The sequence below is a fragment of the Lepidochelys kempii genome, chromosome 27 (genome assembly GCF_965140265.1).
Source record: "Lepidochelys kempii isolate rLepKem1 chromosome 27, rLepKem1.hap2, whole genome shotgun sequence".
NCBI classification, from domain to species: domain Eukaryota; kingdom Metazoa; phylum Chordata; order Testudines; family Cheloniidae; genus Lepidochelys; species Lepidochelys kempii.
This window is the reverse complement of record NC_133282.1, coordinates 16,479,654-16,617,364: the sequence shown is the minus strand read 5'-3', so window position 1 is coordinate 16,617,364 and position 137,711 is coordinate 16,479,654. Positions and strand designations below refer to the sequence as shown.

General features: G+C 59.8%; 3 protein-coding genes and 1 non-coding gene across 8 annotated transcripts; 3 read left to right on the top strand and 1 right to left on the bottom strand.

The window, feature by feature from the left end:
* Positions 1–11,402: 11,402 nt before the first annotated feature.
* NR1D1 (nuclear receptor subfamily 1 group D member 1) lies at positions 11,403–22,761 on the top strand. The gene is given in 9 exon segments (XM_073326416.1): positions 11,403–11,675; positions 17,661–17,993; positions 18,393–18,481; positions 19,498–19,642; positions 20,214–20,443; positions 20,445–20,822; positions 21,196–21,381; positions 21,877–22,087; positions 22,340–22,761. Coding segments are annotated over 9 exon segments (1,803 nt in total). The 5' UTR covers positions 11,403–11,644; the 3' UTR covers positions 22,540–22,761.
* Positions 22,762–30,507: 7,746 nt separating this feature from the next.
* On the bottom strand, positions 30,508–69,700 carry THRA (thyroid hormone receptor alpha). 2 transcript variants are annotated; one of them, XM_073326418.1, is made up of 10 exons: positions 69,469–69,700; positions 49,669–49,745; positions 41,921–42,179; positions 36,943–37,004; positions 35,569–35,669; positions 34,912–35,059; positions 34,038–34,243; positions 32,431–32,577; positions 31,939–32,197; positions 30,508–31,249 (listed from the first exon to the last, which is right to left on the bottom strand). In XM_073326418.1, the coding sequence occupies exons 3-10, from the start codon at positions 41,971–41,973 to the stop codon at positions 30,999–31,001; spliced, it is 1,227 nt and encodes a 408-aa protein (XP_073182519.1). In that variant the 5' UTR covers positions 41,974–42,179; positions 49,669–49,745; positions 69,469–69,700; the 3' UTR covers positions 30,508–30,998. The 2 variants fall into 2 exon arrangements, with proteins under 2 accessions (XP_073182519.1, XP_073182518.1); XM_073326417.1 differs by lacking the exons at positions 41,921–42,179; positions 49,669–49,745; positions 69,469–69,700 and having other exon boundaries at positions 36,943–37,111.
* Positions 69,701–90,623: 20,923 nt separating this feature from the next.
* MED24 (mediator complex subunit 24) lies at positions 90,624–125,775 on the top strand. 4 transcript variants are annotated; one of them, XM_073326426.1, is made up of 27 exons: positions 90,624–90,725; positions 92,128–92,266; positions 92,882–92,921; positions 96,456–96,538; positions 97,112–97,150; positions 99,483–99,556; positions 101,727–101,950; positions 102,621–102,732; positions 103,523–103,673; positions 104,175–104,288; positions 105,727–105,774; positions 107,035–107,117; positions 107,415–107,501; positions 108,041–108,152; positions 108,935–109,077; positions 111,048–111,085; positions 111,884–111,966; positions 115,042–115,220; positions 115,505–115,604; positions 116,664–116,839; positions 117,036–117,300; positions 117,639–117,820; positions 118,327–118,420; positions 118,901–119,000; positions 122,396–122,476; positions 123,026–123,174; positions 124,077–125,775. In XM_073326426.1, the coding sequence occupies exons 4-27, from the start codon at positions 96,476–96,478 to the stop codon at positions 124,191–124,193; spliced, it is 2,814 nt and encodes a 937-aa protein (XP_073182527.1). In that variant the 5' UTR covers positions 90,624–90,725; positions 92,128–92,266; positions 92,882–92,921; positions 96,456–96,475; the 3' UTR covers positions 124,194–125,775. The 4 variants fall into 4 exon arrangements, with proteins under 4 accessions (XP_073182527.1, XP_073182525.1, XP_073182528.1 ...); XM_073326424.1 differs by lacking the exons at positions 90,624–90,725; positions 92,882–92,921 and adding an exon at positions 91,453–91,537; XM_073326427.1 differs by lacking the exons at positions 90,624–90,725; positions 92,882–92,921; positions 123,026–123,174; positions 124,077–125,775 and adding exons at positions 91,453–91,537; positions 121,014–121,099.
* LOC140904116 (small nucleolar RNA SNORD124) lies at positions 111,451–111,558 on the top strand. Its single transcript, XR_012156442.1, has one exon. It is a non-coding gene; the product is annotated as a small nucleolar RNA SNORD124 (small nucleolar RNA).
* Positions 125,776–137,711: the final 11,936 nt, after the last annotated feature.

Below are 137,711 nucleotides of genomic sequence, written 5' to 3'. Positions count from 1 at the left end.
GAATGAAAGGATCAGAGCAAGAGCAGCAGAACCGAACAACAGAGGAGAGGAAAGTCCCCACAGGCGAGACTGAAGTCGGTATCTGGAGCCTGGATGCTAAGGTGATGGGCACTCAACATGCGCCCACTGAACTGAGCATTTGGGGGATCCCGGCCCGGAGGGTGGGTGCCGAGCCTTTGAAAAGACAGAGCAAGCGGAACCGTTGCCTGAGCTCGTGCTGGTTTCTCCATTCCCGGCAATTTGGGAATCCAGACGGGAAGTTTTTCTAGAAGATCTGCCCTGGGAGTTGCTTTGGGGCAGGTCTCTGGCCTGGCGACCCCGGAGGTCAGACTCAGGGACCACAGCGGTCCCATCTGTAGGGCCTGGGAATCTCTGAATCTATCGGTCGATGTGTCTGGGAGTGGGGGGGCAGATGGATGGATACTATGCCCAGGTATTAGCAAAGTGCTCATGAGTCAGTCTTCCTGGCTGGGTCTGACTGTCTAAGTTATTAGCTTTCTGGGGCAGGAGCTGTCTCACGCTGGGCAGAAGGATCTCGATGCATTTCCCAGCACAAAGAAATAATGAATTCCTATTGAAAGGAGGATGTGCTGTCGTCTCACAGAACTGCTTTGATCTGGTGGGGGGCCCTGGGCAGTCCATGGGATCATGACACCAACGATCACAGCAGCTAACCTGCCCTGCGTGCTGTTCCCCCAAAAGGTGGCAGCCCCCAGCCTTTGCCTGTCTCAGCAGCCGTGTTTGCACTGCGCTGCGGAAGGAAAGCTCCCAGCTTGGCTGGACTGCAATCCCTCTGCAGCAGAGAGCTTCCCGAGCCAAATTCCCCCTCCCCGCTTCCCTCTGCGCCTGGCAGCCCGGAGCTGAAATCTCCATTGCAGCAAACTGTCTCCAAGAGGCTGCACTGAGCCGAGCCTTATTGACAGGGCTGCCCTGCTCCGCAGGGACCAGCGCCCGCGTGTTTTGCTCGGCGAGAGGAGTTTCCTGCGGGCGGCCAGCGAGCACACCCAGCACCCAGCTCCTGCAGGCCCACGTGCCTGGCCTCCTCTCCCAGCCCTGCACATGTCTCTGCAGCAGGGATGTTTAGCAGGGAAGTTGTTGTGGCTAAAAATGGAGCAGCCCTCACATGCCTGGGCCACGTGATGCAGGCGCCACAAACAGCGCTCAGAGGGAGCGGCTGAAAACACCAGGAGGAGAAGGGGAGGGTAGCGCCTGGGCTCACGTGGGCTGGCGAGGAAAACACAAGCCCTAGGCTGGGTCAGAGGAGCAGAGCCAACTCCCAGGAGCACATGCCCGGCCTCCGTGCCAGCACGGCCGCTGCTCCGGGTTTGCCCAGATCCCTCGGCCTTAGGAGCGAAAAGGAACAAACAACAACAAGCCCCATCCTGATGGGAACGTGCAGGGAGCTCGGTCCCTCCCTGGTGCCCGCGGGCGCGGCCCTGGGCGTCTGTTTCGGCCAGCGGGGCCCAATCCTGAAGCGCACACAGGGGTTCCCAGGAGGAGAGCGGCATCTGTCAATCACCCTCAGGGACCCAACACATCCAGTGCGTTAGTCGGACAGCGGGGGAGAAAGTTGGGCCCAAATCCATCCCCAGGGTAACACCCTGGGTGCCGTGGGAGGTTTCCCAAAGCGCTCAGTAGGTCGGGGGCATGTGGGGTGCGGGACACCCCGAACCTGAGCCCGGTTCTGGCCATCACTGTAGAGTCGGGGCTCCAGGTGCCAAATGAAGTCTTTCAGCATGGTCTATTCTGGTCCGAGCTCCCGCCCCATCCAGGCCCCTTGTACTAACAGAGAACAAGAGACCCCGTCTCTGCCCCACGGGTTTGCAATCGAATTAAAGCAGGTGACAATCAATCGGGAAGGCTGGGGGAGGGAAGGTGCAGGCCAGATAAAGAGGATAAACAGGCAAAGTCCTTCCCCCACCCAGCCGTTATCAGCTGGCATCAGGGCAAGTCAAGAGGGAATGAAGGATGTATAGGGAGGCAGGGCAGCGTGCAGGCCCAGGGGCAGCCTGGCGGAAGGGTGAGAAGGGGCCTCCAGCAGGGATCAGTGTAACCCCGGGGCAGCATTGCCCACCCCAAGGGTTCAGAAATCCTGAGTCGAGCCCCCAGAACCCTGAGACCAGAAATCGTCCGTGGGGGCGTTCCGCGCACTCGCCTTCCGGGCTCAGGGCCGTGTCTCTCACTCGCTGCTGCAAGCCCAGGGGCTGGAAACGTAGGCTGGCAGGGCTGCTGCCGTTCGTCCCTGTGCCCATGACTCCAGGAGCTGGGGGCTTTCAGGAATCCACCAAAGCTCCCGAGAGCGTCCTGAGCATGGATCTGAGCCACATCTAGAAACCACAAAACTACAGAGAAAAGCCCAAAAACTGACACAAAAACCTGAGGACAGGATTTTATAAACTACACCCCCGCCCGCCAGCCCACAGTGGCTCAGGCTCCCCTCCCCCCCAAAGCCTGCCAGGAGTTTGTCCAACAGTGACAAGCAGAGTGCAAGGGCACCGACCGTGCCCGCACCGATAAAAGCTTTTCCACATTTTTGTACACTCCGAAGCCACATAAGGTTCCTTTCCATACATGTCAAATGTTTGTGCAAGCCAGCGGCGAAGCAGGCCCTGGATTTCTCTGCACCGGAGCGAGGACCCCAGCGCCAGCCCCTTGTTCAAACACTTACAAACATGGGCTTTACCCCAGGGCCAGTGGTTTTTACCCCTGTGCAGGACGTCTCCACTGGGACTTGCACGGTGCAGCTATATCTGAGCAGTTCCCCAAACCACCAGCCCGACCCTTTTGCAATCTAGCAGGAGACCCAAATGCAGAAGCTGTTTCCTCCGTGATCTGCTTTCGAAATGGGGGGACTGCGACATGCCTTGGGAGCAGCGTGGATGGGGAACGACCTGGGCCCCGATCCTGCAAAGACCGACCCACACGCTTGAGTCTGAGCCAGGGCTAGCCCCCTTCCCTGGAACGCCACCGGGAACCCCGGGAATTGAGGCTTTGCAAAAGCCGGGCTCTAGTTTGCCAGAATTTCTGGTGACGCTGCTCTGAGGCTGCTGCATCCGGCAGGCAGGAATGTGGGCTGTCTCCCAAGGCAGGCAGTGGGTTAGGAGGAACAGCCAGTAACAGGAGTCCAGCCTATATTCCCTCCGCCTGGCAGCTCCTGCAATGCAGAGCAAGGGGGAGGCTGCTGGAAAGCTCTCACCCGCCACCTCCGCAGGCGTTAGACTGCACCAAAGCAGGGCGGGTCCCCGCGTCCTTGGGAAGGAGGAAAGGGAAAGCCTTGCACGGGCTGCAAGGGAGATCCTACAAGGACGCCTGGACAGCCTGCAGTAGGGGCTGGAGCACCCAGAGTGTAGACATGGTCCCAAGGCATTCATACACTATGTGGTCACTGCAGCTAGGTCAGGGCCCCGTGCAAACAAGTGCATTTACGCCAGAGGGGGACCCCTCCTAATTGTTGTGCAAATCCCAGAGAGGCCCTAGACAGGATCGTTTCAAAGGGGGGCAATGCACAAGCGACCGCCCCGGCTCGTGCATCCCCCTGGCCTCTGGGGAGGGGTCAGTGCCCTTTGCCTTCTGCAGTCCCAAAAGTGACTCCAGGTTACCCTGCTCCCAGTGCCTGTTTGTGCCAGGGCAGCCCGGGCGGCTCCCTGCATGGCCAGCGCTTCCCAGGCCTGTGTCACAAGGGATGGCCTCAAGCTCGGGCCGCGGCCGGGAGCCTGCGTGGGGCCCAGTGCACGGAGCGGGAGGGGGCTCTTCACCGGTGCGTGACTTGCACCGCGGCAGGAGGCTGGGTGGCTGCAGAGTCGGGGTGTTACAACCACCTGTGTGCTGGCTCAGCTCCCTGCTGCACCACCCATGGGGTGATCGGCGAGCAGGGGGCCACGGCAGCCTGCTCCAGGCCGAGGTGCTGCACAGGGGGCTGTCCCCAGCCGGCTGCATAATTGCACTCAGCATGACAGACCCCAGGTCACCCCCCTTCCTCCCGCTCTTTTTTTGCAGTGTTGGTTTCAATTAAAGCAGCTTCTGTTTTGTGCAACCCCCTCGGCATGGTGCCTTTGTGTCTTGGGGGACAATTCCCTGGTTGCCTGGTTTTTATTTACTCCTTTCTCTTGGGGAGGGGAGGGGTTGGTCCTGGAGCTGAGCTGGCCTCGAAGCCGGTCAGATGACTTTGTGCTGTGAAGCTGGAATTTGCCTGGCAAAACCTCCAGGGGCGATCGGTTCTTGGCCTGGCAGCCTCGCCAGGCCCTTGGAGGAGGCTGGATTTCCTCTTCCTTGCCACGCGCCGAGACCTCGCTCACTGGCTGGAGGGGAGGGTCACGGTCTCGGACAGGAGAAATTGACCTGATGCGTGTCAAGACCAGGGAGCATTTGCTGATTTTCCCCGCCAGTGTATTGATACCTTGAAAAGCACCTTTCAGGGAACTCCCAGCAAAGGTTACTGCCTGGTGCTCCTTTGCTGCGATGAGATCCCAGCTCGAAACCCTTGCAGCTTTTGGGTCATCAGGCGGAGGGGCCTGAGCTCTGGCTAACAGCTGAGTAGGGCTGTGAATTCAGTTTGCACTGAAAGACAATGTTTGTTGAAGAAAAACTCTCCCCTGGCTCCAAGTGGGCTGTGTTTCTGCCTCCTCCAGCCCTGCCCTTTCACAGAAGCCCTCAGCCCCCAGGTTTTAAGGAGGAATAGTCAGAAGGAAAAACACGGACCATTTAAGGTAGAATTGAACTGATGTTGACTTGCAGGTCTGAATGCCCCCACTCCTTTTCCTTCCTTAACCTCGCTGGGGCAGAAACCACCAGGACTGGCAGTAACCCAGAGGTCCCGTCAAACAGTGGCGTAACAGGACTTTCATCAGGGCCTGGGGCCAAATCCTGAGGTGGTGCAAATCAGCGCGGCTCAGCTGGTGTCAGGAGAGCTATCTGGATTTCCTCCAGCTGAGGAGCTTGGCCCTTATGTGTGTGTCTTTGCTGCAGAGGGGCCCAGAAAGGAGAATCGTTAGGGAACAAAATGTGACTCTCGAACGTCCCGTTCCTTCAATCAAAGTGGTTTGTCCCCAGCAGATAATTTGTTGCCGTCACATGCACCCTCCATGTCTGACACGTATTATATGGGCTGGCTGCAGCCGGGCAGCTGAGAGTCCTGCATTCTATACCCCCCACCTATGCCAGTGGCTTTCCTGGTGGTCTCGGGCCTGTCCCGTCTCTGTGCCTCAGTTTCCTTTGGGCTAATGGCTGCGCCTGACCTGCTGATGACACATGTTACGCGTCATTGTTTGTTAGGGTGGGTTATTCACTTGGGGGCGGTGGAATTGGCTTGTCACAAAGCCTCTCATTGGAAGCTGCAGGCTCTGAAGAAGTGTGTTTGGGGGGGGGGGGATTAGCTAATCCTCGTATTAAACACTCGATGTGCGATGGTGTCAGAGAGCTCCCACTGCGCGCTTGATTTGGCCTGTTCCCCAGGGGGTGGGGCTGACCTAAGGAACCCTTATGACGAGGAGCAATCACCCCGGGCTCTGCGGGAGCACTTTTTATCCCTTGGCCTCAAAGCGCTGTACAAGAGAGGTCAGTAGCATGATCCCCAGCGGGGAAAACTGAGGCAGGGCAAGGCAATGACCCAAAGGCCAGTGGTAGACCTGGCAATAGAATCTGTGTTCCCCCTCTAGTGCTCTGCGTGGCCTTACTCACGTGAGCCAGCCTTTCTCTCAGGAGTAAAGCCCTTGAATCCAATGGGACTGCTCACACGAGCTGATTCGAGGTCCTTCGATGCAGATTCGGGGAGCACTCATAGCCTCTCCTCCAAGCCGCCCGGTGGGGTTACTCCTGTGACGGGTGTTTGCAGAGTGAGACCCCACCAGGGGATGTAACACAGATCACTGTGCTTAATGCCATGCAGTATTGACTCTATACAGACTCCGCTTGCCTTCTGGAGCTGCAGCCTCATGTAAAAAGCCCTTTCCTGGAACAAGTTTTAATAAGATAAAGAATCTGGCCGTGGCCAGCCTGGAAGTAAAAATAACCCCTTACGCACACAGGTGCGAACTGGGAGTGTGTGATGTGCCAAGTCACGTGGCATAGCAGCTGGGCACAGCCAGGAGCTGGGACCCACAGGGCACGGAGACTTGTCTCCTCAACCCCAGAGGAGATTTACTGCCCAGTGTCTCCCCTTCATCCCCAAATGCAAAAGGCCTTTTGGGGTCTGTTTTTAAGCTGCACAGCTGCGTCCTTGTGATTCCCAGCAGCACAGCCCGGCTGTGACAGTCTCCTCCCACAGAGGGCTAGAGGGCAGCAGTGGATCTGAGCTTAGCCTGTTTTTCTTGCGAGGTCTGGAGTGTGAAGGGACAAGTCCAGGATAAAAGGATTTCCTGGTGGCACCAGTCAGGGGATTGTGTGCCCTGGGCAGGAAGCTACATTCAGCTCCCTACGGGAGAAGCATAGTTCAGCTCTCCAGGGGACAGGCTGCAGTCATCCAGTATACGGGCAACTGTCTCCAGCTCCACAGGGGCGCACGGCATGATTAGGAATATTTAGATATTATTTGTTCAGCAGTAGGGCCCGGAGGTCCAGTGTGGGATCGGGCCCCAGTGAGCTAGTTGCTGTGTGCACCTCTGACAATATCTTACATTGACGCAGGAATCTGTATTCAAGTCTCTCGGGGACACGCAGCAGCGACGGTGGGGAGCAGGAGGTAGCCCGGGGCCTGACACCGCGTTCCCAGGGCGTCCCCCACTGGACTGCCTCCAGCGCAGGGCCTGGCTTAGGATCCATGTTGCTATCCCACTGCTTTAGAATAGCTCTGAGTCCCCGGAGGGCTGGAGCCAGTGCTCTCCGGAGCCAACAGAAACACTCCCGTTGACTTGGGGCCAGTATTTCGCTAATCCAAGGTAGATGGGTGGGGCTACAATTTGGCCTTGGTCAGCATAAGGGACCCTGGCTGGAGATCCTGGGACTCAGACCAGGGCAGAGAAGCAGCTGGTTTAGAAATAGGTATTATTTATTCACGTAGTAGCGGCCGTGGTGTTCCAGGTGTGGACCAAGACCCCAGTGTGCCAGGCGCTGTACAAACACAGAGCAAAAAAGCCAGTCCCTGCCCCAAAGAGCCGCAAAGCGCTTGCGGATTGCAAAGCCAGTCCCTGCCCCAAATTGCAAAGCGCTTGCGGATCCCTGGATGAAAGTTGCCATGGAAATGCAAACTATCACTGGTCAGTAACATGGTGCATGGGAGCAGAATGTGTTCCTGCCGTCTGACAAATCAGGGCAGCAGAACGCACCTGTCCATTGCCGTTCTTATCACCAGATAACGAAAAGGAATGTTTGAAATGAGGTGTTGGAATCAGTTGTAAAATGCAAAGTCTCATAAACAGATCTCTCTGCCTCCGAGCAGCATGTAGCTCCACCCCCGCAAGCGCACAGCCCCTGGGAGCATTCCAGTCACTCCTTACATTTCCTGCAGAACCGGTGGGGGGTGCTCGAGGGCACAGCACTGGTTTTGTGAAGGTCCTACATAAACTTTGTCTTTGGTCAGCTTGGGACAGGGAAGGGTGAACAGGCTTAGCAGACGCAGGAAAAGCCGATAACCTCTCCCTTGCCATCAGCTTTAGCATCCTGTGGCCAGATCCTGGTGGTGATCTCTGACTTCAGCGGCACTGGGTCAATTGACACCAGCTGAGGATCCGGAACCTAGGGGCTGCTACACTGGATCAGACCCCAGCGCCCCTGACAGTGGCCTGTCTCAGGCAGGGGCCAGCGCCGGGTGTTTCAGAGGAAGGCACGAGAACCTCACGGTGGGAAGTTAGACTCAAAGATTCTTCCTATCCCTGGCCAGGCTATTTCAGGCCAGATCCATCCCTGGTGTAACTCTCTTGGAAGGAATGTGGCCCCTTAATAACCCTAGCTGCCACAAGCTATGCAGGGCACAGGTGCTGAGCATTCACACAGCTCAGGGGCCCTGCAGCCGCTCCATGTCCCCAACAATCAGAGACTGTTTCTATCTAGCAGCCCAATGTGAAGCAACTTGGTTTGCGGTTTTTGTTAAGCCCCAGGGGTGCTCCCAGGGATACAGACTCTCCCCAGATCAGCCACTGAGGACACAGGGCAAGTTGGAGGTGGGAGGGCTGCAGGGCCGGTCCCACGCTCTGCAATCCTGCTCCCGGCTGCCAAGGTCATGTTCGAGGTGCCGCTTCCCAGTGCAAGGGGTTGCTGCAGTGGTTGTGGGTGGCTGTGTTTTCTGTGTTGAAAATGACTAGCTTAGGTCAGGACTGATTCTAGCGGCCCTAGAACATGGGTGTGGAGGGGAAGGGAGCTCCCTGGCAGGCAGGGAGAATCCCAGGCGTCTGCAAAGACAGCGTGAAGGGCAGCTGTGCATGCCTGAAACTGGGCTCCGGCCAGACAGTCCCTTCTGGGCTGGGAATCCAGGCAAGTGACGGTGCACCAGGCAGGGTTGATGCACGAAGGCCCTGGTCACTTTTCAGTCCCCCTTGCTGGAGGCAGACAGGATCTGAAGTTCACCCCGGCAAGCCCCGCCCGGGCTAGACGAGGCAAAGAGGGGTCAGCTGACAGGTTCAAGGTGACTCAGGGAAGGAGTGGTTTACACAGAATTAGGCAGTGGCCTCCCCGATCCCAGGCCGGATGAGCACACGACCTCTTCACCCCTTTGCCTGAACCTGTCAGGGCACTGAAACCGATGGCAAAGCGCCCGTTCAACAGGCAGGCAGGGCTGTTTTCCGGTAGGCTCTGAGCCTCAATAGGTAAAGAAAACCAGCCCGTCGGCAAGCGGGGAGATACAAACAGCGTTGGGTATTTAGGATCCTTTCCTCCCAGCATCAAAGCAACCTCACATTGCTCAAGCTTCAATGTGGCTATATGTTTGTGAGTCATAATTAAATAAACGATAACATGGGAAGTGGATCAGGGTTTAGGATTTCCATCTGCGGTCAGGAGGAACCTGCCACATTGGTGCCAGACACAGATAAGCCCATGACAAGGATCGGTGGAGAAATTCCATATAAATCCTGCTAGTTATTCTGAATGGCTCAGTGAAGGTGGGATTGCAGAGCAGGGAAATCTGCCAGTGACCTTGGCTATCAACGGGTTCTGGGATCGTGCTTCAGGGGTTCCTCAGACCCACCCCTGGTTGGCCAGAATGCCATCAAAACATCTTGGCCTCAGACAGAGCAGCGGCAGGGCAAGGGGATGGAACTGACCGTGTTTATATGGATCTAGTGATGTTTTAAGAACTGGTTAAAATTTCTCATTCAAAAAAATGTTTCTGATCAAATCGAGCCTTTAAAACAACATTTTTTTTTTCCCTCGCAAGTTTTGTTTCTTTCAAAATTTTCCAGGTTTTCATCAAAAAAGCAGAAAAGTTTCTGCCCCCCAAAAGTCAAAAAATCTCCTCCCTCGAGTGTGTATTTTCTTGTACATTTCTTAATGGAAAATAGCAGCATTTTCCGACCACTTTTACTGGCATTGGTTTGCTTTGGGGTCTCTGGCTGAGTGAGGCGGATTTCAGACCAGGGGCTATGTGGGTGGCAGGCCTACCTGCCCCAAGGGATGCCAGAGCAGGGGCCTTTAGCTTTCAGCCCATACATTGCTCTAAGCTCTTCCTCAGTGTGACACACCCTACAGATTGAAGCGAGAGAAGCAACTAACTCCTGGAGGAAGTCCCAAGGTAGGCGCCATGAGACAGTTTTGCTATGCCCAAGAAGCACATCTCACACACCAGCCTGGGAAACGTGTCTCCTGTCAACAGCCTTGGCAGCTTTCCCGGCAGGCAAGCACAGGTGATGTTGAGTTTAGAAAGAGTTCCTTGAAGTCCCTGCCCTTCCTGTAATGACTGGTTTTAAAGAAGGATCTTTGCTGGTGTCATGGGGTAATTTGTCTTTGTTTTGGCTGTTGACACGTTGCTGGTTGCACATGATATGCCTGCTTGGAAGTCCATGAAAAAGATCTTGCTCTGGCTCTGCTGATTTGGAACGGCTCTGCAATATGTGATGAATACTATGACCTAGTTATTGGGGTGTTTACTGTGTGTCTATACTGGATTACATCAACAGGGCTACCTGGGAAAACAGGCAGGCAGGAAAAAGAATGGCTCAAGAGAAGCCAGCTCTCATCAGGTACTTAAGACTCTTAAGGGACAATGCTGGAGCTAGTAGCTTTGAGCATTCTGGCTCTCTGGCCAGCAGGACTGGTTTGGGCCAGAAGTCTAAGAACAGAAGAGCTGTGGGAGGATTAAAAGGATCTGTCTCTCAAGGGAAGGGGAGAGTTGTTTAGAAGAGGACCCCGGCTGGGACACAGGCAGCCACTGGGGTGACCAAAGAAGTTAGGTCTGCCTAGGTCACCGTCAGGGACGCTGAGCTGTTAGACACACCGCTAGATTGTCTGATGCTTTAAAATCCCCTTTTGTCCTTACTACAAAACGTTTACGGAGCTGTCTGGTCACCACGTTCGGCACTGGGCCCAGACTTCCAAAGAGAAGAACTGTGAATGCTGAACGTAGCTGGACCTGGGTTGATTGCCAGGGCACTGTGGCCTGGTCTAAGCGTGGGAGAACTGTGAAATTCCACCCAGGATAGGGAACGGCAGGAGGGCTGGGGGCAGGGGTGGGGGGAGTGCTGGCACTCAGGGAGACCAGAGAGTCCTGCCCTCTCTGGAACCGACAGAAGGCACAAATCAGAGAACTGCTGGTTACTGACTTCAAAGACGGTATCAATGACGATTATTATCCCTTTCACCACCTGGGCAATGAACAACTTGTTCTGCAGGTGCGAGCCCTTATTTCCCAACGACTGGCCTGTCGAAATGTGCCAGAGAACCCAAGGGATAACTGTTAACGCTACCTGACCTAAATCTGCACTGCAGCGGGGCTGGCCTGGCCTTGCTACCGGGCACCGCCGCCCGCCGCAGGGTACAGGCAGCCCTGGGGACAGTGCAAAACTGGGGCGGCGGAGTGTGTGCGTGGGTGCGTCCCTCCTTTGAAAACCTCCCGAGCAACCGGTCCCCTTTTCTTTTGCATCCCACCAGAGCAGGCTGGTCAATTGCAAGTTGAGGCTCGATCTCCTTTGGCTGGTCACTGCGCATTCAGCAACACAGTGGGGGGGGGGGTCGGGGTGCCCCCTAAACTACCCGAGTCGGGGGGGGGCTATTTGGACGGGTGAGCTGGGGGGGGGGGCTGCGTGCACGCCACGTCTGAGCCCTCACGCTTTGAAGCCGCAGGCAGCGGAGTAGCTCCCCAGGAATCCCCCCTGCTCCCGCCGCACGGGCTCCCGCACGCCGCAGGGCCCCGGGAACTACAAGTCCCGCCAGCCACCGGGCTGGGCGCGCGCCCCGGCCGCCTGCTGCTGCGCGCGCCCGCCCGCCCGCTCGCCGAAAGTGTGTCACTGGGGCACGAGGCGCTCCCCGGGAATCACATGGTGGATGCTCCGGAGCCGCGTGCCGGGGACTGCGCAGCTGCGGCGGGTCCCAGGCAAAGGGGCTGGCGCCGGAGCCCGGGCAGAGCGGGAGCAGCGCGGCGCCGGGAGAGGCAGCGGCGAGCCGAGCTCCTGTCCTGCCGGTGCCCAGCTCTGCAGCGGGGCGAAGCCCCGGCCCCGGCGCGTCCCTTGCTCCCGGGAAGGGAGTTTCTGAGCCGGGCTTGGGTGCCCGCGCGCCCCCAAGGATGGCAGCTCTGGACCCCAACAACAACACAGGTGATTTGCCCTTCAGATCGGCTTGTTCCCCGTCTCCCCGCTGCCCCCCCGCCCCGAGCCCGGCGCGGCCCCTCCGAAGTGGGGGTGATGATGCGCCCCCCCCCCCCCCGGTGCAGCGTGTGGGCGCCCCGGCCAGCCCCACTGGTTCCTTCTGCCTGCAGGGTGCGAGGGCACCGCTCCCCCCCCCCGTCTCTGCTCCTTCCTAGCCGGTGCTCAGAGCCCCCCCCCGCTTGTGCGGGCTGTTGGGGGTGGAGACCCGGTCTGCCCACCCTGGGGCGCTCTGGGGTCCCCCGGCGGTGCGGGAGCTGGGTGCACGCGGCTGCGGGGGTTCCCACGCTCCCCGGGGCGGCTCTTGTGGGGGAGTGGGAGGGGCTCGGTCTGAGCTCTCTGGGGCTAGCGGACTGGGAGGGGGCCCCGGGCCCCCGCTGGGTGAGGAGCAGGAGGGGGTTCGGGTTCCCAAGCTACCGTCGGCGTGTATTGGATGGGGACGGGGGCAGGAGGCAGCGCCCCCCGGCTCGCTCCCTGGGACCCCGGCCACGGGCAGCAGCGCAGCGCCCCCCGGCCTGGGACCAGGGTTAATCCGAGCAGGGAGCAGCTCCGGCTTCCTCGCTGCTCTGGTGTTAGGGGTGACCCCCCCCGCCCCCATGCCCGGCTCCGGCCCGGCGGGTGCTGGCTGGACGGGGGGGGTCAGTGGGGTCACCCATCGCCCCCACTTCGGAAGGAGTCAGGTGGCCGCTGCTGGCTTCCCTGCCTCAGCCAGCTCCCTTGACCCCAGTGCAGGGGGCTGAGTTGGTCCCCACTTTTCCCTGGGGTGGCATCCTGGCCCCCCCCTCCCAGGGCTGCGGCCCCCCCTCCCAGGGCTGCGGCCCCCCCTCCCAGGGCTGCGGCCCCCCCTCCCAGGGCTGCGGCCCCCCCGGCGCTCCCTTGTCACCCCTCCCAAGGCTGCAGCCCCCCCCCCGGCCCCTCCCCCCGGGGCTCCCCCTGCCTCACGTGTCCCCCTCCCTGGCACTGCCACGTGCGGACTTTGTTTTCCTCCCTTCCCCGCCCCGCCCCGCCCCCTCCCATTGGTCGCCTCCCCCGCAGGCCCCGCCCCGTGGGCTCCCGTGACGTCACACCAGGAAGCCTGGCGCTTCGTCTCCCCGCCCTTTTCAAAGTAAAAGGAAGCAGCCGCGCGGGGCGGTGACGCCATCGCCGGGGCAACGAGCGGCGGCCAATAGCGCGGCGGGGGCGGAGCAACGCGTGATGGGCAGGGCCTGGGGGCGGAGTAGCCACGTGCGGCCAGGACACGTGGAGCGGGGACGTGAGGCTGACAGAGCCGCGGAGAGCCTGGGAGTCGGGACCTCCGGCGGGCTGAGCCCCCCCCAGCAGGACCCCCCCAGCCTAGCACGTGTCCCCCCAGGCTGAGCCCCCCCCAGCAGGACCCCTGGCCTAGCCCCTGCCCCCCCAGCAGGACCCCTGGCCTAGCCCCTGCCCCCCCAGGCTGAGCCCCCCCCCAAGCAAGACCCCTGGCATAGCCCCTGCCCCCCTAGGCTGAGCCCCGCCCCCCCCAGCAAGGCCTAGCCCCTGCCCCCCCAGGCTGAGCCCCCCCCAGCAGGACCCCCCCAGCCTAGCACGTGTCCCCCCAGCCCCCCAGGCTGAGCCCCCCCCCGGACCCCTGGCCTAGCCCCTGCCCCCCCAGACTGAGCCCCCCCCAGCAGGACCCCTGGCCTAGCCCCTGCCCCCCCAGGCTGAGCCCCCCCCCCAAGCAGGACCCCTGGCATAGCCCCTGCCCCCCTAGGCTGAGCCCCGCCCCCCCCAGCAAGGCCTAGCCCCTGCCCCCCCAGGCTGAGCCCCCCCCAGCAGGACCCCTGGCCTAGCCCCTGCCCCCCCAGGCTGAGCCCCGCCCCCCTCCCAGCAGGACCCCTGGCCTAGCCCCTGCCCTCCCAGGCTGAGCCCTGCCCCCTCCCAGCAGGACCCCTGGCCTAGCCCCTGCCCTCCCAGGCTGAGCCCTGCCCCCTCCCAGCAGGACCCCTGGCCTAGCCCCTGCCCTCCCAGGCTGAGCCCTGCCCCCTCCCAGCAGGACCCCTGGCCTAGCCCCTGCCCTCCCAGGCTGAGCCCCGCCCCCCCCAGCAGGACCCCTGGCCTAGTCTCTGCCCTCCCAGGCTGAGCCCCCCCCCCCCCAGCAGGACCCCTGGCCTAGTCCCTGCCCCCCCAGGCTGAGCCGACCCCCTGCTGAGTCCTTGGGATGTTGTGAAGGCCAAAGGTATGACAGGCTTGAAATAAGAACTAGATAAGTTCCCAGGGGGACAGGTCCGTCAATGGTTATTAGTTGGGGTCGTCAGGGACGCAACCCCAGGCTGTGGGTGTTCCTCTGACTGCCAGAAGCTGGGACTGGACACCACAGGATGGATCACTTGATGATTGCCTGTTATGTTCATTCCCTCTGAAGCACATGGCGTTGGCCGCTGTTGGTGGACAGGACGCTGGGGTAGATGGGCCATTGGTCTGACCCAGCCAATCCACAGGTCCCCCCTGCCACCTTAGGGCTACCCCAAGGCCCATGACCTGCCCTAGAGCCCTGGTTGCTCTCTCAAGGCTGTGCCTCTCCCATCTCATGGGGTGCTGACTCCTCATGGGGGTCTGTCTGTCTGTCCCCCACACATCCCCCTCTCTTATCTGGCTCCCATCACTAGCCTCACACTCTTAGATGTAGGTCCGCTGGGGGGGCAGGTCAGGGCTATTTTCCCTAGCGTAGGGATGGGCTCTGGCACAGAGAGGTTAAGGGACTTGCCCAAGGTTACACATGAGTCTGGGAGAACAGGGAATTGAACCTGGGTCTCTGAAGTCCTAGGCTAGGATCATGAGCCCTGCATGCTCCTTACTCTCTGCCCTATAGCCTGGCTCCATGTGCTGCCCCCAAACGGGTCTCCGGGAGGGAGTTTTGCCCCACAAACACAGGGCTGAATAAAAGTTGGACGGCAAAGCGGTTGCCATGGTGACTTTGTCACCCCAGATGATGACTGTCTGACTGGGGGCTCACTGCCCAGCATTACCCGCTGCGGGTGTGTGTACCAGCTGTGCTCTGCGGGGGGAGGGACACATGGCCCTGTCGGACAGCGTGCGTGAGAACAGCGCTGGCCACATGTCGAGGCGCTCCTGACTCCTCTGCAGGAGGCTGGTGTCCTCAGCAGTCCTGCAGCCTGGGTGGGCAGTGAGATTTCAGGGCTCACCGCTCTCACGTGCCCCATGTGCCTCCCACAAGCCCCCTTGGACAGGTACCAGTCTCATCTGCAGAGCCCTTCCCAAGGCTGGAGGCAGCCTGGGGAGAGCTGGCTTTTGGGCGTGGTGAGCGAAGCGGTTGGGGTTTTGTGACCTACTTCCAGAGCTCTGTTTCCCAATCTGTGCTATTTAAAGACAAGGAAACAAATGCAGCAAAGCTGACGCTGCAGCTTGAGAATGATTGGAGCGAGGGGAGGGATTGGCGGCTGGCGTAGCAGACACTGCTTGTCCCTACATACACACAGCACCCTCTAGCTCAGCCGGGATTCCCCACCCCGCCCTGCTCCCTGACTGAATTCAAAGCCTTCCCAATTACGCCTCATTTAAAAAAAAGCCAATTGATTTTCCACCTTGCTGGTGTTGAAGGAGGAACCAGTGCTGAGGGGTCTCAATGCAGTTGACAGGGGGCTCTGGTTTTCCTCCCGTGTTCTCTGTTTATAGCTCTTGGTAGCTCTGTTCCCATTGGAAAAATCCTGGCAGGAGACATGATCTCTCCCTTGATCCAATTTCTCCTTCTGTTCCTACGTACCAAGAAGCAGCAAGGTGCAGAGGTGTGTGTGCGGGTGCAGCAGGGAACAGGACTCTTTCCCCCTTGTGTTGTAGGGAGGGGGCCTGGCTGCATTATCTCCTCAGCACCTGGCAGGAGTCAGTTTTCTCCCTAGGGTTGGGCTGGGTGCAGATTGGCATACCTTGACTTTCATACCCACTGACACCAGCTGAGGGGCAGATCCAGCCTGCTGGCTTTAAAACCTGCTGGCCTTACCTCGGGCTGCCAGCCTTTTAACAGCAGCTAAGTAAACGTTTCCCCAGTGAGCGTTTAGTGACTTAACCCCTGGCATGAGCCTCTCTCATGCAGATGCCGTGTATGCAGGTGGCTCGGAAGCCTTCCCGGGTGGATGAGAGAAGAGTTTAGTGATCCAGACCTGGGCCTTGGCTGCTTTCCTGGGGTCAGGAGCAGCAGTTGTTGGGCTGGAGGGAATAGTGACGAACAGGGATGAGACCTGGTGCAGAAGCAGATCGCACACGTGATCCTCCCTGCTTGTTTGTGGTTTGTTTCGCAAGGATGATCGTGTTTTTGCAGGAGGCTTCCTGGTCTCCATAGTATTTAGGGCTTGGCAGGCGCTGGGCATGGAGTCCCGCTGCCTCATCATTGTTGTTTTTCCTCTTAAGCGGTTTGGGTTTTCCCCAGTTCCCCCGGTAGCCTCCCCCTTTCCCCCACTGCTGCTGGCTGTGACACCTGCTCCCATCCCTGCCTCCCAAGGCCCCCTTGGCCGAGCTCCCGGTGCCCAAGATCTGGTCCCTTGGCCGCCTGCCTGCCCCAGTGCTTCAAACCCTTCCCTTGTGTGCCTGGGGGCCCAGCTGAGCCTCCCTTCCCAGCCTGCAGATGTAGGTCAGCAGCAGCTGGAGCATTTCAAAGCTCCAAGAGGAAAGAAGTGAGGGAGAAAGGCGAGGAGGAAGCAATGGCAGACGTGTGTAATTGCAAATCACCGGTGGTGCCTGCAAACCTGGCTGCCTGGAAGGGCCCGGAAAGGGTAGCCAGATCTTCAGGGGTGGGGGGATGTGTAGGAGAGGAGGTGGGGCTGGGGGCGTGAATGGACAGATGGACACACACATGTACATACTCCATGCATATACAGCCCCGCATGTATGCATGCCCCACGTACCCCCTCCTGCACTCAGACATCCCCCCCCGTACAGCCCCCTGCATGCACCCACTAGCCCAGACGTCAAGTGCTGTTTCTCTAGGTGTGTCATTGACTGAGGCTTAGGAAGAGCGTAATCCCTGAGGGGAGGGGCTGCATTTCCGGTGCTCCCCGTCTCCCCTGGCTGCTCCCCCCACCCGCGCTGCTGCCCTGCCTGTCCTTGGCCTGCTTGCTGCAATGCTGCGTCTTTCTACCTGTGCGCGACTGCAGCCTCCGCAGTGCAGAGAGGGGAGCTGCAGCTAAGGGACCTGGCAGGCTGAACCTGTGGGCAGGGGCTTCCCTCGCACAGAGACGGGGGGGGGGGATCCAGGGTGCACCCTGGGGGCGGGGGGGTTAACACTAGACTGGCCAAGGCTCAGTAGAGTTGTGGCCAGGGAGAGCCCTGCAGGGGAACAGATGTGCCCAGCAGCAGTCCAGCTGCTCTCTGTCAGGGTGCTACTGGATTCCAGTCCCCCCCACCGTGCCCTTCACCCAAGCGCCATCAGGGCCAGTCTCAGCCACCCCGGGGCGAAATCCCCAGTCTCCTGGGAGGCAGGGCTGGCCCCAGGCTGTCTGGTGCCGGGTCAGTAGGCAGGAGGGTGAGGCCAGCTGGGCTTTATCTGCTATTGACTCGCTCCCTTGGCCTCCCCATGCCTGACTATCTCCACAGGGGTCTGTGTGTGAGACAGGAGGGGTGTTATTGCTGGGGACTGGCCCCCCGGGGGGGGAGGCAGGTCCAGAGCAGGGGTGGCACAGTCAGGGGCGTAGAAATCTCGCCTCGCCCTCCCCTCGCTGTGCTGTGATTGCCTGTCCCAGAGACCTGCCCAACTCATTTCACACATGGGCCACCGAACAGCTGTCAGGCGGGGGCAGCTTTTGCTCACAGCTGGGCTGGATTGAAGCTGGTGCCCCCTTGATGGGAAAGGCCCCGTGTCTCATTCCTCTCACCCCCGCCCTGAGCCATCTCGTCTGGGGAGGCCCCCCCAGCACTCACCTCGAGGGGGCGGCGCGGCCCTGGTCTCAGCCTCTCGCTCTGTCTCCCCAGGCGGCGTGATCAGCTACATCGGCTCCAGCGGCTCCTCGCCCAGCCGCACCAGCCCCGTCTCCCTGTGCAGCGACAGCTCCGACGGCAGCTTCCAGTCCGGCTCGCAGGCCTTCCCCTCCTACTTCCCGCCCTCGCCCACCGGCTCCCTGACCCACGACTCGCGGCCCTACGGCGCTGGGCTGCAGGGCTCGCGGGAGGATGGCTCCCCTTCCTCCTCGTCCTCCTCTTCCTCCTCCTCGTACAGCTCCTCCGGGACCTCCCCCGGGGGCCTGCAGGTCGCCATGGACGACGGGAGGCGCGTCTCTCCCAGCAAGACCACCAGCAACATCACCAGTGAGTGCTGGAGGTGGGGTGGGCACAGGGTGTGGGGAGACCCCTGGGAAGGGCTGGGAGTGGTGGCTGTGGAGGGGCCCGGGGGTAGCTGTGGGTGGGCACTGGGGTACCTGTGGTGCCCTCTATCCCTGGCTGTTTCCCCTCGATCAGTCTGTCCTTGCAGGTGGGTGCTCTCTGGACCCCCTGCCCTCCCCAGCATGGCAGGCCACATACCTGCTGGGGATGCCGTGCCCCTGAGAGCGCCCCCGTCTGAGCAGTGGTGGGCACAGCAGCTAGACCTGCGCCGGGACAGCGGCCCACCACGCAGGAAGGGAGACAGCCTGGCCGCCCCCAGGGGCTGGCTCCTGAGCGGGGCTGGACGCTGCAGCCTCTCACCTGCGTGTCTCTTTCCCCTCCCAGAGCTGAACGGGATGGTTCTGCTTTGCAAAGTGTGTGGAGATGTCGCCTCAGGCTTCCACTATGGGGTCCATGCCTGCGAGGGCTGCAAGGTAAGGGGGCGGGACAGGGCAGGGCAGGGGGAGCTGTGGCGACAGGGGGCTCCTGCTGATCCAGCCCAGGTGGCTCAATCTGGGGAGGGAGGTGGGACCAGTGTCCTAGCACCTTGTTAATGTATTACCCCCCCGTCTGCCCCTCCAGCCAGCCAAGGGACTCGGGCATGGCTGGCAACGTCACACCTCTCCAGACAAGGCCTAACTATTCCCAAGTGGCTAATGATTGCGGGGGCCCTGCAGTGGCCAGAGTTTCACAATATCGTCTGGCCTCTTTGGGAGTCCAACTGGAGATGCCTTAAAGTCACGAGCCACTTGTGAAAATGTCCAGGCACTGAGCTTTCAAGGGATTTATTTTGGTTATTTTTATCCTCGAACTTCTGTCGCCTCCCTTCAAACTTGGCTTCATCTTCTTCTTCCCGCCCCCTGTCCTCGGTGGGGCCCAGAAAACAGCCCGTGTTGGATGTTTAGCGTCAGGCGCTTGCTTTCTCCCAGAACATTGGTGGTTTTCGGCACTGTTGGGGGAGAACGATCCTGTCGTTGGCTCCTGCGTAACTCGCCAACAGCTGTGACTGACCAGAAACGTTCACCGCTGGAGCATGCCAACGCTCGGTCCCGAACGATCATTGTTCCTGGGTCAGGACAATGATCGGGGGTGTGGGATGGAAATGGCGGCTCCTTGGGAATTCTAGGCAGGGCTCTGGCGACTGGACAGCACTTGGCTTGTTTATAGTAAACCTGGCATTGAAGGTAGCTTCAGCTGAAGGAAACAATTATCTGGATTTTTTTCCCTCAAGCTTTGTCATTTCTGCTGGCTGCAAACAATTTCTCAAAGACAAATGCCAGTGGCAGGTCAGCGTGGAGGAGCGTGTGGCCAGCCCACGGGGCAGAGCTCCATCACGGGGTCAGGGCCTTGCATCCCACAGTGTTTTCTATCGTCCGCCTTCCTTGCTGTTTGAGATTGCCTGGCTCTGCCTCCCCGTGTCTCACCCTGTCTCTCTCTCTGTCTGTCTCAGGGTTTCTTCCGACGCAGCATTCAGCAAAACATCCAGTACAAAAAGTGCCTGAAAAATGAGAACTGCTCCATCATCCGGATCAACCGGAACCGGTGCCAGCAGTGCCGCTTCAAGAAATGTCTGTCAGTCGGCATGTCCCGGGACGGTGAGTTCCCGCCTGGCGTGGTGGGGGAGGAGGCAGGGCAGGCTCCCCCCGGCACTGTGGTGCCCTCCCCTCCCCCTTCCATAATGGCATGCCCCGAGCAGTGTCTGGCTTCTACGCACTGTTCAAATAACACATCTTCCACACCCCTTTATTCGTGGTGCTGAGAGGTTGTGGTCAGGGATCGGGGTCCCGTTGCGCCAGGTGCTGCACGTCCATGAAGCCCCTGCTCCAAAGGGCCCGCGCTGTCAGCTGGGAGGTCATTGTTGATTCCCCTGTTTTACTGGGCGTGTGGCTGGCCCCACGGACACTGGGTTGGGATGGTTCCGCAGCTGGGTTGGGAGCTCCTGGCTCTCTGAGATGCTGCCGCTAGGCCAGGGCGTGTGCCAGTGGCTATGAGGGGGAGTGGATTGGGGAGGGGAGATCAGCTTGCTCTGCCCCTGTCTGCTGCCGTGGGGTGCATGGTGGTCTGGAGGTGCCTGGGTCGCTCAGCGCAGCTGCGGAGGGTGGGGGGCATCTGCTGGTGTCTGGGCCCCCCCCCGTATGCTAATCTCCATCCCCCCCGTTTCCGCAGCCGTGCGCTTCGGGCGCATCCCCAAGCGTGAGAAGCAGCGGATGCTGGCGGAGATGCAGAGTGCCATGAACAACATGGCCAACAACCAGCTGAGCGGGCAGTGCCCACCGGAGGGCTCCCCGCTGGGGCACCCCCAGCCTGCCAACCCACTGCCGTGCCATCAGCCCCAGCTCCCCGCCTCCCCACTGCAGCAGCAGCCCTGCTTCTCTCAGTTCCCCCAGCAGCTGACGCCCCCCCCGCTCCCCCAGCCCCACGGAGGCCATGGACGACGTCATCTCGCAGGTGACCAAGGCGCACAAGGAGATCTTCATCTACGCCCACGACAAGCTGGGCACGGCGCTGCCCTTGCCGCGGCCCTGCGACGACAACGCCCGCAACTGGGAGAACCGCCGCTGTGCCAACGGCTACCAGGGCAACAGCCTCTATCGCCATGACAACAACAACCTGCCCCACCCCGACGCCTCCCACTTCCCCGCCTGGCACTCCAGCTCCTGCCCCCAGAACAACATGAACAGCCATAGGCTGTGCCCCACCGGCTACCCCTCCTTGGCCGAGGATGCAGAGACCCCGGCAGGCCCATGGGAAAGGGGCACCAAGGACATCCTGCTGGTGAGTGCCAGAGCCCCATGAGGGTATTTCCAGCTGGGATGCGCCCCCCCCCATGCCTCAGGGTATTTTTAACCTCTAATCACTAGTAATCGTCTGGTCTCTGAGGCCAGAACATCAGAGCCGGTCCCGTCCCTGGCAGTGTGGAGCTGAGGCCGCCTTGGTGGGGGGCAGAGGGGGATGTGGCATTAAGGCCCCAGAGTCGCGGGGTTTTATCTCTGTTAAAGAGGGAGAGGAGTTTTGCAGGGATTGGCTCCTGCTGGGTCCCAGTCACTGGGATCTGGTGCAGTGGCCCCGGTACAGGGAATGGGGCTGTCTGGGGCTGGGGACCGGCCCTCTCGCGCCGCGTCTGAGGTCGCTCCCCCCCCCCCCCCAGGCATGCCCCATGAACGCGCACCCGCACGGCAGGAGGGGCCACACCGTCCAGGAGATCTGGGAGGATTTCTCGCTGAGCTTCACGCCCGCCGTCCGGGAGGTGGTGGAGTTTGCCAAGCACATACCGGGCTTCAAGGACCTGTCGCAGCACGACCAAGTGGCCCTTCTCAAAGCCGGCACCTTCGAGGTAGGTCTGGGGCCTTCACTTCTCCTGCCAGTTGTCCTCGGCAGCAGCTCTCCGCTCACAGGGCCCCCCTCGGGGGCACTGCCCTGCGGTCGTTAGCAGTGGCTGGGCTGCAGGGGCGCCTGTTTCAAAGCAGCCCATGAAACCAGAGCCCTGGGGCCTCCCCCAAAGCCAGTTACTGAGCGAGAGCTGCTCCCTCCATCTCTCCCCCCGCCCCAAACCAATCTCCTGTAATGGGTCCCTCTCCTTAGGGGAGGGGGCAGCCCCACTGGGCGTTGATTCCTGTGGCCACCTCTCTGGCACCCCAGGAGGGCAGCGACGCCTTGCTGGGTCTGTGCTGGGGAACCTGCTGTCTGTTCTCCATGGCCACTGTGCCCTTGGTTCTGCCCCTTCCGATCGCAGGTGCCTGGTCCGCGGCCCTGCCCGGCTGTTGGGAGCCCCCGGGCCTGGCAGGGCGCGTGGGCCAGGCCGTCACCGCTCTCATCTCCCCCGTGCCAGGTGCTGATGGTGCGATTCGCCCCCCTGTTCAACGTGAAGGAGCAGACCGTGATGTTCATGAGCCGGACGACCTACAGCCTGGGGGAGCTGTGGGGGATGGGCATGGGCGACCTGCTCAGCTCCATGTTCGAGTTCAGCGAGAAGCTCGGCTCCCTGGAGCTCACCGAGGAGGAGCTGGGTCTCTTCACCGCCGTCGTGCTGGTCTCGGCAGGTGGGTCACGAGCCCCCGGCTGAGCCACAGGGCAGGGGTCCGGGCGTCCACTGCCTGCTGCTGGCATCCAGGGTCAGGGATCTGGGAGAGCAGGCAGGGGAGGGGAATCTGGAAGCAAAGATCTGAATGGAACCAGGCGGCTGCGATCCCAGGCGGGAGATCTGGTGCGTCAGGGGAGGCAGGGGAAGCTGGGCCGTGGGCTGCTGGTGGTCTCTCCCCGGCTCACGGTGCGTTTTCCCCCCCGCGGGACAGACCGCTCCGGCATGGAGAACACGGCGTCAGTGGAGCAGCTGCAGGAGACCCTGATCCGCGCCCTGCGCACGCTGATCCTCAAGAACCACCCCACGGAGACCTCGCGCTTCACCAAGCTGCTGCTCAAGCTGCCCGACCTGCGCACCCTGAACAACATGCATTCGGAGAAGCTGCTGTCCTTCCGCATCGACGCCCAGTAGGGCTCCCCCCGCCCTCCCGCCCCGGGACCCTCTGCAGAGAAACCCACCAGACTCTCTTGCTGCTGACGAGGCAGCCAGGACAGAGCCCCCTGGGGCGGCCGACCCCTGTAAATAGTGATCTGTGTATATTGGAGTCATGTTCTCTGTTGCTGCTGCCCCCCGTGGAGGGCTGGAGCCCAGCTCTGTCTGAGCCACACGGGAAATAATATATTGAAACCAACACCATGGCCTGGACCGTCCCTTCGTGAGCGAGCCAGGCCCCTGCTCCTGTCCGGCGGCGAGGGCACCCCTGCCTGCTGCTCGCTGTGAAGGGGGAGGGGGGAGCTGGATGCCTGGGTTCTGCTTTCTGTGGGAAGGGGATAGGTGTGCGGGAGCCACGACTCCTGGCCTTTAGCTGCAGTGCTGGGAGGGCCGGGGGCCAGAGTGGGCCGGGAGCTGGGACTCCTGGGCTCTGTTCCCAGCTGCGCCACCAAACGTGCTGCAAGCCCTTGGGCAAGTGGCTCGCCGAGCTGGGGAGTTTCTGGGGCCGGGCCCAGCAGCGACTCCAGCCTAGGCACTGGCCTCGCCCCAGCCGTCGGCGTCAACACCTTGAACCCCAGCCCAGGGCATGTGGCTGGCTGCTGCAGCGTGCCCCAGCCACCATTCCTGTCCCTCAGGGCATGGGGCACGCCGAGTGGCTGCAGGGGAAGGTTATCCTGCCTATGCCCCCCCCCCGGCCTCACGATAGCCCCGGACCCAGCTCATGCCACGTGCTGGGGAGGACTCTAGCTTCAGCCTGGGCAAGTGAAGTGCAGGCCTGTTTTGCCAGGTGACTGCTGCCCCCAAGGCAAGCTGCAGCGCCCCCATGACCCATAGCACCAGGCTAGAAATCCCCTCCCCCCCCGCCCCAATTTGGCTCAGGTATCCCTCTGGGTGGGGGCAGTGCCCCACAGCCCTGCCCCCCAACGCTCACCCCCCATTCTGCAGCCTCCTGGGGTGATAGGGCGCCCACCCCTGCCCTCCCGGCTGGACACAGAAATCAGAGGCCAGCGGGGCGGTGGGGGTGGGGTTGGTTGTTTTTCATCATATATTTATTACATAAATATATAGTAAAATAGACCAGCAACAATTACCATAAAAATATCTTTCTTTAAAATCCTGACCAAAAACACAAAGGGTTTAAAATCGCACGTCACAGACACTGTGATTGTCATGTACAGCAGCAGCTCTCTGCCGCCCGGCCCCCTCCCTCGTGGGGCACGGGGGGATACATGGGAGGGGAAGGAGGGTGGTCTCCCCTCCCTGCCCCGCCCCAGCCCCCGTTCCCCCCAATGCACTGAGACCCAAACATACATTCAGTAACTCCTGCCACTAGCCTTCCACACCGCCGCAGCCGCGGGGCGGGAGCCGCAATGCATAGTACATGGGCGGGGGAGGCCCCCCCAATGACTGGACACAGCAGGGAAGGACCCCCCCACCCCCCCAAAAGCGCCAAGCGAGCTCACGGTCTCTAGAGATGGGCTGGATTTGAAGCTGCTCCCCTCCCATTTCCCCCCCCCCACAACCCCTCTGCAGAGCTGGGGGGGAGGAGGTACCAGCTCCAGAAGCTAGGAGGTATGTGCTTGCTGACCAAATACTGACGGGGAGGATGTGGGAACATGGCGGGGGGGGGGCACAGGCTGCCTCTGGCATAAATAGGGTCCCCCCTGGGGGTCAGCCCTCAGTCCCAAGGAGGGAGTCGGGGGGGGCCAGGAGGTGTTCATGCCACAGTCTGCCCACTGCGTGGCTGAGCTGGGGGGGTGGCCCTGGGAGCAGAGACAGAGGGGAGATAGCGACACTGGATAATGCAACTGCAACGGAGACCAACAGACGTGACCCGGAGCCGCCCCGGGGGGACAGCCAGCAGGAGGCAGCATGGACCCCAGCCACAAACCTGGGGTGTCACGCAAGGGTGGGGGCCCAGCTAGGCCCGGCCCCATTGGCAGAGGGTGTATGTGCACGTGTCCCGTGGGGGGGTGTGCCCGGGGGTGTGTGTGCACCCAGGGGGGGTGCGCACACACAGGGGCCTGGCACTGAACCCCCCCATCCCCCAGGAGTGAAGTTGTGGCCCCCCAATGCTGGGGGCGCTTTACACAAGACAAACCACCTCCCCCAGTGCACCTCCCCCCAGCATGTTTGAGCCCTGAATGCCTGAGGCCCCCTCCCCAGGAATGGGGGGGGGTGTCACACCTTGCCCAGGGGGGAGGGGTTGGCCTGGAAGCCCCCCCAGGGAATGGATTTGTCTGAAGGCTCCTGCAGACTCCCTGCCCCTTGGCAATGGTGGGAAGAAGGGAGGTTGTTGGGGTGGGGGTGGTTTTAGCTGGTGTACTCCCCCAGGCTGAGCCCCCCCACCCCAGGCTGGCTGTCCAGGGGGACTGGGGCCCAGCTCCTGAGGGGGCATGCATGGGGGCAGAGCACTGCCCGCATAACCGGGAGGGGCCTGGGAGAAGGTCACTGATCTTCCTCTCTGCACCCGCAAGGAGCTTCCCTGACCCCGCTTGGAGGGTCTAGGCTCCCTCACCCCCAAGCTGGGGCTAAGCACCTCCCCTCCTTCCAGGGCCGGCAAAGGGCTTGGCCCCGCAGGAGGCAGAGCGGGGCTCTCTGGGGGGTGAGCCCCACGCCAGGGACAGGGCAGGGGATGCCTGTCCTCCAAGGGAGTCCCCCCACCGCTCCCTTCTAATGCTGGGTGCTGCATAGCTCCTGGGGGGCCCAGCTGAGCCCCGGGGCTGGGGGTCTCGGGGGGTGCAGGGATATGTAGGTGTAGCACACGTCACAGCACGCAGCACCCCCCAGTGCGTACGCAGACCTGCTCACACCCGCAAGCCTCGCACACCCGAGCCCCCAAGGAGAGTGAGGCTGGCTGGACGCCAGCCCAGCAGTGCCCCTCTGGCTGGCCAAGGCAGAGGGGCACGGCCTTTGCCAAGGGGAGCAAGCCCCAGCGGGTGGCTGAGTGGTGGAGGGGGTGGAGCAGCTGACCGGGCACCCGGGAAAGCTGCGAGGAGAAGAGAAGAAATGGCGCTGGGCAGGTGATCAGTCAGACACACGTGTCCAGACCTGGGCGCGCGCGCACCCATGCTTGCACACGCGCGTACACAGACCAGCGCACACGCAGACTCACAGACGCAAGGGCACACGTGCAAACACAGACATGCACACCCCACGTGCAAACACACACACAGACCAATACAAGCGCCCCCCCCCCCCCCCCCCCCCGCCGCAGGGTTTGCAATAGGGACCAGGCCACTGGTCCAGCCCTTCCCCCACCGCGAGCAGGACCCTGTCAAGGCCCTGCCGTCTGCCCCCCTCCGGGTCTGGGTGCCGTTTCCCTGAGCAGGGGGGATGACAGCTCCCCCGTCCCCTGGGCCTTCGGCACCACCTCCGGCAGGGTCAGGCTGCAGAACCGGGCCAGAACTGTGCCCCAGTCCTGTGCCAGGCTAGCAGGGGGAGGGGCCAGCTGAGGGGGTCTCATACCGGGTGAGGGGCAAGGGGGCCGAATTTAGAGCCACCTGTGGGCAGCCAGGCCCCTCCAGCTCTGCACATTGGTGTTTGGGCATCCGGCTTGGCTGAGGGTCCTGCCAGCTGGCACTGCCGGTGGCCAGGGACCTGGTCAAACACCCGGATCCCCCTCCCCTCCCTCAGAGACCAAAGCAACCAGCAGGACTGGGGGGCAGGGGAGGCTGAAGCTTCCTGACGTCCGTCCCGCCCCTGCCCCAAACCCTATTTCCTAGACAAGCTGCTCAGCAGAGCGGAGGTAAGCAGGGCAGCGTGTTTCCTCAGGACGGGGGCTTCACAGTGTTCCTAGGAGCTTAAGACATTTTGCACCAATAGTGCAAAGAGACGAGGTCACAGCCCACCCCCAACTCAGCAGCCCCGTTGTCTCTGAACCGACCTGCCTGATGCTGGAGCCCGCCCGGAGCGAGCGGCTGCAGAGCGTGGCAGGGACTGGGGAGCAGCACCCGCCCTAGGCGGTGTGATGGGGGGGGGGGACGACCCCATGTGTAACCCTGTGATCAGACAATGGGGTGGGGGGACAGTCGCGTCTCCACGGGTTTATAGAGAGGCCCCAGAATCAGAACCACCTCCCCCCACACGGGGGTTTGGATCAGAACCAGCCTTTCGCCTGGGGTTTGCAGAAATCAGAACCAGGCCCAAGTTGACCCATTTTTAGCCCCCTTCCTCCAGCACAGACCAGGAACAGCTGAAGACGCTGTGCCCGTCGCTAGCCACTTGGTGCCAAGCTGGAGTGCTGCCAGGCGGGGAAGAGACTGCCGGGTTCTGAAGCCGATTGCTAGCCCCAAGCGTTCAAACCGGAGCGGTTTTATTAACTCATCCAATTTGGGTCCCTTTTCCCTGCCCTCCAAGCTGCACTCGCTTCCTGCTTTCTAGCTTTTCTCCGCAACCACCCCAGAGAAAAATCTTTTTCTTTTTTTAAATGAAAGCTGAAGTTTTCCCCTAACCCCATGACGCTGGGAGCTGGGGCTTTACGAAAAGCATCAACCAGTGGGAGGAGAGCTGGCAACGCTGAGTAACGGGCCGGGATACTGCAGCTCACACCACCCCGGGCAGGGTAGGACCGATTACAGAAAGCCAGAATATCTGATGGGGAAACGTCCTCCTATATTGTACAGAATGGGCCACGTCTCCAAGCATGCGGCACCCACCCCTGGGCCCAGGTTTTCCACGGAGCCTGCGATGCTGGGTGCCGAGATTGTTTGAAAACGTGGGCCCTTTGTGGGTGCCGGGCCCTCGCGTCTCCACCGCTCCCAAACACAGGTTGCTCTGGGAATATACTGCACCAGGCAAGGCTAATACCAAAGGGGGCTCCAAAAACCTCTCTCCCCGCCAAAGAATCAACTCCTTCCATGGCTGCCGCTGGCTCCTGTGCCCTGGTCACAATGCTAACGGGACAGCTCCTTGGCCTAGGCCCACCACGTCCGGGTTCACGGCGGTGGCTGGGCCCCTGGCCAGCACACCAAGCTTTACGTCAGATCAAACCAACCAACCAACCAACAACAAAAGGTGTGTGGTTTTTTTTTTTGTAAAATAACCCGTAAAAAGATTTTTTTTAATTAAAAAAATTTATATATATAATTATATAATTATATATATATATATATATATATATATATATTAGCTTAAATCGGAGCGGCGTTAAGCCTGTGGTGGCTCTCCTTATCCAGACCTGAACCTTAAACGGTACATTCAGAATAAGCCGATCCCCCGCGCCATGGAGCAGCCCCCGCCCCCCCACCCCCGTTGGCCTCTCGACTGAGGTAAGAAAAAGAAAATTCACGCCCTAAAACGGGTAAGGAACAGCTTAAAAACGAACTCCCTCCACTGGATATTGATATAGATGGATAGATACAAATACAAGGCGCAAATCATTGGCCGGGGGTTTGCGGACAGACAGCTGGGGAAACGGGGGTGCGTGGGGGGGGGTCCAAAGCATGGCTGACTACCAGTAAGTGCCCCCTACAGGCAGGGGTAAGTGAGTGCAGCTTCTCCGCACAAGGAGTGAAATTGAAAAGTCCAGAAAGTCTGACGCCCTTTGGGCCTTAGATCTGCCCCCTGGACGTTTAAATTCCTCAGTGACTGTTCCCCCCCAACCCCACCCGCTTTAAGAGAAAGAAAAGGGAAAAGCAGCGGAGGAGAAACTGAAGAGCCAGGCGGGCCAAGCCCCCAGGGCTGGCTAAGTGCAGAGGGACAGGCAGCTCCTTGCTACGAGCGCCGCGTCTCGCGCTCGCGGCAGAGGCTCAGCGTTAAGGATGGGTCGTGCCGGCGCCCCCCCACGGCTGCTGGCAGGCTGCAGGGGTGGGTTATTCCAGTGCCTTGGGTGCAGTCCCCGACAGGCGGTGCCGTGAACTCGCCTGCGCTGGGGAAGCCGCATCGGCCAATGCCGGGTTAAACGCGCAGGGCCCGGCCGAGCTGGGATCGGAGATGGGGGGGCACCCCAGGGCTGAGCCGGGTCTAAACACGCCTGCCGCGTCTCCTACGCCTCGTGCTTTCCCAGTGTGGGTGGGCCTCGGGCTGGGGACATGAAGGGTGACGGTGGGCGAGGGGGATCCCTGGGCACAGCAGGGAGTGTGCAGGGCCCATCCTGGTGACCACGGGGCCCTGGCTGTTGGGGGAAGTGGGGTGGCGGTGGCAGGAGAGGGATCAGCATGTCAAGCGGGGACGTAGACAACCAAAAAGCGACTCCGGGCCCAGTACAACTGAACTGCCCTGGCTTGGCCTGGCCCTAGCTCCCCCACGTGCCTAGAAAGGGGGACTCCCGGCCCCTGTGCCCAATAAGTGCCATTTTCCAGGGCTCCCCCATCCCTCCTCCCCCCGCGCGCCCCTGCGTCCTGGAGAATCAAGGCTTTGAGGTGGTGAGGAGAGCTAGGCACTGGGATGGCAGTGCTGGCTGGGACGGCCTAGCTGGGGGGACAGGAGAGCACATGCTGCAGGCCAACACAGGGCAGAGGACTGACGGCGTTAGTGCGAGCGGTGGTGGGGAGGGGGCCATCCCATAGAAAGCGCGTGCTAAGGGCGGCCACCGACCCACTAAAAGCATGGGCCCCATGGGGAGCGGCGTGGGTGGGGCTCAGCGGATGGTCCTCCCCGGCCCCTTGCTGAGGAAGGGGTTCTCCCGGGGGCACGTTATCGGAGGTGATGAGCAGATGTTCCCTGCCCTGGGGGTATCAGAGTCAGACAGGCCACTAGAGGGGCAGGGACCTGGGCAGGGGGGGAGCCATCCAGGCAGAGCTGGTCAGAAAAGAGGCAAACTTCCCCATAGAAAATTATGACTTTTTGGCAAAATATTGAAAACTGCAATATTTCCATGCAAAATGGCACCGTGCTGCCTGATGGGAGTTGTAGGTCGGATGCCTCACGCTCCCATTCTCCTCCAGGGGCTGGTTTCTTGGGCTGGATTCCATCCCCCATGATGCCCCAGTGACTGTTCTTGGGCAGGGGGGGCCCATGGGAGCCTCTGGCCATGGTGCATCATGGGAGATGGAGTCTGACCAGAGAGTCCATCCCATAGAGATGAATGGGAGCTCGAGGCCCTCAAACCACAACTCCCAGGAGGTACGGCGGCACAAGTCCGAATTCAGCTCTAAGTTTTCTGGTGCTTGTTCCCTCAACGAAGCATCAAAACTTTCCGTGGGGAGCAGACTCTGCATGAAAAAAAATGGCTCAAAGGAAAACCAAATTGTCCTGCGAGAGATTGTTTAAAGCCAATTTTTTTGACCAGCTCTTATCACCCCTCCCGCCCCCAGCACAGCCCCCAACCCCTGCGGGCTGAAGCCCCTCTCCCTTGACAATGACTGCTTCGCCTTCGGGAAAGTGTCGGGACTACAGCCCTCGGCAGACGCTTGCGCTGGGGGAGAGGTGGGTGTGCTGGGGGGATTGAGGTGTCAGGACAGACCTGCCTGCCCCATCCAGCCTAAGAGGTAGATGGGCCGAAGTGGCGGGTTTTTGCGGGGGAGGCGGGAAGAGGGCAAGGGACCTGAAAGCCCAACCTCGGAGCCCCGATTCTCCAGTGTGGCAGGGAGCTGACATTCTCCGGTGGTCCAACCCTGCAACCCTGGCATGGGGTTCAGCTGGCACCCTGGCTTCGCGCCCTGTAGTTCGATGGGAAATCGAGGCACCCCTGGGAATCTAGCCAGCGATTTCCCGCTGGAGTTTTGTCTTTTAATAAAAAAAAGTGCATTTGTCATTCATGCTCGGCTCCATGGCCTGAACACCCCCCCCCTCCTAGCCTCACCCCCTCTCCCTGCGCCCAGGTTCTCCCCGCTAATAATTTAATAGCTTTTCTCTTCTCAAAGTGCAGTTAGTTAATATTTTAGCCTCTCAGGGAGGGAATAAATGCTAAAAAGAACAAAAACAAAATCACCTAAGGAAATAATAAAGGAAACAAACGCTCTGACGTCTGGGACTGTCCTGTGCAAACAAACAAAATTCATAAAGTCCGTGGAACGAGAGAGGTTTATTTGGGGGAAGCCGTGAGGTGCCAGCTGAGCCCAGTGCCAGGGAGGTGATGGGACGGAGAATACTGTGTGTGGGGGGGTTCGTCCTGCAGTTGGGTGGAAATCAGGGCTATGTATCCATCCCCCCAACATCCCCATAACTGAGGGGTTCAGAGGAAAGGAGATCCAGGTTCCACTTATCCTCCCCTGCTACTCCAAATCCAACTCCCCCCAAGCCAAGCCCATGTTTTGTGTGGTTTTTGAAAAGTTTTGCCCCTCCCCCCACCCCGACAGCAGCCCTGCCCCCATGGTCCCACCCCCTCCACGGGGGGGGGGGGGGGCGGCACTGCCAGTTGACACCCACGCGCAATATTTAGAAAAACAAACCAAAACGAAAAAGAACCAAGTAAAACGTGTCCAGGAGGGGCTGGGGGCGGGGCTCTCGCCCGAGTCCTGGCCCCGCCCCCTGGCCCCCTCCCCTCCCCCCCCGCCCTAGACTTCCTGATCCTCAAAGACCTCGAGGAAGAGGGGTGGGAACAGCTCGGTGGGGCACTCCACCTTCATGTGCAGGAAGCGGCTGGCGTGGCAGGCCCCGATCATGCGCAGGTCGGTCACCTTCATCAGCAGCTTGGGCCAGAAGTGGGGAATGTTGTGTTTGCGATAGTTGATGTAGTGTTCGAACGCCAGCAGGTAGGTCTCCTGGCACTTCTCGATCTTCTCCACCCGCAACAGCCCGGTGCGGTCTGCGGGCGGGACGGGCGTCAGGGGGCCACGCAGCCTCCGCCCGAGGGTCGAGCCCCACAGCTGCCCTCTGTGCCTACCGCTGGCTATCCGCCCCTCTCCATCCAACCCCCACACCGCGCCCCCCTCTATCCACCCCTCCCTCCCCACCTCTTCCCCTCTGCCCCCCAGCCGCCTCCCCATCTGGCTGTTCAGTCCCATCATTACCGCTGTATCTCCACCCCATAGATGCTCCTTTATCCGTTCATCTCCACAACTACCCGCTATCTACCCCACCCTACCCCCACCTAGCCAGGCACCTGGCCCCACCACAAACTCTCTGTCTCCAGCTCTCTCTGATACCTGAGCAACGGCTCCGGCTCTGGGCTCGCTGGCTGCACCGGGGACTTTGTCTCCTGCGCCCTGGGCCTCTCCCCCGGCGCTCTTAGCGGGCACCAGCAGCGGGAGCTTCACCCTCCCTACAGACGCTGAGCTGGTGCATCCCCGCAGCGTGGGGACCCCAGCAAGGGAAGCTGATGGGGGGGCGGGGGCAGGCCATGGAGATCTCAGCTGAGCTCACAAGGGGAGGAAGGAACCGCCCCCTAGCCCCATGGGCAGCATCGGCCATGTGGCCTGGTGCATGATGGGAATATCCCTCCCCAGCAGCAGGGCCCAGTGGGTGAGGGGGCGGCCGCCCCCCGCTGGCCCTTACCTGAGGACATGAGCAGCACGGCCTGGAGCAGGGCCACCTCCGTGTCGTCCAGGTTGAAGGCGGAGAGCGACTTGCCCAGGTCGAAGATGGCGTCGGACACCACGCCCAGCCCGCCGTTCTTCAGCTGCTCCCGCTTGACGGCCATCTCGCCGCTCAGCGTCAACGTCTCGCTCTCGGGGTCGTAGCGCACGGCCGCCCGCAGCGACATGATCTCCATGCAGCAGCCCTTCAGCAGGATGATCTGGTCCTCGCAAGGCAGCTGCCGCGGGGCGGGGAGAGGGGGAGTCAGACACGTGGGGGGTGGGCAGGGTCGGGAGAGACCCTCGGCTGCCCCATGCTCCGCCCACTGCCCCCCTTGGACTCCTCCCCCAGGCCCTGCCCCTCCCCGTCTCCCCCTGCTTTTAACCCCCTCTCTGCCCTCCTCAAGTCTCTGCCCCCCACCCAACCCATCTCCCCTCTCCCGCCGACCACCCTCCCCCTGCCCCCGCCTACCTCTGAAAACATGGGCAGTTTTTTGGCAAAGTCCACCACGCGGGTGATGGCTGGGGTAATGATTTTTGTAAACTCGCTGAACGCCTCCAGGTCAACCTTGTCCCCATCAGGCATGGAGGCCATGGGCGACTGGCCGATGTCCTCGGGCTGTGGGGAAGGCCGGGACAGCCCGTCAGGGAGCCAGCCCGCCCATTGCGCTGCCTGGACCCTTCTCCCCAGCCTCCTCCCTGCATGAGCCCCCACTGCCCCCAACCCTGGGAGAGGGGCTCAGGGCTTGTCCTCTTGGGCCCCAGGCAGGCTCGGGGGGAGCAGCCTCCATCTTGGCCCCTTGTGGCCAGGTTAGGGGAGAGGTGGGGGGGGGACAGGGTAAGAGAGGGAGCCATTCGCCCAGGGCACAGAGTCAGGAAGAGAACCCAGGAGTCCTGGCACCCTCTCCCCCGCGCCTTGTCTCTCCCATGGCCCCAAGGGGCTGTGGCCAGGAGAGGGAGCCCCCTCAGCAGCCGAACCCTGGCTGGCACAGGAGGGGGGCCGTGGGACACCCGGCCTCCCCACTCAGAACTGTGCCCTTCACTCACCCACATGAGGTGGCATTAACCCCTTGGCAGCTGCAGGGGCCAGGGGGTGAGGCAGGATCAGGGCATGGATGAGCCCTTTGGAGGGGGGCTGGGTTTCCTCCCACTCGCTCCCGGGAGGACCCATCATTCTCCTGCGCTGCAGGTTTTGGGGTTAGCCTCTGCCCACCCCGTCTGAGCTCCAGCCAGACCCCTGGGCATTGCCCCGCAGCCAGCACCAGAGCCTGAATGGAACCGGGCTCATTCTCCAGGGTGTTGAGCCAGCAACAGGGCTGGGGAGAGAACCCAGGAGTCCTAGCTCCCAGCCCCCGGCCCCAACCCACTAGACCCGGCCTAGGTCAGCAGAGTTGGGAGGGCGCCCCCATCTGGCAGCGCTTTGGTGACCCACGTCTGAAATGAATTTGCTGAGTCTCAGCCCAGTTCCCAATGGCTGCATCCTGAGACTCCCCTTCTATCCCGACTGGCCCATATGAGCTCCCTGGGCTCAGCAATGGCTGAGCGGGGCACAGAGCCGGAGGGTGGCCCTGCCCCCATGACGGAGGATGGGTGCGTCACAGGCGGCCTCGCAGAGCCAGTGGGAGAGGACGGGCTCAGGTTAGTGTTCTGTGATCCAGCGCCCACTTGGAGAGGACAGTGTCGTGCTGCCAGATTTCTAATGGGCCCATCACCATGGTCTCTAGGCTCTGAGCCCAACGGGAAAGGGACCTCACTCCCACACCGGAAGGGGAGCAGGACGGGTCCCCCACACGGGCTGCACAGACACCAGCCAAGGCCAGAGCACAGGGGCGGGATCAAAGTGTCCCCTGCAAACTGCCGGCTCCTTGCAGTGGTGCGGCAGCTCTGGGCACCGGGGAGGGCCGTGTGCTCGAGCGGGCATTGCCCAGCAGGCCAGGGCATGTGAACGTGCGCGCACCTGACTGCGGCTTGCACGCCTGCGAGGGGGCACCCGGGCAGGGCTCGCCCGTGGTGGCTTGCCCCCAGGGTGAGCGGGCATACAGGCGGGCGTAGGCGAGGGGTCCGGGTCCGGGCGCTCACCAGGAATTTCCGCTTCTGTTTCCAGTGGCTGCCCTGGGCGTTGGTGCTGCGATGCGCCTCCGTCACCACGTGGATCAGCTCCCACTCCTCGGCGCTGGGCTCCGGGCGGTGCTGCAGGGTCTTGATCATCTCCTCCTTGCGCCGCCGCTCCCGGTTCTCCTCGATCAGCTTCCGCTTGGCCACCCGCTTGGAGTCGTCCAGCACCACTAGGGGGCAGCATGCAGAGGGGGCGGGGCGTGAGCGCCAGGGGCGGGGCCTGACCGATCCAACCCCAGCTCAGCTCCAGGCAGCGGCCGTGGCGATTGGCCAGGGAGCCGCAGCACGGGACTGGGGGAGCCTTTCAATGGGCAGAAGGGGCACCCCGCGTCCTGGGCGGGGAATCCCGCTGCCACGTTCCACGTGACACCAGTGCGAAGTGAGGGGCCTGGGGCTACCCACAGGGGCAGCCCCTTTCTGGGGGCTCTGCCCCACCTGCCTCCACGGGTATGGAGGGTGGTCACCGCCCTCCCCACCCCCCCCTCACACCCCACACCGGGGGGGGGGGAATACGTGTCACTGTCTCACACTTGCAACCCCACCCCTCCGGAGTTAACCCCTTGCTGCCCTCGCAGCTGCCCCTGGCCACGGTACCCGCTACGGCCCGCTGGCTTGTGGCTGGAAGAGGCGGGGGCTAGCAATGGAGGCGGGGCCAGGGTCCCCCCTCCCTGGCAGGCACCCGACCTGGGGAAACGGCCCCCCCCAGACAGGCCTGTAGCAGGGACTGCAGTAGCTGCTCCAATACCGGGCGAGTGAGCCTGGCCATGCGCTGCCTCCCCCACGCCCTTGGCCTTGCCCCCCCTCCCTCGCCAGCCGCGGGCTGCCCCTCCCCCCTTACAGTCCATGGCCATGCCCACGGCGATGCACTTCTTGAAGCGGCAGAGCTGGCATTGGTTGCGGGTGATCTTGTCGATGACGCAGCTGCCATCGTACTTGCAGGAGTAGGTCGGGTGCAGGTTCTTCTGGATGGTCCGTCGGAAAAAGCCCTGTGGGGAGCAGGACAGGCCCTGGTGAGACCCCCCGGGCTGGGCCAGCCCCGAACCTATCCACCCCCGCCCCTGGAAAGGCGGGTGCAGGGGGAGGCCCCCAGAGGAACAAGCCCCCATGCAGCCCCACAGGGTCCTAAACAGGCGCAAGGCTGGTGTCGTGGGGGTGGCTCTCCTGGCACAGGGGTGCAGCCCCCGCTGAGGTGCAGCCCAGTTACGTGACAGGTTAGAGCAGGCAGAAGCGATGGAGGATCCTGGGTCCCCCTCCTCCAACGTTACCACAGCTCCCCTGCCCCAGAGGGGAGAGCGCCCCAGTGAGCCTCCCGCAGCCTGGGAAACTGAGCTCAATGATAGGAAGGTGCCCCCTACTGAGCCCCCACCCAGAGGTCTCCCCTCCACATGCAGACCAAGCCTAATGCTGCTGAGCTCGTGAGACACCCAGGCGCCTCCCTTGCCGGTGGGGGAGCCCGCTGCCCCGCAGGTGTGGGGGTGGCCGGGACATGTCTCACCTTGCAGCCCTCGCAGGTGATGCAGCGGTAGTGGTAGCCAGTCGCCTTGTCACCGCACACGACGCATTGTTCATCTTTGTCCAGGTAACTAGGGATGTACCCTGGGGAGGAGGGAGCCCAGAGGTTACAGCCCTGCGGAGCCAGCGCTGTGGGGAGGGAGGGAGGGAGCCCCACGGCCTGCAGGGAGAGGGTGCGGTGGCAGAAGAATCCCGCAGCCTGGGACAGCCCCAGGGGTGGCAAGGACCCAGGCCCTGTGCCAGCAGGCTGGAGCCCCGGGGGGGGACACGTTCACCCAGCCAGACACCAGGTGCGACTGTCCTGCTCCATGCTGTAGGCCCCGGGCGCAGAGCCCAGGGCTGGGCAGCACACGGGCAAGGAAGGACCCGGGTGGGGCAGGGTGTCACAGAGAACCGGGGCCAGGGGCAGGTGCCAAGCAGCAGACGAGCAGGGCACAGAGCGGAGGCAACGCAGACGTGTCCAGCGGGCCGCTGAGGCGCTGACAGCCAAAGCACATTGCGCTCAGCAAGCGGGCAGGGGCTGCCCATGGACCCAGGGCTCGGGACACAGAGAGAGACGCCCCCATGGCGCCTTGTTCTGGCAGGCGGGGACACGGGCGGGCGGAGGGGGCAGCTCAGGCGGCGCCGGGTGCGGCTGGCAGTGCCGGGAGGAGCCAAGGGCTTGCACAGAAAATGCCAGACGCTGCAACCCAGGAACTTGACTCAGGAAACACAGACGCAGATGGGCACAGAGCCCCCCTAAGCTGCCCATGCCCCCCCACACCGTCCCCTCCCACACCAGCCCCTCCATGTTCCACACCCCTGTTGTGCTGCCCCCTCCACGCCTCTAAAAGCATCCGGCCCTGCTCCCATCCCAGCCGGGAAGCCCTGCCAGCCTTGTCCCTGGGACAGGCCCCCACCCCCGTCACGGAGGTCGTGTTGTTTGCTGAGCCAGTGGGTTTATCTCCCGCCGGCAGGGCCCCACTGTCCGGCCTGCTGGAGCTGATACCCTGACCTGCCCCAGCCCAACCTCCCTGGGACTCGGAGCTGGGCCCCCCCCACGCCCTGGCCTGACCCTGAGACCCTCCCCAGGGCACTGTAGGAACGGATCTCCTTTGTGGGGGGCGCACCGAACAGGGCAGGACCCTGCGCCCTCCTGGCCTGGACACCAAGTGCCCTGTGAAGGGGGCACTAACCCGCCCAGGGCTGGGGCGCCCCCCAGCCTGGGGCAGGGCCCAGTGACGAGGCCAAGGAGAAAACAGCCACATGCTTGACCCATCAGCTGGGGCACAAGACAACGCCCTGGGGTGCCCGCCGCCTGTCCTGGGGGCAGGGGGATGGGACAGGCCTGGCCCAGGGGTGGGGGGACACATGGTACCTGACATGCTGCTCTTCACCGAACATTGGCTGCTCTTTCTTTTGCGTTTCCCATCCAGCCACCTGCAGCAGAGCGAGAACAAGGCCTGGTTACTGGCCGCAGCGACGCCCCCCGCGCCTCCCCCCCTCGGGAGCCCCCCCGACAGGCGGGTCGCCCCTCCTGTCCCCATTGCACAGTTGGGAAAACCGAGGCCTAGGGCAGAGACCCACAGGCCAGCCCCAGCTCAGGCTGCAGGTGCCAAGGGGCCAGCCAGGGGCGGTGACAGGCTGCTATCTGGGAGAGCAGGGGAGATAAGGGGGCTTGGGAGGGCCAGGGGGAGGCTCTGAGCCCCCCCCCCCAGCTTCCCGGCCCCAGGCCTCCTCCTCCCACCCACTGAGTGACCTCCACTGGCCCTATAAACCTGACGCCACCCCCCCGTCCCTCTAACCCTAACCCCATGCCCCCCCAGCCCTGTAACTCCGACCCCGTCCCTCCCTCTGACCCAGACCCCATTCCTCCCCGTCCCTCTAACCCCAATCCCATCCCCCCCAGCTCTGTAACTCCCACCCTGTCCCATCCCTCTGACCAGACCCTATCCCCACCCCCCGTCCCTCTAACTCCAACCCCATCCCCCTCAACCCTATAACTCCCACCCTGTTCCTCTCTCTGACCCGGACCCCATTCCGCCCCCCACCACCCCGCCATCTAACCCTATCACCACCCCGCCCCGGCCTCTAACCTGATCCCGCCCCCCCCCCGCAGTCTCACACTTTCCACGCCCTCAGAGTCTCAATAAACAGGAATCCAAGGGTTGGATTCAGAGGCCCCAGGGCACTGAGATCGGGGGGCGAGGGGGGCAGGGGGCGCGGAAGCTAGTCCCCAGTAGTGGCACCCAACCTGCCCAGTTCGGGGGGGGCAGATCCGCCCGCTGGGGGGGGGGGGAGGCGGCATGCCGGCTGCAGAGGGGCCTCGCATGCCCTTCCGTCCCCAGGACGGCCGAGCTCGGAGGGGTTTGCTGCAGCGACGCCCCAGGAACCCCCAGGCAGAGCGACGGGAAACTGGCCAAGCAAACCACAAGGTGGTGCCGTGACATGCCACGAGCGAAACAGCCCCCAGCTGGATGGGTGTGGGGGGGCAGAGCCCAGGAAGGGGCGGGGGAATTTACCACCACAAATGGGCAACGGCCAGCGCCTCCTGGCTGCAGCCAGGGACTCCACCAACCACTGCCCTCTCAGACCTGCCTGCTGGGGCTCTTCCAGCTCCCTGGGTCCAAGAGGGGCCATTGGATTAGCACAGGGCAGGGGTCCCCTGCTTCAAGGCCTGGCAGGCATGGCGCAGGACAGGTGGGGGGGTCAGGGCAGGTGGGCACGGGGCAGAAGGGTGCGGGCCAGCCGGGGAGACAGGGTGTAGGGGACTGGGCAAGTGCAGGGCACGCCGGGGGGCACAGGGCAGGGCAGGCCAGGGGGGCACGGGGCAGGAGGGCACAGGGCAGCCAAGGAGACAGGGCGTAGGGAACCAGGCAGGTGCAGGGCAGGCCAGGGGGGACAGGGCAGGAGGGCATGGGGCAGGAGGGCACAGGGCAGGTGGGGGGACAGGGTAGGCCGAGGGCACAGGGCAGGAGGGCATGGGGCAGGGCAGGCCAGGGGCCATGAGGGCACAGGGCAGGCGGGGGGGGGAAGGGCAGGATGGCACAAGGCAGGCGGGGGGGCAGGCAGGCCAGGGGGCACGGGGCAGGAGGGCACAGGGCAGGGCAGGCCACGGGGCACGGGCCAGGAGGGCACAGGGCAGGAGGGCACAGGGCAGGAGGGCACAGGGCAGGGCAGGCTGGGGGGCACGGGCCAGGAGGGGGGAGCAGGGCAGGAAGGGGAGGGTCGCTGGCCCCCAGGGCCCACGGCTGGTTTTTCACTCTCAGTGACATTCAAAGACAAAATGTCCTTTTGGCCCAGCTGGCAGACGCAGGTCGGCCAATCGGCAGCCAGGGGCCGGCAAGTCATTTGCATGGCGCGATTCCATTGGTGCGAGCGGCTGGAAAAGATCAGCCCCGGGTTTCCTGGGTGTGGGTCTGGCACCGAGCCAGGGGCATGGGGCTGGCCCGGCCAAGGGGCTGCGGGCCGGGATTGAGGGGCACCGGCAGGGCTTTGCGTGGAGGACCGGGGAGCCCCGCCACCCCCCTGGGGCTGCTCCTGGGAGCGCCGCACTCCCTGGCACCTGCCAGGGGCCGACGCCCCCCCAGTCTCGGCTCTGTAGCGAGGGGAGGACGATCCTGCCGGGAGGGCAGCACGGCGGAAGGGGGGCAGGCAGGCAGCACAGAGCCCAGGCCCGACCCTGTGGGGCTGCACCACAAAAGGGGGGATTCTCCTGCTCCGAGGCCCGGAGCCGCCCAGGGGCTCAGAGGGTGACCCTGCCTTGGCCCAGCTCCTGGCCGGGGGGAGCCACGTGCTCCCTTGGGGAATCTGCCCCAGCCCTGCCTGTGCTCACACAGCTTGTTTACCAGCTGGGCACCGCCAGGGCGTGGGGCCCTCATCAGGGCTGCTGGGTCATCAGGGGACAGGAGCCTTCAGGGTAATGGGCTTCCTCCTGCCCTGCCTGACCCGGAGACTGCTCCCAGGGCAAATGAGGGCAAGCCGCTCCGTTGGCAAGGCGGGGCTGGAGTTGGGCAGAGAACCCCGGAGTCCTGGCTCTCCCCCTGCTCTAACCACTAGACCCCACTCCCCTCCCAGAGCTGGGGACAGAAGACAGGAGAGCTGTGGGGAGCCAGCACAAACCACTAGTCAGTTGTGTCCCTCCACTGCCCTGCCTCCCTTGGCCGGGGACCCTTTATCCCTCCCGACAGCAGCAGTAAATCACAGGCAACCTGATCCAGCGGCTCATGCCAACCCCTCCAGAGGAGGCTGGGGCGGAACCCCGGCCCCAGCCCCACGTGGCTCTGCAGGGCTGGGCAGTGCTAGGGAGCATGTGTCAGCCCGGCCCCCACTTCCCCCACCCTGAGAAGCCCCCCGCAGCGGGCCAGGGCCTCCAACGCTTCTCCTCCCGTCCCAAGGCCCCCCGCCAGCAGGGGTGGCCCAGCACTTAGAGGGCAGCTAGCAGGAGCGGCAGGCTCCGCCCCACCGAGTCATTCTCAGGCAGGTAAATGCCCCAGGGCTGGGTTCCTGTGGAGTGACACTGCCATCCGGTGGCCAGGTGTGCCAATCACAGGTGCACATCTCTGGCCCACACATCCCTGGGCTCCACTCTCGGCCAAAGATGGGGATATGCGGGGAGACCTTGGATACGTTGCCTCCCTCCTCCGTGCCTCAGTTTCCCCCTCTGTAGGAGGGCACCTGCCTCCAGGGAGTGCTGGATGGGGGTAGTCACGGTCTGCACCCCTCAGAGCAGAGAGCTCCCCCACAGCAGTGCGAGGGTTAAGGGGCTGGTGACCCAAGGCCGGGATGTGAGGGACCCTGAGAGTGCGGGAGAGCATATGCGTGCACAGAGATCTGCACAAGTGGTTGTGCACACACCTCGAGCCTCGCACGTCTGTGCCTGTTTGCACACACACGCGTGCATGTTTGTTCTCCGGGGACTCCGTCTTTAGGGAAGAGCCTGCAGTCCCGGCTCTGCTCCAGGAGTCCTGCGCCAGCCCCGAGGCAGAGCGCTGCAAGGCTCAAGTCCTGCACCCAGGAGGAGTCCGGGCTGGCAGAAAGGCTGTTTGCAGCCCTGGAGGCACAAGCTGCTTGGGTCCCCCTGCCCCCCAAGCACAGCCCAGAGACAGAGAGGAATCCCGGCCCCTGCTCGGCTCTGCAGAATGTGCAGAGAGCGTGTCCCACAACCCGCCCCCCCGCCTCAGCCAGCACCGTCTGCCCGCTGACCCAGTGGGCCTGGGGAGGGTTCCTACTCGTGGCCTTCAGGCGGGTGGGTTTCCATCTAGTTTCCACCCCAAAGAACTTGACAACTAGGGATTGTCCCCACTCCCCCCCACCCAAATGCAGCAGGCTCTGGGGTGGATCACAGCAAGGGACATGCAGCAACGCTGCACGGCCAGTTAGGACAGGGAGTGACAGCAGAGACTGGGGGCAAGGGGGGGCATTCAAGGAGGCAGAAGTCATCAGCCATCTGATCCAGCGCTGGGCAGGGCCACCTGCACCCCAGGCCATGGGGGACAGGAAACCGGAGCGAGAGGCTGCGCAAATGCAGGGCAGGGGTGTGGGCCGCCTGTCTGGCCGCTGGCAAGGAGACACCTGCTGCTGCCCTGAACCCAGCTGGGCCGAGCCGGTGCCAGTCTGGAGCATGGACCCATTCTCTCACCCGCCCAGCCTGGGTGGGCAGCGCAGGAAACGGGGCCGGCTGACGCTGGCTCTTTGCATCACGCGCGGGCACGCCCATTTGCACTAGCGTACGCGCTCGTGCGGACCCTGTCTCTCATACCCCTCCCTCCGCTGCTGCCCCGGCTCTGCGTGGAGGGGAGGGGGCTGCTGGCTCACCCAGAGAGCCCCACGTGGGAGCAAACACGGCCCTGAATTCAGAGATATCCAGGGCCCGCAAGCCCCGAGCCACAAAGGGACCAGCATGGGCAGGAGGCTGTAGCCGGCCTGGCCTGGCCAGCCCCTTCTCTATGCTGAGCCATGCCAGCCCCTCCCCCCGAGGGTTGAACTCATCCACCCATCCCCCAACGAAGAGGGCAGTGCCAATCTACAGGGATGAAAAGTCGGGGGTGGGAATCAGGATGAGTCCAGCTCAGCCGCCCACCTTGGGCCGCCAGAACCTGGGACCATCAGATCGGCAGCACCGAGCCTCTGCCGCTCAAGCTGAAGGGAGAACTCCATCAGCTAGCACCAGAGGTAGGCTCTTATCCCCTTAGAAGCCGGACCACTAGGGGAGGTTGCCCTAGGCCAGGGCAGGTCACAGCTGCTTTGGATGGAGAGGGGAGTGACAGGGGATGGCGGGGGGTTGGGAAGGGGTGCAGGGGGCTTAGCGGGGTTGCAGGAAGGGGGTGCGACAGGGGGCTCCCCCCAGCTCTTACCGGGTTTCCTCTGGCTCCGACAGGCAGTCCAGGGTGCTGGGCTTCTGTTCCATTCACCGCAATTCCATCCAGGAGCGCTCAGGAGAGACCAAGGTGGGCTCCGCCCCCAGGTGCTCTGCACCGCGGCCGCCACGGCAGACGCGGGGCGCCGGGGGGTGTCTATGGCGCGCTCCCCATGGCGCCCGGCTCAGCGCCCACTGGCGGAGACCATCCCCCGGGGGTCGGGGGGGGAGGGGCGCCGATCCCAGTGGGAGACACCCTACAAAAAACAAACACGGGCTTGAAGTGGCAGCTACGGGGCCCAATCTTGGCAGAGGGCAGGGACTAACTCCCCACCCAGAAGTGGCGGAAGGACCCCCGCTACTAAGCTGTGCTAGGGCTCTTACCGCCCCCCCCCCTCCCCGCCTCCCATTGTGGGGCTCAGCTTTGCCCTGAAAGGGCCCCCTCTAGTGGGGAGCACAGGCTCCATGCCCACCCCCCCAGCCATGGCCAGCGAGAGGGCTCAGGGGCACTTGCGCCCCATGGGGTGGGGACGGGAAGGGGCCTGGTTCCGCTCTGGAAAGGACGGGAGCCATGGGGGGGTGACTGGGATCCCATCAGCCCCACTGCAAATCCCTGTCCCCCAGGCAACACCCCCGCCCCCGGCTATCACACTGCTCTGATGGCAGATAAAGGAGGGGTACAGGCGAGACGGAAAGTCAGACACGGGGAAGGGGGCTGCTGAAATCCCCCCAGGGGCTCACCAGCCCTAGGCTCCCCCCCACCCTGGCCGGGAGCCCGCCCCCTTGCCTTTCCCCTTGCTGACAGCAGCTGAGGTTACCCAGAGGTTAACAAGCAGCTGGATGCCCTCCCGCAGCCTGGCACAGGGCACAGTCGGTGCAACCCCCCAACCCCCCACGGCTCCCTCCCCCAGCCCTCCCTTCCCCCCATCCCAACATAAGGATTTCTGCAGACAGCCTGGCACAGGGCCAAGCTAAGCAGACGCATCAAAGGGCAGCGGAGAAGCGGGGTCCCCGCAGGGCCCCCCTCCCCCTGAGGCAGGAAGTGCTGGGAGGTGGGGGGAGGCAAGCTGTGTCCTCGGCTGACCCCAGCGGGGTCTCGCCCGGTGCGTGACGGCTGGGCACGTGTGGGAACAATCGCCCTCCGGGGTCGGCTGAGGACAAGAGACTGGCGCTCCCGGCTTCCCGGCGGACCCAGCAGAGGCGCGGCCGCCCCGGGGCACACGGCCCCGCTGCCGCCACATGAGGGCCTCGGCGGAGGGGACTTGAGATGGCAAGTGACGGGGCCTGCCAGGCATCGGGGCTGGCACAGAATCGCAGGGGTGGGAGGAGAGACGTGCCGGGTGCAATAACCTACAGCTGTGGCTTGGCACATCCATTGAGCGCAGGAGTTTGCAGGTGGGGAGTGTGCACAAGAGTTTGCACTAGCATGCGTGGAGCGTCCGGACTGGCATGCCAGCGTGCAACAGGCTGCGCACGAGGGGGCAGACCTGGGCCTGGCAGAATGCAGCTCTGGGCAGAGAAGCATGTGCAAGGGGGCAGCCTCATGCGAGAGCCAGCACACGTGTCCCGAGAGCCGGGGGGGGAGAGGGGAGAAACGTGTCCCGAGAGCCGGGGGGGAGAGGGGAGAAACGTGTCCTGAGAGCCGGGGGGGGCGCACGCCTGTCCCGAGTGCTGCGGGTCACACACATGTCCGGGGGGCATGCACCAGTCACAAGCTCCAGCACCTTTGCCTCCTGGCCTGTGTGACACGGCCCTGATCTGCCCCCATCCCCAAAAGCACCGGGCACTGCAGGGCCCCCCAGAATAGCTCCGGCTCACCCCCTCCTCTGGGGGGTGTCCCTCCCCCTGGAGCTTGTCTGTTACACCCATGGCGGGAGGCCCCGGGGCAGGAGCCTTCGGGAAGCGAGGGAGGCCTGGGCGTGAGTGATTTGGAGAGGTGGGGCTGAAGATGCCCGGCCTTTGGGCTCCCCCACCAGGCAGTCGCGGGGCAGACGGGGAGACACTGGACAGCTCCAGGGCTGGGACGCGGAGACTCCAGGCCACAGGGTCCGATCCGGGTCGGACGGCCCCAGAGCCATTCCCAGCCCCGGGGCTGTTCAACCCCTCGCTCATCCACCTGGCCCTGCCTTGGCCTGTTCCCTGTCCTGCCCTCTCTGATGACCCAGCCCAGCACCCCGCTGCCCAGTCGTAGCAGAGAGGCTAGAACTGACCACGACGTAGGGGCTGCGCTTCCTGAGGGGGGTGTGTGCGTGTCCAGGGGACACCCAGGGCCTCATCTTCCTTCAGCAGGAAGAGAGGAGCCTGTGAGCAAATCACAAGAGAGTCCCCCCACTTGCCCTGGCCTGGGCCTGCGGACTGGAGCCAGCAGGACGGGCACAGACAAGAAGGGGGGTGAGAGCACCACTCTCTTCCCACAGCACCCAGAGCCCCAGGTAATGGGGGGAAACTGAGGCACAGAGGGGCAGGGACTGGCAGAGGCAGTACTAGAACCCAGGCATCCTGGCTCCTAACCCCCCTCTCTGCCCACCCCACCTTTCTAAACCCCGAGCCTGCACTCGCCTCCCAGAACCGGGAGCAGAACCCAGGAGTCCTGTTAGGCCCCCGCTCTAGCCACTAGCCTGTGCGGCCTCTCAGGGCTATGGTAGGCGCAGCTTTGACAGGAGGGGGAAATCCCGCACAAGGCAGCAACCTCTCCCCACACCTTACTGTGCTGCAAGGGCTTATGGGGGATATGCAAATGAATCTCCCCTCCCAGAGACTCGGGGGCTATCCCTGGAAGTGGGGAGGGCACCGGCCCGGGGCAGTGCCATGCCCACCTGTGGCCCAGCACCTCTCCTGGCAGGCAGGCGGATCCCTACAGCAGGCACTCCCCAGGGCACCAGCGGGTGGGATGAGCCAAGGACATGGCCTCACCCTCACAGGGATTCCCTGGGTGCCAGCCAAGGCCGGTCATGCTCTCGGCCCCAGCACAGAGCAGAGCCGTGAATCTCCACAGCTGTAGGGCTCTCACGCCAGGCACTGCCGGGGAGGGGCTGGGGGCGGCTTTCCCAGCCAGAGAAAGAAGCAAGGGGGGCTGGGGACGGGGACCCGCTGGGCCCCAGAGCCAGAAACTTCCTGCTCTCAAACTCCTGGCAAGTGCCCCAGTGCTGCAAGTGAGCAAGCAACTTAAAGCACAGACCTGGGAGCCAGGACACCTGGGTTCTCTCCCAGCTCTGGGAGGGGAGTTAGGTCTAGTGGTTAGAGCAGGGGGGGGGCCGGGAGCCACAACACCTAGGTTCTCTCCCAGCTCTGGGAGGGGAGTTAGGTCTAGTGGTTAGAGCGGGGGCGGGGGGCTGGGAGCCAGGACTCCTGGGTGCTATCCCAGCTCTGTCACTGGCCTGGTGCGTGACCTCAGGGCAGACCCTTCCCCTCGCTGTGCCTCAGTTTCCTCATCTGTACTCTGGGACACTGACATGACAGCAAGCGAAGGGCAATGAACACAGGAGTGGATTTTTTTTTGGGGGGGGGAGTGCACAGACAAGCGATTGTGTGTCAATGTCTGTGCACACATGAGTATACAAGCAGGTGTGTGAATGGGCATGCCTGCTTTCAGCCAGCCCCCTCCTCTGCCCCCCAGCTGAGAGAACCGCATCTGGTCATTGCAGCAATAGGGGCCCCACGGCACCCTGCCAGCCCATGCCGCCCAAGAGCCCAGAGCGGAGTGTGGGCCTGGCAGCACACCCCCGTGCCCGGCAGCACACCCCCGTGCCCGCCCACAGCCAGCGCACATGGGTGTGCCGAGCCCCGGAGGGATCACTGCAGTGGGTGTGATGACATTAAGCCCCCGACCCCTGCCAGGAGAGCAGGGACGGGCGGGGGATCAGCTCCACAAGCCACCCTGCCCTGGCTGCCCGGAGACCAGCCTGTCGTGTGCCAGGGCTTGGCCCTGCTCTTGCGGCACTGCACGGCGGGACACTCCCCCAGCCCCCTGGGACTCCCCCAGCCTGGACAGGGCTGAGAGCAGCGGCAGCGTGGCCCCGTGGCTCCAGCCAGAGTAGGGAGGGACTGGCAGTTCAAGGACACCACCTGCTTCTGCCCTGCCATCAGCCTGCGGCAGCCAATAAGCCATATGTGGAGGAGGCTGGGACCTGGCCGGGCACTGGGAAGGGACGAACAAACCCGGCCTTTTCTGGCAACCTTGGCCTGCCTCACGGCCCACTGCACAGATAGGGAAACTGAGGCACTGAGCAGCATTGACGTGCCCCAGCTCACACGGTGAGTCAGTGCAGTGGGACAGCCAGAAATAAAACTCAGGAGTCCGGACTTCCAGCCTCACCTGCTTTAACACACCAGGCCCCTCCCAGAGCGAGGCTAGGACCCGGAGTCCCAACTGCAAGCTCCAACCATGTGACCACGCTGCCAACGCACGCTCTGTACAGAGCACAGCGTGGCCCTGGCGAGCCCAGTGCCCAGGGTGCCCATCTAAGAAGCCTCCCTTCTCAACTCCACCCGTGCCATGTCCGGGAAAGCAGGACTCACACACCAGGGCCAGAGCCCGCCGCTTTGCCAAGCTCAGCGCCCAGGGAGAAGGCAGGGGCTGGCCCAGCTGGGGCACACGGAGTCAGCTTTCGCTCGGACCCAGGAGTCCGGGTCCGACACAGCAGGGTTTGGAATGGGGTGAGAGGTGCTTGTCACACTTCTCCTTTCTCCCTTCTCTCACTTCCTTGTAGGGGAAGTCGCTGCCGAGCAGCTGTGGGGGTGGGGGCTGCACCCCTGGAAGGTACCAGCACTGAGCTGGGGGGCACCAGGACTCCCGGGGTCCAGACTGAGCACTCTTGCCCCCGCCCACCGCCCCACCCCATGGGACTCTGACTTGCAAAGGCCTTGGCGCTCCCAGGCATCACAAGATGACTCAGAAGAAAGGAACAGTGTCCCCACACCACGCAAAAGTCTGGGGCCTGACCCAGCTTCCCTCCCAACCCCGGCGAAAAGTGGGTGGCCACAGGGCAGAGCCCTGCCCCCCAGCACCAACTGCAGGTCATCGTTAAGCTCTCCACCCATCTACAGGAGCGCTCTCATGTCAAAGAACTTCCCCACCGCATGGGCACTGCTCCCCCCTCAGCCCAAATGCGACTACCTCTGGGGTGGACAAAGCAGCCAGGCAACAAGCACACAGCCAGGCTGCCCAGGGATCGTGCAGCCAGGCCTGAAATGCAGCCACCTCTGGGGTGGAGCACAGCAGCCAGATAACCGTCACTTAGCAACACCACACAGCAGCAGGACAGGAGGTGAAGAGGAAACCTTCCCGCCGTCAGAGCTGCAGATCCTCACACCAGCAACCAAGGGGCTGGGCACAATACAACCACTCACAAAGGACTGGCAGCCCTGGGCCTGATGGGCAAGGGGACAGGAAGGCTCAGGGGCAGCTTCAAGGCCATTGCTATGGCCAGCGGGGGGCCGGAGGGAGGGTGCAGAGGGGGTGGGCCATCCCCGCCACCCTGATCTGCCCCCCAGGAGGGGAGGCTGGCAGAGCAGCTGACACAGAGCCCAGCTTTGTTGCTGCATCTCCCGGGGCGACTAATCCCCGCACCTGTGGCTGGGCCGGAGGGTTTCCAGCTCCTGACCACAGGACACAGGCTGTTCCCAGCCCGGCGCTGCCCCCCACCCCCCCCAGCACATGCCCTGCCTGGCCCGGGCACAGAGCCCAGCTCCACAGCCGGAAGGGCCCTGCAGAGCCGCCCCACGTGGGATCAGACAGAGCCGGGAAACGAACGGGGAAACCCAGATCATCGGAGGAGAAATTAAAGAAAGGAAAAGCCCGCGGAGCATAGGGAACCGGGTGGGGCAGAGCAGGGAGAGATGGGAAGCCCCTCAACAGCACGCCCCAGCCCATCCCACCTGGTTAACCACCCCCCACAGCCCCTCCAGCCTGGTGACCCCCGCCCCCTGTCCCTCCACCTCAGGCCCCATCCCCTGTGCTGCCTCAGCCCGTGGGCCCGTCTCCCCATCCCAGGTCAGACATGTCTGCTCCCCCGCCCCGACCTCCTGTCTCTGCCACGGCCCCTGGGGAAAGCCCCCACCCCCAGCCTGCAGCAGCTGAAAACGTGGCCTGGGGCGCCGGGAAGGGCCCCTCCACGCAGCCCAGGGGAAACGCAGCAGGGAGAACCAGTGACCTCGCGCACAAAGCATCCCCGCCCTCGGGCCAAGGGTTCAAGGCCGGCTGGGGCCTGAGCGAGACGAGCTTGATGGGCCTCAGCCCAGACGCTCCCAGGCGCGGCACCAGACAGACCCTGGCTGGAACCCCTGGAGCAGGGGGCAGGTCCCATCCAGGGAGGGGGCTAGCAGGGTGGGATGGGAGAGCCCTGCCATGGACCCAGCACCGGCCAGGCCTGGCTCAGCATCGCCCCGTCCCAAAGGTGGGACCCCTGAGGGGTGCCAGGCCCCTGCAGCAGGGGCTGCTCTCTGCAGACCCCGGCGCTCCCTGGCTGCTCTGCCCCAGTCCCAGCCCGGAGCCGAGGTCCCAGCAAACGAGCCCTGAGCGGGCCTGGCCTGGCGCTGGGGGTGTCTGTCGCTGTGCGGGAGATGACGCAACCCAGCCGAGCGGTTGTGAAATGCCAGGTGCTGACCCGGGTGCAGGGGCTTCTGCTGGGGATGGGGCGGGCCCAGGCTCTCTGTAAGCAGGGCCTGGCACCTGGCGCGGGGGGCTGGGGCTGGCCCGTGGCTCCGTGGGGTGATACAGAGAGTCCCCCGCAGCCTGGCATGACAGACCAGCCAGCCCCCGCCCTGTGCGGCACACGCTGCCCTCCGCCGGGGAGCCGGGCCGGTGACGGAGGGGCTGGCGATGGGGGCCGTGGGCCCTACTCCCTGCAGGAGCGGTCACTTGCCACCCCGCCACTAGGAGCTCAGTGCCGCCTGCCCAAGAGGGACCCCCCCTCCCCCATCCGTGAGCCCCGTGGGCCCTCGGCAGGCCCCAATCCCAAGGGGAGCTCAGACCCCCCCCCCCCCGGCTCCATTGCCCCCGGTGCTCAGAGGGGGGAGGAGCCCCACACCCAGCAGCCGGGGCGCGCCGGGGAACATTCCACTCCCAGGGAGAGCCGGGCCCACAGTGTTTCCACAGCGCCCGCCTCGGGGCACCAGGCCCACTGCCCCACCCCCGCCCTCTAGCCATCTGGCTCCCGGAGGCGAGTCGGCATCTCGCCCTGGGGCGTGCGTGTCCCAGAGCAGGGACGGGGCATGCCGCCCACCCCCCACATCCTGCCCCATAGGGGGTGGGGTCATAATCCATACCCTATTGGGTTCCAGACGCCAGCATGGGGCCAGGCACGGAGAGGGATTCCCTGAGGGGAACAGGGCTGAGACCCCCGCCACGCTCATCACACACGTGGGCCCCTGCGCAGCAACCAGGTCCCCACGGCCCTGGGGGCAGAAGGCCCCAGAACACATTCCCACCAGCACCGCGTTGCCCTTTAAAGCCAAGCACCGGTCCCAGGGCCACCACCAGCCGCGGGGTTACTGGTGCAGCCATTGCACGGCCCGGGACAGAACCCCGTCCCCAAAGGGCTGGGGCGTGAGGGGCGACTCCATGAGTGGGCGGCCGGCAGCAGCAGGTATTTATCCTAGATGCAAACCAGCCACTAGAGGGAGACCTGACGCACACCCCCCCTCCCCAGCCCAGCACCCCCCTTCCCTTCCCCACCCCGGCGCCCCACCAGGGGCAGACGCCAACCGCACATGGCAACTGGGGGAAGGTAACAGAAAGTGACTCACAGTTGTAGGTGACACCAGGGTGGGGGGGCAGGGCGAGGCTGCTTCACGCCCCTCCTCTTCCTCCACTTGGATCCCTCCTGCAAGGAAGGTGCAACAGCAAGGTCAGGCGACAGAGCAGGGCTGTGAGGGGAGCCATTCCCACGAGCCGGGCGCCATGGTGAGGTTCAGGGGCCAGTCTGGCCCCCCCGAGCACCCGCCCAAGGGACAGGGCTGACTCACATCCTTGTCCCCATCCGGCTAAAGCCAGGCAGTGCCCAGTTAATCAATCCCACCCCCTGGGCATGCTGGGTATCCCCATGGTACAGAGGGGGAAACTGAGGCACAGAGCAGGGAAGCAGCTGGCACAGCCAGCCGGTGGCAGGGCTGGGACTAGAACCCAGGTGCCCTGCGCCCACTGTGGGGGTGAGGAGCCGCTGTGGGTGGGATGGGGAGGCAGGGGCCTAAAGCTGGTATGCTCAGCTCCATGCCCCCCCACGCTGGGCACAGAACACCTGGGCTCCAACCCCCACACTCTGCTGAGGCTCCCTCTTCACCCCCGGGCCCCAGCTCTGCAGGCTCCAGCTCAAAACCAGCCTCTTAACCCGTCGCCTACTGCTGGGCAGAGCCAGCTGTCCTCCCCAGAGCTCCGATGGGCTCATCTCTTAGCTCCCCCCGACAGGGGAAGAGCTGGGAGTCCAATGGCCAGCTAACCGCCCTGCAGAGCCCCGCTGGGCTCTGGGGCATTGCAGGGGGGCAGGGGGAGACGAGGAAGAGGTGGCTGCCAGGCAACAGGATGCCATCAGTGAGTGCAATGGCAACCGGTGCCCGTGGGGCTTGGCCTCTCTCGCCTCCTTTGCTCTTCCTCCCGCCCTGCCAGCTGTGACGGTGGCTTTGGGCAATGTGCCCATCATGTGCCGGGAGCCCCCCCTGACGGGCACCTGCTCCTTGCCCCCCTGCCTGCAAGCTGGCGCCTGCCCGCCCCCCACCAGCGCAAGGTGTGGAAAAGCCCTCGCATGCTTCAGGCATCTCCCGCCCTGCCCTGGCACGGCACCCGGTCCAAGGGGGGCCCCAGCATGCCCCGCTGCAGACAAACCTATCTGGGGGGTGCCCGGCTCTGGGCAGGGGGCCAGGCCGGCCATGGTGCCCAGCTCACCAGCGGCCTCTGCTGAAAGCTGCAGCCTCGATGCAAGGACAGCCGGGAAAGTAGGTCAAGTTTGTCTTGGCCAAGGGAGAGAGTCCGTGTGCAGATTTATAACATGGCAACCACCACCCGGCCGGGCACTGGGGAGAGCCAGCCCGGGGGGCAGGGAGCTGGGCCCCATTTCTGAGCTTTAGCATCCCCCCTCCTCTGGAAGCACCAGCCCAAGGTGGAGCATCAGCGGGGGATGGACCTGGCGAGACAAAGGCAGAGAGCTCCCCCATGCTGCTGGGAGAGGCACTCGCCCCCCCAAATCAGAGCTAGCCCCAGTGTGATACTGTACTAGGGGGTCCTAGGCCACAGGGAGGAGGGCAGGGGGTGACGGGCTGCAGGGAGGGGGGCAGGGGCTCGGCAGGGGGCGCCAGGCTGCTGGGAGAGGGGAGGTGGGGCAGGGGGTACAGAGCTGCAGGGGGGTGCTCTCCCCTCTGGCTCAGAGCTCACCCCGCTGCACGGGGCTCTCTCGGCTGGGATCCCCACAGCAGTCCCCGCTGACAGATCTCGTGGGCCGTCCCCCGAGAGGCAGGGCGTGAACCCTGGTGTCCGGGCCCATTTCCAGCTCGGGAGATTCCCAGCTGCCTCCCTCAACCCCACCCTGCCATCCCGCCTCCCGGGCTACCCCCTTGGCGTTGGCGTTGGCATGGCGACGGGCGCCCCACCCCAGAGCAGGCTGCATGGCGGCAGCAGGGGAAGCCGAGCTCTCTGAAGTGGCATGGAGCCCGGGGGCAGGGGCTGCATTGGGGGGGCAGAGATCCTGTCACCCCCACCCCCCCGCCTGCCCTTCCCAGGCTCCATCGCTCCCCTGCCCCTGCTGTCACCCCTGCCCCAGAGGGGTCGCTGGGCACCTTCAGGGCAGAGCCAAGCCACAGGTGGGCAATGGCAAACGCCCTTATGGGACAGGGGTCACACAGAGGGTGACGAAGAGAACCCAGGCGTCCTGATGCCCAGGTTGGTATTTTAACCCTAAGTCTGACTCCTGGGTAAAGCAAAGCCTGGCTCATGCCTCGGCCGGTGCCCGCGCGGGTTCAGACCCCGCCATGAGACCCAGCAGCAAAACCCGGGGCGCAAGCAGGTATGGGGGGGTGTCCATGCCCAGCTAGAAATGCCCTCCCCATCCAATACCCTGGGCTGCCACGTGGACCCCCCTCCGTGGGCACGGGAGATGCCAACACGTCAATCCCAATCTGAGCCCTCAGCCCTGCCCCCGCATCCAAAGCCGCCAGCCCCTGGTGCCCCTGGGGTCCCCTGCCAGCAGCATCGCGGGAGCCTGCTGAGCTACCCGCTCCCTGGAGAGCAGGAGACGCTGCTCTGGCCCAGGGGAAAGGGGTGTGGGCCGCTGGGTGAATCACCCAGACCAGCTCCCAGGCGGGCAGGAACAGGGCAGGTCGGGGCTGCGGGGCATCGGCAGGGCTGTCTGGGAGCCAGGACTCCTGGGTTCTGCAAGGGCATAGGTTTTCCCTGCTTCCCAGGGCCTGGGGCCTTCCCCAAACCACATCCCGTCTGCCGTAACCATTGTGCTAGATTTTCTCTTCCACCACCCGCCTTGCAACCCTGCCAAATCGCCCCTGATCCTGGGGAATCCCCGCAGGGCTCCCTTCTGCTCCCCGCCACCTCTCTCTCAGCAGGGTCTCCGCTGGCATGGCACTCAGGGCCCCCAGTGCAACACCTCCAACTGGGGGTTATTTGGGCGTTCTCCGCACTGCCCAGGAGGAGCCCCTGGGGCCAGCGCCCCCCCCCCCAGCAGCCCGCAGCTCCCAGCATTGCTCAATCAGGCTGAGTCAGTCACTGGCACGTCCCAGCCCAGACAGACACTGAGCAGAACAGCCCGTGCCAGAGGGCCCCTGTTAACCCTTCCCCAGCCTGGCCCGGGCCGATCCCTCCCCCTACCTGCTCTGCCTCCCCCCATGCACTCCCCACGCCCACGTCTCAGCTCTCCTGTTGTCGGGGGGGCACAGCCTGGGCCCGCTCCTCACTCCTCTCCCTGTCGCCAGCACCAACCCGGACTCGCCCAGGGCCTCATCCAACGCGTGGGGCTGGGTGCCCGCTGAGCCCGCGGGCAGGGAGCTGCCCGGCTCCTGGCACGTGATGGGCGTGAGGGGCAGACAGCAGGAGCGTGGGCAGGGCCAGCGTGGAAGAGGCTCCGAGGGCGGGTGCCCGTGAGCAGGGACGCACACGTGCAAGGCAGACGGTGCCAATTCGCTCTCCCTGTCCCCGTGTTTACACAGACGCGGCGCTTGGCAGCTCTGCACACCACAACCATGTAGCGTGGGGGGGGGGGGGGGGCGGGAGCCAGGGCTCAGGGGTTCTCCCCCTGGCTCTGCCCCTCCATGAATCCTTGGGGTCAAGGGCTGCCCCTCTGTGCCAGCGAAGGTGTGCTCTGGGCGTCCGGTATTTGGGGCACACAGTCCCCCCCAGGCGGGGGGGGGCACACAGGGTCCTGGACAGCACCCCCTGTAGCTCCCTCCCACCCAGGCCGCAGGCTGGATCCACCCTCTCGGGGCAGCCAGCCGGGGCCGCTCCCTGCTCCAGGCCGGCTCTTGGCTGTGCCCCCCCCTGGGCAGCGCCCACACGCTACAGCGTAAATACAGCCCGGGCGAGGGGCTGCGCCGAAGGGTTCGTTCCATCGGGGATCAGCCGCGCAAACACTTCCAAGTATAGGCACTGGCAGGAAGCCAAGGACACAGGATCTGCGGCCTTCACGGGCCGGCTCCAGCCCTCGTGCTGCGAGTCTCCCGCTACCCCCTCGCTGAGACCCCCAGCCGCACAGGGACCCCCCCACCCCGAGCTCCTGTGCCCCGCAGGAGGGGATGGGGCAGGGCTGGCAGCCACCGGCTCCATATCGCCCCAAGTTGCAACACCCCAATCCCCAGCCCATCACCCCACCCTCTGCGAGTCAGCTGCAGGGCTGCCAATGGAACCCCGGAGTCCTGGCTCCCAGGCCTGTGCTCAGACCACTGGCGCCAGCCCCTGTCTCTCTCTGGGGTCCTACCTGGGGAGCATTCCCTGCCCCACACTTTGCAGGCCGCTGCTGCTCCCCAGAGGTGGCTGCATTTTGGCAGCGCTGCAATTCCCACGGCTCAGGTACTGGAACGACCCGGGGGCTGGTAGGAACAACGCAGGGTCTGGGATCCCCAGGGGTATGCAGAGAAACCCCCACATCCAAACCCGAATGGGACCAGCCCTCCTCAGCTGGGATCACGGCTTTACAGGTGGGGACTGTAACTCTTACAGCCCCCTGGGCTGCCCCTGCCCCCAACATGCAGGCGGGGAAACCGAGGCACAGAGCAGGAATGTTCCGCCAGCGCTAGAAAGCTTAGTGTGTGCTGACATGATCTCTCCAGCCCAGGCGGGTCTCTCCTGTCTAAGGCGCGTTCTAGCCATGTCCCTGACACGCTCCCACGGGAGGCAGCCCGGCCTCGCCGCACGGGCCCAAGTCAGGTCTGGGAACGGCCTGAGATTTGCAGCCATTCACAGCACCAGCCGCAGCCTCTGGAGTCGCTGCTCAGCGCCTGGGCCCAGCCCCCCAACACTCGGTGAGAGCCCTGCATGCCTCCAGGGGCCCATAAGCAGGGGCCACTTCTGACATTTCAAAGACGGCTGCCAAGGCTGGGTCAGAGCCGGGGCCGGAAGCCAGGAGACCCCAGCTCCAGCCAGGGCTCGGTGGGCAGAACCCAGCACCGAGGGCGTGAACAGAACGAACGTGGGGGAGAAAACTCAGCAGCATTTCTCACCACGCCTCCCCCCACACCAGCCAGACACCCAGCTCCCACCCCCAGACATCCAGCTCCCACCCCCCCGAGCACCGGCCAGACACCCAGCTCCTGCCCCCAGGCACCCAGCTCCCGCCCCACTCCCACACCGGCCAGACATCCAGCTCGACACCCAGCTCTTCCTCCCCCTACCCTGCACCAGCCAGACACCCAGCTCTGCCCCCCTCATGGCCAGACACACAGTTCCTCCCCCATTCCTGCACCCCACCTCTCCTCACACCACCCTCCCCACGCTGCCCACAGCCCCCCTGGTGCTGGGGCGGAGGGGTGTCGCACCACGTGGATTCGGTGAGATCCAGTGATGCTAACAGGGAGCATGGAAAGTCCAGCCCAAAGAACAAGCCCCCTTGCCCGCTCTCAGTCCCAGCTGACTCTCCGTATGACCCTGGGCATACCTGCCCTTCCTCTGCCTCAGTTTCCCCACCTGGGCGTGCCACCGACAAAGGGCCATGGACTGGCACCCAGCCATGCGGAGCCATGCAGCCGGCCGGGCCCCACCCTCGGGCCATGACCTGGGCAGGGGCACAGGTGTGAAAGGCTCCGTCATGCTCTCAACGAGGTGGCTTAGGGCGAAAGCCGGCGCTGAGCCCGGATAAGCTGCGCTAACAATGACGGCTAATTAACGGCCTCGGAAGAACCCGCTGCAGCCCAGCAGCCGGGGGAGGAGCTCGGGTGGGCTGCCCCATTAGTGCAGCTCAGCTTGGGGCTCCTCCCGCCCTGCCCCCCTCATCCACCCAAGCTGCTTCTGCCCCAGCAGGTCAATCCCCTCCCCACGCAGTTCTCTGCCAGTCGGGGTTCACCCCCACGGCCGGCGCCCTGCCCGGGTGCTGCTTGTCCCCCCGGCCCGTCTCCCAGCACGCTGGGCGCCCTGCCCCCCAGCCTACACCCCCCCCATATACCCACCTCCTAACACAGGGTCCCAAATGCACCTCCCCCATCCAAGGATCCTGACACAGCCCCCAACTCTCCCCCCATCCCCCCCCCGGCGACACTCCCTCCCCAGCACCCGGGCTCAGGGGACCAGACAGGCCACTAATACACTCGGGGGGAGGGGACTGCCTCAGATGCCCATTCCCCTGGCTGGTACCCCAAGGGGAGCCCCAGCTCTGCCCGGGAGCCTCTGCCAGCCCTGCACCCGCAGGGCCACGGGCATTGCCACACGCGTGTGAGGAATCTGGGGCCGAACCGAGAGCCCCCCAGCCCAGACGAGGGCTCCCCAGGCGCTTGGACAGCCCAGGGCAGCCTTGGACCCGGGGAGGGGGGGCTCTGGCGGGAAGCAGAGAGGGCGTCACGCCTGGCGTGGCCAGCCGAGGGGGCAATCGCCCACAGACACCAGGGGCTGCCCCACGGCGATGGCTTTGCCACTGCCTGAAGGACAACCGGTCCCTCCGCACCAGGCTCCCGCCGCAGGGTGACTCAGCCAGACACCCGGCCAGGCCTGGACGGACCCAGCCAGCCGGTGGGCACCAAGCCCGCTCCTGCCTTGCCCAGGGGAAGGGGGGCCCCCCAACCGGTCACCTGTGGAGAGCGGGACTTGAACCTCAGCCTAGAGCATAAATGAAATAAACTGGCCGAGTCTCAGCCCAGTGACCCCCCCACCCTCCCGTGCCCACCCTGCAAACGCCACGGCATGGCAGTCGGCTCAGTCAGGGGCTGCGGGTCAGGACTGAGGGGCCCTGGCAGAGCTGGGGGGGAGCCCAGGGCTGGGCTGACAGGAGGCTGCGGGTCGGGATTGAGGGGCCCTGGCAGAGCTGGGGGGCGAGCCCAGGGCTGGGCTGACAGGAGGCTGCGGGTTGGGATTGAGGGGCCCTGGCAGACCTGGGGTGGGAGCCCAGGGCTGGGCTGACAGGAGGCTGCGGGTCGGGATTGAGGGGCCCTGGCAGAGCTGGGGAAAATGGGGGGAAAATCACAAAACCAAAGCAGCAATGTTTCTCTTGCACCCAGAGCTGTTGGGGACACCCCCCTTTCCCCGCCGCACATACCCCAGGGTGGGGGGGACCGGGGCAAGAGCCAGCCCCAGAGGTGCCTGTCCCGGCCGCCCTCCCTGGTTTCCCGGGCACGTATCCGAAAACATTTCATTAGCTGAAGTGCCCCCCAGCGGGCGCCTGCCCAGAGGGGGAAGGGAGCGCTCTGCAGCGGCAGCCGACCTCCAGCACCTGTCACCAGCCCAACCAGCACCCTACAAACCCGCCGGGGCCAGTGGGCAGCGCCGGGGCCTGGTCGTTAGTTTTCCACCGGCGCCCACAGGGCACGCGCCACTGGCAGCCCGGGGAAACGACTGTAACAGCTTCCGAGCCGCACTCCCTGCCCCACAGGGGCCCCCTTTCCTGTGCTTGGGCAGGAACCTGCATCTGCACCCGCCCCACATCTGTGCAACGGCACGTTCACACCCAGCAGCCAAGTGGGCCCGTGCGGATTCCTGCCACCGACGGGAAACCGGCTCTGCAGGGACCGGGGGGAGGCTTATGCCAGTGACCGACACGCCCCCCGCCAAGCGGAGCTCCAGTTTTGTGGCCCAGTCAGTGCTGGGTGTCTCTGCCAGCTAGTGCCCACTGTGGGGCAGGATTTCTGCTGCCCACACCTGCCCCGCGAGGAAGGGGCTGAAACCCGACAAACTCATTTCCCACGAGGGCCCCATAGCACTGACATCCAGCTAGTCCCCAATCACTTAACCCAGAGCCTCCTCCCAGCTCCCTGCCCTGGCCCAGCCCAGCAGGGATTTTACTGCTGAGCTGGGCAAAACGAGGCGGGTTTTATGGGGCTGAAAAACAACTGGTGGGCAAAGTCCAGGGCCGAGCGGGACCCCGGCTAGGCCGGTGGCTGCAGCGGGGAAGTGGATTTGGGGATGTCGCACAGCCACAGAGCATTGCAGGACCCAGCAAGAGAAAACCCCAAACCTCAGCCAGGGAGGGGGACCCAGGGGCTGGGGGCAGGAGCTAGTTACCGAGGGGGATGTTGCCCTAGACACTGAGTGGGTGGATGTTTCTGCCTGCAAGAAACTCGGAGGGCTGTGAAGCAGGACTGAGGGGCACCAGCAGAGCCGCCCACACATGCCTGGGAGCCTGGCACAGGGAACGGGCTGGCACAGCTGTCCTGCCACAGATGTGGCCAGGTGCCAGGCGTGCAGACAGCTCCCAGCGCGGGCTGCACACAGGCTCAGCCAGCCCCGCTGGGAGGCAGGACGCAAGGCCTGGAGCAGCCGGGGCAAACGGACCTCAGGGTGACGGGGAAAGGGGTGCTACGCGGTGGGGCGGGACAGAGACAGGAAATGGGGCATTTGAGGTGGTGCAGGGCGCTGGGTCAGGTGGGACCAAGCGGGTCTGGGGGGGGGGGGGGATTTGATCCCTGCACCTCCCTAGGGCAGTGCTAGGGGCCTGATGCCTGGGCGAGGGGACAAGGAGACTCCCTCTGCTGGTGTCCCGAGGCACCCAGCTTAGAGGCACTAACTTGGCCTGTGGGTGGGGGGCTAGTCTCGGGGGGATTCCCATTGGCTGGCATCTCGCTACCAGCACCGTGGAGCAGGATATCTGAGAATGAGGTTGAAGTGCGTGGCACCAATTGGGTACAGCCAGGCCAACGTTCCCAGGCCTGGCTTGGAGCCCCGCCGGTGGGTCAGGCCCTCCAAGGGGCACAGAACAGTGTCGGGGGCTACGTGAGAGTTCATCCCTGCTTAGGGCGGATTTAAGCGGGGGATGCCCGTGCCAAGGCCTGGCAGGTGCTCGCAGCTCGTGGGACCTTGGCAAGCTGATTAACCAACATCATCAACAGTTGGTGGGGAGGGGCCGGGCAAGCGGCAGAATCGGGGAGGGCGGGCATGGGCGTGTCACTGAGCGTGTGTACATGGAGGGGTGTGAATGAGTGTTTGTGTGGGTGCAGATGCATTCGTGTACATGTGTGAGTGGATTAAAAGGCACAGATAGGTACACGCACCGGCATGTGCATCAGAATGCATGGCCATTTGCACACGTGTGTGAGGCTACATGTGTGGGAGTGTCTGTGAGCAGGTCTGTGTCCAAGTGCCATCTACCCATCCAGGGGTGCACACCTGAATTTAACTGTGCACACCAGGGATCTCGTGGGCTCTCTCTCCAGCTGGGCGTGCACACACCGTCTCTGGCTGGGTGTGCGTATCCCATAAGTGTGCATACCAGCATGCGTGTGTGCATGCCCCGTCCCTGGCTGGGCGTGCACGCCGGCGTGTGTGCATGGCCTCTGCCAGGGTAGGCATGTCCCTGGAGGTGTGCACACCGATGGGTGGCTGGGGACAGCCGGAACATGACTAAATGCAGCTGGAATCCCAAGCATTCGGTGGCAGCAGCTGGGCTGTTTGGAGTGGCTCAGGTTTGGAAGGAGGATGCCATGCGGATGACATAAGAGAGACCTGGGACCCAGCCTACCCCCATGGCAGGGAGAAGACGCCCGCAGCCGCCCCCACACGAGGGCCGGGGTGCCAATGGTGCTGAGGCTCTGACTGCGCCGGGGTGAGGAGTTTAAGCCAGAGCACGCGGCCTCGGCCTCTGCTCCATGGGAGGTGACGATCTCAGTGCTACAAACTCCCTCCCCGCACAAAGACAGGCCGGGATCTACCTGGCAACAGAACAAACAATTGTGAAATCAACCGGCTGCCAGCACGCTCCCGTGTAAAGAACCCACAGACCGCCAGCCTACACCTCCCTGCTGCCGCCCCGCCAGGGCTGACCTACTTTGGGAGGGCAGGGGTCAGCTCCAGGCTGGAGGGCCGGGGAGGGTTGTGCTGGGGGAGATCGACCTCTTGAGAATCAGTATCAGGTGTAAAAGTGTTTGTGCAGCTTCGAAAAAAAATTAAAAGCAAAAGATGACTCTAAAAACGTGCCAACAGGGCCCATGGTAGCAAATGAATGCAACATTTGGGCCTGTTTATGTACTGGGTGACATAAATACACAGTATTAAAATCACACACACACGTGCGCACCTCTTCCCCCCCACAGCACAGAGATCTCCCACTTCCTTACAGCTTGTGAGATTCTGCCTGACAAGCCAATCTCCCACACCCTGAAAAACAGGAAAATTAACTTTTCTAGAAAACTTTTTTTTTTCTGTCCTGGGACTTTGATTTCAAGAGTTATAAACAGCTCATTGTTGGGCGTGTGGCGTCAAAGGGAACTGCGCTGAGCAGCTTGGCAGAGCCAGCATGAGAAGGTGTTGGGGGTTTTAAATCCAATCACTGATCATTAGAAGATTTAGCATTTTATGCTTTGCATGTCGCCTTTTGTTTTCCAAAGGATCCCCAGGCTGAGCAGCGTGCCGCCAAGATGCGGCCATTTCTGGGATGAGAGACAGCAAACCGCATACAGGACTCGCTGGGATGACGCCTCTGGCTAAAAGCACAGGACTTCTGGGTTCTATTCGCAGCTTTGAGAGGGGAGTGGGGTCCAGTGGTCAGAGGAGGGGAACTGGGAGACAGGACTCCTGGGCGCTAGTCCCAGCTCCGCCCCGGCTTGCTGTGTCACCATCCGCACTCTGCGCCTCAGTTTCCCCACCTCCCATGGTTGCTGCAAAGTTTCACAAACCTCAGAGGGGAAGCGCGGGAGGCCTTTACTGAGAGGAGGGGAAGCTCTGACCAAGGGGGCCAGAGCAAGCACCAGCTTTACGAGAAACACCACAGGATGCTGAACGCCCCCAAGGATGGTCTGACCCACGACTCGGGGAAAGTGCGAAAACCCCTCCTGTTTCACAACTACAGCCAGAGAGAGATGTGGAGCCCCCTCTTGCACCATCGCTGTGAAACCACCATCCCCTGGCCGGATGGCCAAGCTCCCCCTGGGGGCAGGGCGCAGGGCTCAACGCCCGGGGCCGTCCCCAGGAGACGGAAACCTGCATCCTGGGCCGGAGAGAGCTGGGGCCGAAACCATGTGGTAGCCTACGTCAGCGCCCAGGGAGCGAGTCCAGCTAACGCCCCAGCGACATGGCCACCCTGTGACCCAGCATATGGGCCAGGAGAGGGACCGCGGCAGAGAAAGGAGGGGTCAGCGCCCTCCGAGGACACAACTGATGGGGCACTGGGGGGCGGGAGGCAAAGCTGGGCCAGTCGCCAATGTTCCCTGACACCTGGCGAGGAGGGCAGGCAGGAGGTGCCGACCCCAGGGCCTGGACGGGTTAGGGGACGGGCAGAATTGCTTCTGCTCCAGAGACTAGCCAGACTTTTGGCAAAGAAACCCGCGCGGCTTGCGAGCAGACAGCTCCCCAGGGAGCCCGGCGCGGTCGAGATCTCACTGGATTCCAAGACACTTGATTGGCTGGGGACGCACGAGTCGGAACCCTGGGGGAACCAATCAGCATCTGGGATTCTCCAGGGAATCCCCCGCCCGCAAACTCCTGCCCCACCCAACACAGGGCGCAGCAGCCGGTGTCACCCCCCAGCCCCATGGGCAAGCCCTGGCCCTCCTGGCTCTTGGAGCCCAAGGAGTCCCCCTCCCCCCTGCAGCTGGAGAGGAGGGGCCGGCACCGGAAGGTTAAACCAAATGCCATCCTGGCCGCTGCTGGGGTTGCAGGGGAGAGCCCTGGGGGGAGGCATGCCAGCAGATGGGGTCCCAGAACAGGAGCTGCCGGGGGGCTCTTCTGAGCAGGAAGGCAGCCTCGCGGCCCCAAATTGGGAGTTCCTGCCAGCTGCTTCCGACTGTGGTTCACCCGGGGAATCCCCGGCTCCCACTGGCCCATCACCCGCCTCGGGCACAACCCTCCCCCAGCCGGCGGGGCGGGCAGGGGGCTCGCGGCACACGGGGGTCACCGCTCATTCAGCCCAGTGCCCTGGCTCGGGGCCTAGCGGCTGCGTCGCCACACCAGCGCTCTCTGCTCTGAGCCCGCCACTCCCGTCACACGAGCTACCAGCCTCCCCCAGCCCCAGCAGCCAACGTGTAACGAGCATCCTGGGGCTCAGCTCTCCCTGCCCCCATCACAGTCAGTCCTCTGCCCTGGGAGCATGAAGGGCTGACGGAGCCGGGGAGACTGAACAGCCCCCACTCCACTCCACAGGGCCCCCCCACCAGGGCCGGGAGCAGGGTTTGCCCAGACGCTGCCCAGCTGGTGCCTCTGGGCTCCTGCAGATTCCCAGACATGCGACCCTAATGCCTGAGCCCTGCCCCCATACACCAGCTGCGCAAGGACCCGGGTGCAGCAAAGTGCCCATGGGCCAGATCACCAGCATCTGCTTCCATGCCCCATGTCACGGGGTGGGGAGACTTGAAAATGACTCTCAGCCGCCAGCAGCAGTAAATGTCTCGTCCCATGCATGAGACCGGGCAGCAGGATGCCTGGGTCCTATTCTGGCTCGATGAGCAAGTGGGAAGTAGGAGTTCAGTGGTTAGGTCAGGGTACCAGCACTCAGGACTCCTGGGTCCCATATCTAGCGTTGTCAGAGCAGGGGGGTGAGTGGTTAGAGCAGGTGGACTAGGGTGGGAGTTAGGACGCCCTGGAGTTCCATCCCAGTTCTGGGTTCCATCCCAGTTCTACCACCACCTTGCTGAGGGACCTTGGGCAGGTCACAGCAATTGCTATCCTATGTCTTCGCATAGCGCCCATCACTGTGGCGTCTGACCTCTCCGTGCCTTGGTTTCCCCATCTATAAAACAGGGCCGGTGACCCTGTCCTGCACCCGCAGAGCACGCCGAGGTGCCTGGATGAAGGCTGTTGTCACTGGCCTGGTCCCTGGGCCCATCCAAGTGGTGTCCGGGCAGCCCCCGTAGGATGCCCTGAAGGATGTGTCTGCACTGCAGCCGGGGCAGACAGACGCTGCGGCTCAGTCCCCGGGTCGGGTGGGCTGGGGAGCCGCAGCGCTGGTGTCTCCCCTGCGGCAGCGAGGCTGGGGCAGCCAGTTCGGGTGCGTGCTCCGGGGCTGAAAAGAGCAGCGTGGACGTTTGGGCCGGAGAGCGCCCCCCGGCTGGGTCTCGGAGCCCGGGCTCCAGCCCGAACGGGGTCGCCAGCCCTGCAGCCCGTGAGCCTGAGTCAGCAGTGCCGAGCTGAGCCCGGTTCCAGGAGGTCGATCCCCCACTGCGCCGAGCCGGGAGCCGCCCCGGAGCCGTTCCCACCCCCCGGCCTACGCTTCAGCTGAGGTTTGTTCCACCGCTCAAACGCTCCCCGCCCCACCCCGGGGAGCCGAGCACACCGGCTAACGCATCTCTGCACCCCGGCCAGCCAGCCTGAAGCCAGTTCCCCTACAGGGGCTGGGCCGCGCTCTGGCAACCTCGCCCACCCAGCCGGCTGCGGGGCCCTGGCAGGAAGTCGCACGGCGCAGGCGGAGCCAGGAGGCATCTGCCGATGTGCCAGTTGCACGCTGCTCTGTGGCCACAGCCTTGCGAAGGGGGAGGGCGGCTGAGTCAACAGGTTCTTGGCCCTGGTCCGCCCCGGTGCAAGGCGCTGTCTTCATCACAAGGCTCTGCCCTTCCTTCCAGAGTGCTGGGAACAGCTGCTACCCAGGCTCCCGACGCCCCCCAGGAGGGGCTGGCCGGCCAGCACCCGCCCCGCGTGGAGACACCAGGGCACGGAGCAGGGCAGAGTCTCAACCGAGGCTGGCTCCTGGCCCCCGCTGGGCTAGGAAACGCTCCCCAGAGCGGGGAATAGAACCCAGGAGTCCTGACCCCTCAACCCCCACCCCAACCACGACACTCCTGAACCCAGGGGTCCAGACGACTCCTTCGCTGCTCCAGCCACTAGCCAGGGCTCCCTCCCCTCCCACCCTTGCTCCACCAGCCTCCTGGAGACCCCAGCCCACGGCCCAGCTGGGGGGAGGGGAGGGCACAAAGCCATGGGAGAGCTGGGCTGGCCCCGCTTCCCCACCAGGTCCCCAGTTCTGAATTCCAGGCGTCCTTGCAGCCAGAGCCCAGCCAGGCCAAGGAACTTCCCAGCGTCGGGGCCAAGGGCCTGTCCCGGCTCTGCCTCCCAGGCCGCTGGGGCTGCTGTTGGATCACACTGTCAGCGCTTCCCAGGAGGGTGGCGACCCACATTCCAAGCGCTCCTCCCAGCTGCCTGTGTCTAGTGCAGACATGGGGGTGGAAGGGCCCTCCCTCCCCTTGCACGGGAGCACTCAGAGGTGCAGTCCCCGGGGCCCAGAGCGGAGAGGGGAGAGCAGCTGATGTCCCCAGCTCTCCCGCCAGAGCATGAGCCCTAAGCTGAGGCTGTCCCCTGACCCCCCCCAACCCAAGGTGCCAGAGGGGGTTCCCAGGTGTGGGGGGTGCCCCTACATTCTTCATCCCCCCCAGCGAGGCCCCCTCCTCTGCCGCTTCCCGGGTACTGGGCAGAGAGGTTGGGGCTGCGTGTGTGGAGCCGGGGAAATCAAACCCGGCCCTGCCTGTCTTAGCTCTTCCTTGCCTGCTCCACTGCGGTGGGCACACCATGGGCACGCACACGCCTGCTCATCCATGCGTGTGTGCAGGGAGGAACACACATGCCTCTCTCCACGAACCCCTGTGCGCTCCTACTCCACACGCGGGGATGCACATGCAGGTCTGTGTCCGTGCACACGCTCCTGAGCCAGAATGCACCGGTGCGCACAGGGGCACGGATTCACCCTTGCACACGCAGGGGGGGCGTGGATTTGTGTCCGAGTCCACGGTGGGATGCAGACATACACATGGATCCACGTGTGCACGAATCCATGTCCGCCGCGGCACGCATGCACATCGTTTGTCTACTGCAGGGACTTTTGCCAAGAATGGGGCGGGGGGGGGGGGGCCATTAAAGAAACCTCCAGCTCTCAGCGAGTTCCTCACCCTGAGAAACACCCTGGGGCCCAGGAGAAAAATTAAAAAACTTCAAGGAGCTGGGGAGAGGGGAGGTGCGGGGGGGGGGGGGGGTCCTGCAAACTGGTTCCACAAGGTGCTGGCACAGGCGTGTGCCTGCCCTCAATTCCACAGCAGGGAAGGAAATGAAATCCCTGAAGCCCCCTCCCTCCCCCAGCTCTCCCCTAGCCCAGGATGCCTTGGGACAGGCTGCGGGGGGGGTCTGTGCTCAGGCAGGGGCACACAACAGTCCCCCCCCACCCCTCCCATGCATCACGCCCAGGCAGGGACCCACCCTCAACCCACGTGCAATATCCCGGGAACTGTTTTAGAGAGCTCAGATCTCCCCATTCGCATCCAGTTCCTACCATCTGCCTCGCCCCTGTGCGGGCAATCCGAGGCCATGGGGCGGGAGAGGGGGGAGGAAGCGAGCGCAGGCCATGGAGAGGGCAGCTCTGAGGGCTGGCGCAGCCAAAGTGGGCGCAGCCAAAGGTCATGCCGGGCGAGCCGGAAAAGCCGGCGCAGGGTTTGCCCCACAGCCATCACTGTTGCGAGGCCCCTGCTCACAAGCCCCACAGGCCGAGGGCTCCCTTGGCGGCTCCGCTCGGCCCAGGGAGCAGACAGGGTGGCAGGGCCCTGGAGCAGGACGGGGGTCAGGAACGTTTGATGCAGTGTGGCCACAAGCCAAGCAGAGACGGTGCCCGCCAGGCGCCAGGAAGCAGAGAGCTCAGCTGCATGTGCACCCCTCCTAGGTAACACCAACGTGCTCATGCAAACCCCAGCTTGCACATGCGCACCAGGGCGCCTACCCCAGGGGGGCAGCTTGATTTCTCGGTGCCTCTGTTCCCCACCCGTACAGTGGGGAAAACCCCGGCTTTCTCCCACCCCATGAATTCTGCGGGGATAGGCCTGTCTGGGCAGCGCCCGGCACGACGGGGCCCCGACCTCGGCCACCGAGCGTCTGGGCGGCGCCCGGCACGACGGGGCCCCGACCTCGGCCACCAAGCGTCTGGGCGGCGCCCGGCACGACGGGGCCCCGACCTCGGCCACCAAGTGTCTGGGCGGCGCCCGGCACGACGGGGCCCCGACCTCGGCCACCGAGCGTCTGGGCGGCGCCCGGCACGACGGGGCCCCGACCTCGGCCACCGAGCGTCTGGGCGGCGCCCGGCACGACGGGGCCCCGACCTCGGTCACTGTGTGTCTGGGGCCCCGATCTCGGTCACTGTGTGTCTGGGCGGTGCCCGGCACGACGGGGCCCCGATCTCGGTTACTGTGTGTCTGGGCGGTGCCCGGCACGACGGGGCCCCAACCTCGGTCACTGTGTGTCTGGGTGGCGCCCGGCACGACGGGGCCCCAATCTCGGTCTCTGTGTGTCTGGGGCCCCGATCTCGGTTACTGTGTGTCTGGGCGGCGCCCGGCACGACGGGGCCCCGATCTCGGTCACTGTGTGTCTGGGGCCCCGATCTCGGTTACTGTGTGTCTGGGCGGTGCCCGGCACGACGGGGCCCCGATCTCGGTTACTGTGTGTCTGGCCGGCGCCCGGCACAATGGGGCCCCGACCTCGGTCACTGTGTGTCTGGGGCCCCGATCTCGGTCACTGTGTGTCTGGGCGGTGCCCGGCACGGCGGGGCCCCAACCTCGGTCACTGTGTGTCTGGGCAGCGCCCGGCATGACGGGGCCCCGATCTCGGTTACTGCGTCTGGCCGGCGCCCGGCACGACGGGGCCCCGACCTCCGTCACCGAGTGTCTGGGCAGCGCCCAGCACGACGGGGCCCCGACCTCGGTCACTGTGTGTCTGGGCAGCGCCCGGCATGACGGGGCCCCGATCTCGGTTACTGTGTGTCTGGGGCCCCGATCTCGGTTACTGCGTCTGGGCAGCGCCCGGCACGACGGGGCCCCGACCTCGGTCACCGAGTGTCTGGGCAGTGCCCGGCACGACGGGGCCCCGACCTCGGTCACTGTGTGTCTGGGCAGCGCCCGGCACGACGGGGCCCCGACCTCGGTCACTGTGTGTCTGGGCAGCGCCCGGCACGACGGGGCCCCGACCTCGGTCACTGTGTGTCTGGGCAGCGCCCGGCACGACGGGGCCCCGACCTCGGTCACTGTGTGTCTGGGCAGCGCCCGGCACGACGGGGCCCCGACCTCGGTCACTGTGTGTCTGGGCAGCGCCCGGCACGACGGGGCCCCGACCTCGGTCACTGTGTGTCTGGGCAGCGCCCGGCACGACGGGGCCCCGACCTCGGTCACTGTGTGTCTGGGCAGCGCCCGGCACGACGGGGCCCCGACCTCGGTCACTGTGTGTCTGGGCAGCGCCCGGCACGACGGGGCCCCGACCTCGGTCACTGTGTGTCTGGGCAGCGCCCGGCACGACGGGGCCCCGACCTCGGTCACTGTGTGTCTGGGCAGCGCCCGGCACGACGGGGCCCCGACCTCGGTCACTGTGTGTCTGGGCAGCGCCCGGCACGACGGGGCCCCGACCTCGGTCACTGTGTGTCTGGGCAGCGCCCGGCATGACGGGGCCCCGATCTCGGTTATTGTGTCTGGGCAGTGCCCGGCACGACGGGGCCCCAACCTAGGTCACTGTGTGTCTGGGCAGCGCCCGGCACAACGGGGCCCCGATCTCGGTTACTGCGTCTGGCCGGCGCCCGGCACGACGGGGCCCTGCTCGCTGTTGGGGTCTTTTGGCACTAACAGGTTATAAACTACTATGATGACTTCTCCAACTGCAGCTACCCATCATCTTCTACCAATAACCGCAGAACAAGCCAGACCCCCCCAGTCTCCACAAAGCCCCCACCCCTTCGCCAGAGGTGGCCTCCAGCTGACAGGACAGTCAGCTGGGTTTCCTGATAGCTTTAGCAGAGCCATTAATTGTGTATGTGGCAATGGACAATGACAAGGGGAAGGCAGAGAAAGCTGAGGAGGGACCCGGGGATGGTGGGGGAGGGACTGCAAGGCGGAGACAGCTGCATACAGGGTGCTTTGCCTAGCCACTCCAGATAAGAGCATCAGACCTGGCCCTCGGTGGGCTCACAGGTGACTCTGACCCCCGGCCTGACCTCCCACGCTGCCCCTGCTAGCCCCTTCCAGGGTCACCTGGCACGGTCTGCTGGAGATCCTGAGCAAGTCACCCCAGACTTGTGGGAGGACAGACGGGGTGCCATACCCGGCCCTGCCCAGTACGTTCTCCTTCCACTCTCCAGAGCGGGCCCATTCACACTCCTAAGGGACATCCCGGGGTCACAGGTCACCTGCCCCCCCCCAGCCCAAACCAGCTCCCGCAACCACAAAATCGCTGCAAAAAATTAAATGCATTCCTGACGCCGCTCGCCAAGTTTGGAGAGGGGGTGGGGCCAGGCTGAGCAGAGCGCCCTCCGCAGGCTCCCCGGGAGCGGAACGCGTGAAGCCAGGCCAGCTTGGGCGCAGGCAGACCTTGGCTGAAGTCTGACGGGGTCCCTGTTTTCTGGGGGGCGACGGGGTGATGTTCAATCCAGCAGGCCAGGGCCAGGGGCTGGCTGGGGGCACGCTACAGAGGGCCTGACCTTGCGTGTGTCCCCACAGCACTCAGCCCCACGCTGGATTGGGCCCCCACCTCACCCCCACCTCCGGAGCGTGCTGGCCACGGCTGTCACTCTCCTTTCCGCAGACTTGGCCGCTGACACCGCGACTGACTGTCGCTGCTACGCCCGTGCCGCCCGTCTGGAGCCTCCCTGGGCTGGGGAGTGGAACCCCACTGCACGGGTCCAGCGGTATGCCCCACTCCCCCACGGATCCCCGGCCACAAGTGGGGGGTGGCGGGGGGGGGGAAGGGGAACACTGCTCGCTCCTACCCCTCCCTGCCACCGAAGAGGAGTTGTTCAATCCGTCTGGCTCTGCCGGAAAAGGGCCGTGCCAGCATAACGGAAACCCACGCAGCCCCCCTAGGACCCCCCTGACTTGTGATCAGCCAGCCACATGCCAAATGGCCCTGGTTTTTAAGAAAATATTTACCCATATTTTCCTCCCCGCTCTGCCTCCCCCTCCCCAACTCACCCCCCCTTTGCTCCAGCAGCCCCCCAACATCCTCCCCCCTGCAACAGTCGCTCGCTCGCACACAGGTCCTGGCGCCCCACCCCACCCCCTTTAAAAGCAAAAATACCGTTGCCGGGCAGTAGAAAGCTGGGGATATTCAAAGTCAGAAACACAGAGAGAGAGAGGGTGTCCGTCCCCCCCAAACTGGATTAACCCCCACCCCAATAGCTCCTGTCCTGCAAACAACTCCTTCCTGGGCCCAGCTGGTCAGCAGAGTCAGCGTTGCCATCATTCCAGGGGAGATTAGAGGCACTTTGCCTGCTGCATCTCTGTGTGGCTGGGGGACCCAGCCCCAGGGCCCGGGGTCCCGAGTGCCAGGCCCAGACTGGCACGGTGCGGGGCAAGCTATGCCCACAGTAAACAAACCGAGCTTTTAAAGGGCTGGCGCTGTCTGGCAGTGCGTGTGTCTGTCTGTCTTGCCCCTCCAGCTAGGCCAGGGCTCTCCATTAGCTGGAGAGGAAAATATAGGTTAATGCCAGCCTGGGGAGTGGGCGGGGGGGGGGGGGGGAGAGCGGATTAAAGCTGGGTGTCAGGAAGGAACCTGGGATCCGGGCTTTGGGGTAGGGTGGGGTTGGGGGGGGGCGGTGAATTAGTAGGAAACACAACACGGTGCAAAATACAAAACCCAAGCATGTGTGTGCGGGGGGGGGAGGGGGGGATAATTGCCCCCTCCCCAGCCCGGGCCATGGCACTGACAGGGCCCGGGGCAGCAGGGAAGGGGGGCAACAGAGAACCCAGGAAACCGGGCAGCACCTGGGGGGGAGGCAGAAGGGGCACGCTGGGCGGGTAGCCCCCCCCCCCGGAGCAGGGGAGAGGAGCCCCGCTGTCCAGCTGGGAAAGGCAGGAGGGGGGTGGGGGGGCTCAGCCCTGTGACTCGGCAGTTTAATCCCTCCAGTGCACGGACCCCCGCCCCCATGCACAGACACCCCCGTGCAATGCAATGCAATGCAATGCACGCGGCCCCCCCCCAATGCACGGGCCCCCCACGCACGGCCCCCAGATCCTGCCCCGCAGCGCACCCCGGTGCCTTACCTCGGCGGGGCTGCTCCTCGCCTGCCCCCCGGCTCTCCGCCCCGCTCTCCCGGCAGGAAGCGGCGGCTCGGCTCGGCTCGGCTCGGCTCGGCCCGGCTGCGGGGGCCCCGGCGGCCCCGGGCCGGTGGCTGCGCGCGCGGGGCCGGGTCTGTAAATCCGGGGCTGGGAGCGCGGCTCTGGCTGCGTGTCCCCGGGAGCGGGCTGCGGAGCGCGGCGCGGCCAGGCTCCGCCCCGCCCCGCCGGCTCCTGCCGCGGCCCCAGCCCCCTTCGCCGGCGAAAGGCCGCTCCCTGCCGGCCGCCCGGCTCGCTGCGCCCGGCCCCGGGCCCCCCCGGCCCCGCCCCGCCCCCGCGTTCCCCTGCCCCCCATTCCCCGGGCCCCCACCCCATTGCCTGCACCCCATCCCCTCCTCCCCGGGCCCCGCCCCTGCGCCCCCCCTCCGTGCCCCCCATTCCCCGGGCCCCCACCCCATTGCCTGCACCCCATCCCCTCCTCCCCGGGCCCCGCCCCTGCGCCCCCCCTCCGTGCCCCCCATTCCCCGGGCCCCCACCCCATTGCCTGCACCCCATCCCCTCCTCCCCGGGCCCCGCCCCTGCGCCCCCCCTCCGTGCCCCCCATTCCCCGGGCCCCCACCCCATTGCCTGCACCCCATCCCCTCCTCCCCGGGCCCAGCCCCTGCGCCCCCCCCTCCGTGCCCCGCATTCCCCGGGCCCCCACCCCATTGCCTGCACCCCATCCCCTCCTCCCCGGGCCCAGCCCCTGCGCCCCCCCTCCGTGCCCCGTGTTCCCCTGCCCCCCATTGCCTGTGCCCCCCGGCCCCTCCTCCCCGGGCCAGCCCCTGCGCCCCCCCTCTGTGCCCCCCATTCCCCGTGCCCCCACCCCATTGCCTGCGCCCCCCGGCCCCGCCCCTGCGCCTCCCTCCGTGCCCCGCGTTCCCCTGCCCCCCATTCCCCGTGCCCCCACCCCATTGCCTGCACCCCATCCCCTCCTCCCCGGGCCCAGCCCCTGCCCCACCCTCCGTGCCCCCCATTGCCTGCGCCCCCACCCCATTGCCTGCACCCCATCCCCTGCTCCCCGGGCCCAGCCCCTGCGCCCCCCCCTCCGTGCCCCGCATTCCCTGCCCCCCGTCGCCTGCGCCCCCCCCGTGCCCCACGTTCCCCTGCCCCCCATTCCCTGTGCCCCCACCCCATTGCCTGCGCCCCCCGGCCCCGCCCCTGCGCCCCCCTCCGTGCCCCGCGTTCCCCTGCCCCCCATTCCCCGTGCCCCCACCCCATTGCCTGCACCCCATCCCCTCCTCCCCGGGCCCAGCCCCTGCGCCCCCCCTCCGTGCCCCGTGTTCCCCTGCCCCCCATTGCCTGTGCCCCCCGGCCCCTCCTCCCCGGGCCAGCCCCTGCACCCCCCCTCTGTGCCCCCCATTCCCCTGCCCCCCATTGCCTGTACCCCCCCAGCCCCTCCTCCCCGGGCCAGCCCCTGTGCCCCCCCTCTGTGCCCCCCATTCCCCTGCCCCCCTTTGCCTGCGCCCCCCGGCCCCGCCCCTGCGCCCCCCTCCGTGCCCCGCGTTCCCCTGCCCCCCATTCCCTGTGCCCCCACCCCATTGCCTGCACCCCATCCCCTCCTCCCCGGGCCCAGCCCCTGCGCCCCCCCTCCGTGCCCCGTGTTCCCCTGCCCCCCATTGCCTGTGCCCCCCGGCCCCTCCTCCCCGGGCCAGCCCCTGCACCCCCCCTCTGTGCCCCCCATTCCCCTGCCCCCCATTGCCTGTACCCCCCCAGCCCCTCCTCCCCGGGCCAGCCTCTGTGCCCCCCATTCCCCTGCCCCCCATTGCCTGCGCCCCCGGCCCCGCCCCTGCGCCCCCACTCCGTGCCCTGCATTCCCCTGCCCCCCATTCCCTGTGCCCCCACCCCATTGCCTGTACCCCATCCCCTCCTCCCCGGGCCCAGCCCCTGCGCCCCCCCTCCGTGCCCCCCATTACTCTTCCCTGTGACCCCACCCCATTGCCTGCACCCCATCCCCTCCTCCCCGGGCCCAGCCCCTGCACCCCTCCTCCGTGCCCCCCATTCCTCTGCCCCCCTTTACCTACGCCCCCCGGCCCCTCCTCCCCAGGCCAGCCCCTGCGCCCCCCCTCCATGCCCCCCATTCCCCTGCCCCCCATTCCCTGTGCCCCCACCCCATTGCCTGCACCCCATCCCCTCCTCCTCGGGCCCAGTGCCTGTGCCCCCCCTCCGTGCCCCCCATTCCTCTGCCCCCCTTTGCCTGCGCCCCCCTGGCCCCTCCTCCCCGGGCCAGCCCCTGCGCCCCCCCTCCGTGCCCCCCATTCCCCTGCCCCCCATTGCCTGTGCCCCCTGGCCCCTCCTCCCCGGGCCAGCCGCTGCACCCCCCTCTGCCCCCCATTCCCCTGCCCCCTTTCCCTGCGCCCCCACCCCATTGCCTGCACCCCCAGCCCCCCCTCCATGCCCTGCATTCCCCTGCCCCCCATTGCCTGCGCCCCCCCGGCCCCTCCTCCCCGGGCCAGCCCCTGTGCCCCCCCTCCGTGCCCCCCATTCCCCTGCGCCCCCCCGGCCCCTCCTCCCCGGGCCAGCCCCTGCGCCCCCCCCTCTGTGCCCCCCATTGCCTGTACCCCCCCGGACCCTCCTCCCCGGACCCAGCCACTGCATCCGCACTCCGTGTCCCCCATTCCCTGCCCCCCTTTCCCTGCGCCCCCCACCCCATTGCCTGCATCCCATCCCCTCATCCCCGGGCCAGCCCCTGCGCCCCCACTCTGTGCCCCCCATTCCCTGTACCCCCACCCCATTGCCTGCACGCCCAGCCCCCACTCTGTGCCCCGCATTCCCCTGCCTCCCATTCCCTGTGCCCCCACTCCTTTGCCTGCACCCCCATTCTGTGCCCCCATTCCGCTGCCCCCCATCCCCTCCTCCCTGGGCCCAGTCCCTGTGCCCTCACTCCATGCCCCCCATTCCCTGTGCCCCCATCCCCTCCTCCCCGGGCCCAGCCCCTGTGCCCCCATTCTGTGCCCCCATACCCCTGCACCCCATTCCTGTCCCCAGCCCCTGCTGCACCCCCCATTCCCCTGCCTCCGAGCCCTGCCCCCCCACCCTTTTCCTCTGCCCTCCAGGCCCTGCCCCCCCACCGCATTTTCCTGCCGCTCCCCGGGCCCAGCCCCTGCACCCCTCACCCCATTTCCCTGCACCCCCCATTTCCTGCATCCCCACCCCATTCCCCTGCCCCCAGCCCCTGTGCCCCCACCCCATTTCCTGCCCCCCAACCCCTGCATCCCCACCCTATCCCCCTACACCCCAGCCCGTGTGCCCCCCATTCCCTGCTCTTCAGGCCCAGCCCCTGCCCCCCCATTTCCTTGCTCCCCAGCCCCTGCATCCCACAACCCCATTTCCCTTCATCCCCAGCATCACCTAATTCCCTCTCCCCCCCACACTCTGTCCCTCCTCCAGCCTCTCTGCCCCCACCCCATCTCACTGCACCCGCCATGTGCTCCAGGACACAAACAACCCAGTTATTTTACCGCATTAGCCAATGTGGTCTAGTAGAGTAGTCTGAATGCAGGACTCCTGGGTCCTACTCCCAGCACCTTCCCTGATGGCTGTCGCTAGGTGCCTCAGTTTCCCCATTTATCAAACGTGGCTATTTCCCAAGTGAATGTGTGTGGTGCGTGCACACTGCTGCCCTCTACTGGCTGCAATAAGAGCTGCTACACTGCGTGTCATGGTCCCTTTACCGCATGCTCCCCTGTCTGTATGTTGTCCGGCATCTTGTGCATTTGTAAGCTCCTTGGGGAAGGGGCCATCCCTTTAGTCTGTGTTCGTACAGCGCCTAGCACCATGGGGCCTGGTGCATGACGGGGGCTCTCAGCTGTTGCTGCAATTTGGATAATAACCATAAAAGTCTCCACGCGGCTTATAGCTGAATGGAGATTCTCGGGGCTCCGAGCGCAGGGCCTGGGAGATCTATCTCCTGCTGAGTCTAGACACGGGCTGGGCCTAGATTTTTTGCAACTCCTGGGGCGTAGTCAAGATTAGCTAACGTTTATGAATCTCTTTGAAGGCAGGAAGCATGCATTAATTTTCATTAATGATAATAAAGAACACCATGTAAAGCAGAAACCTCTTCATAACAGGGAGACCGGGGCTGGGAGGAGAAGGAGCTAAGCCGCTGGGCTGCCGTGTGCCCCATTGAACACCGACTTCTCCTTTCCCTCTGTAGTCGTCAGCTTTGCCGGCGGCCCATGCTGGAGAAGCCCTGTCAAATTGAATGCAAAGTGATCACTGGTCTATGGGCTCCCGATTCTTCCCCCGGCGGGTTCTCTCCTGGCTGTGGAAATCTATAGGATGATTAAAAAACCCCACACCCACTCTTCTGTAGAAAGGATTAAATTCCGTAGGTCATTTGTCACTTCTATAGGACCCCATCAAAAGATTATGGAGCCCTAATGGTTTCTCCCTTGGGAAATCCCGCTGGCTTGTTCACGAGGAGACGCCCAGAGCTCGGAGTTCTGAGGAGTCGTCGTCTTACGGTAGCACCTTGGAGGGTTGTGGTAGGCTCTGCACGTACACCGAACAGGACAGTCCCGGCAGCACAGTTTGCAGTCTAAGGGCAAGTCGAGGCACCAGGTGGATCCAGACCGAGTGCCAGGGAAGCACCAGCAAACGCTGGGACAATATCAGCAGTATGACCAGCACTGGTCTCAGCACACCAGCCTAGCTGAATTCCAGCTCTGGTTAGACACCACCTAAATCCTTGGCACTGGCTAAATGTTAATTCTCCACCGGTCCAGTGTCTCTCCTGGTGGCCACAGGGCTGGGGCAGCTGTCGGTGAGGTGGAAAGGCATAGAGAGGTTGGCCCAGAGGGCAGGGGCGCTCCGGCCAGCAGCAGGTAGGCAGGCAGGCTTCAAGGAAGCTGGGTCTAGATGGGTACAAGTGCCTGGGAGGGGTGCAGAGACAGAAAAGGGCGGATGCTAGTCTCAGGGAAAATCCTCTGGGCTCACAACTTCCCCTAGTGTAACCTAGAGCAGAACCTGCCCCGCAGTCCATGAAACTGGCTGGACAGTTTAGAAACGTGGGGCAGGCTGGAACCAGACCAGAGTGATTTCCCACACACAGAGATACAGACACACACATGGTGTGCAAACACGCAGCTCCAGAGACACAGACACTGGAGCATGCAAAACGCATGCCTGCTCACACCTGGGCATGCAGGCACACACAAATGGCCCAAGATGCAGACATGTAGGTGGCGTGCAAACACACGTGTTCACACATGCAGAGAGAAGTGCACTGCTGTATGCAAACACACGCACGCACCATCCACACACAGGCCTCTGCATGCACAGCCGGAGACAGACAGACACCCACGCACAGGGGTGTAGTCACATTCACACGCACAGAGGCAGCCCCCCACCCCACAGCCATGCACATAAATCAGCCGGAGATAAACGCCCGTCAGGAGGAGAGGCCGGGATCAGAGCCCAGCACTCTGTGGTTGCTCGGGGGAGAGCGATGATCTCACAGGGGAGCAATGACAATCCCCTTGTTGTGGTGAAGATGTCGGCCCCCCTATGCTCCCCTGGGGTACCCACAGGCTGGGCGGGGGAAGATTGCACAGGGTCGGAGGTACTATTGTGCATCCTGTCTGCCAGCCCCATGGCTGAGGGGGACAAGGACTGGCTGGTAGAGGGTCCACGCTGGGCTGTCCCCCAACTGAGTCTAGGATAGAGGCTGCTCAGCCGTTATGAGGCCAAGGGTCTGCTGAGCTGTAACGCTCGGGCCCCCAGCATCAGAGGGGCTTTGTGCCTCCGTCGCGTGAGGCTGCCAGTGTGACGGGAGCCAGGGCGTGAACGCCGGTATCCTGGCCATAGACCAACTCGCCTCATTCTGTACTACCATCCCAAAGGCCCCGCTGTGGCATCAGCTGAACACGGCCCCCACCCAGCGTCGCCCTGCGCGGTTAAAGAGCTGCTGTGCTCCACCCCAGAAGCAGCTGCATTTGGGGACTGGGTGCAGCAATCCATGGCTGTTTTCCCATATGGCAGGTGTCTGGGCCGGCACGGCATGGTGGGCAAGAAGGGAAGGGCATTAAAAGGTGATGCCCTGAGACACACAGCACTGACCCTCTTTCCCTGTACCCCAAACCATTCCCAGCTCTGGCTCCCGCCCCTTCCTGGCAGCTGCCATCTCCAAAACTGCACAGGTCCGGCGTGCAGCCCCGAGGACCCAGTCTGGGGGTGGGCAGAGAGATGGCCGCACCTCACAACCAGGTGTCCTGTCCACAGGGACGCATGGCTCTTCTGTCAGCTCAGCTCTTGCTCAGGAGGGAGGGGAAGGGGCAGGCGGGGGGTGTCACGGAGTCCCCAGGCGATGCTCTGGAACTGCTCCCTACGAAGCCAGTCAGGACTCTGGGGAAGTCTCCTCTCTGGGAGCAGCCTGTCTGCAGGACACACAGCTCACCCGGCTTCCACCTTCCTGGGTCTGACCTCGGAGCATTCAGCCTCCTCTGCCCCTCCGTGCGCTTCCCACAGCCAGTCCGCCCAGGCGGGTTCCTAGAGAAGCCAGAGGGTCCTGCCCCCCAACTCCACAGTCAGACGTGACTCTCAGCCAGCCAGTAAAACAGAGGTTTATTAGATGACAGGAACATGGTCTAACACAGAGCTTGTAGGTGCAAAGAACAGGACCCCTCATCTGGGTCCATTTTGGGGGGCAGTGAGCCAGACAATCCCATCTGCACTTCACTCCATGTCCCCAGCCAGCCCCAAACTGAAACTCTCTCCAGCCCCTCCTCCTCCAGGCTTTGTCCCTTTCCGGGCCAGGAGGTCACCTGGTTCCTTTGTTCTCCAACCCTTTAGCTCTCACCTTGCAGGGGGAAGGGCCCAGGCCATCAGTGGCCAGGAAACAGGGTGTCGGCCATTCTCTGTGTCCAGACTCCTGCACACACCTGCCCTCTAGGGCTCTGCAACGATCATACATCCTTATCCCACCACCTAGATACTTAAGAACTGCATAGGGGAAACTGAGGCACCCCCACAATATTCAGAGGAAACATTAAGAACAGTCCCTCTTCGTCACAGGGGGCGTGTATGTGTGTGCAGAGCAAGGGGAGCAGCTTTGGAGAGCTAGTGGATACTGCGGGAAAGGAGTTTGCTGGGGTTCAGGGAATGTAACAGTTTGGTCCAATGGTGAACATTATAATTCGTGCTTGGGGGACGGGGGTGCGGCTTAGGTTGGAGGGGATCCACAACACCAGGGGTATGGAGATTGCAGGGCTGACACAGCTGGGAGCGCAGGTCAGACTCGAGGGGCGTGAGAGCGGGAGGCAAGGCTGATATAGCATGGGAGGGGGCTCTCCTGCTGTCCCTGTTCTGCAGCCCCAGACACCTCCCCTTGTGCCAGGCCTGGCCGAATTGTGGGGGATGAGCCTTGCGGGGGAGATTTGCAATCGCGTGACTTGGAGAGACCAGAGCCCTGATTGCTGGGAGCCCTGTGTTCCTGGGGCCCCTGAGTCAGCAGCAATTCAGCCTTGGAGAGTGGGGGTCAGGAGGCGGGGAGGGACAGCGAGGGGCTGTGCTGGAGATGGGGTCCCTCACTGGCATACTGGGCTGGGCTCTGCTCCCTCAGTGCTGCAGTAGCCTGGATGCCAGTCGCCCCCCAGCCAGGGCTGCTACCCCTTCCCTCAGGCACCACTCTGGGGCAGCTTCTCTTGGCTTTTATACCTTGTCTCCTCTCCCAGCAGGCCTTGCTTCAGCTCCTCCCACCCACGAATGGACCCTGGGCACTACAAGTCCCAGAATGCCTGCCCTTAAAGGGCCGTTGCCACCTCATCACCTGGTGGACTGGCACGCGGGAGTGTACTCCGGGGACCCTGTTATGTAATGGGGAGCCCAGGAGGAGGTAATGAGGCCCTGCCTGGGAAGTTGGCTCAGACCAATGGATGTCCCACCACCCTCCCTCCCCTGACACACCACACAAAGGCAGGGCCTGGGGGCGGAGCCTCTGCCAGAGAGCAGGTGGGGAGCCTGGCACCGTGTCACCCATCGGGCGAGTCTCTGCCACCCATCGCCACCTGCCTCTTTGCAGGGAGTGCTGCCCCCTGCCCGCTGGCCCGAGAGTTCCCCTGGGAAGTGGGCTGAGGGTTCTCCTGGGCCGGCTGCGGGGGGCAGGCTCAGGGGCTGCTAGCAGTCCCCGCTGGACACTGGTACCCTCTTCCCCTGACAGGGGCTGTGGCGGTCCTCTGGCCCCGCCCTGAGCTGGAGGCAGTGAGCCAGTGTGGGGGTGGGGGTGAGGCCGTGCAGCCCCCCCGTGCTAGCCCTCGCTGTACCGTACACTTTATCCTCTGCAAATAAGCAGCGTCTGCAGCAGCGTCTGGCTGCGATAAGGGACCAGCCAGAGCTGAGCTCATCCTTTGGGGAAGGGACGGCTCAGCAAGGCAAGGGGGAGTCCAGTGTCCCCAGAGCTCCCTGAGCACATACTGCCCTGCCCCCCGGGACTGGGGGTGCTCCAATGAGCATAATCCCAGCCCAGATCCCAGGCCTCCCCTCCATGGATCACAAAGGGCTTTGTCTGCGCTGGTGAGCTGAGCCTGCAGGGGTGGGGCAGGATCATTAGCCCCATGTTAGAGGGGGGAAACTGAGGCATGTGTTGGGGAAGGGGCTCGCCCACATTCACATGGGAACAGAGCTGGGAATAGAACCCAGGAGTCCGGGTTCCCAGCACCCTCTCTGCTCGACACCCTCCCATAAGGGCAGGGATGGGAGAAAGATCATTCCTTCCTGACCACAGCCCTGCCTCTCAGCTGTGGCCCTGAAGCCTGTGGACTGGCACTTGCTGTGACTGCAAATTCACTCCTGAGGCTGCTGCCAAGGTGTTTCAGGTCCAGAAACCCAGCCTCCCTTCCGCCCAGTTAGACAGCAGCTGGGATGACACCGGCCCCCAGTAGGTGATAGACAGCTGTCTGTCAAAGGGCCCTTTGGTTTCAGCAGGGATCAGCCAGGCCTCAGGGCAGCATCCGCTGGGGGGGGGGGAAGAGGGGGCGGTGGCTATGACAGAAGAGGGCTGGAAGCTGGAGGTCACAGGGTTTTTTGGGACTGGAAACATGACTTTCCAAATTGCTTTGGGTGCATTCACAGGCTGGCACAGGACATTGGCCTGGGAAGCCCAGGGCTTGGCTAGTGGGGGCTGTGAGTCGGCATTGAGGGGCACCCAGCAGAGCTACGGGGGAGCCCAGGGCTGGGCTAGCAGGGGGCTGCAGGTCAGGTGAAGTGCGGGCCCACGATCACTGTTCCGACAACCCACAGTGGGCTCAGACCCCAGGACACAGATCCTAAAATCCAGCCTCTCCGGCGCGGTTCCTGGCTGAACCAGCAGCCCCGTCTGTGCCGGCTGTTCCACCGGGGCCCAAGCTATATATAGATAGACCCATGGATGCCGAGCTGCAGGATGAATTTTAATAAGCTTGTTCCAGGCGAGTGCATCTTGGATTGGAGAGAGACGCATCTCAACCGGGTCCCTCTGGCATTCTCCTCTTCTGCAAGGATCCACCTAACAGGGTAAACCAGGAGGCAGAGTACTAGCTGCTTCCCCTTGCAACTGTCCCACCAGCCAGCGGGGCTGGAAACAGCTCATCTCTCCAGCATCGTCCATGCCAAACCATCCCCAAACACAGAGGGATCCCTCACCCCACCTGGAATGCGCCCACCTCTGGGGTGAGGCCTAGCAGTTGCTCAGCAGCACCATTCAAGGGTCGCTCTCCCAGCCACCTCTGGGAGCCTGGACTCCCGAGTTCTGTTCCCTGCTCTTGGGAGGTCGCGTCCCCCATTCGGTGCCTCAGTTTCCCTGACTTTGCTTGGCTAACGCTGGTGACGTGGGGACCCTGAGTGGGATGATTCTGGGTGGCTCAGCAGGGGGCAGTGGCTCTTCCCTTCCCCACAGGGCCTAGGGTGCTCCCCAGGCTCAGCATGCTCTGCGCTGCGGCTCTGGCTGTGCCCAGCGATGCCCCGCCCTGGAGCACCCTGGAGGGACAGGCCGTTCCCGTGGCACTGGCAGCTGCATGGAGCTGGCTGCTTCTCTGTCCCAAAGCCACCCAGGATGTTGCACAAGGCCTGGGGGATCAGCTGCTGGGGGCTGTAGCTGCTGGGATGCAGCTGGGGGAGCCATGCCAGGAACCAGACAGTAGCTTGTGCATGGGGCAAAGGCGGGGGGAGGGGAGGGGCTGGGAGCCAGGACTCCTTTTTCCAGCTTTGCCTGATTAACTGCTCCACCTTGGGCGTGTCCCATGCCTGCTCAGTGCCTCAGTTTCCCCGTTTGTGAAACGGGCTGTAAAATGGCAGGTGACCCATGCCACCGACAAGAGGCTGGCTTTGCCCCTGTTACTAATGGGGACACTGAGGCATGGGGCAGGGCGGGCCTTGCCTAAGGGCCCATGATAACCAGGGGCAGGACCTGGGGAGTGGGAGGGGGAGTGATAGCCCGGCTTCCTGCTGGGAACTCATCCTGGGAAGGAAACGGTTCACACCCAATAAACTCCAGCCCTGGGGAGTCGCACTGGTGGGAACCGCAGCCAGCCCCCCTCACCCCCTGCCCCCAGCCATCTGTCCAGAGCCTGCAGCTCCCCACCCCGGCCCCCAGGCCAGGGATGAGAGAAACAATATGGGCCACTGAATGGGGGGTCTCAGGGAGACAGCCCCAGGAAGGGGGTAGTGGTTGTGGGGGAAGGGCTGGGAGCCAGGACTCCTGGGTTCTATCTTCAGCTCTGGGAGGGCAGTGGGCCTGTGGTGGTGACCCTTAGCAGTTTGTGCTGTGAGCTCTGGCTCCCCACCCGAGCAGGGATCCAGGCCCCCATTGCGCTGCACACAGACACATGGGGGGCTCTGTCTCCTTCAGCTGCTTGGGGCAGCTCTGCCAGGCCTGGCACCAGGGACTGAGGGGAATGGCCCAGAGCTCCCGTCACCCGGGGCTGGATTTGAACCAGCCACCTGGGGGGGCAAAGGGCTCGCTCGCCCATCGCTCTTCTCCAGCATGGCGGAGGCCTGATCCCGGGGTCCCTGGACAGCGCCCCTGACCCCAGGGCTGGCCCTTGTCCCTGCCCCGGGCTGCTCCCAGCATCTGCCTCCCCTTGGTGCCGGGTGGGGAGGGCCATTAACCCCTGCGGTGCTGGGGGATCCCACTGGCTCCAGCTCCCCACGGGACTGGTTTCCCCATGTCTGCAGGAGGATGAGAACGTCCGGAGCCCTGCCCTGCCTGGGCCGTGGGAGCCCAGCGCCGCCTGCCAGGGGGGCTGGACACAGCTGGTCCAGGGCTTCCTGCCAAGGCTGGTCCCAGGAGGGGGACGTTGGCTGAGAATCCGACGGGCTCCCCGAAGCAAGAATTCCTCCCCCCAGATGCCGCAGCTCCGTTCCCAGCTGCGGGGGGAGGGGCCTCATTCTTAAAAAGGGAACCGGCCGCTAACCCCCCTCTCCCAACCCACTGGGAACTGTTCTGGCCCCCTTTGCCCCTGCCCCTCAATCCCGAACTGCAGCCCCTCCAATTCCTTCTCCGTGCTGTGGCCGGCCCCTCCCAGGGGTTTGTGTGTCCCCCGTGTGGCTCAGAGACATGCCCCCCAACACACCCCTTGTCACCTGGCAGGTGCAGGTGTCGGCAGGACCCCAGCAGGGCAGCGTGTCCCCAGGGCCGGGGGGGGCGGGGGGCAGAGGAGGCAGCCTGCTCCTGCAGGAACATCCTGAGCGTGATCGGTTGTGGCAGCCTGGACAGTGTGCAGAAAATGTGGGCACAGCAGGCTGCGAGCCGTGGCCAGGCTGGGAACAGAGCAGCCCAGAGAGCTCAGATTGCAGTGCCCTGCCCGAGAAACGGACCCTGGGCACCCAGGAGCTCTTTGCCCAGCCAGGCCACCGGCTGCCCGTGCCCCCTGGTGCCGGCCAGGCTGTGGGAGGGCAGCTGCCCTCTGCAGCTTGCTATCTCCCTGCACCTGCAATCCATGGGCTCCAGCAGCCTCGCCCCGCCCAGCTTCATTCACCCCCAGGGTCCCCACCCCGCTGCGGACAGACCTGGTCTGCCGTGGTGCCGCCTATGTGGCCCCCCTGCCCCTGACGTCCCATCCCAGACGCATTGGGGGCCGGGCCCGGGTCGCTCTCTAGAGCATTTGGACAGGGCTGCCTTCTGCTTGCCACCACCCCAAGCTGGATTCGAACCAGCGCCCCACCGACAGGGAAGAACAAGTGTCCCATTACAGATCCCCCCGCCCCCAGCCTGCAGCTGTCAGACGTGCCGAGGGCCCCGTGCGTAGCCCTGGTCACAGGAAATCTGTCCTTATTAATACCCACCAGCCCCTCCCCACCTCCGGCCCCACCCGCGCTCCTCCAGCGCCGGCTGCCCTCTCCAGGAGTCACTTCCACAAGCCGGCAAGGCCCTGCCCAAATCCCCTTAATCCCGGCTCCATAATAGGGGGATTTGTGGCTCCCTGCTTGGCGGGGCCAGGATGAATAATTAACGCTGGGAATTAAGTGGCCTTTGTTATTTCTCATCAGTGCGATTGCCGGAGCGGACGTTCCCTTGGCTGGCAAAGCTCCCGGCGCCTCCCTGCCCCTGTACCTGGGCTGGGATTTGGTTCCTGGCGGGCAGGCGGAGGATCTAGGCATGGCATGATACTGGCTGGAACCTCAGGGAGTTAGTCCGAGGTGGAGGGGCCTGGCGGGCTGCCCCCGGCCCAGGCTGCTTTCCCAGGCACTGCTCATTGCATCCAGGCTTGGTCCTGCCCAGCCCAAAGCCCGACACTCCTGCCCCTAGCATGGGGCAGGGCTGAGCCCAGATCCTCTCAGAACCCCAGAGGCAGGGTTTGTGTTTCCCCGGGGGTGGGCAGCAGAGGGGAAAAAGGCCCCATGGGGGGCCCAGGACCAGAGTGCAGGAGGCAGGGACCCAATGGGGCCTGTGTGGCCAGGCCTGCAGGGAGGGTGGGGAGAGGGAACTGGAGCCTGGCCCCACGGCTTGCACACCACAACGCTTGGAGAGATGCTCCCACCCCATCCCCTCCAGGCAAGGAGCAAAGCAGGCCTTGAAACCAGCCAATGCTCAGGCTAGAACCCACCCCCACGGGCCGACACCGCTGCTGGGGCTGGGGGCAGGTCGGGGCTGGGGGCACGTCGGGGCTGCCCAGCCTTGGCCACAGACCCCGCCAGGCAGGAGCTCTGAGGGGATCCCCACCCTGTGCAACTTCCCATCCAGTGCAGGCACCCGGCCCGAGGGAGGATGGAGCAGGTGGGGGGCAGACGTGAGCTCCGTCCCAGGTGCGTGCGGGGAGGGGGGTCTCTTGGCAGGAGGGGTCCGGCAGCCCACACAGCTCCTGTATCATCAGGACACAGCAGAGTCTCAGCCCAGCCACCTGCCCCCTCCCTACCAGAAACCCACACCGGGGGAGAAACCTGCCCCCTCCACTGCCCACGGGAGACTGGCCAAACCCCTCAGCTCCTCACTGCCTAGGGAGAGGAAGGTTCAGGGATACAGGCCTCCGGAATGCCCTGCTCCAGAACAACCCTTCCCTGGCTCTAGAAAGCACAGCTCTAGAACATCGATGTTCTAGACCAGCTCGCCCCAGCCCTTCCCGCTCTAGAACGTGCATCTGCATTAGAACAAGTGTCTGTAGGTGTACCCTGCTCCAGAATAACGATGTGCCCCTGCTCGAGAACCCTCATCTTGCTCTAGAACACGAATGGTTGCTTGTGCCCCAGAAGGGTGGGGGCAGCAGGAGACAGGGCCCTCCCCCAGTGTGGGTGCAGGTACCTCATGCCGGCGGGCCGAGATTGGCTGCCTGCTTGCAGCCCAGCGTGTGTGTTTGGGAGGGGGTGCATATGGGAAGAGCAGGGGGCTGTGGGTCGGGATTGGGGGGCACCGGCAAAGCAGTGGGGTAGGGGAGCCCAGGGCTGGCAGAGCAGGGGGCTGTGGGTCGGCACTGAGGGGCACCGGTAGGCCTGTGGCCCCCCCGGTTCCCTCCAGCGCGGCCCCGGCTCGGGGAAGTGGAGCGTGGCGTGGAATTGGGTCTCGGCGGGGTCCGCGCCTCCCCGGCAGACAGGTTCATTAGGAGACTGCTAAACGAGCTCTTTTCTCGGGGCGGGGTTGCTCTCTGCCTGTAATTAAGCCAGAGACGGCTAGCAGGGGGCTGCGGGTCGGGATTGAGGGGCATGGTTTCCGTTTCCAGAGGCCACAGCTGGGTGGGCTCACCCTGCCGGCCAGAAGAGCTGAGGAGGCGTTTTCCCCACCCGCGAAGGGTCCCAGGGAAATTCCCACCCAGAGCGACGTGTTGAACAGGAGCGGAGCCCCCCGGAAACGGACGCTGCCCCTGTGCACCCACAGCTCTCCAGCAGGATAACCTCAGTACTGCTCATTCCCCCACAGCCCAGGCTGGCAAAGGCACAGGCCTCGAGGACCGGCTCAGTGCTCCCCAGGGGCCCGTGCTGGGATGGGAGAGCAGCCAGGGAAACCCCAGGGGCAGCCGAAAGCACGGCTGGTGTTTCGATAGGGGGCGCTCTGCCCTCTGAGACAGGGCTGACCGCAGTGCCGTGCTAGGGGGCGCTATGCCGGGGGGGGTGCTGCGTCTCAGTCGGGGGGGCGCTCTGCCCTCTGAGACAGGGCTGACCCCAGTGCCGTGCTAGGGGGCGCTATGCCGGGGGGGGGTGCTGCGTCTCAGTCGGGGGGGCGCTCTGCCCTCTGAGACAGGGCTGACCGCAGTGCCGTGCTAGGGGGCGCTATGCCGGGGGGGGTGCTGCGTCTCAGTCGGGGGGGCGCTCTGCCCTCTGAGACAGGGCTGACCCCAGTGCCGTGCTAGGGGGCGCTATGCCAGGGGGGGGTGCTGGGTCTCAGTCGGGGGGGCGCTCTGCCCTCTGAGACAGGGCTGACCCCAGTGCCGTGCTAGGGGGCGCTATGCCGGGGGGGGTGCTGGGTCTCAGTCGGGGGGGCGCTCTGCCCTCTGAGACAGGGCTGACCGCAGTGCCGTGCTAGGGAATGGTATGCCGGGGGGGTCCCCCCTGGCAGGCAGGACTAGGCCCCAGCACAAGTGGGCGTAGTTTGGCAGCCCTGTCAGGAGGGCTTTGTTGGTCCTTCCTGCACTGGGAACAAAAGGTTCCAGGCCCTTTCCGGGGCCCTTCGTGTTTTCAGTGCCTCTGTCTTTGTCTCTGACGTCGATGTTGTAACAACCCAAATATTTTACCCCCGTGCTCTGCGTCCGGCCCCCAGCTGTTCGCCTGCTGACTCTGCGGAACGCGCTTGACGCTGGCCAGCTGCTCCCAAGCTGCTGACCCCGGCCTTCTCCCGCGCTTTGGGGCCCTGGATTTTTCGCAGGCTGCCAATGCTCCGGGATGCCTTCCACCCAAAGGGCTGGTGGGTCAGCCAGCAGCCGGACCGCAGCAGCCCAGACCGCCTCTCTCCTGGGTGAGACCAGAGCTGGCTCACGGGGCTGTGCCTTTCCCATCTCTGAAGGCAAGCACATCCCATCCCTGAAGCTGAGCACCGCCGGGCGGGGGCAGGGACTAAGTCTCTTCAGGACCCCTGTGCCCGGACATGGTGCTAGCGGGCACCCACCTCTGTCACTCTGACAGCATGGGTGAGTCCCCCCTGCCTCAGTTTCTCCGTCTGTAGCACCATGATATGGGGCCACCTCTGCAAAGCGCTTTGAGATCCGGAGCTGCTTCCATAAATGCAGGATCCTGAGTAACCATTCCCACTCCGCTCTCTCTCCAGCTGCCTTCAAAGCTATGAGGGGCCCGAGGGTGTGGTGGGGAAGGGGGAATCCCCTACTGGGCACCCAGGGCCCCTTTTATTCTGAAATGATTTCCCTGTTGCTTCAGCTCCTCCTGCCGTTGCCACGGCCTCTCCCCGCAGTATGGATCCCTCCTGGCATTGGGTCCCACCGCTGGCAGTGCCTGGCATATTTTGCATGGTGCCCGGGCTCAGTGAATAGGTCCGAGAGCCAGAGCAGAAGCCGTACAACAAAGGGACAAAAAGCCAGTGTCACTTGGGGTAAATGCCTGACTCTCCCTTCCCTGCCTGGCAAAGAACGTGGTGGTGGTGGGGGGAGCCCCGGGGGCACCTTATCACTGCCTCTTCTAGGTCTGGCTTGCCCAGGCTTTGGGCTCCAACCTGCTGCTGACACGGCACAGTCATGTGATCGGTCACCTTTAGCCCTGGACAGAGGACAAACGTCTTCGCCGAACTTGGCTAGAGACCCAGTTTGTGCAGATCCGTGGAACACGGGGCTGGGGTAGCAGGGGGCTGCGGGTCAGGACTGAGGGGTCCTGGTACAGCTGGGGGAGCCCAGGGCTAGGGCAGCGGGGGGTGCCGGGATAGCAGGGGGCTGCGGGTTGGGCTTGAGGGGCTCTGGGGAGATGGAGCCGCCGCACGGCAAGCAGGCTGCTGGGCCAGGAGCCCTGGCCAGTGGGGGCTGCGGATTCTGGTATGGCCAGGGGCAAGCGGATCCTTCCGGCCCAGGCGGGGCTGTCGGTGCTGTGGCACGAGCGTAGGAAGTCAAGGCTGTTTCCCGGCCTGTTGAATGGCCCCCACAGAGCCATGCTGGACAGACGCCAGCTCAGCTGACAGCTGCTGCCTCTCCGCAGAGCCCCCCTGCCCACCCCCAGCTTCGACCGCCTCTTTGGGAAGGAGCCTGGCTGAACAATAAACAAGGGCCCTGTGTGTGTGTGTGTGTGTGGCAGGGGGTATGTACAATGGACAGGGTGCCAGGGGTGGCCGGGGGGAGCCCAGCTGCTCAGCACTCTCTGCTGGCCATAGTGCAGAATCCCTTGGCTGGGAACAGCCCTGCGCTGTCTGGAAGGGGGGTAACACTGCGGATTACAGCCCCCCACCCAGGGTCTGTGTGTGTGTGTGTGTGGGCAGCGGCCACGCGGTGTCAGCTTGGGGCAGGGGCCAGGGCAGTCGCTTGTATCCCAGTGGGATCCCAGAGGTGCTCCACGCTGGCTGGGGGGAGCCAGGCCAGGGCCCTGGCATCGCGGGGCACAGCAGGGCTGGGCCCTCAGCCCCCCGGTGGGACCCAGGCTGCTCTGGCGCTTGCAGTCCTGGGCACAGGCTCAGCCGCCCGGGAGGGTAGCGCCCTCTGCTGATGGCGAGGGCAGCGCGGGCCGTGGCAGTCCCCCAGCCTTGCCGGCACGCCCCAGGTAGAGGTGAGACATCGCCACAGGCCTCCCTGCTGAGGCTGCCCAGGGCGGCCCCGCTGCGGCTGGGGATTGAGTCCCGTATTCACATCCTCCCTGCAGAAGGGCACATTCTGAGCTGGGTTATTATGGGGTTGGGGGCAGCGCGCTGAGCAGGACTCCTGGGTTCTCTCTGACTTGGCGCATGACCTCAGCGGAGTCCTCTGTGCCTCCGTTCCCCGGTGGAACATGGAGATCACAACGTTCGTCAGGTTAGCCTGTGAGCACTTGGGTCGGGGCAGTCTCTCCACCTGTGCGCTGCCCGGCTCGGCAGGGCCCTGGGTGGGGCTTGGGGTTGTCTTGTAATACAAGCAGTACGGGGAAAAGGCAAGGTTATGTGCAGTGAACAGGGCCAGGCCAGGCCGTGCCTTCAGGACGGTCAGGCCCGTTTGAGGATTCCCCTCTCCCAGCCATGTTCTGCTCCATCTTCTGTGTGTGGCCTGGGCAGGGAGAGGGGCATCCCCGGGCAGCAGACGAAGACTCTGAAGGGGAAGAGAGAAGGGTTCTGAAACCACGCGTGGGATGGTCATTATTCAAAGTCTCTGTCACCTGCTCCCTGCCTCTGGGGAAAGAAAAAGAACAACGTCTGGCATAGTCACAGGAGAGGAAAGAAAGGCGAAGAGGTGGATTGCCGCTTCCATGGGAGCAAGGAGCTTCCTAAATAGCTCAGAGGGACTCAGAACTGCCTGGGGCTAGATCTCAGAGCAGCACTGAAAGCCCTTGCATGGCCGCTCAAGGGGAATCGCTGTTAGAAGTGAAGGACCTATGACACACAGCCGAGAAGTTTGCGATTCCATCCAGCAGGGGGCACTGGTGACTCAGCCAAGCTCACCAGTTGGTTGCAGTGCTGTGCTCTGCCATGTTGCCGTTCATCCCAGACACCCAGAGCTCCACAAAGGGAGCAGTCAGTCAGCAGCGTTGTCAGAAATTGCAGGTCAGAGGAGGAGGGACTTGCCCCAGGTCACGCAGGGAGTCAGTGGCAGAGCCAAAAATAAAGCCCAGGAGTCCTGGCTGAGGGCCCACAGCTCAGTCCACTGCTTCTATGGCGAAGCTGGGAACTAGGTCAGACTCCGTTGCCTTCAGCTGTCGCTGCAGAGACAGGGTCCGAAGTGCTGAGGTCCGGCAAGTCCCGCTGGAGCCAACGTGTCAGGCACCTCTGAAAACCAGGCTGTGAACTCACGCCAGGGGGCCTTTTAGGCATAACCCAGACCTGATTCTGAGCTGGGTCCAGTCTGCATCTTGGCTTCGCCTTGACGCCGGGTGGAATTAGCTCAGCCAAGCCTGCAAACGTACCCTGTTCTGCACCCTTGAAATGCAGGATCCTCGAGGACAACTCTGGAGCGAGGGGCCAAACCCCCACACTGGCACGCCCACGGTACCAGGGCCTTGCCTGGCCCAGCCCAAAGCATATCTGCAGCAATGTAAGTGCAGATCCCTCACATGGAGCTGGCAGCTCGCTGGGTTAACGCTGCCAGGGACACAGCTCCTCCTCCAGGTTCCCTTCCAAGCCGCTGCCCAATTATCCTGGCAGATGGTGAACGGCACAGTTCTCTGTTGTGAGCGTAGGGCATGTGACTGGGAGACACTGAGTTTCGTGGGAGAGGGATCAGGTGATCTGGGCACACCAGCCAGCCACCCCGTGAGGGTGGGTGGCATTTTGTGGGGGGAAACCGATGCCAGGAAAGAGAGAGAGAGAGAGAAGAGAGAGCTGCTATCCTGGGGGGAAAGTTCCCTGTTGTTTCGGCTACCGCAAGGCCAGAGCGTTCCCCCGTGCGGCTTCCACTGCAGTAATAAGCAGGTTCTGTGGGCGCGGGCAGTCCAGCTGCACCACTGTGGAGACTGCTGGGGGCACAAGGCCATTGCGGTGCTGGGGATGGGCCCCACTGGTGAAATGCAGCTGTGGGGCTCGGGGGAAATCTGGAAGGGGCTGCAGTATTCTGGTTTGTGTGTGTGAGAGAGAAAGTATTCTGGATTGTGTGCCCCCTGCTGGATTGAATCAGAATGACACAACTGTGTGTCCTAGGCGGCGGCCCCTATCTCATTAATAACCAATGAGGAGTCTCCCCTAGCTTAAGCCCTCGGGGCATGGGCTTTGGTGCCGGAGGTCTGGGCTCCACCAGGGAATTCTGGGCGGCTGCAGTGTGCCCATCATGGGTGTGTCCAGAATCTTTGGCCTCCCTCTAGCCCCTCCCCAAGAGGTTTGTGGTTGCAGTGGATCGCCCCAGCACCACCAGTGTGAGACGGGGGGGTGATCCTCTTTCCAAAGAGTGGGAAATCGAGACGCTGCCACCTGAATCTGTGAACCCAGGAGCCCTGGCTCCTGGACCAGCCCCGGTTATTATCTATCCTGTGTATTAATGGCAACACCTCGAGGCCTGCAGTGAGACTGTGCACAGTTCCTGCCCCAATTATCTTATACTCTAGCTAGACTAGGAGTGGGGGGACCAGGCACAGAGAGGGAGCGTGTCACGCAGCAGGTCAGAGGAAGAGACACCCTCCCCCGCAGCTCTTCGCAGTCCCAATTCACTGTCCTAGTCATAGGATCATCCTGGGTCTAAGTCAACGCTCCCTCCCCAAATCACTCTGACCAGGAGCCCCAACTAAGCATTAAACAGCAAAGGGGGTGGCGATGGGGAATGAAGAATAAATCAGGTGCCCGTCAGCCCCGAAGCCAGCCTGTGCTGGGATGCGCCTGGGAGTGGGTAGCCAAGACGGTGGCTTTGATTCTGTCTTCAGCGCCAGGGTTGCCAGCTGCAGCTCCTCCTCGAACACACAGCTGCAGCTCCCAAGGAGAACATGTCCCAGCTCGAGCCTGATTGGGAGGCCCTTGGAGACAGGTCCCAGGATGCAGCATGCTGCCTTGATCTGATTGGTGAGGCCTGCGTAGACAACGGGTCCCAGCATGTGAGTCAATCTGAGACTTTGCACAAATATTTTGATTGTGTGTGTGGCAGTAGCAGAGTATTTCCATCCCAGCGTTGCCACATCCCCTCGAGACGGGGAAGGGAATGAAGATGATCCAGAACCATCTGCCAGGTCTGCCCCTTCAGATGGCCTCCCTCAGCCAGAAGGCTTGGATAGAGATGTGAGCGCCAGGTTGGAAAGAGAGCACTTTCCCCTTACTAACCTGCCAGTTGTCCCAGAGAATGAAGGAATGGTACATCTGTATTTGCACCATTCCCTACAGTAAGTGTAAAGAGGTGCAAAGGATTGGTGCAAATACTGGAGTATTCCAATGTATCTCGGAAAGGGGCTCCCAAGTGTTCCTTCTTGTGGATAGCCCTCCCCCTCATCTTCTTATTTATTATCTGTATGGCCCTAGCACCCCTCCATGGTGCTGGGCTCTGTACAGACACAGAAGAAGGAGATAATCCCTCCCCCAAAGAGCTTACAATCTAAGTATAATACAAGAGACAACAGATGGATACAGACAGGGGAGTACAAGGAAATCTCTCCTCCCATTCCCCAAGGCTTGGCCCCCACCTTCTTTCCTATCACATCCAGGGGGGATTGTCCATCACTGGCCATTTTAAAATCAAGATTGGATTTTTTTTCTAAGAGAGCTGCTCTAGGAATTATTTGGGGACGTTCTGTTCTGTTACCTGTCCTGTTCATTCCCTCTGGGGCACCTGGCACTGGCCACTGTCAGAAGATAGGACACTGGGCTAGATGGACCTTTGGTCTGACCCAGTGTTGCTGCTCTTATGTTCTCTGGCCTGCGTTACACAGATGGTCAGATTATGTATCACAATAGTCCCTTGTGGCCTTTGAATCGACAGATCTTGAAATTTGTGGTTGCTCGAGCGATTGCTTGCTTGGGGAAACTAATATGGAGGGAATTATTAAACATGTCACATGTCTTTTAACCTGGTGTAGCAGTTGGAAATGAGGGGAGCCCAGCTGACCCCAATGCCCCACGTGCCCTGCCCAGAGCTCTGCCCAATGCCAGTGCCCAGCCGGTTGCTCGGGGGCTGTGGTTTGAAAACCACTGACTGGAGAAGAGACAACTCAGACTGGGAGTGGGTGCCAGCCTTCCTGGGTGTTTGGGAAGTGCCTGGCACCTGGCGCACACTACGGTAAGAAGAGTACGGTAAATAACCGTAATTAACGATGCACGCTGAATCTTTCCCGGGGTGGGATGGGGGTGGGTCACAGCCCCTCTGGCTGCGGCGCCCACCCCCAGGGATTCAGCTCCATTTCTCCGCAAGCTGCCTGGGACCAGCACAAATGTCTGTTTATAGATTCCAGCTGGCGAAGGGGCACAAATAAATAACCCCCCCAAATAACAGTAAAAAAAAAAAATCCTTGGTTTGAGCATTGGCCTGCTAAACCCAGGGTTGTGAGTTCAATCCTTGAGGGGGCCATTTAGGGATGGGGCAAAAATTGGGGATTGGTCCTGCTTTGAGCAGGGGGTTGGACTAGATGACCTCTGAGGTCCCTTCCAACCCTGATATTCTATGATTCTATGATTGTCTATCGGCTGGAAAAGTTCACCGCCCCGCCCCACCCCACCCAGGTCAGAGGGGCGGCCCGATGTCTCTGTCTCTGGGGGAGGGATCGCTCAGTGGTTTGAGCATTGGCCTGCTAAACCCAGGGTTGTGAGTTCAATCCTTGAGGGGGCCATTTGGGATCTGGGGCAAAAATTGGGGGTTGGTTGGTCCTGTTCTGAGCAGGGGGATGGACTAGATGACCTCCTGAGGTCCCTTCCTACCCAGGTAGCCTATAATTCTAGGGCAGCCTGCTGCAAAAAACTACCCCTCCCAGCAGCCTCCGCGGCGCGCGGCGCTCTTCCAGCCAATCAGCGGAGGGCTTGTTGGTGGGTGCCAAGATGGCGGAGCCCAGGGGCTGAAGGGGGTGATGTCTGGCGGCTGGTTGCGAGGGCTGGAAGGTGAGGGAGCCCCTCCCCCCCCGTGTGTTTCTGGGTGGGGGGGTTGGGGGGGAAGAGACCCTGGGTGTGTTTCCGGGTGGGGGGCTTCTCCCTCCCCCATAAGCAAGTTAAAGGGGTGCTAATAGGAGATGGGGCTGCCCCACTGGGGGAGGTGGGGGGGGGGCTTCACTCCTCCACCTCTAGCCACAGGAGCTGCCCCCTCCCGGAGCTGGGAGCAGAACCCAGGAGTCCTGGCTCCTACTCCCCTGCTGCAAACACTTGTCCCCCAGATCTGGGAGCGGGAAGGGAACCCAGGAGTCCTGCCCCCCAGCACCCTATGCTCCCTCCCAGTGTGACTAGAACCCAGGAGCCCGTGCTCCTGCTCTAACCTATCATGGGAATAGGGCCGCAGAGTCCTGGCTCCCAGCCTCCTGGGTGAGCCAGGCTGCCCTGCCTCCTTCTGAGTAAATCTTTTATTACGGAAATAAAAGGCATGCTTAATTGATAGCGCCCCCCCTAGGGAGGTGTGTGGGTGAGCTAAATCTATGAGAGGAATGGGTGAGAAATGGTGTTGTGAACAAGCTGCTGTATCATCCGTCTCTCCCTTTCAGAACGGAAAGATGAAGGTTGTCAATCTAAAGCAGGCCATTCTCCAGGCCTGGAAAGAGCGGTGGAGTGATTACCAGTGGGCCATAAACATGAAGAAATTCTTCCCCAAAGGAGCCACCTGGGACATACTTAATTTGGCAGGTCAGGGTTTTGTTTTCTTTGGCTGCTTGGGTGCACATGTCTGTCTGTGTTATGTGTTTGGTACAGAGTGAGACAAACATATGATCCGGAAAAGCAGACTGCTGCACTTGTATTATGTTTAGTGTTGTTTCTGTGCTAGCGTGTAAACTTGCCCTACTTGTCAGGACTGAAAAACTCCCCAACAGTAAACTTTGGAATGAAGGCTCCTGCACTCGAAAGACTTATATACGAGTGGAGCCCTTCACTAGGGCTACTCGTGCTTAAAGCCAAAGATGTAAATCTTAGGATGAGTAGGGTACAAAATATGATTATTGGCTGCAATAACTAGCTGAGGTATTACTGACACTGAGAGATGCAGGATGGTTTAGTGGATAGAGCACTACATTGGGACCCAAGAGATCTGGGTTCTCTTCCCAGCTGTGTTGCTGATTTGCTTGGAGACCTTGGGCATCAGTTTCCCCACATGTACCATGGGGATTATGATCCTTATCTCCCCTGTCAAGTGCTTAAAGATCTGAGGATACAAAGTGCTGTATAAGAACTAGGTATTTCTGTTGTTATAATAATTCGGGATTATTGTTTATTAAAAAACTGAAAGCATTTTCCGACCCACAGATACCATCAGAATTTGTTTTTCTCATCCCAGTTCAAGAAGGTAGATTGACACAAATCCTGCTAAATGTTGGTACCTGCTGAGTATACGTAGGTAAAATAATTGCCAGACTTTTATGCCAATTATGGTAACATGTTAGTTTTTCCTGGCTGTGGTGTGTGTTTGAAAGCCCTGCGTAAACGAACACAAATCACTTGTTCTTGAGTTGATGTAAAGGAGAGGTTTTCAAGGGAAATATTCCCCATTCAAACCAACATGGAGAACTGGACTGAACGTCCTAATTATGCTAGATGAGGGTTGGCTCTCCCATAACCTAAGATCATATCTTCCCCACATGCGATTCCATTCATCTGGGTCCATTTTCTGTTAAGTGAGGGGTGGGGAATTCTTTGTTTCACTTGTGAGATCCCATTTCTGTTCCTTTCAAAAGTTCTTTATTGGTGCATTAACATAGGGTTTACAGAATTTACCAGACACCTACTGGCCAGAGGAGTAAGGTCCCAGGGATGAGCGTGAAAAGTGCAGCTCAAACCTGCTGGGTAGAAGGAGGGTACTATAATGCTATGCCTGGACATTGCTTGAGAGTATGATTTTTGTAATCTCACCCTCTGGCTAGAGGGTAATTGCTAAATTTTGAAGCCTCACCTTGCCTGCTGGGATGGAAAAGAGTTCCGCTCTGCTTCTTTCTTCCTTTGCTTGCCCTTCAATTGCAAGCCTACTGTAAAGTGAGGTATCTCCTACTCTATCCAACCCCATCTCCTCAGCTGCTGCAGAGGGTGTATTCTTCTGCTACAGTCGCTGTCCCTTGTGAGTAGCTCCATTTTCTGCTTCTGCTGTTAGCCATCTTGGGCAGCAGAAGAGTAAAATGTCCATGATTATTTTCACAGTTGTGAAACTGATTAGTGTTCTATTATTTTTGCTGTGCTGCTGCTTGGAAAAGCTCTGAGCAGCAGCAGCGGGACTGAGGCAGTCTGCAGGCTCAGGAAGACAACGCTGTATTTATATTTGGAGCGTGCTCTTTACAACTACAAGGATTAGAAAGATAGTGTTTTGAGAGCTGGAGAAATTTATAATTTAGTGCTCCCTGCCCCTAATTATAGAAAGCTCCCCATTCACCAGTGGTGAACAGATTTTGTTTTTAAAGCCCTGCATGATCTGATACTTGTCATACAAAAGAATTTACTGGGTACCACATGATCCACATGGAAGATTTGTGACTCTGAGTTCCCACTTATAACTCTCGTGTACTGCAAATCAGTCCCAAGATAAACATCCTTCAGATATCATTGTGATAGGCTATGGCTAACCCCCATCCCCCTCAAGTTCTGAAAATTGTAACTTTAAAAATGCACCTATATTGAGAGACTAACCTGATGCATAGCTCAGCCACCCCCAGCAGCTGTGTATTCCTCCTCCCAGCCCTACGCACCTCTCTGCCTATTGTTTCCTGCCTTTGCTCCTTTGTCTGCGCTTTATCCTCTTCGATGATAATCTCTTTCAGGGCAGAGAGACTGCCTAGTTCTAGGCCTTTGCAGTGTTTAGCACCGTTTGGGCACTGTAGCTAATATTTTCAAACCCAGGTACCTAAAGTTAGGCTCCACGTCCAGATTTAGCCACGTAACCTCAGCTCTGTTGCGGCAGGGGGAATTGCAGCCGTTCAGAATTGTTGGCATATAGGGCACGTCCAGGTCGTTGCCTAAATCTGCATGCGGGAGCTTGACTTTAGGCTCCTGGAGTTGAAACTCTTGGCCCATATCAATTATAACAGAGTCTCTCTGTAGAAATGAGGCAGCACAGGTGAACCAGTGATTGCCGGTTATGAAGAGGCTAACCTGAGTGGTGTCGGTGGCAGGGGGATGGGAGGCAGTGGAAAGGCACTAGGTAGACTCTGGAGACTTTGGCTCTAGCCCCTGTTCTGTCACTGCTGTGCAGCCTTTGGCAAGTCTGTTCCCCTCGCTGTGTGTCTGTATTCCCTTCACCCACTGCCTGCCTTGTCTGTGTAGGGTAAGGACTGTCTCTTATAATGTGCCCGTAAAATGGGCCTTTGGTCTCGATTGCGTTTTCTAGCAGTGCTACCATAATACAAATAATGACAGGGTTTGGGGGAGTCCAGGGAGGACTTGTTTGTCACTTGGAATAGCTCTGATGATCCTCCTTGTTCATAATTTCGGACGAGGTGATTTCCTTTAAACCCACTGTGCATTAGCCCTAGAATGGTCCTTTTTAACATTCAGATGCTGCTTTCAAATCCAAAAACGGAAGGAAAAAATCTGGTAGCGAGATGCCAGAACAGCCCCAGTGCCTGGCGGAGCTGTAGCGATGCATACGCGATGGATCATGATGTCTTGCCTGGGTTGTGTCATGCTCCCTGGTTATAGGATGACGGGAAGGGGAAAAGTTACCAAAAAAAAAAGGGGGGGGGGAGAAAACCTGGATTTGTGCTGGAAATGGCCCACCTTGATTATCATACACATTGTAAGGAGAGTGGTCACTTTAGATAAGCTATTACCAGCAGGAGAGTGGGGCGGGGGGAGAGAAAACCTTTTGAAGTGATAAACACCCATTTTTTTCATGGTCTGTGTGTATAAAAACATCCTCACTGCATTTTCCACTTTTATGCATCCGATGAAGTGAGCTGTAGTCCACGAAAGCTTATGCTCAAATAAATTGGTTAGTCTCTAAGGTGCCACAAGTCCTCCTTTTCATTAGAATTCTCCCTCTCTGGTGAGCAGAAAGATGCATTTAGTTTCCGAGTGTCCATAATTGCTGAGCAAGCTCTAGGATGTGTCTTGCAGCCAACAATTCTGATTCAGTGCTTGTGATTTATTATTGTCTGGGGATTCAGACTGGTGCATTATTTTTGAGCGGTTGCCCTCCAAGAAAGTGAGGGGTGCACTTATTCAGTGATTCCCAAATGGCAGTTTCCACCTCCAGCATCTGGGTGCCTCAGACTAATTAAAACAAAGGCTGCAAAATATGGATCTGTCTTTGTGAGACAGCCTCCGTGCTCTGCTGCAGTAGTGCAAATGGGCAGTTTAAAAGCTTGACTGAACAGATAGGACATGCACTGCACTCATGAGCTGCCAAACCCAAGCTCTGGCAGATTGCCAGGGGAAGCGGGCACCCAAAGTGCATGGGCATTCTCAGCAGAGGGGCCATTCGCTAGGCCTGGAGAGTTCAGGAACCAACAGCAAAAGCCGCCCAGTTGTGGCAGCATCCAAGAGATGTGTGTGAGCGGAGGTTTTCTCCCAGATCACTGGGCCCCAGTAAGTTGGAAGAGGGGTAATGCACATTGATAACAGCAACTTTCAGACAGTGGGGTCCATTTTTGCCCAAGCTTGTCTGCAAGAGCTGAGTTAGCGGCAGGATACTTTATGCTTCCTAAGTTATTTATTGTCCTCTGCTACTGGGAATTGACAGTTGTAGGGTTCATTTATTTTAAAGACAACGTCGTGCTAAATCTTTGGGATCAGCAATGTTTTCTTTGTCTCCCTTCCTGCTTGTGGGATGTGCCCACAATGGGAGATTATGTGTTAGCTGAACTAAAATCTCCGGCCTTTCTTGTTTTAATTGCAGAAGCTCTCCTTGAACAGGCCATGATTGGCCCATCACCCAACCCACTGATCTTGTCCTACCTGAAATATGCAATCAGTTCCCAGGTAACAACCTCGGTAACACTTCTCCTTTTCAAAGTGCATTACAGACACTGATGAATTAACCTTCCCAACCCCGAGTTAGGGGACTTGTTGCTCCTGGAAAACCAAGTTTCAGAAGCGAAGTGACTTGTCTAGATCCACAGAGGGACTCAGTGGGACAGCCAGGATTAGAATGCAGAATTTCTTGTCTCCCAGTGCGGCACTTGATCATGCTTCTCTCCTCTGCAAGGAGACAGTGGCGGAGTGTCCCTCTGATCAGTACGTGCCAAAGCAATAAAGCTTCTGATGGTGACCTGTGCATACAAGCGGGCATAGAGATCCCTTGCCCTTTAGACAGTTCCTCAGCTGCCAGACACTCTTGCTTTCCTTAGCTTATTATTTAAAATTGTAGTTTAATGTGAAGTTTGTGTAAAGCACCTAAAAATGTCTGTTTACATTTGTGCTGGGTCACTGCCAAAGCCCCTTTTTAAGAGACAAGTAGCGCAGCTGTAAAATGACCTCATTATTCCTTGGCAACAGCAATTGCATTTTAAAATGTTAGCTAATAACTTTCTTGCTCTCTTTTTTTGTTCCTAGATGGTGTCTTATTCCACCGTCCTGACGGCCATCAGTAAGGTAGATCTTGACGGATGCCATCTTTCATTTTACCTACAATCTATGCTTCCATTTCTGTCCCACTGACTCCTGCCAGATATAGGTCAAGCGGAAAATGACATCCTTTGCTGAGTCAGCAATGATCAGATGGCACAAACCAAAGAGATTGTTTCTGTGTCCCTGCTATGTGGAACAGGCTGTTCACCATCAGTGGAAAGAGATCACTTGCCTTTCCTTTGGGAAACTGCGCGCAGTTCCTTGCGAGGCAGGTTGAAAGGCCTAATCCATCCTAACGTGTGCACGACACATTTAAAACCACATACTGGCACATCCTTTTCACAGCAGTCGACAGCTCCAGCCGTGGTGGGGGAATCCAGGGGTTAATACTTAAAACCAGCAACATTGGGATGTAGCGCTGCCAGTTAATGCAGTGTCGTAGCCAGAGACTAGTGTTTTTTCTCCTTGACGGGAGCAGTGTTAACATCTTAGCCAGTGTAACTTGTATTAAATGTCCCAGCAGCTGAGGTTACACGTGAAGGGTCAGTTTCACAAGTAGTCAGCACCCAACAGCTCCCACTCTTCATGGAGGGTAGGTCCATCACCGGCTATTAGCCAGGATGGTCATGGATGCAACCCCATACTCTAGGTGTCCCTAGCCTCTGACTGCCCGAAGCTGGGAGTGGACGACAGGGGATGGATCACACAATAATTGCCCTGTTCTGTTCATTCCCTCTGGGGCACCTGGCATTGGCCGCTGTTGGAAGACAGGATACTGGGCTAGCCGGACCTTTGGTCTGACCCAGACTGGCTTTTCTTGCTGGGCAATGAACCATTCTGAAAATCTGTCCATGGAGACGTTGTGTTTTAGTGACAGAGGGAAATGCACTCCCAGGACAGGGTGCTATGAGTTAAAAGTGGTTCATGTGAAAGATTGCTAGTGTCCTGCTAGAATAAGTTACCTTATCAGTGTTCCTCAACCTTTTCAAGTGGGGAGTCCTTGTTCTCAGTCAGGTATTTTTCACAACCCCTTATGTTCCCTATAGAAATAAAGGGAATAAAGGATCGATGATGATAATGCTTTAATATTTATTTGTGTATGTGAGAGTCGAGAGGTTGACAGAGATCACGTGAAGGGTAAGAGCATGCGGGCTGTGGGGGAGTGAGATTTTCTTTGCTTTAGATTGTAATAAAACTTCCAACCCTTGGTAGCCCCCTGACTGCCTTTCATGATCCCCTCCCAGCAGGTCGCGATCCACCAGTTGAGAAGCATTGACCTAGAATCATAGAAATGTAGGACTAGAAAGATCTTGATGGGTCATTGAGTCCAGGCCCCTGTACTGAGGCAGGACTAGGTATTATCTAGACCATCCCTGGCGGGCACTTGTCTAACCCAGTGATACTCAGACTGAGGCTCGTAAACTGCAAGTGGCTATTTAAAGTGTCTCCTGCCGCTCTTTGCAGCACGTGATATTAAAACCCTGTGTGATTTAATTATTAACCACTCAGGAGGCTTTTACTATGTCGTTAACCAATTAAGTTATCAACTTGCACTAAGTTATTAACGTATTTGCTATGAAAATTATATCGATCAATATTTCCCCTTGTCGCACTGTTTACATCTGAGTGGTGCTGTAGTAAATGAGACCGTGAATTCACATGATTGTGGCTCTTCTGGGTAATGTTGGTCGCTAATTTGGCTCCTGAACCACTGAGCTCTGAGTATCGCTGCTCTAAGCTGTTTTTAAAAATCTCCTCTGATGGAGATTCCACAACCTCCCGAAGTAATTTGTTCCAGGGCTTCAGCACCCTGACAGGAAGTTTTTCCCAATGTCCAACCTAAACCTCCCTTGCTGCAATTTAAGCCCAGTACTTCTTGTTCTGTCCTCAGTGGAGAAGAACAATTTATCACCCTCCTTTTTATAACACCCTTTTACGTACTTGAAAACTGTTATCATGTCCCCCTTCAGTCTTTGCTTCTCCAGACTAAACAAACCCATTTATTTCATTCTTTCATCGTAGGTCCTGTTTTCTAGACCTTTAATCATTTTTTCTTGCTCGCCTCTGGACTTCCTCCAATTTGTCCACATCTTTCTTGAAGCATGGTGCCCAGAACTGTCTTATCGGTGCTGAGTAGAGTGGTAGAATTACTTTGTGTCTTGCCTACAACATTCCTATTAATACAGCCTTCATTTCTGAGTAGCTGTTGACCTAGCTGCCAATACAAACTCTTGGCAGGGAGCCCTGTCCTATCCTAGAGTGGGTCACAGACTGTCTTTTAATGTTTCTTTTTAAAAACTGAGATCTATATTCAACGCTTCTGATTTTAAAATCCCCTTGTATTCCTGTATTGTAGTTCGATGACTTCTCCCGAGATCTCTGCGTCCAGTCCCTGCTGGAGATCATGGATATGTTTTGTGATCGGCTCAGGTATTGGGCTGCTGTTGTGTTACATTGTGCTCTCTTCTGAAGGGTTGCGTGATGATGCTGTGGGAGGAGTTGCTCTAATGCCCCTGAAAGGCAAAGATCGATAACACTGATGAGCCAGCAGTAGTGGATACGTGGGACAGCGGTTCCCAAACTGTGGGTCGCACCCCCAGATGGGGTCGTGCCATCAGCCAGTAGGGTCGCAGTGATCCCTTAGTGTATGGAGGATGACACTTGGGGCTTGTCTACACTACATTGCTGTCCGCCGATCCGGGGTGTAGACAAGCCCTTGGTGACCTCCCATGTATGATGCATGGAGGACACCATTTTGCTCTACAAAGTAGCATCCTTTGCACCGTATGACCTCACACGCACCATATGTAAGAGGTCACGCTGCATGGAGGACGCCATTTTATAGAGCAAAATGGCATCATCCGTGCAACGGGGTCTCACCTATGGTGTGTGCGAGGTCGCGCTGTGCAGAGATGCCATTTTGCTCTTGAAAATGACATCGTCCTGCTGTCTGGGGTCCCAGGAGGAAATGGTTTGTTACAATGAGGTCATGCCGAACAAAAGTTTGGCAACCCCTGATGTAGGAGCTGGGCAGGTCACTTCCCTCAGCTCTGCCTGTGCACCTTGACTGACAGCCCTCCTGCTAGTCAGGTCCTGGACGCCCCACACAGCTGCGCTAAACACAGGGAATATAGGAATTGCCAGAGTGGCTCAAACCAGTGGCTCGCCCAGGCCAGGGTCCTATTGCTGCTCATGGCCAGTGCCTGCTTTATAGGAAGGTACAAGAAACCCTGCGTCTGGCATTATGGAGTAACCTGCCTCCACGGAAAGATATCTTCCTGACCCCCAGTAGTTGGTAGGCTTAAACCCATACATTTGAGGGATTATATCCCTGCTAATGCATCCCAGTCCTCACCTGCGGCACTTCCTGCTCCACGGTCCTGGGCCGTGTACACCCAGCACTGCCAATGCACCTCATTGTTGCAGCCGTTGCTACTTCTGTTTCTGGACACACCTGGCCATTCTTGCAGCCTTGAGCGTTTGCCCTGGTGCTAGTCAGCAGGCGTTTGCCACAACGCTGCTGAGGCTATGTCCAGAGAGCGAGCGAGGGGCTGATGTTCTGTTGATGATTTGGGGCATTAAACAGTTTCTCAAAAACCCGGAATGCTTGTAGTTTACCTTAAAACCCAGCTAAACCTGTTTAAAGGCGTCAATGATATTGCTGAGCGTAGCGTATGCCGGGGAGTGAATAGATGGGGTAGAAAGGCGGAAATAGCTTCTCTTCTATTTCCTGAAGCAGAATTGCAACAATTAATATTAATTTGTCACCAAGTGTTGGCAAGGAGCTGCTGCTGGCCAAATGCAAAGCTGGCTGCGTCATCCAGTCCTTGGTTAATTTGATCCTCCATTTAATTAGATCCAAACCTCTGGAACCAAATGATTTGTGCTCCAGAAGGAGAACTCCCACCCCGTAGTGTGTCGATCAATGCTGATCACTTTTTGCAAGATAATTCAATTGCGGGCTTAGAAAAGTATATCCCTTTAATTAGAAGACCAGAGAAGCCAGGAAGACCCCGTGATGGTGAGATTTTTCAACCACACTGGAGGTTATAAGTGTGACGAAGTGCTTTGTGTGAGTTGAGGAGGGAAAAACGTCAACAGGTGGATGAAATTCAGCCACATGTTTCAGCCAATGTGAATAGGGGGAAGGATGGTCCAGTGGTTAAGGTGCAGGGCTGAGACTTGAGACGTTTGGGTTCAATTCCCCAGCTCTCTGTGTGACCTTGAGCATCTCCCTTTGGGTGTGTATACGCTAGAAACGCTGCAGCCGTGCTGCTTTGTCACTGTAGCGCGGACACTTCCTACAGCAATGGAAGGGGTTCTTCCTTCACTACGGTAGATCCAACTCTCCAAGAGGAGGTAGCTAGGTTGACGGATGAATTCATCCATGGACCTAGCCGTGTCTACACCAGAGCTCAGGTCACTGTAACTACATTGCACAGGGCGTGGTTTTTTCACAGCCCTGCCTGATGTAGTTAGGTGTAGGATTGTTAGGTGTTTGGATGCTGTGGTGGTGGGGGAGCCTGGCTAGCTGGAATAAGGGGAAGGTCCCATAATGAGACATTCAAACCTAATCTTTTCTTCTGCCCCCCTCTCTCAGCTGCCATGGCAAAGCAGAGGAGTGCATTGGCTTGTGCCGGGCCCTGATGAGCGCCCTCAATTGGATGCTGCGCTGCGCAGCCTTCTATACGGAGAAGTTCAAAGAGATGCTGGACCAGGCGGCTGCTGAGAACCAGCTGAAGATGTGCCTGGAGCGGCTGGAGAAGATCCTGGGTAGCACCAAAAACCGGGCCCTGATTCACATCGGCAAGCTGGAGGAGACGTGTATGTTGCTGGGCCACTCCGTCCGTCCCACCCTCTCACCTCGGCTCATCTTGCTGGTGGCTCTGCCATGGTCAAACCTGAACTTCTGAGCTTTCCTCCCATTCTCTCTCGCTGCCATCCTCTCCATCACCTGGGAGATCGTCTTTGACTCCTCCTCTCCTTCATCCCGCTCAGCCAAGCCGTGCCATCACTGCTTCCCCCTCCCGTAGCCTTCTCTTTGTCCCTGCTGCTCCAACCCCAGTTCCTCTGCTGTCTCAATCGCTGTAGCCACCTGCTCCCTGACATGACACGCACTGCCTGCCCTCCAGTCCCCGCTGCCCTGGAGGAGGAGTCCGCGGGAGCTAATGGCTGCTGCGGACTCGCTCCTTTGCGGTATGACTTTCCCCAGCACACCTGGAGAGGGCGCTGTGCAAAGCCGAGCTGTATCCCAGAGCAGCTCTGCGGCAGCACAGATCTCGGCTGGGATTTCCTCCGGCGCCTGTGTGAGTCAGGTACCTCATTCCCACTGAAATCCAATGGGATATGGCTGCCTACTCCCTTGGGCTCCTTGGCAAATCCCAGCCCTCGTCAGGACCTCTCAGCTGTACAGACCTACTGGGACTCTCATATCCTCCCTAGGATCCCTACGTTGAAAATCTTGCCTTCCACCCCCCCTCCCCTTTCCTTCTAGCTTCGTGGAGCACCATAGAGCAGTCGCTGATCAAACTGGGGGAGAATCTGAGCAACCTCAGTAACATGCAGCTGCACAGCCAGGCGGACGAGTGCATCTCCCTCATCAAGAGGTAGCCCCTCTGCCTTGCCTTCTGTGCGCTTGGGGTTACGAGTTGGCGGGGGGTCCGTGCACCTGCTCTGCCTGTCGGCTGGGACAGCCAGGGCAGTCATGGGAGCAGCACTGGGGGACGAGTGGGCGGGTCACGTTGGCACAGCCCAGGCGGGCTCACTGCTGAGGCCTGTGGACTCTGCTCTCACCCTTGTATGGGTCCCGGCTCCTCTGCTGGTGGCCAGAGAGCCTCATATGCCTTCCAGGCATCTCCTCTGCCCGTTGTGCAGCCTGGCCTGCCCCTCTGTGCCTCTGTTGGGAGCTGGCCGGGGGAGGGAGGATGCAGGGCTAGCTGGAACTCCATTGCGTCCCAGGCTGGAAGCGCCCCTCATGATACCCCCTCAGCAGCCTCTCCCCTTTAACTCTCTGGCCTTGTCTACATGGGAACATGACCAGAATAGCGATTCTGGAATAACGCCCATGTGGACTCTGTTCTGTACTAAGAGTGTCCATGCAGGGAACTATTCCGGAATAGCCAGAGGCTTTAAATTCACACCTGACCTTATTCTGGACTCGCTTCTCCATGTGGACAAGCCCTAGGACTGCCCAGAGCCCAGGGTGTTAAACACCAGTGACCAAAAGTTCGTCTGTCAAACCAGAGAAGAGTCTAAGGGCCGTCGCCCATCCTGACCCAGACGTGGAAGCAGCGTAGGGGGGGTTGAAACCCAATGACCTTCAGCTCTGGCGGGTGTAGGGTCTCCGCCACCATCACTTGAGCCCCCTGCCCGATTACCACTGTTCTTCTTTTGCAGCATACCCACCATGCTCTCGGCCCACTCCGAGCAGCTGAACAAAACCGGCTTCCCCACCGTGCATGCCGTGGTGCTGCTGGAAGGAACCATGAACCTCACAGGAGAGACCCAGCCTCTCGTGGAACAGCTGATGATGGTGAAGCGGATGCAGGTACAGTGAAGGAGCAGCAGCTTGTTTTCTCACTGTCCTGGGTGAATCCTGACTCAGAGAGGCAGTGTGGCCTAGTGGGACTGGAAGCCGGGCCTCCTGAGCTCTAATCCCGGCTGTGGCGCTGAATCTGTCTGGCCTTGGCAGGTCACTTCTCGTCTTGGTGTCTGGCTTGCACAGAGGGGGGTGAGGCCGAGGCTGGCCCCTGATCTCGCAAGAAATGTAGGGAAGTATGACTCCCTCCAAATCCAGTTGTGTGTCGCCCGCATTAATGCCAGGTGGGTCTCTGCCCCACCCTTCTGGCTGGTCCGTGTAGGAGGTTTAGGAGTCTGCTTTTGCCTGTGGAGAATGGGGTTACTCCTCAAGTGGCAGACACACCTGCTTTTAAATCAAGAGGCTCACAGTTCGATCCCCTCTGACGACCCAGGCAGTAGGGTGCGTGTGTGGAGGGGGTGGCATACACTGGACTCTCTGGGTCTGAGATCTGTTCCATCCCACTTGTAGCGCATTCCCTCACCGCTTTTTGTGCTGGAGATCTGGAAAGCCTGCTTTGTGGGCCTGATCGAGTCTCCAGAGGGGACGGAGGAGCTGAAATGGACGGCCTTCACCTTCCTTAAGGTAACCCCTTGTCCTGCATCCTGCCCCAGCCGACAGCCCGGAGTCTGTCGCTGCCTGGCTCCCCCAGGACCTGCTGAGCACCAAAACCTGGCCGAGCAATTACCTCTCCTCTCCCACTGCGTCCCCCCACACCCGGGGACCCTTTTCATGCCCCAGCTGTACAGAGCATGTTAAACTGCAGGCTCGGAGGCTGAGCCTGCAGGCAGCATCCGTTTACACGAGCCACCAAACATTGATTTGTCAGGCTTATTTTAGTTTAGCAAAACAGCTTTCGTGTCACTTTGTTCCTGGCTGTGGAGCGCGGTTGGTCTTGGCTTAATGGAGAACCTGCGCCCTTGTGGGATATGACATTGGCTTGACTTTATCCAGCTGTATGCAGAGAGGCCCTGATCTTATTTGTCAGCCAAGAGCTGGCTCAGCAACGGAGAGATGATCCCAAGGTTCAGATCTCAGTAGGTTCTCTGCCTCCTTCTCCCCCATGCCTCACGCCTTTTTCCTTGGAGCTTTTGGTCCCGGTGTACAATGTGGGGATGGTGGTTAAAGCACAGGGTTGAGAGCCAGGAGACCTGTGTTCTGTTCTTAGCACTGCCATGTTGCTTTGGCCATGTCCGCCTCAGTTTCCCCATCTGTAAAGCAGGGGTGATAGCCTTGCAGAATGCTTTATAAATGCTAAGTGACTGTCTGATTTCGATCAGAGGGGGAATAAGTGTTGTGTTAAGACCCTGGTGCTGTTCCTTTTTCACATTCCTCCTTTGTCCTTGGCAGACTGAAAGGTTATGTGTTTAGCGTCTTTCTTTCCCCTCTCCCCAATGTAAACAGCAGCCTATGGCCCTGGATCCCCTGTCCCAGCTCTTGTCCGCTTTTTGTAAAAAAAAAAAAAAAAAAAAAATGGGACGGTGGACGGGAACTGACCCCAGAACAAGCTCAACACATTCCAACTTCGTATTCCTCCATCTCATCCCCAGTAATCTCCGCTGGGACTGACAGGTGTGAAGGGAATCGGGGACCTAATGGAAATGAACAGACACTCCTGCTTCAGCTCTGAGAGATGGGTTAGGAAGAAACTGTGACACTTCCCTTCTGTGTGGGTGATTCCATAAATGTCCACGAGGGGGCTTTCCTCCCACCTTCCTCGGGAACAGATCATAGAATCATAGAATATCAGGGTTGGAAGGGACCCCAGTAGGTCATCTAGTCCAACCCCCTGCTCAAAGCAGGACCAATTCCCAGTTAAATCATCAGATGGTCCCAGGGCATTGACTAGATGGGTCGCTGGTGCAGTTCTGTGGGGCAGCTCTTAGGGGTGTTTCCTCTAGGGCTGGTGTCTTGTGCCATGATGCCTGGGTGCGAGCCACGTATCGTGCTGCATGAGCCTGAGTCTCTGCACCCAGGATCTCTTGGGCTAGATCTGAATGTTTTAAAAAACTGTTTCTTTCAGATCCCTCAGGTTCTGGTTAAACTAAAGAAATATCCCCAGGGAGAGAAGGTGAGTTGCTGTGACTGTTGGTATTTAGTGTTGATCATTTACAGTGCATGTGTGTGTGTACACACAATACACACACACACAGAGATCAAGTTTGTAAAGGAGGTGCCCAGGGACCAGATGAGATGGAGGCTCTGTTGTGCTAGGCACTGAACAATCCCAGAGTAGCAGACAATCACTTCCCCAAAGAGTTTACGGTCTAATAGCCTGGGAGGTCACATGCTTTGTAACTTGTGTCGTCTGAACTTGTACACACCAGGGGCTCCTTGCATCCCTCTTGCCACCCTCCTACCTCCCTCTGTTTCAGGGACTCTCTGAAACTCTGCCCGGGGTTGTGTGTGCCTCTCATACCAGGGTGGTCCTTCCCCCCGTAGCAGGGGCTCTGTGTAACCCCACCCCACAGCCAGTTTGGGGCTCTGTTGTACTAGACAAATATAGACCTTGCTCCCTCAGAGACATAGGCCCGTGCTCAGCTTTGCACCAGGAACGTTCTGATTGGTCAGCAGGTCCCCTCGTGTCCGTAACCATAAGCATGTGTGTAGGTCTCGGCAACATCGGGGCCATGCGGCCAAGGGCACTGCCTGCCCCAAGGAGCTTACAGTCTAAAAGATGAGACATAACCGGGGGAGGAGACAAACTCCTGGCCTCAAGGGTGTGATGGGAGGATGGGGTACCACTGTGATAGCTGGTCTAGGCTGAAACCCCTTGGGGGAAGGTTTATAGCCAGAGGTCACAAGTCATCCCTGCTTGGCTGCTCTTATCATTTACCACAGTGCTCTTTTGCTATCTCTGTGGGTGATTTTGTTTTGAGGGCTGGGAACTCCACAGTAAAACACCAACCCAACCCATTTCTAAGGATCTCCTCCCTCTCCTTGCTGAGCAGTGGATGTCAGCTTGTAATGCATGAGCAGAGGTTGGGGCCTGACTTTCATGGCAAGTGTCTGGCGCTCCTGTTGCTGCTGAGGGTTGTGTTTCTGCCGTGCTGTGACTTCAGTGGGAGGCGGCACCTCTGAACATCAGATTCTGGCCGCCCAGCCTTCCCTGTGTCCCAGAAGCACCATAGGATAATCCATCCCTTTGCTAATGTCACACTGACCAGCCAACACTCTGTTGGTCCACCAGGTGAAGCTGTGCAGAGTTATTCAGCTGATGGGGCAGAATCGAGCCCAAGTTTCTAAGTGGCTTTGTTGCTTCAGCTGAAAGAATCTCTTGTACCTTGTGAAGCGAGGTCTGATCGAGCTCTTGCCTCTTGTGTGGCTGCAGGATTTCACTGAGGATGTGAATTGTGCCTTTGAGTTCCTGCTGAAACTCACCCCTTTGCTGGACAAAGCTGATCAGCGATGCAAGTAAGTGCTTCTCCCTCCCATGTCTGCGCCTGACCTCGGAGCACCCAGGGGAAAGAGCCTAAGCATGTGGAAGGGCACGGCTGTTGTATGCCATGTGCGGGGTCTTTCCTCCTCCTCGCTGCTGTGGGAATGACTGGATTCTGTTGAAAACCATTGGGCTGCGCGCAGAACCATGGGGACAGCGTGTCTCTCATGCCGGAGGAGCCCCACAGCCCCGAATTGGTAAACTGGTCTGTGTCCTGGGTTTAATATCTAGTAGAAAACTTGTGCTCTTAGCTCCATCTCTCTCAATTCCAGCTGTGACTGTACCAGTCTGCTCCTGCAGGAGTGTAGCAAACAGGGACTGCTGTCTGAGGCCAACATGACCAACCTGGTCGCCAAACGGTAGGCCCCCAGCTCTGCCGCTTTGGGAGTTCCCCTGTGAAAGACCTGCACATTGATAGCAGCTGGGTCTTGCTGCCATCCCTTTCCCTGGGGAATCACGGGGCTCTGGGTGTCTTTATTCCACTATGAGGAAGTTAACGGGACAGTTTGGATCTAACCAGATGTCAAAACCCTAAAGGAAGAGTCAGTCAGAGGCGGGGGCTAAAAGACCCTAGGTGTGTCAGCCGGAAGAGAAAGGCCTTTGCTGGTCTCTGCTGAGCACACTATGGGGACTGGGAGGGAAGGGGGCCTTGTCAGCCCAGGGAACTGCCTCCTCGGCTCAGATCTGCTGCTCTGGCTGGCCACAGGCTCCCTATGTGGGGAGGGGCGTGGGTGCTGGATTCCCGCGGGCTGTATTAACCCTGTCCCGCTTGGTGTAGATGGCACACTTTGGTGAAGGGAGTGGGGGATCGCAGACTCAAAGGACATTGTTTGGAAAGCAGGGGAAAGAGGGGGCCCCTCCTCTCTGATTCCCTCATCTCCGTGCATATCTCCCCCAGGACGGCCGACCGGGAGCACGCGCCACGCTTGAAATCGGCAGAGAATGCCAACATCCAGCCCAACCCGGGGCTCATCCTGAGAGCCGAGCCCACTGTCACCAACATCCTCAAGGTAACTTCCCCAGTGCTCCTCGCCCCTGTCCCAGACCGCTGTGGACACTTGGGACCCTTGATCGCTTGTGAGCGGCTGTAATGCTCCAGGTTCTCTCCCAGTGCTGGGAGAAAGGCGGCACCTCTAGTCAGCCTTGCAGGCAGGCTCACTGCGGGCAGCTGGCAGCCAGCAGCCCTGTGCCGCGCCATTGGGATCGACGGGTGTCCTGTTCTGCTGTAGTGGCTGTAAGAGTCAGAGGGGCTGTTCCCCATGCCAAGCCACCCCTTTAGCCACGCCTGGAAGTGGTGACCTTATCCAGCATATTCAAGCACTTGGGCTGTAACAGCATGACTCAGGCCTCTGCAGGCAGAGAGCTCTGTGTACGTCCTGCTCCCAACTCCTTTCTCTCTGGATAATGCACACAGAGCTCACGCAGGCGGATGCAGTCTTTCCCTGCATTGTTAGGGCCGCCCCTCTCCCCAGCTTCTGAATCAGCAAGTACATTTTGTCCCACAGGTCCCACTTGAGCCGCAACCGGTGGTGGATTATGGGTAATGACAGCTCTCCTTGGGTGGTGGCTGAGCAACGCTAGAGCGCCGTCTGGCAGGGCTTATCCCTCTGGGGAGACGGGATCTCTTGTTTTCTCATGTAGACCAGAACCACGGGGCTTCTGATGAGGACTGACTTGCATATGGCGTTACCGACAGCCAATCGGAGAGCTCCAGTCATGCCCAGATTTCTACAGCCGCTTTATAACACTGTTTAAAACTGCTTTGTTCCCCGGCCCTCCGTTTTTTCACCAGACCATGGATGCAGATCACTCCAAATCCCCAGAGGGGCTACTAGGCGTCTTGGGCCACATGCTGTCTGGGAAGAGCCTGGATCTGCTGTTGGCAGCTGCAGCAGCGACGGGGAAGCTGAAATCTTTTGCTCGGAAGTTCATCAAGTGAGTGACTCCAGAGATATTGTCTGTGCTGGGTTATCGCTGGGCGCGGGGTGCCATGTCAGCTGTGTCACCTGTTTGTGCCTCAGACCTCCCACCTCTGAGCAAAACGAGGGAAGCAGGTGGCCGCAAACATCCAGGAGATATAACGAGGCTGGATCGATCTGTATTTTGTGTCCTCTCATGCTATGGGTGCAGCAACGCAGCCGGCTTTGGTCACGCATCTGCCTCGGCTGGCAGTGGGAGCTGTACAGCAAAGCCCCCTGTGGTGCTTTGAGAACGTGTCTTTAATCAGTGCTTTTCAGCAATCTCGGGATAGGTCTGCAGATGTTCAGAGCTCAGATCGTTATGCGGGGGGGTTTGTTAGCCTCCTGTGCTGGAAACATACCACCCAGGCACAAAATCCACCTGCCCCAGCCATGATATCGCAAACAAACAGCCCTGCTACTCTGCTTGCTCGCTAAAATCCCTCGCTGTCCCCAGGCGGGCAGGGGAAAAGCTGCGGTGTTGGATGGTGCATTAAAAATAAGTAGCTAGAATTGTGAGGTTGAACTCGTGTACTCTAAAACCAGCTGATGTGGGAGTGCACATGGTAAGCCAACTTGAGGCAGCCGGGCCCAGTGGACAGGGCATACACTTGGAGTCAGGACTTCTGGGTTCTATTCCCAGCTTTGCTGTGGACTTGCTGTGCAACTTTGGGCAAGTCCTTTCCCCTCTCTGTGCCTCAGTTTCCCCTCCATTCCTTAGGTTATGTCTACATTACAAAATTCTGCCAGAGTAGCTATGTCAGTCAGGGATGTGATCCCTGACCCACCTCGCTGTGCCAACAGGAGCCCCTAGTGTAGATGCAGCTAAACTGACAACGCTGCCCTTTTACCGATTATCGCCTGTTTTGTTTGCGTGGGGCACTTTTACTGTACCAGGAAAGTGCAGCTTTAGCTGCGTCCACGCTAGCCGTGCGTTCTTGAGATTTATATACTGGTGTTCCTGTAGCAGCAAAGCGCTCCTAATGTAGACGGGCTTAGTCTATTTAGATTGTGAGCTCTGGGGCAGAGGGATACCTCTCACTTGTTTTCTGTGCAGCACCCAGCATAATCCGAACTGGGGTGTCCAAGCACTGGGGTAATATAAATAAACAGGACTTTTTCCTATTTGACATGTTAAAGCCCTGCCTGTCAGCTGGAATCATTCTTGGGAATTGTTATTATAGTCAGACCAGTCTTGGGCGGAACCCAGGCTTGGGGTTTGGAGTCATTTTTATTTTGCACACATTCAAATCTTCAAACCACTAAAGCATATGAAAAGAGAGTGCGAACCAAACAGCCAGTGCAGCTGGGGTCTGGTAGTGGGTCGGGTTGATGTGGTGCTGGCTTCTTAGAACAGGTGTGCGTGTGTTAACGTACAGGGTGCCATCTCCTGGGTTAGCCTGAATCCTCCCTGTTCAGTGCACCCATGTCAGATGTGGCAGATGCTGTTACTCTGCTAGGATTGATGGATGGAGCAGTAGCGGCTAGAGGCCAAGATCAGGTTGGCTGGGGCCTCTAACCCTAACAGCAGGGACTCCCAGGCTAACCAGACCAGGCAATGGGTGGGGGAGAGCAAGGGTCATTCCCATTTTACCCTGGGCAATGGAAGCTCAGAGGGGACATGTCTGAGCTGGGAACTGAACCCAGGCCTACAGAGTCCCAGCCCCACGTCTGGTCTCCTTCCCCTTCCATCTTCAGACGGGGCCTGCGCCATGGAGCCAGCAGAGAAAGGAGCCGGTGGGAACTGGGAGGCTGGCCCTGGTTGGGGAGAGGGTCCAAGCTGGGCCTGAGCTGCTGTGGCAAGTGAGGGTGGAGGAGGCTTGGCGTGGGCAGCCGGTGTGGGCAGCCTTCCCTGCCCTAGGGATAAAGAGGTTTCAGTTTCACCAGCCACAGAGACCGAACCCTCGGCTATGGCGCTTCATTGCTTCTTTCTCTGCCTCTCTTCAGGCTGAATGAATTTACCAAGCACATCAGCGGAGAAGGCTGTAAGTGTGACAGGGCAGCTTGAACTGCAGAGCCCCTTACTACTGAGTGTGGAGGAGCTGGGCCCGGGCCCTTTCATAGAGCACCCCCGGTCTGAAAGAGTTAATGCCGTAGTGTAACAGTAGAAAGCACTGTCCCAGCCAGGGGCCTGCACAAGGGGGCATTGATTCCCTCTGGCAGGGTCCAGGGCTCACTGGGGTTCTTTATCCTCTCTGGCAGCACGTGTGCATTGCCCCGCAGCCCCCGCCGCTCGTCCCCAGCTCAGTTGCAGATCAGGGGGCTCTGTGATGGGGGTGGGGGAGATGAGTCCCCCTTCCTTCCCCGGGGGAAGGGGGAGATTGGCCTGCTGCCAGTGCCCCTTAGCCTCTCCCTCTTTGGAAGGGATGATGTCTGAGCACAGGACCCAAGATAAGGATTATGAATATATTTGCATGTGATTAAACATGTGAAATGCTCTGACCTTCCATTGGCTGGAGGGAAGGCTTAGCTCCAGGCTCCATGGCCGCTTAGTGGTGCAGCAGGGTCTCAGCTCAGGATGCGGGGTGGGAGCTAGTGAAAGTTCCCTGCCCTTGGACGTGTTGGTCCCTCAGGTGAGGCCGCTATGCAGGAGATCTGGGTGGTGTGAGCACCGACCTGCTCTCCCTGCTGGCAGGAGCAGCCCCCCACGGGAGGCAGCATGTTCCAGTGCAGTGGGGTGGGGGAGGTCCCTCCACAGCATCCCACTGGGGCCTTGAGGGAAGGAGTTGGGCGAACTGGGGTTGGAAAGCTCCTCTGGTAATGGCTTGGTTTCTCCTCCACAGCCAAAGCGGCTTCTGTCAGGGCCCTGCTGTTCGACATTTCCTTCCTCATGCTGTGCCACGTCGCCCAGACCTACGGCTCTGAGGTAGGCTGCCCCCCGTGCGTGTGGCTCTGTGGACCGGTTTCTCCAGGAAGCCTGACCTCGTGCCATCCAGCTAGGAGATCCTGAACGAATAAACCTGAGCTCAGACCATACAGCACTTCTATAGCTTAGGCTAATGCGCTGTTTCCCTCTTGGTGTCCCTCTGGTGGCTGGATCACGTAGAGGGCGCATCTAACGGAGCTGGGTCTTTTCATTTGGGCGACAGAAGCTCATGCTTTTGGATCCAGAGGTGGTGGGTTTGATCGCCACAGATGGTGACCCGCTGGGAGCATCCCGTTAGGGCTCTCTGTGCAGAGATCATCGGAGCATTTAATTTCACCTGCTTCCTTTCAGCTTGGAAAAGAGAGGGCTGGGTTTGGAAAGAGCAAGAGTCCTGGAAGCTGTGGGAACTCCTGTTCTGTTCTGTTCTCGGGCCAACGGACGCATGAAATTAACTTCCAGCCAAAAGTCTGTCAGTGGCTGCTGTCTTCAGCTGCTAGCTGAGGGCCTGATGGTTTTTCTTTTCCCCTCCCCAGAAGCACTGAGCACCCAGAACTCCAGCTGAAGTGAACTGCGGGTGCTCAGCACCTGTGAAAACCAGGTCAAGGGGCTGCCAGCTGGGCGCCCCCAAACCGAGGCCACCCCTATTGTTGGGCATGACAGAATGGTTCATCTGCTGCAGGGATCCCTGGCTGAATGTCCTGCAGGGGTCCGATCAGATGATCAGAGCCTTAAAGTCTGTGACCCTGTGAAAATTGATGGCCGCTCCTGACCTTGGTTTACTCTGTTCGTTTTACTTCCCCTCGCTGCTTCTCGTGTCAGACCCACAGAGTGTGGGCATTTGGCGTAACCTTGTAACATCACAGGAGTCGGAGATAGAAAAAACCATCCCCACCCACTCCTGCTTTGTTTCCTAGAGCTGGGTCCGGATTAACCTCTGGCGAGATGGGCTCAGTGATCGACCACGTCTCTTTCCATCTCTGAATCCTCTCATCCTGCTCAGTTTTGAGATTAATATATAAGGATGCCCACATGGGGGCGCTGTGCAACTACAGTTAACATGGTCATGCTCATGAAAGAAGGCGCTAACTCTGGCTCAGAGACGCCAGCTCTTTCGCTTGTCCATGTTCCTGTTTGATTCTGGGGGGTCTGTTTCTCCCCCATTTGCCCCCAGGTCCCCAGTTGGGTAAAGATGCAGCATTGTCCTAGCCTGTATGAATACCGTACAGACAGTCTAGTGGTGAGCAGCTCCAGGGGTGGGTAAGGGGAACTCTCTCCCCGCTATTAAACATGTTTGTATTTGGGGAGTTAACCTCTCTATTCTGGGTAAATTCCCAGCCTACCTCCCTTTTTCTAACTTACAGAGGATAAAGCTTAGGACAGGGGAGTCAGGACTCCTGGGTTCTGTTTCTGGTTGTGCCACTGACTCTCTCTGTGGCCTTGAATAAGCCACTTCCCTGCTCTCTGCCTCAGTTTCCCAGTCTCTAGTGCCCACCTCTCAGGAGTGCGGTGAGGATTAATTCAGTAATGTTTGGAAGGTACTGGTAGATGCTTGGAGAGAGGAGATAGAAAGGAACAAAGGATTGCTAGTAAACTCACCCTGCCACTTCAGCTGGCTTTGTTGTTAATTACTTTCCATCATAAAGTCTTGTGCAGCTTGGCTGGGTTCTGCTGAACAGCAATGGCATGTCACCCCAGAGGTGGCTGAATTTTGGTGCTGCTTAAAGTAATCCTAACATGTCTCTCTTCGGGGCCTTGTGGGTCTTGCTTACTGTTTGTGTTGTCTTAGAAGGCTAGGGCAGTGCGCAGTAATAGTCCTATGTACTCGGTAGGGAAATATACGGGTATTCTTGAATCTCCACAGCTTGGGAGCCAGCCGTACTCCGCAATCCAACCCCGCTCCATTGTATGTCAGTGCACAGTCCAGCCAGTGGGCCAGGCAGCAGCCTCCTGTATTCTGAACAGGGAAATTCACAGCCGTGTCTCCCATTTGGAGATTCTAAAAGCCGAACTCCCACAGGCCCCCCGGGATGGTACCATACAGCCAATGAAGCAGCAGGGCCAAGGAAGGCAAGGCCTACACCCTAGCAGTTCACAGTCCTTTGGCATGTCGCACATGCCCAGATCCGCTTCCAGAGAACGTTAAAGGGGGCAGATATCTGGGCAAGGGAATTGGGTAGCTGGTGAAACAGCTCTTTGGGGGAGGCGTGACTCCTCCCAAGCCGGGTTTCTTTTGGTTTAACCTTGTGCTGTGGGTTGATTCAGCTGGAGTCCCTGGTGCTCGGCTGCATTGCAGCTGATTTGCGTTCTGGTATTTCCATCCTTTACTGGGCCCGCTGCGCAGCAGAGCCTGGCTCCTTGTCGGCTCCTCCCCCAGTCCTGCTTCCTTCCTAACCGCGGGCTGTGAGAGCCTGCAGGGTGCTGTCCCAGCTCACCGGGCTGGGGGGGCCTAGGGGAAGCTCCACACACCAGCAAACCGAAGGCACGGAGGCCAGCCTGGTGCAAACATCCCGGCTCCTGCAAGCCCAGGATAATCCTTGGCTACCTCACTGCCGGGATTTCCTGTGCACAGGTGTATTGGGAAGTCATTATCCAAAACATTGCTAGGGACCTGGAGTGATTGGTTTGTAGGGAAGCAAGGGATGCTCCCTAGGAGGGCTTGGGGGCACTCTGCACCCAAGGAGTTGGCAGGGCAAGAATCCTTGCTCGTGACAGATACGCCAGGTCCTGGTGGCAGTCGTTCCTCCATCCAAAGAGTACTTTTTAGAGGCTGACGTAGGACCTGCTTCCACTCAGTCACTGAAATGCAGCCACCTCTGGGGTGGAATGTGCAGTCTGTGCAGAGCACAACAGGAAGGGAAGGAGAATCCCGTGGGAGAGTGACACTTCAAGGGCAGAGAGTAACTCGCCTCATTGGGACTGGCCAGAACCACGGAGATTTGCCTTTCCCTCAGGAATAGTCCCCTGGCATTAGCCACATTGGCCACTGTGTGTTGCTGTTGCATCAGCTGTGAGCTGTGCATTGGCTGGGCTGCTCCGCGTTCTCTTAGGGGGCCTTTGCTTGGGACCTCTTTCCAGGTGATCCTCTCAGAGTCCAGCCCCACGGGTGAGGTGCCGTTCTTCGAGACCTGGATGCAGACCTGCATGCCGGAGGAGGGGAAAATCCTCAACCCCGATCATCCCTGCTTCCGGCCTGACTCCACCAAGGTGGAATCGCTGGTTGCTCTGCTGAACAGCTCCTCGGAAATGAAGCTGGTGTACGTAGCTCCCCTGTGTGTGTGGTGGTGGGGGGGGACCCGACTCCCACTCATACTCCAGCCTGGGCTGAGCTAGATTCCCAACAGAGCTGTTTGCTTGAGCCCATTCTACCAGAAGCCAGCTTAGGCTGATGGCCAGCAGCGCGGCTTTCCCGTGGGACCCACGCTGCCGCCAGCACGTGACTTGCCCCTTCGGGCTGATAGGGTCGTGGTGAGAGAGCGTTTAAAGGTATCCTGTGCCCCTGACCGGGTCTCCCTCTGTTTCCCCCTCCTCCTCCCGGCAGGCAAATGAAATGGCACGAGGTATGTCTCAGCATCTCGGCGGCCATCCTGGAGATCCTCAATGCCTGGGAGAATGGAGTGCTCACCTTTGAGTCGATCCAGGTAGCCGTGCCACTGGCTCCTCCCCGGGCACCTTAGGGGAGCCCTGCCCCACGGGGGTAGGGCCACGGCACAAACCTCCCTGGGCTGGGTGTTTCCAGAAGGCAGGTTTGCAAATGTTCGCCTCACAGACTCACCCGAAGCCTGAGCGGGTCCTGGGGGCTGAATGCCCTTCTTGCTCTGAATACCACCCCTCCAGGATAGGGGTTCAGCACAGTGGGGTGGGGGTGGAGGGGTGAGAGAGAGAACCCTGGGTTACCGGGCCTGGTAAACAGGGATGTCCGTCTCTAGAACGGTCAATCCAGCATCTTTCATCAGCCTTCAATTAAAACAAAGAAACCATGCTTGGAATATCACCGCTCACCATAAGTGTGATCTGTTTGTCACATGCTCAGTGGTACCAGCCTTCACAATGTAAGTGTCTAATGCCAGTGAAACTGGATGCGGGTGTAAACTCTCGGTTAGGACCGAGTCTCTTGTCCTGCATTGTGGGGTCCAGATTTTGCTCTTTGGTGGGAGCTTTCCCCACTGGGCATTTCCCTCAGATGCTTTATTGCAAAGTGTATCTCTTGCTCCTCAGCAGTCAGACACCTCCAGAGAGCAAAACTTACAAACATTCAGCCCTTTGGTAGGGTGAGATGCGTACAAAATCCTGCCCTGCTTGCTGCCCTGTGACCTTGGGCGAGGTGCTGCTCCTCTCTGTGCCTCAGTTTCTCCATCTGTACTGGGGGATCTCGACACTGATCCTGCCCCAGTCTATCAAGGGCTCTGCAGTCTGGGGAGAAAGAGCACCATAGAAACGCTGCGTACGACCATTCGCTTTCAGCACTTGCCACCGAGGGGCTGGTCCAAGCTTTCCACTGCCTTCAGCAGGGATTGGGCAAGGCCCTGGGGCGAGACCCACCCCCCTGAAACGGATGGAGTTGCACTGGGGTGGATTTGGTTCTGTTGCTTCAGGACCCCCCCAGTGATGTGAAACAGAGCAGTGTCTTTGGAAAGAGGGCGGGGCAGCATTTGTGTCTCGTGCAGAACCTCAGCCGTTTGCCTGTGTCTCGCCCTCAGAAAATCACGGATAACATCAAAGGGAAGGTGTGCAGCATGGCCGTGTGCGCCATGGCCTGGCTGGTGGCCCACGTCCGCATGCTGGGCTTGGACGAGCGAGACAAGTCGCTGCAGATGATCCGGCAGCTGGCCACATCCCTGCAAAGCGAGAACACGCTGCAGTTCTACAACGAGCGGTGAGGGGGGCGGTCATGTGGGGAAAGACAGCAGCCATGGGGCTGGGGCCTTGTCTCCGGAGGGCTCGATTTCCTGCCTCTTGTAGCTTTAAATCTCAAACTGGACATTGCCGGAAGGAGTTCTCTGCAGAGAGCAGGCTGTGGGTGCGGAGTGCCCTCTCATTCAGCTTGCTCCGTGTGTCTCTTCGCTTCCCAGCGTGGTGATAATGAGCTCCATCCTGGAGCACATGTGCGCCGACGTCCTGCAGCAGACGGCCACGCAGATCCGATTCCCCTCCACGGGGACGGACCCCATCCCCTACTGGAACCTGCTGCCCCCTAAGAAGCCCATCAAAGAGGTCCTGACAGGCGTGTTCACCAAGGTGCTGGAGAAGGGCTGGGTCGACAGTCGCTCCATTCATATCTTCGACACGCTGCTGCACATGGGAGGTGTCTACTGGTTCTGCAACAACCTGGTCAAGGTACGTGCTGGGGGGCAGTCATTGCACCGGTGGGCTGTCTGTAGAATGGTGCCAGGTTTCCATGTGGGGAAATTGAGGCACAGGTGGCAGGGGTGTTGGAGGAAGTGGCAAGTTGACAGCGGAGCTGGTAACAGAACTCAGGAGTTCTGGCTCCCAGACCTCTGCTCTAACCATTACATTCCGCTGCCTCCCTTTTGCTGCTCTTTCTGGACGTGCACAGGTCATGTGTGTTGCTTGCAGGAGTGACAGCCATGGCTGCCAGAGATCCCCATGTCCATGGCAATAGTGGCAGGGCTGTCAGTCCACTCCTTGATTTGTCCCCCGCTATCTCCCGCCAGGAGCTGCTGAAGGAAACCCGCAAGGAGCACACGCTGCGGGCAGTGGAACTGCTCTACGCCATCTTCTGCTTGGACATGCACCAGCTGACGTTATCCCTGCTGGGCCACATCCTGCCCAGCCTGCTCACCGATTCCTCCAAGTGGCACACCCTGATGGACCCGCCTGGCAAGGCCCTTGCCAAGTAAGGGAACCACCCGGCCTGCCTCCGTCGGGGGCCCTTTGACAGACGTGTACCGAAGAGTCCTGCTTTTGGAGCTGGGGGGTGGGGGAAGACTGGGGATCCCTGCTGGAGGTGACCCATGCTCTCCGGGCAAGTCCGTGGCACACCTGGGAATAGAACCCAGGCATCCTGCTTGCCCATTCCCTTGCTCTAGACACGGCCTCCCTCGCTCAAAGCAATGACTAAGCAAATCTGGCTAGGCCAGCAGGAGGCATGAAGTCTCCTGGATTGCGTGCGTGGGGCTCAGTGGGGAGAGCCGTAGGGGCGAGGGGGAAGCGATAAGCTGCTGTGTCATGTTGGGAAGCTCATGCTGTCAATGACGCTATCCCCAAACAATGAGCCAGCCATGGAGGCAGGAACCCACATCCTCTTGAGCACTGGCCGCTGTGCTGCTGAGGTGATACTGAATCCAGGGAAACCGCCCCTGCAGTTCACGCTATTTTCCTTTCCTGTGATTCTCACGCTAGGCTCTCTGTGTGGTGCGCCCTGAGCTCCTACTCCTCCCACAACAAGGGCCAAGCATCAGCCAGGCAAAGGAAGAGGCACCGAGAGGACATTGAGGTACGTGTGTGTGTGTGTGTGTGGAGTGCAAAGTCTCTGGGTTGCATGGATCTATATCCTGTGGGCAGTGCACATCTGGGCAAACCCATCTTAAGCAGCCACTCAGGATGGGCTGGAAGCCGGATTGTTTTTGAGAGAGCTGGTTTTCTAATAAAGGGAAGGCTGCCGTCTCTTGGGGATACTTTGGGGTTGGCTGGTAAAGTTTGTTCTCTTGACCGTTTTCGCACGCACAAGTGCATGCGGTGATCCCGCCGCACGGAGCTGGACTACACCTCTGCTTGCTGCGTGTTAAAACCCCCCACCTGGCCACATGCCTTGCACTTGGTTTCACCCAGTCGTGCTGCGCCCTGCCCCCAGGGAGGGGTGTGACTGTGAGGCCGGCCTGGATAGCAGCCAAGCCCGGAGACCTTCCTGGTGCTAGGGGTGCCCAGCGAGCTCCAGCTCAGCCAGGCCTGAATCTTCTGCTTTCCTCCTCTCCAGGATTACATTAGCCTGTTCCCCCTGGACGACACCCAGCCGTCCAAGCTCATGCGTCTGCTGAGCTCCAACGAGGAGGACGCCAATGTTCTGTCCAGCCCTAGTAAGTGAAATTGTGGCACCAGCTTCCCAGAGGCAATGTGGCCTGTGGGCTGGCATTGGGCGTGGGGACCTGGGCATCAGGAGACCCTGGTTCTGTTCCTGACTTTCCTCCACCGACGATACCTCGGCCAATCACTTCGTTGCCTCTGTTTGGTCTGGGGCTGTTAATACTGACCCACCTGCCTCACGGGTGACTTGCTTGATATTTGAATGCGTCAGTTGCTGTATCAGTGCAAAGCACTTGTCTTAGTCGTGAATCTGTGCAGCTGAGGTGGCTGAGAGCGGAGGGTGCTCAGCCCCTCATGGATTCAGGCTCTCTACATCAGTGGGGCGATAGCGTTCTCTGTGCCCTGCGCTGCAGGACAGCTGCCTCTCGTTTGGAACGCAGCCGTTCAGCGTCTTCAGAGGCGGACCACAGAAAGCCGTAAGCAACGGCATGGGGGATGTGCTATGACCCCAGTTTGGGGACCAGGTGGAGGAGAAGGTGAGGAAGGTTTAGAGGCGTCACTAAAGAGGCGTTCGTGACTTGAAGCCATAAAGGTGGGAAGCAGAAATGAAGGCTGGGCTCGTTCCTCCGTTTGCTTCCTTACGATGCGTGACGGACCTGCGTGGGGACGAGTGTGAGGAAGGCTGCCCTGCTTTTTAACACCTGGTTAACCCCAGTGTCTCTCACCCACTTGAGAACAAGGGCCCTTTTTGGGTTAAATCTTCCTCGCGTTCGCCCTTTGCGTATGGGGCAGGAAAGCTCTCTGCCAGAGGCAGAGACCCCCCCGCCACGTGCTGCAGGCGAACTAGTGCCTGCAGGAGCTGGCCCTGCTGGTCCCGTCCAGGTAAAAATGTACGGGTGTGGAATTTCACTCCGCCGCGGCCTTCATTAAAGAAGCAAAATGAAGCTAATTTTAAGAATTCCACACAAGTCTCCTTGAATGTAACATTTGATTGTTACTAGTGTACGGATGAATAATCGTTGCGACAGATCCAACAGGAAACGCATTCTGGGCTCTTGGCTTATATATAGCAGGATGTTACAGGCCAGAAATGTGCTCGCTCAGATTCGACTGAAGTGAATCAGAGATGCCCTTGCAATTCTCCAGCCCATCAATCTGTTGAGTAGTTTCCTTTCAGCACTTGTCCTTTAAACTGGTGGTTTCTCATGGTTTTGTGCTGTTTAAACATGCATGACGTTCTGTGTGGTTTTCCCCTTATTTCACCGTCTTTCCTGTTCTTTCTTTCAATGTGCCTTTTTCTCCCCTTTTCCATGACATGTAGGGTTTTTTTTTTTAATTTGCTGTGACGGAGCAGTGATTTGGAAATCCTGCTTCCTGAGTTTACACGTAGTTCTCGAGCAATTTGCATGGGAATATGCTTTTTATTGGCATCCTTAGCCACCTGTCCGGTCCTGCGTGATCTCAGAAGCTAGGCAGAATTAGGCCCAATCAATATTTGGATGTGAGACCTCCAGAGAAAATTTAAGCTGCTGTAGGAAGTGAGGTTGGTGAGCCAATAGGTAGCACACTGCGATCCAGTACTGAACAAGGGACACTGGGCTGCTGTGTGTTGTCGAATGGGCAATCTTTTGGCTGAGGTGTAAACCCGAGGTTCAGACTGCCTTGGCTATTCTAGGTCCCGTGGTCCTTTTCCCGAAAGTTGCAGTGTTAAACTCTGGTATCTTGGTCAAACTTTAACTCCGATGTTAGAATTCTGCCTTCTAAAGAGCCGTGCGGTTAGGCTCTGGAACAGGCTTGCACAGGAGGGTGTGGACTCCCCCTAACCAAAGATTTTTAAGAACAGTTTAGACAAATGCCTGTCCAGGATGGTCTAGATTCATTTGGTCCTTCCTCAGCTCAGCGGCTGGACTTGATGACCTCTCAAGGTCCCTTTCAGCCCAGTGTGTCTATGAACCCTCCTGTCCCCAGTTATGACATTTAAGTAAGTGATCAGTAACACCCTGCCCTGTCAGGCTTGTCACCCTGCCCTTGTGAGGCTGTTAAACAGCTGCTGTGTTCCACCCCAGAGCTGGCTGATTTCAGTGCTGGTGATGTGAACCATAAGAACAAGATGTGCATCAGTTGAATTTTATCAAGTACTTCCGCACGAAAGGTACTATATACATGTTCTACTGCTTTATGTTAATCATGATTTTACTGAGTGTCAGTTCAGAGCCATTATTCAAACCAGACCAGATGTGGATTGCTGGGGAAATGAAGACAGATACATCTTCGTAATAAACACTGTTAAGCTTTGCCTGCCTCGCTGGCTTTCAGGAAGCATCTGGGCTTGTGCAACAGTGAAGCACAGTGACATCCAAAAATTAGCCATGGCATTTTTTAGTCCAATCCAAGAATGCCTAAAATCCTGTGATACATCCAATTGACCTACAGTAATATTAACGATAGGAGCCAATGGGCAATAACCAATCCCCTCAGTGTGGTGATCAACATAGAAATCCAGGTGATGAGTTCAAACAAACAGTGAGTTTGTGTGTTGTGGGTCTGAATTTCCAGCGTGGTAGCAGAAACAAGTTTTCTCCTACTCCAGCGTTGGAATGGGCTAACATGGCAACTCAAATCCACATGTGTGTTGTCTTCAGAGATCATCTTAACACCTCGCATTTGGAGCCAGCGTTGGATCTTGCTCCGAACTTCATAACTCCCCTTTCTGCCTGATGGACCAAACCAAAGCCCTGGATCCAAATACCCCCAAAGGCTGGGAAAGCTTCAAGGGAGCTTTCTGCCTTTGATTGTGTTAGAGCAGAATGAGCCTGGAGAGCCGCAAGTGGCTCTTTAATGTGCTGCAAAGAGCCGCAAGAGACACTGGTTAGTAACTTAGATTGGTTAATAATTACATCACACAAGCAGGATGCTTTTACTATGTTATTAACCAATTAAGTTATCAACTTGCAGTACACTGTTAACTTATTTTCTGTGAGAAATAAATATATAAACTAAATATTTCTACTATCATACCATTTAAATATGGATATATAGTATTGTAGTAAATGAGACAATGAATTCACAAGACTGGCATTTTTGGGTAATGTTGATCACTAATTTGGCTCCTGAACCGCTGAAGTCTGAGTATCACTGTGTTAGAGATAAAATTGAGGGTTTGGGGAAGGCATCTTATGTGCCCCCCATTGAGGGTGGAGGGAGACCCCTCAAGTGGCAGAGCAAAGCACACCCGCAAGTGGGCTCTGTACAGCAGGAGTTTTCGGCTGTCCCTCTCTGCAGGGATGGGGGTGCGTCTGGCTTGGTTTTCTCCATGGTCCTGCGGTGTTCAGATTAGGAAGGGGCAGTAGTCCCTGATCTTGCCTGGGGTGGAACGTTGGCAGCTGTGGTTGAGCGCAGGTGCCCGGTGGGCTTATTCCTCCTGACCGGGGTGTGTTCTCCTCTGCAGCAGATCGTTCGATGAGCAGTTCGCTGTCTGCCTCCCAGCTTCACACCATCAGCATGAGGGACCCTCTCAATAGAGTCCTAGGTGAGTACCAAGCGGGAGCTGGTCCCCAGACTTGATAAGGAGGTTGCATGGGCTCTCCAGGAGCGTAGGCCTGGATCGGATCAGGCATGGCCTGTCAGGTCGGGTATCCTGCCCACAGCTCCCTTTGCAGCAGAGGAAGGTGGAATCAGCCCCTGTCGTGCTGAGCGGCACCTGGTCAGTTGCAGTGTATGGGCTCCCCAGGGAAGTGCCTTTCTGAACTGGCTTTGCTTTTGTAGTCACTGCTCCTGTTGATTCCCCTCGGCATGGACCTGGCTTGCGTCCCTGCATGGCAGGCTCACAGCACGGATCCCTTCCCACCGGCGGCAGCAGAGCGCTGGCTGGTCTCCTTAGCACAGGGGTTGGGTACGTTTTCTGCTGTAAAGCCCTTCTGGTGCTGACTCCTCTTGAGCAGCCTGGCAGAGTCAGGAGCCCTGATACAGCAGGTGCCCATGAACGGGTCCACAGGTGCTGAAGGCACCTCCCAGCCCTTTGCCAATCCTGAGCTGATCCTGAGGCTACAAATACTCATCCGTCTCCCCTCCTCTCCAGCAAACCTCTTCCTGCTGATCTCCTCTATCCTGGGAGCCAAGACAGCCGGCACACACACCCAGTTCGTCCAGTGGTTCATGGAGGAGTGCGTGGACTGCTTGGAGCAGGGCAGCCGCGGCAGCATCCTGCAGTTCATGCCCTTCACAATGGTGAGTCCTGCTCCTGGTCCACAGCCCCTGCTGAGAACTCTGACCCAGCCCCCCGCGTGCCAGACCCATGGGCTTCGCTCTGCAGTGCCCGAGCCTGGCCCTGCTGTGGCATGGAACTCCCAGCGACCTGGGGTCAGGCCACTTGCCTCTGGAGCCTGCTTACTCATCGTCCCAGCTTGGCCCAACATGAGGCCGGGTCAGACCTATAACTCCTCACCGTGATGGAGTGGAGGTGGAGGGTCAGTAATTTACACCGTGGGCAACTTGGGTGATTGCTAGCGTTGAACTGACTCAGGGAAGCTAGTTATATGGGGCAGGGTCTCCAGCCAGTATCCTGGGCCTCGGCCTAACAGAGAAGGCTACGGTGTTATAGCGGCTCAGTCCCGCTGCCTGAGGCAAAGTTGGTCTTGTGGTTTAAAGCCTGGGACTAGGAGTCAAGAGATCTGGGTTCTGTTCTCCGCTTTACCACTGATTCGTTGTGTGACCTTGGGCACCTAGCGTGCCTACTCCCGTGCCTCAGTTTCCCCTTCTGAACAGTGGGGTTAATCCCCGCCTTGCAGGGGGTTGTGAGGCACAAAGTGCATTGAGATCCTCTCATTGGACTCTCTAGAGGTGGGCAAAGCATTGCTGTTATTGTGGGTACCTGATTTGCTAGCACCGAAGAGCAGCCCCATAAGTTGCCTCTAGCTGCAGGAGTTTGGGCTCAGACTCCTGTATCTTAACCCGCTGGCAGCAGGGTCACCTCCCTTTTCTAGTCTGGCTCATGTCCCACCGTCTGGCTCAGGTGACCTGCATGCTGGTAGCTTTTGCATGTGCTATTCTGAGCCCTCTCTCTAGAACACTGGCATGTCCTACGCTGCCTTCAGTCATCCGTTTTTCTCCTCCCCTCTCTCTTTGGGCAGGTGTCAGAGCTGGTGAAAGTGTCCACCATGTCCAGTCCCAAAATTGTCCTGGCCATCACAGATCTCAGCTTGCCCCTGGGTCGCCGGGTCGCTGCCAAGGCCATTGCCGCTTTGTGAACACGGCTCCCCCTTCTGCGATGCTGGGTGAAGGGAAGGCGGGACAGAAGCCAGGGGGAGCGGACAATGGATCATCTCTGGCTGCATGGATCCTGCCTGTTCTCCATGCCAGGGGGACACCATTGCCGTGGAGCAGACTCCGAGTCACCAGTGAACCCTGAGTCTAGCAGTGCCTCATTCCCAGGAACAGCCTGGGTGGCTGGAGAAGCAGCTTTCCCCAGCACTAGGCGTGTTAGAGGTGCCGTTCTCTCCAGCCCATGTGGGATTGTGGTTCCCTATCGTCTGCTGATGCTGAATGCTGTTGGCTGTTCTTGGATCTTTTTTCCTAATATTTTAAGACCTAGTTTTTTTTATTCTCATAAAGCCCAGATGCTTGGGACTTCCCTAATAGCCTTTGTGCCAAGACGTGGCCTCTTGAGAGACTGATGGTTTCCCTGGGGGCCCAGTAGCTGGTATATTTCACCACTTGCTGTTGGATCTGCGGAGTTGCGACTGAGTCCTGGACACGGGAACTGGAGCTGAAGAATGGCTCCGGGGACCCCACAGCTGCTCAACGCTTTCCTGCCTCCAGTACGTGCAGCTTTATCTGCTTCATCCATGGACCGGTGACTGAAACAAATGTGTCATGGGCCTTCGTCTCCAGACACCCAACAGAGCAGCAGCCACACGACATCTTGTCGGTAGCAAAGGTGGCACCTGTTGCGAATTGCAGATCCCAGGGGTTTCTGCAGTGGTATTTTTAAATCTACAGGGGAGGCATAACTATTTTTTTGCTAGATTAAAAGGGGGTGTTGTGGTGATTTCTTCTGTAGCCTTCTCTGGCGTGATCCTCTGCTGGTTTGGGAGTCTTCAAACTTTGCAGCCGCCATGGCTCTGCAGTCAAAATGTTGCAGCAGACAATTTATGCTTCCCTCCTGTCCCGATTAGCTCCATCGTGTAATGTCACCTGCCCGTGTGCGTCTGGGACGGGCTGTCGGCAGGGCGTGCCCAGATTCCTGTGGGAATAGCTTCCTGCTAGATTTACCCCGTTTCCTAAGTTTTGCTAAGATAAGCAGCTAGAATAGTGCAAGGGAGGGCAGATGCGGCACTGTTGCAGGGGGAAGAGGTGGCACTTAGTGCTTGTGGAGGACAGCAAGTAATACGATGGCTTGGAGCCACCTTGTTGCTATGCCCGCTTCCCCCACCCAGCTCTGCTGATGCCCCTCAGCCTGACCTGCTGCAGCCCCTGTCCCAGGCCTGTCCTGAGCAGGTGCTGCCAATCAGTCCAGATATCACTGCGGTGCTCCGCAGTACATGCCCTCACTGAGACCTGGGCAGAAATGAACCAGACTCACTTCTGCCACCTGGTGCAAGCTGAGTTCAAGTCCGTGGGCAATGAGGGTTCATCCCAGGTGATGCCAGAGGGGGAATTTCAGCATGGAATTTTCCATCACGCCTTCGGAGGTTGAAACGCTCATTCCCTTCTGCCGGCCAGTGTGTTTCTGACACCCTGTAAGACACCTGTTGTGTGCTACGACTGACTTGTACCATGTCTAATGATGCTTCTCCTGGGCTTGAATAAACCTACAATAAACCCCCGTGAGCAGATCATTTTCTGTGGCATTTCTCTCCTGCCGCCAAGCAGAGGAAGGAGCTAGCGGTTCTGAGATACAGTAAACTGAAGAGCAAGCGCACCCTACAACTTTCAAATGCTCCTTCTCTCAATTCAGCCTGGTGCTTTTCTCCCCCTTCCTATAACACAGCCTTAGTGTGCTGCGGCTCTTGCCTGCTTTTCCCAGCTGTTCATGAAGCCAGCCCAAAATCTGCCCATTCCTCTCTCCTGGTGGAATGCATCGCGACGGGAAAGCGGGGTAGAATGGTTTAATGCAACCTTAATGTAGGGGAGTCCGGAGCTTGCCTTCCCCAACCAGAGGAAACCAACATTGCTTGCAAGAAGAAAGGATTCGTACACTTGCTGAAGTCTTGCCCCGCTTTCCATCCCAGAGGCAGCAGCATTATCTCAATCTGTATCTTCTGTAATTCCCTTTGGACTCTATTTTGTGCCTAATAGATTTATACTGTATCGATTCCTTTTGCTTTCAGATCTGCGGTCCATGACTCTTACATACAAGATCAATTTTAAAAATAAAAATACCGCTCTAAGGAGAGAAAAAGATCTATGCATACAGTGAGGTAGAGCCCCCAAACCTGTCTACAGCTCCCAGGGATATCAACAGACTTCCTCCTCAGCTCTGACAAGTGCTTGGAAGCCAGAGCATCCTCTGAAATGTGATGTGAGCCTGCCTGGGGAGAGTGTGTCTGATAACCACTGCATGTGTTTTTTTATGGAGTCAGGGTCCAGTGGTGGCAGTCAGGGACACTGGACTGAGCTTCCTAGGAAATCCCTGAGTGAGTGTGACCGTGGCTCGTGTGGATGAACCCCCGGATCATGCATGCGAGTAATTGTAAGTTCCTTTTGTTACAGCACTCCCTTGTCAGTGCTGGCGTGAGAACAGAGCTTTGATTCCGGGTAGTCGTTTGCCTGGAGTAAATTGCACAAGGCTCCTTTTAATTGCCCAGCCCTGGGCTTGGTCAGACACTGACCATGCTGAGTTGCCTGGAGTATTATCTTATCGTGCACAGGCTGAGTGGGAGCAGTTGGCTTGGCTGAGGTTTTGCTGGTGTATCTTTTCTTTGCTCACATGCTTTGCTCGAGACAGGAAAGTGAAAAGAATGGTCGTTGAGGGGCTCCTTTAGTTTTAACACTTGGCTTTCCCTGTTAGTCTCTCAGTAACTAGGCCCTTCCCCTTAAGTTCCCTGTGTTCTCAGGCTCTGATCCATCCCATTTCAAGAGCACGGTGGAGCTTGCCATGTGACTATCCTGACACGGGGCTCTCTGTCCAATTCCAGCCAGATAAAGACACCATTGACCGCTGCTTGAAACTGGAGTGAGCTGCTGTGGTGCAAATTGTGCCAGTCCTTGTCTACATCTAGTGGCTGCCCCAATGCAAACACTGATGGCTGGGATTGGGGAAAATCTCTAGGCTGGCGGAGGGTCTATTACATTCCCCTCTGGCCAATTTGTACAAATCTCTGCTGTGTTAACTGGCCCTTTACCCATCTTGTCTTACTGTGTCAGATCGCTGGTCCCTCTCGCTAGTATCCTGGCTCTGAAACTGACTGGCTACTGCTTTTTGAGTGGGGAAGTGAAATGTTAACACCTGGCTGGCTGGGCAGTGTTACCCAAGGTGCGGGAGGTTGGCGGACTCCTCCTTGCTCTCTGCAGCCATTTGCTGGTCAGATGGGTGGCAGATCTGCAGCGAGAGACTCTCCCTTTCGAGGTGGAGGTTCTGACACTTACCAGCATTGTCATCTTTGGGAAGAGTACCTAGGGGCTAGCTCAGGGCATGACCTGACTCTTGTAAGCTCTCTTCCGAATGATCTCCACTCCTGGTCACAGCTGGAGCGAAACAGGCCAAAGACATCAGTGCCATGAGTGGAATCTCCGAATTCGTCTGTTTGCCTGGATCTGTTGTTCTAGTTTGTCCTCAGGGGTTGTAGCACAGCTGAGAAGGGTGGATCCTTATTCTGGAACCTGCCGTATGGACCTTTCCAGGCAAAGCAATCTTTCTTACTCTGGCTACGTCCATGCAACGTGCCCGGAGAGCGGATTCACCGCTAAGCAATGCCATTAAAAAGGATGCACAGAAATTCCTGCTGGGAAATGTCCATTGGGATTCCTTGCTGAACACCCTGTGTGACTCACACACGCATCTGATTCAGGCAGTGAGCCATTGCTGAGGCAGCACCGCCTGGAACGGAACATGCCCCTGACGCAGTCCTGCATAGGAAATTCAACTCCGGTCTTGGAACTGGCCTCACCGAGCAGAGAGATTGCGGGGAGGGGAGACCAAGGGGCTTCTCACCAGCACAGTTTGCTTTGCCCTTAGTCCCTGCTCTGCTCCACGCATGCGACCCCTAGCAGGAAGCAGGCAGCGTGCCCCGAGAATTCACCAATCCATGGGAGGTTTGCCCACTGCTAAACGGGAGTGGTCGTTTGTGCTTCGGGAAACAGTGCGACTGTTCTCGCAGAAATGTTGCCTTTGAAAGCAGTGGGCGTCTTGCCATCGCCTGGGATTCTGCGTTGGCCCTTAGAGTGACTGGCTAAAGAGTCCCCTCAAGAGCTTCCTTGAGACACTCTCTGGCCTCCTATGGGATTGGGTAAGGGAGCACCATGTCCTAGAAGCCTGATGAGCATTTCCTTCCTGTTTGGCTGTCACATGGACCCACCCGCTGGCCAACAGTCGTGCACTGTGTCCGGGTAGGAGAGTCCGTGGCTGACAAGGAAAGATAAAGGGAGAGTTGGGACGCAGGCTTCCCAGTCCAGCCAGCTCCACTGTGTATAGTAACAAGGCTGGGCCGTTGTCCGCTGGCTTCGCCAAGTGGATTCAAAGAGCAGCGATAACGAGCCCCTTGCTGATGTAACCTCGTTATGTAACCTGGAGCTATTCACCCCACCCTCATTTTTTCAGAAAGGGAGGGGCGGCAGTAAAGGGGGCTCGTAAATCACTTGCCGCGGCTTTCAAGTGGTTGGGGTGCTCGGGGCGGTTGAGCAAGACTGCTGCCAGCTGACGTAGCAAAGGCAGGAGATGGGCGAGAGGGCTGCGAAATGGGTGATAGGGCTCATTGGCATGTGGTTGTAATGATGGCATAGTCATTCCTCGAGCCTGGGGGGTGGGGTGGGAACAACCCCCCCGGCTGCTACTCTTCTTTCTGTGATACAAGAGTAACGGACACTGCTCTTGGGTAATGTACAACTCCCTGCTGCAGGAGATTATCTTCAGCACCTTTTAAATTAGACAGGAGTAGCTCAGCATAGCATCTTGAGAGGCAGGAGCCAGGAGAGGAACGAGACCCGTTGCTTCTGTTTTAGGATTTGGTGGGAGCAAACAGTTCCTGTGGATGGCCCACAGTTGCACAGGCAGGTTCATTGTGGGTTTTTATGGCTTCCTCTAAAGCATTTGCTCTGGGATATTGGCAGAGGCCACTCTCTCCTCTAGGGTGGCAGCTTTCTACGTAACCCTGCCTGGCATCCCCTTTTATGATCTGATATCGTTGCGGCAAAGCAAACAGTTCTGACCGCCCCTGCACATATGCCTCCTGCCACCAGCCCAACCTTTGCCAGTTTTGCAAATGTTTGCCCTGCATTGGAAGGGCTTCCAGAGCCGCTGGCTCAGCAGCCCAAAGCGGGGCCGTCCCAGCCGTGCTTTCCTTGAACGGCTGGCTTTACCTTACAGGAAGGGAGCAGGGTTTGGAGAACAGGTTTCCCGTAAATGCTGATAAGTGGGGAAGGTGGGGGTGGGGGGATGAATGAATGCTCTTGTTATACCTTTATGTCTGCTAAAGCTTGTGTGTGGGACGAGCCCCAAAAGAGCCGTGGCCAAAGGCACCTCAACGATATTGTCCAGGCAGTGAGATGGGATCGTCTCCCCCTGCAAGGGGGTGGGAACCCCAGCGCTTGGGACATTTAAAAACGACTTTGAGCAAAGTCGTGGAACACACTCACTGAGGAAATCCATCTTGCCACAGCAGCCAGGGGTGGTTTAGAGAGCCCCATAGGGATGTTCCAGTTCTCTGAGCTGATTTCCGCCAACCCACTAGGGTTGACTGGATTTGGAAAATTATAAGGGTGTGAAGGGGGGTATTTAAAAAAAGGGAAACCCTTTGCTCATGGGACAGTGAATGATAAAGACTCTTGTGTCACTCCCCCTGCGTCATGCTCCCCACCTAACACCTACAGCAGGGGTGTCTGGGGGAGGCTGCGGCACCGTCATAGGATGAGGGGAAGCGTTTCTGGTAGCTGGGAAAGTAGCTGCTGTTGTAATCTAGGGAACTGGGGGAGAGAACTGTAACTACAAAATACCCCAGGAGCAGAATGAGGAAGAGCTGTCAACTCAGAGTCAATGCCGTCATAAAGTGATGCAAGAGGGCCGTCCGTGTCTCTTCTGGGGAGCCCGCTCCACGCCTGCAGTAGTGCTAACCCCAGTCAGAGTGACCAGCTTTTTGCCAGGCTGGGGAGTGGACTTCTTTCAGGCCAGGTTGATCATCGTTGGTGGGACTGGAAAGATTTTCTGTGGTGAAAACCACAGTCCACTGTGGGGGATCTCCCCCTGGAGTAAAATCACCATGTGGCATTGTGATTTGCGTTATCTGAGGTTAGGGAAACTATATCACATGGGCCTGGGGGCCAGACACCACTGTCGGTACCTGCTGTTGCAAGGCAACAGATCTTGTCCTGGTGAGGTGAGGGGTAACGTCATGTTACCTTGGACTGACTCCTAAGCTCTCACAGGACAGCTGCTGGTTGTTGAGAGTGACGCAGCTTATGTGTGTGTGCTAACATGAGAAAGCTAGGCCTAGAGAGCAGGAGTGACTTAGCACAAGCTATGCAGTGGGTCGATAATGTACCTGGCAACCCAGACATCCCCTGCCTCAGTTTCCCCATCTGTAAAATCGGGATAACGATCCTGACCACCTTTGTTGAAGTGCCTGAATATCCACTGGTGAAGAGCTAGTGTGTCCCCACCATACTAGTCCGGCCCACTCCTGAAATAAATCCCCCTCACAGCAGTAGTGAAAGAGGAATTCATGTTGGGCTGGAGTCACCCACACATCATGACAACCCATGATGTGCCCGAAATTGAAACTGACAGCAGAGGAGAGGGCCAGGGCACAACACGCTGGTGGGTTACTTTGTAAATTTAATTATCTGAAACCAGGCCACGCCCTTCCCCCTGCAGTTTTAAGAAGCCACATGGTAGAGCTGTGAGTAGTCCTAAGGTAACTGTGTGTTATGTCTCTCCCCGCATGACTGTGTTCCCTGAGGACACCAGTCTGCCGCTGCTGCCTGCCGATGGAGTTACTCCTTTAGCCCAGGCTGTAGAGGTCTGTGCTGTAGTGCTGACCTGGCAACTTGTGCCCATTGTGGCTGACTGGTGCTAACGGGGCTTGTGGGAGGCTTCAGAGAGAGATGTAGCAATCGACTGGAAGGGCTGCTGTAGCGCTGGGGGCTGAATTTCTTCTGCAGAAATGTTTCCTGCCTCTCGTTTGCATCAGTATTCCTCAGTGTGTGTGTGTGTATATAAATAATATGCAACCTAGATACCATTAACTTGGGTTTGAATAGAGTCTGGGAGTGGCTGGGTCATTACACATATTGCATCTATTTCCCTAAGTAAAGTATCCTCACACCTTCTTGTCAACTGTCTAAATGGGCCATCTGGATTATCACTACAAAAGTTTTTTTCTCCTGCTGATAATAGCTCATCTTAATTAATTAGCCTCTCACAGTTTGACTTTCCACAGGATGCATCCGATGAAGTGAGCTGTAGCTCACGTTATGCTCAAATAAATGGGTTAGTCTCTAAGGTGCACAAGTCCTCCTTTTCTTTTTGCGAATACAGACTAACACGGCTGCTACTCTGAAAACAGTTTGTATGGTAACTTCCAACTTCTCTGTGTGTGTGTGTGTGTATATGTATATAATCTTACTATATGTTCCATTCTATGCATCCGATGAAGTGAGCTGTAGCCCGCGAAAGCTTATGGTCTAATAATTTGTTAGTCTCTAAGGTGCCACAAGTCCTCCTGTTCTTATTCCTCAGTAGTTCACTAACGTCACAGAAATGGGCAGGAAGGGACATCAAGAGGTCATTAAGACCAGCCCTCTGTGCTGAGGTGGGACCAAGTGAACCCAGACCATCCCTGACAGATGTTTGTTCAGCCTCTTCTTAAAAACCTCCCGTGACGGGGATTCCACAACCTCCCTGGGAAGCCTGTTCCAGAGTTTAGCTACCCTGAGAATTAGGAATTTTTTCCTAATATCTCACCTAAATCTCCCTGCTGCAGATTGGAACACGCTCACTGAGGAAATCCATCAGATTAACCCTGTTACTTGTCCTACCTTCAGTGGACATAGAGAATAATTGATTCCTACCATCCTCTTTATATCAGCCATGATCATATCTGCAGACTGATCAAGTCCCCGTCAGTCATCTTTTCTCAAGACTAAAGGTGCCCGGGTTTTTAACCTTTCCTCACAGGCCAGGTTTTCTAAACCTTTCATCATTTTCGTTGCTCTCCTCTGGACTCTCCCCAGTTTTCTTAAAAACGTGGCACTCAGAACTGGACCCAGGACTCCAGCGGAGACCTCACCAGACCACCTGTGTCTTCCCTCTGACACTTGTGTGGATGCGCCTCCGACTGAGACTGGCCTTTGTCACAGCTGCATCACGTTGCTGACTCACGTTCAGTTTGCCCTTCCCTGGAAGCCCCGGATCCTTTTCAGCGGGACAACTGCCCAGCCACTTACTCCCCTCTTTGTAGCTGTGCTCGCTTGCTAGAGAGGAGAGTCAGCGTTCCCTCGGTGTGGCACAGCTGAGAAGTGGGCGAGTGACTCCACTAAGATTACCTGGGAAAGCACCAGCCTGCAAGGTCGGGGCAAGCTGGGTGGACTTGTGCCAGCTAAGCTGATGTCCAGGTCCAACCATCTGTCCTGGGGAAGCTATTCCCCTCTGGATAACTGGTGACAGGGTCATTGGCCCAGGGAGAGCGGGTGCAAACATGAGTCTGGTGCTTGGAGCGCTCCCCTGGGAGGTGGGGGACCCAGCATTCAATCCCTCTGCTCCAATGGCTTTTTATTATTGATTATCCGAAGTGGAGCAGCTCCAACAGGAGGCCGCGAAGGAGCCCTGCGTCAGACGATCCCCTCGCCCCGTTGTTGGGGCATTCACTGAGAGGTGGCAGAGCCCAGTTCGAATGGCTTCTCCCCTTGGGGGAGGGGGGACCTGGACCGGGGGACTCCCACATCCCAGCGGAGTACCTAACCACTGGGGGGCAGCTGCTCCTGCTGCCACTACTGCCCGGTGTGTGTAAGCTCACCCCAGGGGTCTCATCCACTCTGTGAGCTTGGTGCATGCTTACTGGGTCTGGCCTGGAGGGAAGCTAGTCGAACACCCATCCTCCCCTGGTTTGAGTGTCACTCGGGGGCTTATCTGGGGTGGGCTGCAGCGCACATGGTCAGAGGCAGAAAAGTAGCTGGAAACTTTCACTTCCACAGTGTAGGTGCTCAGCCAGTTTAGGCACCTGCAGGGCCTTGTGAATCCTGGAGGAGCCTGACTCTGGGTTTAGATTTCAAAATTTTATTAAAGCGAATGTTTAAAAAAAAGGGTATAATGCACAGGTTGGGGAAAGAGTGTCTGTACATCTGGCTATAGTGCTTAGATTATCCACAAACACAAAGTTACTTTTTTAAAAGTTATATGATACACAGAGTACATAATCAGCAATAGCCCAAATTTAGGTGAAGAGATTTAACAATACAGTTTAGATATTAGAATCCGAATACTCGGGTACATCACTCATGAAAAGTTGCACAGAGATTTGGTTGTGGAAAGCAAAATATATAGAATTATATATAGAATAAATTAAATATATAGAATTAGGTTGGTTGTCCATTTAGAAAATACAATCCATGAGGAAGTATTTGTTATTTTCCTGACTGTGCTTCTCATCGGCCTCCAGCTCATCCCTCCTGGTATTGCCAATGTGCGGTGGTGTGTTCTGTGTAGATGTCCCTCGACCACCTGATGGCGTCCGACACCATGGGTTGCCGCCTCAGCTGAGCGTAGCGTTAACCGATTCCGCATTCTCTCAGCACTCGCTTGTTACTGGGGTCCCAGGGGCCTAAGGCTCCAATGATCAGTGCGTGTGTCTGGATCTGGTAACCCTTAGCTCTCAAGGTTTTGGCCAGAGAGGCATATTTCTCCACCTTCCGAGCTCGGGCATCGTGGAAGGCCGGGGTCCTGTTCTCGAAGGGCATTGTGCCGTCCACCATGATGATCTTCTTCCGGTCCTCGCTGGTGATGATGATGTCCGGTTGCAGTTGGCTGTTGGTTCCGGGGATGGCGGAGTTTACGGCGACCTTCCCCACGGGTGGTGGGATGGCTCTGGCCAGGCGGTCTTGGATGGCGTTGTGTTGCAACTGCCAAGCTCTCGAATGGGGCTTGCAGCTACGCAGGAGGTGGGGTAGCGTCTCGTTGGCATAGCCGCATTTTCTGCATCGCTTGTCCCGATTCCCGTGGCGGATGGCTCTGTTCAGTGGGACGCAGTGCTACAGTGACTCCAGCCCTGGCTGCCTTTCTGGAAGAGATGCTTTAGCCAAACACAAGTGATTGGGCTCAGGGCAGGGTAACCATTAGAAGCAGGTCCTACTAGGGGAGACCTACTCGTTCCTCCTGTCCTTAACCTCTATTAGCATTAGGCCTGGGGGTACTTAACCTAGGAGGTCTGCTTCAGATTCAAATGCAAATGTGATCTCAGGCTTAGACAGAGGAGCAATCCCCTTATCTGCGACCCCACCACTGGCTGGCCCTGGGGAAGGGGAGGTAGTCCAGACTGTACAAGAGAGTCTGTATTTATTCTGGGCCATTAGAAATCAGGCCTGTGCTCTCTCTGAGCTCTCAGAACAGCTGGGAGTTGGTGAATAATGACAGGGGAGTCCCCCTCTTCCCTTTATCTTGAGCCGATGGTCAGGCAGGAGTGTAGCAATAGTGGAAAGCTTTCTGGCTTCCCAGGGGGAAAACCCTCTTGCCTCTGTTAGATGTACATCAGGGTGACCTTCCCGAGGGGACTGGGATCTACATGCCTGGGCAGCAGCCTGGCCCTGATACCATCTCCCTCTTGATCATCCCCTGGCTCTTGCTCTGGGTCTTCCCACCCTGCTGACTTCTTTGGCCTTTGCAATAGTTTAATCCCCTGCAGCTGCAGCCCCATTGGTTTAACGCTGCACTGAAGCCAGAAGCCCCCGAGGCAGAGCTCCTGCTGAGGAGCCCAAGGGGGAGCAGAAATCGCTGGGGAGGCCTGTTTGCTGCCCAGCCTAACTGTGCAGCATCCGGAGAGTCCAAAGCCCCTCTGTGTAGTGGGGTGTCAAGTGTTTGCAGCAGTGAGTTCCAATGGTGGGTTGAGGGATGGGATGGAGTGAAAGGTAAGGATGGTCCTTGCTCTGAGGAGTTGACCATCTGAAAGTCTCCTAACGTGTGTGTTCCCCTCCCCACTTTGTGCCTCAGTTTCCCCATCTATAAAAATGGGGTTAATGATCCTGACTCTGCTTTTGTGACGTGCTTTGGGATGTATGGGGGGAAAGGGCAGCCCAGGAGCTAGGCATTGTGATTAAACTTCAGTGGTGCCCACTCACCCAACGTTCGGGCTTTCACGTAAAGTCCCGGTCCTTGAAGATGAGAGAGCGTGGGAGAGCCTCACCTTTCTTTAAAAAAAAAAAAAAAAAAGTCAAAAGTCCAGATGCTCACTGGTTTCTCATGCCTGGGCCCAAGTCCTCCAGCTGCTGTGGCTGTGGAGAGCAGCTTGCAAACATGATCCGAGTGCAACCTGGAGATTAAAAACCAGACGGTAAATTAAAAAGACCCGCGTGTGCTGTATTCTTTTCTTAAAAAAAAAAAAAAACCTCATAATTTTCAAACCAGTCCTTCTGGTGCCGGGGCTGGTTCAAGACTTTTGCACACTGGAGTTGGTGTTGATCATTTATTTAGGGTTTGAGCCAAGCCACAGAATAGGACGTTGTTCCAGATCAGCCTGCCAGCCCCTTGAAGGCCATTTTCAGCCCCAGAGAGTTCGATCCAGCAATTAAGCATGTTGCAGGGGACGGTCTTTTGTCCTTAGCAGGTGATTTTTTAGGTGCAGTCGTTCTGCTGTCAGGAGGTGGGATGGGGGGCGGAGGCCAGGTCACTTGCCGTACCTGCACTCAGTGTGGGTGCCTCTGGGTCTGGTTTGGGAAGCAGACCCCCTGGTGGGGCACAGACCAGCTTGTCCTGTTATATTTTGACGGCTTCTGATTCAGCTCTCGAGCCGCTGGATTGGCTAGCTCTGATTGCACTGAGTGGATATTGGGGGAACGCCTTGTGCGATGCTGTATGGAATCTGGGGGACACTTTAGGATATTATGAATACCAGTATTGAAAAACTGCAGAGAGATATGCCATGTAAGATATCTGCAGAAATATTATCATTTGCCAAATGTGATAATCTCATTTATGTGTTTGTATCACCGTTGTATTGTGGGTTATACACATGGATGTATTTCAAAACTTGTGCTATGCTTCTGAGTGACCCCCCCAGACAGTTTGGCATCAGCACTTCTGAGCCTGCTTGATGGTCCATTAAGGACCATCAGCTATACAGCTGACCCATTGAGAGGGGCATGCCCATGGACAGAACTCTAAGGCTTCCAAGCCACGTGCTGGGCAGCTTGTATTTGGAACAAAGAAATCAAACTGCCTGGCAAAAGACTGTAAAAGGCAGCTGCATCTTCTTCATTTTGTCTTCAGTCCTGCTTCTTACCTCTGGAGTAGCCTTTCTACAAACTGAAGCTCTGAACAAAGGACTGAATGGCCCATCCAAGCTTTGGATGGGTTCCAGGGAGAATATCAAGCCAGCAAACTTGCCAATACTGCTAAGAACCTGATCTATGGACTCTGAAGTCTTTGTGTGTATGTGACTGTTTTACCGTTTAATATCTCTCTTCTTCTTTTTTCTTTATAATAAATCTTTAGTTTTATCCACTAAAGGATTGGCTGGCAGCCTGGTATTTTGGGTAAGATCCAAACCTCTACTGACCTGGTGACGTGGCTGACCCTTTGGGGTCAGAAGAACATTTTGTATGTGTGAGCAGAGTTTTTTTTAAATAACTTCTCTCTGTACTGGAGCTAGGTGCTGGCTGGGACCCAGAGAACTGGAATGCCATAAAGGGGGCTTGTGTGAGTTCTTTTTTGCTTCTTGATAACCAGAGTGGGGGATCAGAAGCACAGTTTGTGACTGGTCTGGGAGTTTAACTTCAGTGTTAACCAGTCTTGGGAGTATCGGTTCTCCCTTTTGCAGCCTGTCCTGACTGTGGCATTTCCAGTGAGGGCTTCCCCAGGCACCCCGGGTCTGGCCCCACTTGTATCCAGTCCGAGTGCTGCTGCGACGATCGTTCTCCTCGCCTGTTGTTTTGATCGGTCTCCCCTCTCTTTGCATCCCACCCTGGCTTCCCCTTCTCTATCGCATCAAACAATCGCTGCTCATCCTCACTGTCAAGGCCCTTCACGGCCTCCCCCACTCTCATTCGCTATCCAGATATCGACTACCCCCTCTGATCAGCCTCCGTCACCCACTTGTGGGGGGCAGAATGCCTGGAGCATCAGGTTTGAACCCCTCAATCCCAGCCGACCTGGCTGAACCCCCTATCCTGAGATAGGTTAACTGAGCGCTGTGCAGTACAGTTGGTGGGTGAGGGGAATGAGACCTCTCTGCCCTGGCTGGACATGAGAGAGCCCTGCTCCCACGCTTCACCCCCGGGTCCTTGGCCCAGAGCTCTACCTTTCCCACGCTGCGATAAGATGGAGCCACGGGAGCACCCGCTCCAGATACAGAGCGCCCTTGTCTGAGCAGAAGCCTCAAGAGCAGGGGTGTTCAGGAAGGGGACAA

Coding starts and splice junctions, on each gene's coding strand:
- THRA (XM_073326417.1), bottom strand. CDS start 37,111: ATGGGGACAGGAGGGGCGACCCGCCTGTCGGGGGGGCTCCCGAGGGGG. Junction 34,244..34,911: donor CGTGGGCATGGCCATGGACT/GTAAGGGGGGAG, acceptor GCTGCCCCCTAG/TGGTGCTGGACGACTCCAAG. Junction 31,250..31,938: donor CGTGCTGCTCATGTCCTCAG/GTAAGGGCCAGC, acceptor TCCCGCCCGCAG/ACCGCACCGGGCTGTTGCGG.
- MED24 (XM_073326424.1), top strand. CDS start 92,137: ATGAAGGTTGTCAATCTAAAGCAGGCCATTCTCCAGGCCTGGAAAGAG. Junction 117,821..118,326: donor CCTGGCAAGGCCCTTGCCAA/GTAAGGGAACCA, acceptor TTCTCACGCTAG/GCTCTCTGTGTGGTGCGCCC. Junction 122,477..123,025: donor CCCTCTCAATAGAGTCCTAG/GTGAGTACCAAG, acceptor CCTCCTCTCCAG/CAAACCTCTTCCTGCTGATC.